This window comes from Lampris incognitus, chromosome 6 (genome assembly GCF_029633865.1).
Source record: "Lampris incognitus isolate fLamInc1 chromosome 6, fLamInc1.hap2, whole genome shotgun sequence".
NCBI classification, from domain to species: Eukaryota; Metazoa; Chordata; class Actinopteri; order Lampriformes; family Lampridae; genus Lampris; species Lampris incognitus.
Genome location: NC_079216.1, coordinates 62724402 through 62868580, shown reverse-complemented (window position 1 = coordinate 62868580; position 144179 = coordinate 62724402). Strand labels below are relative to the sequence as shown.

The 144179-nt window shown below is 46.7% G+C and overlaps 5 protein-coding genes across 6 annotated transcripts in view; 3 read left to right on the top strand and 2 right to left on the bottom strand.

Annotated features, from left to right (window-relative positions):
• Positions 1 to 25952, bottom strand: part of slco3a1a (solute carrier organic anion transporter family member 3A1a) — a 56063-nt gene extending 30111 nt beyond the window's left edge. For both annotated transcript variants that reach the window (XM_056281326.1, XM_056281327.1), the window contains exons 1-2: positions 25156 to 25952; positions 20120 to 20576 (exon numbers count right to left, since the gene is read on the bottom strand). In XM_056281326.1, coding sequence (XP_056137301.1) covers positions 20120 to 20576; positions 25156 to 25341 — 643 coding nt within the window. In that variant the 5' untranslated portion in view covers positions 25342 to 25952. The remainder of the gene's footprint in view (positions 1 to 20119; positions 20577 to 25155) is intronic.
• A 9904-nt stretch (positions 25953 to 35856) lies between these two features.
• On the top strand, positions 35857 to 58722 carry si:dkeyp-59c12.1 (Ras-related and estrogen-regulated growth inhibitor-like protein). The gene is made up of 6 exons (XM_056282030.1): positions 35857 to 36143; positions 45736 to 45904; positions 56992 to 57161; positions 57293 to 57346; positions 57441 to 57517; positions 57671 to 58722. The coding sequence occupies exons 3-6, from the start codon at positions 57092 to 57094 to the stop codon at positions 58097 to 58099; spliced, it is 630 nt and encodes a 209-aa protein (XP_056138005.1). The 5' UTR covers positions 35857 to 36143; positions 45736 to 45904; positions 56992 to 57091; the 3' UTR covers positions 58100 to 58722.
• Positions 58723 to 66558: 7836 nt separating this feature from the next.
• gnrhr4 (gonadotropin releasing hormone receptor 4) lies at positions 66559 to 112799 on the top strand. The gene is made up of 5 exons (XM_056282484.1): positions 66559 to 66730; positions 108428 to 108509; positions 108643 to 109177; positions 111962 to 112166; positions 112288 to 112799. Exons 1-5 carry the CDS (start codon positions 66559 to 66561, stop codon positions 112797 to 112799), a joined length of 1506 nt encoding a protein of 501 aa, XP_056138459.1.
• Positions 112800 to 130146: 17347 nt separating this feature from the next.
• On the top strand, positions 130147 to 135798 carry pex11a (peroxisomal biogenesis factor 11 alpha). Its single transcript, XM_056282106.1, has 3 exons — positions 130147 to 130466; positions 130631 to 130746; positions 134734 to 135798. Exons 1-3 carry the CDS (start codon positions 130411 to 130413, stop codon positions 135300 to 135302), a joined length of 741 nt encoding a protein of 246 aa, XP_056138081.1. The 5' UTR covers positions 130147 to 130410; the 3' UTR covers positions 135303 to 135798.
• A 4138-nt stretch (positions 135799 to 139936) lies between these two features.
• The window catches only part of LOC130113716 (RNA polymerase II elongation factor ELL2), a 28863-nt gene continuing 24620 nt past the window's right edge, over positions 139937 to 144179 (bottom strand). The window contains exons 7-12 of the mRNA XM_056281318.1: positions 143725 to 143839; positions 142836 to 143292; positions 142347 to 142407; positions 141460 to 141631; positions 140880 to 140924; positions 139937 to 140725 (exon numbers count right to left, since the gene is read on the bottom strand). Of these exons, the coding sequence (XP_056137293.1) occupies positions 140615 to 140725; positions 140880 to 140924; positions 141460 to 141631; positions 142347 to 142407; positions 142836 to 143292; positions 143725 to 143839 (961 nt within the window). The 3' untranslated portion in view covers positions 139937 to 140614. The remainder of the gene's footprint in view (positions 140726 to 140879; positions 140925 to 141459; positions 141632 to 142346; positions 142408 to 142835; positions 143293 to 143724; positions 143840 to 144179) is intronic.

The window sequence follows — 144179 nt, the reverse complement described above, 5'->3', positions numbered from 1 at the left end:
TGCTTCTGAACTGATTGTCTGACCTTTCGACTATTTCAATCCATTTTATCTGGGGGGATGGCAAACACCAACAGCAGGTGCCCAAAGAAAAAGAGGCCATGTTGTCGGGGAACTCGGTCCACACCGTGGTCCAGACCCGTCGCTAAGGTGCCACTGTCAGTAGAACCCCAAACCAGGATAATAATAATAAATCAATCTTATACAGCGCTTTTCTTACACTCAAAGTGAAAAAAGACAACAGATAAACATAGCACACACATACAGGGGAGGATGGGGAAGGGGGGGGTGAGGGGGCTACGAGCTGGAGACGCGGCGGCCTCACACGACGCCAGCAGTAGTACTCTCCCACTAAAACAGATACAAAAGGGCAAGAAAATGACATCACACACTCTAGAGCAGTGGTTCTCAACCTTTTTGGGGTCCTGGACCCCCCTGCGTATTTTTGATCTACCCTGAGGACCCCCTCCACCTGATCTTGGGGGGGGGGGGTTGCAATTTGATAGAAACAGTAGAAACTGCATTTTAAATTGCATTATAGCATTTATTCACTCTTTGGGGCAAAAATAAGAGCTTTCAGTTGTAACTTAGATATAGTTAACAAAACAGAATTCTTATGCAGTAACTTTCAGATATATGTAACAAAACAGAATTTTTATGCAGTAACTTTTAACAATGCAAACGGGAGCGAGATCTCTTATTAAAATACAATAGATTACACTTGTGAAACAGATGTAATTAGAGAAAAAAGTCCTGTTACCCTTTATAGTTTAGGTAGATAAAGGTCTCAGTCACATTTGAGTAAAATAATACTATTTCTATAAATGTCATAGGATCTTTTTTTTAAAGATATTTTATTTTCACGGACCCCTTGCAATTACACCACGGACCACTAGGGGTCCGCGGACCCCCGGTTGAGAAACACTGCGTCTAGAACACTTGGAGCACTTATCGGGGGCGTCCCGAGACAAATCTCACTTGTCTAGCGGTCAAACAGCAGTGCGCTTGTCGGAGTTGCTGCAGAAACGCCGTCCACAAGATTGAAACGAAGGCAAACACTTTCAAACTAATGCAAAACCGGTGCCTGCGAAAACGGTGACGTCACGGCCCCGCTTCGCACATGCGTATTAAGTTTTCAGTCGAATAGCCATGCGCGGGCAGGAAGACGATGGCGGATCGCCGGGCTGCGTTTTGTGCCGTTATCGCTGCTGAGTTTATCGACGCTCCCCCAGCAAAGTGTAGATTTGCTGCCCCGTTACTGCGGCCGGCGTCTCTCGGAGTAACGTCTCCGCTCCATCGTCCGTCCACACAAAATTACCTGTTTTCGAGCGTACACCCGCCATCGTCTGTTTGCTTACCCGCCGCTCTGAGACGAAAGCGTTTGTGCGCAGGCGCGTAGTGTTGCTGGGGTCCCCCGGAAGAGCTTTCTACTACCAAGTGTCAGCGCCGACTAGCGCCCTGGCATGCGTACTACAGCGTTTTCAGTCGTTTTTTTTGCGGATCCGTGTGAATGCGGATCGTATTCAAAACGATGTCGTCCGAACGCGGAACTTGTTTTTTTTTAAACTGTAAACTACTAATAAGACACGTTAGCCCCTAGCTAACGGGTCTGACCCTTTAGCCGAGCGGTTAGTGATGTCGCCTTGTGGTGCAGTACACCCCGTATCGAATCCCGCACCGGGCAACAAAATTACCAGTTACATTGGTGGGATCCGGAAGTGTGCAGATCCTCGGAAGTCTCTTCGGAGCGCGGGAATAACAAAGCGCGAGGGCGCGCTTCCGGGGAGGGTGACGACTGTAAACTACCAATAGGACATGTTAGCCCCTAGCTAACGGGTCTGACCCTTTAGCCGAGCGGTTAGCGATGTCGCATTGTGGTGCAGTACACTCCGTATCGAATCCCGCACCGGGCAAGAAAATAACCGGTTACAAAACGTTGTCGTGTAAACGTAGCACAACATTGGTGCAAACTATCTATCTGCATATTAAAAAATAACATTTCAACAATGTTAAAAAAGGTGTTTTAACTGTTTACGGTCTGTTTTAAAAATACAAATATGATGGCATCCTAAGAAAATATTCACTCAAGTCAAACTTACAACATAAAGATATTCAATGCCAAAGGACTGCATCGTTGGACTGATGCGTCTCCAGTCACTGTATGTTTTGCCTGCCAGACTGGTGCAGAGAAAACGTCCCCTGTGCGGAGGTGTATTCCTAACAGGCGTGCAGTGCGCCCTCAAGGCTGAAGCTGGGGAGAGTCAACATACCAAACTCCCATCACCTGCTGAAACCGGGAGAACAGGACAAACCCGGTGCCTGGGGAATTAGTTCCTCTTACAGCTCAGGAAATCCCCACTGGCCTGGGGATACATCTGATGAAATGTGAAGCTTCATCCTCCACTCCCAACACACAATCCCATCGTGAGGCAAAACCCAACTGGGCTGCCAGGACGACGCGCCAGTACCAGGGAGAACCCTTCAGAGAGTGGCAGAACACAATGATGAGGGCAAACCCGGTGTCTGGGAATTAGTTCCTCACACAGCTCAGGAAAACCCCAACGGCTTGAGGATACAGTTGAGGAAATGTGACGCTTCATGCTCCACTCCCAACGCACAATCCCATCGTGAGGCAAAACCCGACCAGGCTGCCGGGACGACACACCAGCCTGCACGGAGAACCCTACAGAAAGTGGCCCTAAAAAACCCTCGGCAGCACGCCACGGCAGCACACCATGAGGGGGAGTGTTTATCAAAAGCAAAACCAGAATCAGAATCAAATATACTTTATTCATCCCCAAGGGGAAATTGGATATGGGTGCATCTGTGCGCAAGTGGGTCAGAAACCTCCGCGCCACTCTGAAAGGGAGGAAGCAGCAGGTCCAAAAACCAGAGAAAACACCGGTTTGTTCGACAGCCGCTGCTGGGAGGAGAATGAAGAGACCTGCCAGCCAGATGGAGGGTGACCTGCCGTCCACCAAACGGCGCCGTTGTCTGTGATATGGGAACATGGACCCAGACAATTATGTACAACTCCCACATCTTAAAATATTGTATTCACATTTTGATTTTCACTCGTCAACTTAGATAAATCATTAAACAGCATGTTCAACAAGATACATTCTTAAGTTATGGCTCTCCCTTTCTTCATCAACGGTGTGTAGGGAAGATAAAAGTCCCGCGCTAAAGCTGACTTCTTAAGTGCCTGAAGTAAAATACAAATGCTCAGTTTTTAAAAAAAATATATATAACTCAAGCACTAGTCCAGTTTACTTGGGAGTTAACCTTTGATTGACTTCTGGCTGTCTGGTAACCTTAAAAAATAATGATGTAAACGTATGTGGAGGGGACAAAAAGTCATGCATCAAGAATTCACTGGACCTGGTGATATTGTTAGAAAGGACAAAGCTGTGCAGTAAAGTACAGCACACAAAGAAGGAAAGGTGCACAGCAAAACAAAACAGAACTACAGCCGTAATTGTGATTGTAAAGGCCCCATGGGACTAAATTGTGATTTAGAGCTGTACAAATAAATGTGACTCGACTAATCAGACAGCTATTATACCACGCCAGCATTTTTTGTTTTTGTTTTTTTGAGTAAAATACGGCATTGCAATTTTGGAGACAAAAATGGTGCAAGTGAGCACCAAGGTTTTGAATTTGATGCAGGCGGCAACTGGGAGCCGGCGGAGGGATATGAACAGCGGAGTGACATGTGCTGTTTTGGGTTGGCTGAAGACCAGATGCACCGCCGCGTTCTGGGTCATTTGCCGAGGCCTGAAAGCGCATGCAGGGGGACCTGCCTGTGAGGAGTTGCAGTAGTAGTAGTACACCATCACTCTTTTCCTGTTTGTTTGTCCTGCATCGAAAGCCGACGGAGGCCGAAGCCGGTTTCCCATCATTTCTTTGTGTGACATCATTTCGTTAGGTGTGACCGTCTCTAACGTCGTACACCATTTGTCCCAAAAGTCTCACGTCACGCTCTTACTTTTATTGCTCAACAGTATGGCTTATCCATTTGGTTCACAACCTTTCCACCTTTTCTTTTGCAGCCCAACTTCCCTCACACACACACACACACACACACACACACACACACACACACACACACACACACACAAACAAACTAACCGTCACATTTCTGATCATGGCAACAGTCAAGTTGCAGAACAACAAATCTTATCAGTTTAGGCATCTTTTTCCCTCTTCTGCTTGTGTTTGCATTGTGCCTTACTTACAACCGGTTTTCAATTTCTATATCTGTCAAGCAGGTCAGTGGCTTTAGGCTACTTAACCCCGATATATAGAAACATAATCTTTGAGTCAGATTAACCTTTTGTCAACACACTCACACTGTTCTAGGAAGGCGAGAATCCTCATTAACCCAAATGTAAATGAGGACTCTCGCCCGAGCCGGACCAAACTAATGTGGTTTGGTCCGGCTCAGGTCTCTGTGCGTTCATTGGGGTTCTTATGTCCAGTGGTAACATGAGTTGATTTGCATCATCACAACCAAGGGATCATACAATTATAATCTCAGACGACAAATTTATTTATTTTTTTTAATTCCCCCCCCTTTTCTCCCCAATTGTATCCGGCTAATTACCCCACTCTTCCGAGCCGTCCCGGTTGCTGCTCCACCCTCTCTGCCGATCCGGGGAGGGCTGCAGACTACCACATGCCTCCTCCCATACATGTGGAGTCGCCAGCTGCTTCTTTTCACCTGACAGTGAGGAGTTTCACCAGGGGGACGTAGCGCATGGGAGGATCACGCTATTCCCCTCTCCGCCCAAACAGGCACCCCGACCGACCAGAGGAGGCGCTGGTGCAGCGACCAGGACACATACCCACATCTGGCTTTCCACCCATAGACACAGCCAATTGTGTCTATAGGGATGCCCTACCAAGCCGGAGGTAACACAGGGATTCAAACCTGCGATCCCCGTGTTCGTAGGCAACAGAATAGACCGCCACGCCACCCGTACGCCCAACAAAATATTCTTTAACTTTACTGAATAATGAAATGACCTTCATCTGACACTGCAACCTGCATGCATGCTATCATGTAGAATAGAGTAGTATATTATGTTGACATATGTCTGGCGGCCTGTCCAGGGTGTCTCCCCGCCTGCCGCCCAGTGACTGCTGGGATAGGCTCCAGCTTCCCCGTCACCCTGACAGCGGGATAAAGCGGTTTGGATAATGGGTGGATGGCTTTCTAAATTCACCGTCTGTTCAAGTTCAGCTTTGTTGTTCATGTATATTTAGAATACAATAAAACTCTTGTGCTGTCTCTTTCTGCCTCAACACAAAGGACACAAGGACACCATCACACACAAAAAAAGAAGAAGACAAAACTACAAACCTACGTAGACTACGTACACAATGAAATCACACATTATATGCACAACAGAAAGGACACGATAGCACAGCAATGTAAGGGCGTGTCAGCTGCTCAGCAACCTGACTGCCCGTGGAAAGAAACTACTGCCGAGACGGGTTGTGTGTGATTTGATGCTCCGGTAATGGCTTTTAGATGGAAGGAGCGAGAACACAACATGAACATTATGTGAAATAATGACGCCTGAGCTGGTCCATTGTGGGCAAATTACAAGGCATTTTCTGATGCGCAACCGGTGATTTTCACGTATTACAGCAATGCCGCTCTTCGAGTCCTGTTTGAAATGCAACCACAGTCTTTCTGTTCCATAGGCTTACGTACACAGAATGGGCACGTTTTCAAACAGGGCGCTGATGGGAACTGGAAACTCTGAGGACGCTGCCAGCCGGCCAGCTCTTGGAGCGCCGGGTCAGCATAGGCGCGAGAGAGGGAGACAGAGGGCGTTCGAGAGGGAGAAAGGCGACTAGATGGTGGGGGGTGTGGGAGTTAATGGAACAGAGCAATGCAAGCTGATACAGAGATCTGTTTGTAATCCGACTTCAGATGTTTGGCCTTGGGCCTAGACGGGCTGCACTCTTTCCATTGTTGAACGTTTGGGTGGTAAGATGGACAGATAAGAAAGGCCACGCCACCAGGGCAAAGAGCTACGTTTGCATCAAGCTCCATGTATGCAAATCAGTAAACTGGAATTAAGAAAGGCTGAATGGACATCCAGAAGCGTATATGGACGAAAAAAATAATAATTCTAGAGTTGCTCGGGATGGAAAAGTTGACACGCACACAAAAAGGATGATGCATTTCGAAGCCATTGAAACCACTTTTTGTTTTGATTCGTTATTTTTTTCCAGTCAAAAGTAATTGTCTTCCCCCCCCCCCCGCTATGTTTCTGTTGAGCATGTCAGATGACGTGATCTTGTCCCAGCCTGGACACAGGGAGATTGTTTATTCACTTAAAGCTGCTACGAGGAGTTTTTCAATGAATAGGCCTGTTTCTTTCTCCTTCTTTTGGCTGCTCCCGTTGAGGGTCGCCACAGCGGATCATCCGTTTTCATCTCTTCCTGTCATCTGCGTCTTCCTCTGTCAAGCCATCCAACTGGATCTCTTCCCTCACCACATCCATAAACCTCCTCTTTGGCCTTCCTCTTTCCCTCTTCCCTGGCAGCTCCATCTTCAGCATCCTTCTCCCAATATACCCAGCGTCTCACCTCTATACATATATTCATATATATATATATATATATATATATACACACACCTCTTCATCTCAAGCTTATATGTGGTGAGTGTTCTGGAGCAAAATGGCTGCTGTACATCAGCCACGTGGGTACTGGTGGTTGAGGAGACTTTCCCCCCTTCAATATGATGTGCTTTGGGTGTCTAGAAAAGCACTATATAAATGTAATGATTATTATTATTACTATTATCTCTCCTCCACACATGTCCAAACCATCTCAATCTTGCCTCTCTTCCTTTGTCTCCCAAACCGTCCAACCTGAGCTGTCCCTCTAATACACTCGTTCCTAATCCTGTCCTTCTTCATCACTCCCAGTGAAAATCTTAGCATCTTCACCTCTGCCACCTCCAGCTCCACCTCCTGTCTTTTCGTTAGTGCCACCGTCTCCAAACCATACCGCATAGCTGGTCTCACAACCATCTTGTAAACCCTCCCTTTAACTCTTGCTGTTACCCTTCTGTCACAAATCACTCCTGACGCTCTTCTCCGCCCACTCCACCCTGCCTGCACTCTCTTCTTCACCTCTCTACTGCACTCCCCGTTACTCTGGATGGTTGACCCCAAGTATTTAAACTCATACGCCTTCATCACCTCTACTCCTTGCATCCTCACCATTCCACCGTCCTCCCTCTCATTCACGCATATGTGCTCCATCTTCTCGCCAGTGCATACCTCCACCTCTCCAGGCTCTCTTCAACCTGCCACCTACTCCCACTACAGATCACAATGTCAGTTGCGAGCATCATAGTCCACGGAGACGCCTGCCTGATCTCATCCTTCAACCTTTCCATCATCATTGCAAACAAGAAAGGGCTCAGAGCTGATCCTTGATGTAATCCCATCTCCACCTTGAACCCATCCATCACTCCTACTGCACACCTCACCAGTTTCACACTGCCCTCATACATATCCTGCACCACTCCTACATACTTCTCCGTCACCCCTGACTTCCTCATACAATACCACACCTCTTCTCTCGGCTCCCTGTCGTATGCTTTCTCTAAATCCACATAAACACAATATAACCCCTTCTGGCCTTCTCTATACTTCTCCATCAACATTCTCACACAGCCACAATTAGAGATGCAGTACCCCATCTCTGTAGTCACTGCAGCCACCTGCTTTTCCAAAACACTTCCACATTTCTCACACTTCTCTTCAAAACAAATACATGAGCTAACAGGGCGTGAACGGGGCGCTTTGCCACAGTGACGTTGTTCTTCTGCTTGATGCCAACGCTTCTGTCCAAAGTCAACAAAAATCCCTAACTCCCCAGTGTAGCTTTAAAACCAGGTAAAGGAAAAACTACTGAGTCAAGTCTGAATTTTTCCAATTTTTTTTAAAAGTTAAAATAGTAATCCGGCAGCAGATCCTTCCCACTGCATTTCTCTAGAGCGCTGCCAGTTGTCCTATCGAGGAAGAGGAGGGTGCAGGAGGGTCTGGGGCTCAGTAACAGCAGCTGGTAACAGCTTCTTCAGCAGGTGGCTTGGCCTAATTACCAGGATAGAGATGCAAACAGCACGTCAGCCCCTTCCCTCCATGAACATGAGAGAAGCAGGATGCAGAAGATAAAGGGACTTTGTAGAAAAACTCTGTCCGCCAGCCATTCCAGCGGAGCCCTGACTGAAATGCATTTTGAGGAAGCGAGGATGATCGGACTGGATGAATATGTACAATTTTGGGATGAAAGGAAAGGAGAAGTTGACTGGAATATTCTGCAAATTCAATACAAAAATGAGCTTTGTTATCGTTCACTATCAGGGGTTTGAGATTAAAAAAAAATCGATTAAGTGCAAAAAAACACCACCACCAGGCCCTGGTGGTTTTAATATGGCAGCATTTCTCCTGAATCATAACACTGAAGCACAACGGACAGGTGCTATGAAGCTGTCTGGTGTAATGATTTCTGCATCGCTGTCCGAATTTGAGTTGTTTGAACATGTACTCAGGGAAGCATACTCGTGTGTTAAGCTTTCGTAACACACCGGTCTTAAAATAAATTCATTTTGCTGTACATTTTTTCTGGTTTAGTGCAGTTTTGATAATTTACTGTTGGTGATAGAGCCTTAAAAACAACACAACAATCTTCAGTTATACACAAGGCTTGACTTATACAGGTGAAATAAGAGGTGATAAAGCGCAGTGGTGCAGAGAATATATCAGAGATGCTGAAATAGATGTTAGCAGGTTACTTACATACATGCCTGAGGTAGATGGACATGACAGAGCATACCAGTATACGTACAATATATACAAAATGGTTGGATTTATTTGACAATGTTAAGAGGTAGTTGGCTTGTATAGCATTAGAAGTCTAAGCCACAGACTCCTTACTGGAGAATTGTCCCAACCAGGGTTTGAACCCCCGGTCTCTGGCAGGAAAACCGGCGTTCTTACCTACTGAGCTATGCAGCTACAGGTGGCTATCGATACAGGTCATATTGAATCGCAATATCCATATTGTCTTGACATCTGAAAAATCGCAATATGTATTGAATGAGAACTAAAATATTGTTGTAATATCGAACCACGAGGTACTTATTGATTCCCAGCCGTATACTTTATAGGGTAATTTAAAACAGTAATTTACAATTTCACTTACAAGTTACGACACATCTATTGATATAGAGAAGACCATAGAATGGAGGAGACGATGGCTGGACTTGGTGAGGCCAGAAAGAAATAGACTCATTTTTGTCTGCCCATCGAGTAAATCAAAGCTGATTGAATCAGACATTGTTTGTAACACTCACTGTCCACTTATTGATCCCAGTCCATTTAATTAGGCAACCTTATCCTCAACTGTATGCTGGCATTGATATGGGTATAAAGTGCTGAACACGCTCCGGAGTAATCAATCCTAAGAGCCTACGGAGCAACCACTTAAATAACACTCAATCACCAAGGCTGGGGATTTGTGTTAAAGCCAGGAAGGAGAGTGAATCTGTAGATTTTGAGCTAAGTCCTATGTCCTCTGCACAAGGTCGTCTCAAATTCAGGGGGGGAAAAAAGAGTAGCATTGCATTGCATATCTAAGAACTGAGATAATCAAACGTCAGAGTCTAAGCTCTTGTAAAGGGGGTTGTCAGGCCAGAATTTCCAAATTGGACCACATTTCCATGGTTCTTTATCCCCAAGGCTCTGTGTGCGGCCTTTGGATAAACAGCCACATCCTCCTAGGCACAGCAGTAGAGGACAGCAGTGCCAGTAACAGACTGACCATCTCAATCCAATAGTAAAGAAACAGCTCGACTAAGGCATTTCTGTGCTAATGGCATGCTGATGCTGTTGTGTTTATGATCCACCACCTCCCCCTTCTTATCCTGAAGCTCCTCCCCATCCTCCGCTTCCACGACACAAAAATCCCCTTTTTAATCAGCAGCAACAGGGCCTGACCCAGATTGCCTTGTGAGGCCGCATGGTGGCAGGGCTTTACTGAAGCCGGTGGGGATTGGTGATGGAGAAGCGTGTGATGAAGCTAGGACCTCACAGTGCTCGTTCAGCTAGTCACCAGCATCAGAATCAGAACCACTTTTCGTGAGCCAGCTCAGGGCTCAGACAAATGCTGGCCACACTGTGACAATGGCATGATTCATGAATGGTGTACGTTTGTGTGTGTGGTGGTGGTGGGAGGGGAGGGGGGGCAGCCTGAGAGGTCAGAGGATGAAGCTGCCCACTGTACCAAGTGATGCTGAGGCCACTGGGCCAGCACTCCACTGCTGCAGATGGTGAGCCGGGGGAGACGCGCCGACGGCCACAGCCAGAAGCTTCAGCATATGGCTCTGCACGCGGGAGTGAGGGAGCGAGACAGCCTGTAGGGGCTCACGTTCACGTCTGTTATCCAACACTGACCCATTTCATTCACAGGTCTGACCCTATTTACTGGCCTCCAAACTCAGATTTCACAGCTTTCTGGCAGGTACAGTAAGGGTAAACTAGGTTCTATAAGGACAAGCCAGAAGCCATTAGTATGGACATGGGGATGGATGCTCTTTAAACTTTACACTACAGCCCGGCTGATACGGGATTTCTAAGACCGACACCGATTGCGATATTTGAGGACTTGAAAATCCGATGATATATTGGCCGATATTAATATTTTTTCAGAGACACATTTGTATGCGTAGTTATTTAGGAGTCCTCACCAAGTCCCAAGATAACATGAGATAATGCAGTTTGCAAAATAACCTTGTTTTATTGTCATAAACAATACCAGACCCTAATCCATCTTAAATTATGCAGTACACTGATAACAGTGACCCAGAGTAAACGCTGCTGTCGAATGCATCTCATACTACATGATTGTCTCCAACGAGGACTTGTGACTTTGGGATTTCACACTACAAGTTGGAAAGAGAAGCTACATAACTTTGTTTGGCTACCAAGCCATTTTAGATACTTGCTCAGCTCCCGTTTAGCGTTTATTTATTTATGTGTCCCCCCTGGTTTGATAATTTCCTTTTTTTGGGGGGGGGGGTTCCCCTTTTTCTCCCCAGTTGTAGCTGACCAATTACCCCACTCTTCCGAGCCATCCCAGTCGCCGCTTCACCCCTTCTGCTGATCCGGGGAGGGCTGCAGACTACCACATGCCTCCTCCCATACATGTGGAGTCGCCTGCCGCTTCTTTTCACCTGACAGTGAGGAGTTTCACCAGGGGGATGTAGCGTGTGGGAGGATCACGCTATTCCCCCCAGTTCCCCCTCCCCCCCGAACAGGCCCCCCGACCGACCTGAGGAGGCGCTAGCACAGCGACCAGGACACATACCCACATCTGGTTTCCCACCCACAGACACAGCCAATTGTGTCTGTGAGGACACCCGACCAAGCCGGAGGCAACACGGGGATTTGAACCGGCGATCCCCATGTTGGTAGGCAACGGAATAGACCGCTACGCTACTCGGACGCCCCGGTTTAATAATTTCCAATGCACCGTCTGTAACAAAAGACACATGAGTCATAGATATATTTACCATTGCTTCATTTAGGCAGAATAAGTTAAACGCTACAAGCTCAACTGCTCATTAGCGCTAGCGGCCTTGCACCGATAAACACGGCATTAGCTAGCTTTGTGGCTAACCTAATTTAGTGATGGACAGCGTTACATGTAGCCGTTAGTGATGTTGCCAGGGAATTTTTAGAAGTGACGAGGAAGAAGTGATAGGACCGGTGTTTGTTCACTTGCCAAAACTGCCATACCGTTTCATAAATAAGCCTCCACATCAAGTTTGTGGACAGCTTCACCCCTCAACTACCGTAACGCTGAACGTAGTTCTGATGTCTGACCGACGGGACCGGCTTTCACGGTACCGCAGCAAAACCAGGCATGGCTGACACGAATGCCGTCAGGCTTATTTAAGCTAAGAGGAGAAGTGACGGGGGGATATTTTTAAGTAATGTATTTCACATGACAGTTAACTCACCATGAACACAGATGACCTCCGCCGTGGGCTACTCTGCACCGCGGTGAAGTTAGCTTTAAGTTGGATGTTTGACATTCACCCTGGATCCAGCAGCTTCTTCTCACCCCCGCTTGCACCCGGCGTTGGCGGTACGAGGACGGTTCGCCCCCCCCCCCTCCGAGCACTCGCTCTTAACCACAGCGGCAGCCGCTGGAACCGGAGTGACTGTCTGATGAATACCCAGCTTAAAGCAAACGTCCACGTGGTCTACTCTGCTCGAGTCCGCTTGGGTCAGCCGACCGCTGTGATCTGTGGCCTTCCGAACCCGTGTTGCCCAGAGTGGCGTTTCAAACTGCGCAACGACAATCTTCCGTCCCTCCGTTTCTTTTATAATCGCCGTTTATCGGCCGTTATAAACGCCGATACCGTTCCATCTGCAATGGGCCGATATCGGCCGATAATATCGGCACGCCGATTTATTGGTCGGGCTCTACTCTGCAGAGGCATGGGTGTTTAAGGCTGGCTCCCCAGAAGAGGTATGGCCAAAGGTACAACACTCTTCCAGCCAATGAAACTAGTGAATACTGCCTGCTCCAATAGATTAATGCGCGGCGCCTGCCGTGGGCAACAGACCTGCTGGCAGTACCAGCTCCACCTATCAACTCATTATCACATCCTTCACGACAGCAGAGCATTTCTTTTTTTCTATCTTTTTAGCGTTTCATGACAACTGTGCTGCAATCACTAATTCTTACAGTAACATAAAGGAAAGCTGTCATAATATAGAAACCATCAACATTAGAGGCTCAATGCCATGGGGTGTCCCTCATGTTGTTGTTGTTTTTTTTCATTATTATTTTTACACACAGCCTTTTCAAGGCAGGAAGGTCGCGCCATTAAGCTGCATCGCCGTTCTGTGTAAAAGGTACGCACACCGAATGGGGGTCATTGTTGTTCCGGTGTTAAGCCGGCAGCGGAGGTAGCCAGACCTGAATCGACATCTGTGTAAAAGGGACAGCCAGCAGGACGGGACAGCCAGCAGGACGGGACAGCCAGCAGGACGGGACAGCCAGCAGGACGGGACAGCTGACACCGTTGTGCTACACGCCGTGACCCCTCTGCTTCCAGAACCCCGGCAGATTATGTAAAATCACACACCGGGGCGGCAGTATGCCGCCTTTGTTTGGTTCAGTGTAAAAAACAAAACAAAACAAAAAACGCAGCCGGCGTCAAGACGAGTCTTCACATTACACCTTTATTGCAGGATTTCTTTTTTTTTAGATCATTTTTTTTTGGGCCTTTATTCGATAGCGACAGTCGAGAGAGACAGGAAAGGCAGGGGAGAGCGAGGGGATGGCATGGGCCGGATTCGAACCCTGGCCGCCGCGGTATGCCTCAGGTGGTATGCGCTCCACCAGGTGAGCCACCGGGGCGCCCCCTATTGCGGGATTTCTGTGTAAAAATACCTAAAAATCTAAATGCATACTGAGTAGGATTTCCCCTCTGTAATAGCAAAAACTTACACAGAAATGTACACGTTATTTGCTAACACTTTAGTATGGGGAACGTAGTCACCGTTAATTAGGTGCTTAGTAGCATGCAAATTAGCAACATATTGGCTCTTAATTGGTCATTATTACGTACTCATTAATGCCTTATTCTGCATGGCCTTATTATACAACCAGTAAGCCATTAACTATGAGTTTTCCCTCTATAACCTCAGAATTGTGGCTTATTAGTAGTACCATCTCAATATGCTTTGCTTAGTATGGCCTTTATAAGGTGGTAGTACCACAAGAAGAGTTATTCTCCCTTACTAACACTTAATGAATATGCTCTGTTCTTACATAACAAAACACAAAACTACAAGTGTTCATAGTGTTAAATTACTGTAAATGAAGTTTTTGTTACTTAGAATATGTTCCCCATACTAAAGTGACATCTTGATCATTACTAATTCACTAGTAATTCAGTTTTTGTTACTTAGAATATGTTCCCCATACTAAAGTGACATCTTGATCATTACTAATTCACTAGTAATTAAGTTTTTTTATGTTCCCCATACTAAAGTGTTACCCGTTATTTTTATTATTTTATTTTAAATTATTATTTACCCAATTATTAGTTGGCCCACTGGTAGCCCGTGTCTGCAGATACCCTACCTTCTGAGCTTATTTGTTTAGTTTTCTGAATGTTTGGGACATTTCTGGGTGTCAGTCTTTTGGCAGCGGGGCCGTTAGTCAACGCCCGGGCTCGCTCTAAAACCAGGGTGAGTACGGGACTGGTTTTTCAGCGTCGGCGGGCACTGGAGGAACAGATGGGGATGGAAAGCGATGTTGGACTTGTGGTCTTCTTCATGTCTCGTTGAAGCCAGGGAGGCGGGGGCACATTTTTTAAGTTATGTTTACAAGCCAGACGTGGCAGAACTATGCTCAGTGTGCCTTTTAGTTGTGAGGAAGACATGTGAGAAAAAATGTCACACGGAAAACACAAGCACGCACATCTTCACAATAATATCCAATGAACACGCTCTTAATTCGTGAACATGTCCATAACAGAGACTCACAAAACATCCCCTGCACACTAGCTTAAGTACGGTTCGCACAAGTTCGTTTGCTCTCCTCTGTCCTTCCCTGCATGCCAGCGCTTTGTCAAAGCTTACAACGTCAGGGCATGAAAAAAGATTTGCACACAGTCTCTGATGTTTAACTCCATTGTGGCCGGCCAGACTTCCCACAGACACACCCGGAGTAGGTCAGGACTGCAGGGACGGCTGATTTTCTGAGGGAGGGAGCTGCAGGAGCTGGACTTTAGCCTATGTAGCTGTAGCTCCTTATAAAGGTTACAGCGTGACATATTACCGCCTCGTCGGCAAACGCGGCTGATATAAAGACAACAAGCACGGCACCGACGGCAGCGCTAGCCTACTAAATTCAACAATTCATGTCGCCACCCAATCAGCACGACTTGATATCAACCAGAGACAGTGCTGTAGAATGCTAAGTGGGTGCTCTGCAAGTGTGCCGTCGCCCTCAGCTTAGCATTATGTCGGATCAGTTTCCACCTAATTCCTTTACATGATTTGATACCGGCAGTATTTGGGGATAATTGCTGATTGGCTTTGAGAGCATAGTGCTATGCTGTTGACCAGTAAGATGCAAGATAATCTCACGTTCCCCGCCCTCTCTGCCCCTTCACAGGCGAGCCAGAGCCTTATGACAGCACCGGAGGCGATGTGGCTGGCCCTGTTCAGTTGCCAGTGTGTGTCCCCCAGCCAGCAATGTCAAGCTATTGTGGGGCCTCTCAGCTTGTAGCGCCGCTCAACTGTTGAGGACATCGCCCCTGTCCTGTTGTACGTGGCGGAAAGACAAAAGCAGTAAACTGCCATTATAGGGTTGCAGGATGAGCTGCCGCCGGTTGATGTGTGCTCCGTGCATTGCCATTTATCGTCCTGAAGGAGAACAAACCGGTGTTGCCAGGCGCAGTCACTACCCAGCTTATGGGGTGGGATGGAAAAACCCATTTAGAATCTAATCCTTCAAGATGACATTAACATGCGCCGAGTTTAAGTAGCTTACATAAACACGCCCTTCTGCAGCAACTGTTTGGAGTCGCAGCATTTTTGCAGGAATGTTCGACAAATCTCTCGAGGAGCCCTCTTTGAGACCTGTGCCGCGGTGACTCTTGCCGTCGGTTCTGGTCGAAAATCTTCAGGCTTAAGTGGCATTTCTGCACAAGTTAAATGGGGCAGAATTAGATTAAATGTGTCAGTAGGAGTTGGCCACAGTGTTTAGGCTAAAAACCATACACAGTAGCCTGGGTACAACATTCGATACGGGGGCCGGAGAAAGACCATAATTGTGTGCAGGAGCTATATCTTGAGGTACCTCTGAATTATTTATCTTAGTGTGACATAATGTTCCACTGTATTGCCAGCCAATGGTCTGCACGAAAAATAAAAGAAATGAAAGAAACACCGGAGACTTTCACTTTTCTAGGTAGTCTGCAAAGGAAAATGAGGGACCTTGTTTCCCCACAGCTAGTCGGGCTCTAAAGTGTGTGTGTGTGTGTGTGTGTGTGTGTGTGTGTGTGCTCAGACTGGCTTGTGTTGGCCTGTAAAAGCGGCAGGCACTTCATAAAGACAGACCCAGTATTCTTCAGAGCCGCTGCTCTGCTGGGACCTGAGACAGCTGTCACTGGAGCATTTAAGTTTTAACCCCTTCAAAACCACCGCACAGTGCAACAACAGCGTGTCAATGCGAGGCGTATAAACGACACTGTTATGACAAAAAAAAAGTCATTAAAAATGAAAAAAAAATATACCAAGAGCTCTGAAGCCTGCTGTCTGACAGCAGTTTTGAACTTGATCGTGCTATTTTTATCTGTACCATCCGTCGAGTTCCGGTGTACGTGCGGCGATGCCCTAAATCCTTATGTTCACGTACTGATATAAAAACCTGAAAGCCCGACGGCAGCATGGCACGCGTGCCGACGAAGAACACATCGCGGTCTTCGCAACCTCTCCCGTTAACGTACGGCGGGCCGTGCGACGTAGTGGAAAGAAAAAAAAAAAAAAAAGAAGGTCCCAGATTCTCTAGATGCCTTCGCAGACCGAGGAGGAGGCAGCTGGGTGGGGCCTCTGCCGTACAGTACACAGACACGGTCAGTTTGAAACCCCGTGTCATACGTGTCCTGTACAGCGTGGTTTTGCAAGCCTGGGGCCCTGTGGGAGCGGCCAGAATTAGCAGTGGATACTGAAAGGTCAAAGAGCAGCAGGGACGGAGAGGCTGTCGATGCAAACCCCTCCGCCACGTTCGCTTCCTCTGCCCTTAAACGTCCACCGACGTCTAGACGCGAGAACAAACCAAAACAAGATAATCTCATAAAACACCGCGTTTATCTTTGAAGCCGCCGTTAATGCTCAGCTATGGCGACGGTATTCCAACCTCTTTTTTTTGTTTTTTTTTTTGTTAGAAAACCACAGGCACTTCCAATCCCCACGCACAAGAACACTCGGCGCTAAACAATGCAGGCTCCCTCAAATCAAAATGATCTGTGCAACCATAAACCCATACCGAGAAACATCTCCTTAAGCCTTGAGGTACATCACAGTGTGAAGAAACCCCCCCCCCCCCCATAAAGGCACCCTTATCGTAGAGCAAATATCTCTTGAACGTGTTTTCGTACTGTTTAAACAGCAGCTAGCCTGGGTAGCGGACACACGGCTACGAAAGCCAGAATGGGGAGCGGCCCCAGCCCTGCTGCAGAGCCCCGTGCCTCCCGAGAAGCTGTTTTTCACACGGCTGTGTAGTATTCGTGCGCGCTCGGGCCACTCAGACCCACCTCATGGCTGGCTGGTTGGCATTCCTACCTTACTCTGTAATTATGGCTCTCCTCCAGGGCCCCTCTGCTCTCGTAACGGCATACTTCTTCACAGAGCGAGAGCGCCGTCTTCGCTGAGGTCATACGCCCGTTACCTGGCCATTTAGCCGAGTCCCTAATTATACCAATAACACACTGTGGAAAACATGCACTGGTTTAAGCAGCGGGCTATAATTACTGTGGGAGAGCTGCAATATGACATTCTGGCGTGCGCATCGTGAAGAGGAGGCATAACCCGGCGTTTTTCACTCCACTTTGAACTGACACGAACGATGTGGCATCATCGCCTATTTGCTTAAAATGTGTAGCGTAATCTTATTTAAATGAATTACGTGCTACTCGACTTCAGATGCTCGTGCACTGTGTGTGTGTGTGTGTGTGTGTGTGTGCGCAAAGGTGCAGCTCCAGGTTGATAACGGAGGTAAGCCTGGCGGAGGGTACACACCACACAAAATGTCAACGCTGTCGTGGAAATGGCCTGCAAACACTCGAGCCCACATCGCAACACGGGCACCAAGAAACAAATACACAATGAATAAATGATAGCTCTCGATGCCTCGTGCCGATTTCCCTTCACGATGCGCAGCGGATGAAGTCGGCGTCGCAGGAAGGGCGCAGGGAGGATTCCAGGGGAGGCATTCTTTCACACACTCGCACAACTCGTGTCTTCGTCTTTTATGAGTATCATGTGCTGGGTCTAAATTTCTCCGCTCGGCTTCCACAAGACCTTTCCTCTCTAATTTCTCTCCAGATCGCCTCTTCCAGCACCACAGCGCTCGCTGCCAAGCCATCTGTGAACCTCTGCCCGCAATTCGGCACTGGGAAAGGAAATAACGGCCGCCTTACAAGGGTAAACGGAGGGATGGCGGATGGGTATTATTAACTTCCGTATCGCAACTCTTGGAAGTCCAGCATTGCCCCATTCTCTCTACCGTTGCATCTTCATGTGGCCATATAACCTAGCGGTACGAAGCGACTCGTGCAGAACCTCTAAGGAATAAACCCACATTCGGGAAGATAAAGCACTTGACGACGCAACTGCTCCCACACTACAACAGTGTGAATTTGTCCGTGTACATTATTGGGAACGCCGATTGCCTTTTCAGTATGTGGAGAGAAATCTTCCAGACAATCTCCTCCATTCATGCTGCCAACAGCACATGACACGGCTGCAGTATGTGGATTAGTGCGATCAGCTGAGCACAACTCAATACCACATTGTTCCTCCGCTGCTCACCGCTTGTTTTTCCTCCTTACAGCTTATCGGAGGAGGACAGAACCAAAGCTCCTCCCCTGCGCCTGCCAGACTTCAATCAACTTCCCATTGGATGCTGTTAACAAGGCACTATGGTGCTGATGAAAGTCAAAGCCCTGTATGGCTTTTTTTTTTCTTTTTCTGGATCAAGTTTCTTTCAGCGAAGCAGAAAGTGCTCCGGTAAAACGGCTACAACTCTGACAAAAGAGAAAAATAAAATAAAACAACAGCGATTAAGCTCGGGAGCTGGGAGGAGACGGCACACTGCGCTCTTTGTCCGCAGGTCACATCTTTATTTGACTTGACAAACAGCAGCCACATAACGTAGCCGCTGTGCAAATGTGAAAGGGGTGTGTGGCGCTCTGAACCGATCCTCTATTCAGGCTCGCACTCCCTCTGTGCTTGGCAGATAACAGACAGCACACCACCGAGGTAGATCTCATCTATTCCACCAAAGGCCGACGTGCCGGCTCGGATGACAAATTATAGGCAGGTCCCCACCAAAACGAAGGAACGCTGGCTCTGGCTCCCGAGATAACAACACCTCCGACTACCCTCAAAATTAAAAAGGAGAGGTCACGTGCACAGAAACCCATTACGCCTCAGACGATGTTCTGGGTAACCTTGACAACTGTTGATGCTTAAAGCGAGTTTGCATTTTGCCTTGTGTGCACATGGGGTACCTGTATGTTTAGCATCGCAGTTGAATCACATCACCGGATGGGCTTCCCAGTAAAATATCTGAAAGGTAAATGTACCTGAGCTGGGGGGGGGGGGAGCCACTGCAGGTGAGAAAGGGATTTCATGAAGCTCCCCGTTTCAAAACGGGATCAAAACATCCGGACACTCGAGGCGCATCAGCAACATTAAATCGGTGACACGTCCTCAGATAATCGCTAAGTGTTAGAAATTTGCAGAGAAGCACCTCGAACGCGCCCCTAAGCCTCGAAAAGCCACATCAGCAGCATGCGTTTTTGGAGAGGATTGGGAGGGCGGGAGACATTTAACCCATCTCTGGCCCGCTGCCACTCGCCCCTCACAGGCTCAGAACCATTGTAATGGCGATACAAAAGCTCCTGGATTTGCTCACCTGGCAGTCAAGTGGACAGACTTGTGCTCAAGGACAAAAGAAGAGAGGACATCATGCGAGTGCAGAGGGAAAGTGCTTTGACTCAGAAGCAATGTACACACAGCAGAACACACATCCACACTTGTCAGCTGCACCGGCTTTAGTTGCCTTGGGAAATCAATGTGCTGGAACAAACAGATTTCAAATGCCACTATGATAACCATCTATTTGCCTCAAATATTGCCTTTGCATTACAGTAACCTCCTTAAGATACAGCTTCTCAAACTTTTCGTTAGCAGTGGTCTTAACCGTCCCTGACTTTTGAGTTCTTTTCCTAGATAGACCCTCTGTTTATTCTGCAAGCAGTGAATACATGGCTCACCTATATAGAGCGACGAGTCTTTCTTCTTCACGTGATCATCAATGTAGGACACCCCCAAGGGCTGAACGGGTGTGGCGCCTATCCCCAGCAGGACCTGGGCCCCGATCAGCAGCAGATACATCATGTTGGTGTTGGCCTTGTTGGCACACAGGTTGTCTTCAGACTGCTGGGCAGCCCCGCTGGTGGTGTTGGTGCAGACGTCCCGGCCGATATTAGTCCTCCACGTGTCCCGTATCTCATACGGGTTGGTCAGAAACTCTGGCAGGGCTGAGAGAAGGGCGCCCAGTGCCATGACAATACCCCCACAGCCAATCAGCCGGGGCCGATGGGCTTTGGCTCCGAAGTAGCTGACAAACAGGATGAGGGCCAGGTTGCCAATTTCGAAGCTGCTAGCTATCACCCCCACATCAGCACTTTGGAGGTTGAACCGCCGCTCCAGCGTGGTAAGAACACTCACCTGACAACAATAACAGCAATAAACAAATTTAACAAGGGTCTCAGGAGGCTGAAAATACATGAATGAGTAGAAGCAAAACAAACTTTGGCAATCCAACATGATTTTCTCACCTACCATTACTCATTTGAGAAACATGTTTCAATGTCATTTCAGAATTTCGAGACATATTGCAACAAGGGAAAACCTGGTGGTGTGTGCACGAGTCAATGTTGGCGTACATGAGGTGGATGTTGCATTTTTTATTTTTTTAAAAGAAGGTGGTATCGAGTCTACCCTCTTTAAAATATGCTTTCCCTTCGCAGTACACTAACTAACAACCCCATTTGGACGGAGCATACTTGGGCCGTGAAAACCTCTCCCTATCAAAAGGCATTCCACTTTAAGGGCCGCGTTTGTGTTTCTGATTAGCGAGGCACTGGAACGTTTACTCCCAAGCCTTCAGTGGGAACAGCTCACCACGCCCCACCGTGTTTTGCCTACTCCTTTTCTGAAAATAAAAAGAGAGAGAGGGAAAACGATTATTTCCGCCTATTTTCCTTCTGCCTCATTTCTTGCGAGGTTTTAGCGTTTCGAGGCCAAAAAGGCCTCGGTGCATTCTGTGTTAACGGCGCGAAGATGTGCCCGGCGGTGTGACATCTGGGAACAAACAAGCTCTCGTTGATATTAAAACAATTATCATGCTATTTTCAGATCCGGCCCGAACTGCCCTTGAAAGGGCAGAATGGTTTCCTATTTCCCTGGGCTTTTTTTGGTCATTCCCCTGAGACAAAGAATCTTGGCAGCAGAAACAATGTTTCTGAATTTCTCCTCTGAGGGCCTTAATTATGGGAGATACCACGTTGTGGCATTGTGGTAAGAACTGCACTGAACGCCGAGTTACGACGCCCTAATGCGCCGACGCTGTACGAGCTGGAGGACTTGCTGAAATAAGTGTGACCCTCTCAATACCGATGAAAAATAAATCCACATTAAAATGCCGTACAATGGGGAAATCCCGGAATATATTGAGTATTCCAGATGAATTTTGCATGGAAACGGAGAAAGTCGACAAGTTTACCGCCCGTCTCTTTCTAAACAAAAGATGACCCCAAATCACTGCATGATTACTGTAGGTAATGCAGAGCAATATTAAGACCAAGTAGCAGGACTGAAGTTCCTGCAGGGTTTTTTTTATAAAAAAAACAACAGTCATCTTTGAATAAGATCCCATTTCAGTAAACACAATACACAGCAATAGCGGGGCGGGCGGGGTGGATCTTTGTCATTTCAACAGGTAATAAATCCTTTTGCAGTCCTCTTTCCAAAATAGGAATGGCTAGTGAATTAAAGTGCAACTGCGATTTCGAAAATAAACGTCCCGACAGCAGTACACCCTATACAAATGAAAACAGCCCCTCAAAATGGTAATTATTTGAGTTGGGCGCGACATAGACAGGCCTGCAATTCTCTGCTTTCAGAGTTTGTCCCCCAGCGGGTAACTAGCAGAGTTTCCGTTATTTTGAGGCCGTGAATACAAATTCAAATATCGCACACAGCGGTTTCCACCTCCTGCTTCAAGTGGAAAAGCACACATGCCGGAGGGGGGATTAGAGTCTCCGACGGTGAGCGACACCTGTCAATACTTCTGCATTATCGCTGGCGTTTAACGGGCCGGCACTGCTCTCGTGCCCCTTCCTGGTCGGGAGTGTGTGTATGTGCCCTGCACTTGCTACTGTAAACTGGAGTTTTCCAATTCAGTTTGTTCAATAATTCACGCCGTCAACGTCCTGCATCCTTCCTTATCTGGGGTTTTTTTGCCATCAAGACGTAAAATCTGGACATGCTTGATCCGAAATGAATGTGCGATTGGTATTGTGGAATGCAGGGATGCTTTAAAGTTGTTTTTTAAATTTTGGTTCAAATTAATTTTACTCGGCAGTATTTGTTCTAAACCAGCGAAGCTGACCCCGTGCACCCTCGTAGTCGCAGCGTCTTCTCTGGCAAGCAGCTAGACACCGTATATGCTGTGAACAGAAGTCCTAGAACTAGTGCTGATTTCTTGACTTGATGCTAGAAATGAAATAAGGCTACACTGCAAAGCTATAACTGCACTGGAAAGAGATGGAGAGGGTGAGCGAGGAGACGGAGGAAGACAGGAAATGAATTTGAAAGGCCAAAACAGACAAAAGGGGGGGGGGGGACAGGGTGAAATGCAAACTGGTTTCACCCTCCCGAGCATCCGAACAGAAAGAAGCAGGATATCAGCCAGATCGAGATCAAAACCCGCTCATCTTCCTCCTTTCCTCTGAACTCGTGCCAAGCCTAGTCAGCCTGCTGACTTTCCAGCTTGGGCTCTCTCGCGCTGGTTGTTGCAGAGAGCACCACACAATCGAGGGACGGGACCTATCATCCGACCCAACCCCCCCCCCCTCCCCTCCCATCCCATCCCATTACTGCAGGTCTCTGTCAGCACAGTGTGACTGATAGTTCCTGCTCTGGCCTCAGCAGCAGAATGACTTGGCTGAGGTTAGCCACCACCTGTCAGGTTTAACGTGTATACAAGCATATACTCTAGCTTGAAAGGGCAGGATTCACCAAACCCACTTTTACACGGTGGGTATAAAAAGACAGTCAACATGCCCGAGTGATCAGTGGCCAGAGCCGAGATTAGCTGGTTACACCGATTTTAACTCAAGGCCGGGTCCTGAGTGCAAAACTACCTAATAATACTTAATAATTTTATCCATTGCACGGCTCCACCGCAAACTTGGCCAGCTGTGCTTCCTCTGGCGAATACTATCTTCATCACATCACCCTTTCAGAACGACTGGTGCCGAACCACTGCCTGACATTTCCTCTGTAAACAGGAGGATGTGTGCCTGTGAGTCGGATGAATTCCAGTTGCGCCAGACAAATAACTGCAACGTTTGGACCAAAAACACCTGGTCTGAAAATGTACTTTAGGGGTCAAAAATGTTTGTTTGGGTTTTTTTTTGCAAGGAATTTTTCAACAGTTATAAAGAACCCCCTGGTTTAGACAGCTTTGATTTGCATCTGTAAATGTGATGGTTACCAAAAGAGGAAATTACTTCTTGCATGTAATCGATGGTGTGGCAAGAGCAGCAATATGAAAGTTAAGGAAATACTCGTCCCTTGGGTCTTTGTTCATCTGCATGCAGACATTTAGTTTAAGTTCTCAGACATCGCCTGACGCGCTGGTAAGAGCGAACCCAAAGAGTCCGGCTGTGTCGAGTATCTTCTGCTGTAAGCGGCTCGCAGAAGCCACGGGGCCAACAGCACCTAGGGTCTGGGCCCTGGACTTGCAGTACACACTTGTTAAGTCCAAACATCAAATCATTAAACACTTTACAACTATAGTCCATGTAAGGACGACACCGCCAGGTTGTTGAGCTTGTCTGAGCTTTATCCACCCCATGCAAATCTGGACACCGACATAGCGAGGCCTCGTAAGGGCCTTGTCCTTTTCCAAGGAAAGTCACGATATTCCGTGCAGACCCAGAGCCAGCATTTGCAAATGTCACCAAGCTCTGGATTAACCTTTCAAATGATATTTGAGCAGGTGTCCAAATATAACGAGCAGTTTACATCCCCATTTTGTGAGCCGGGCATAAATTGTGTTTTAGTAAAAGAGGGCAATTTTCACGGGGAGGGCATTATGACTCTCAATAAAACCAACATAAAATGTTCCACTCCAAATATGGCCAAGGCATTTCACTATGTTTTTTTTTGTTTTTTTCTTTCTTTCCATGCAACAGAGCTGGGAAAACGGGAGCTAGTGCTCAAAGGGTCAACTCTGAGGAAGAAACACAAAAAAAAAACCAACCCAAAAACATCAACGGTTCTTTACAAATGCCTTTAAAAGCATGGTACCCCAAAGGGGTTTGTGGGGCTACTTTGGGGGGGAAATTTTGAAGATGTTATTGGTTCCACTGTATGGGAAACTTCATCGTAATTCCAAAAAAAAAATCCTGGACCGTTCCTTCAAACGTGCATGAGCATAAGCCATGTTGGATGCTTCTCCTTCCTCACAAAGCAGAAGTGGGGAATAATTTGGACAACTGATTGCATGAAAGATGCTACACCGTTTACCACTGATCAGATCTGTTTTTCATAATAATCACAAATCTGGAATCATCAGGCCCACTACGGCTCGGTTACGTTGCGGAACCGAAAGGGAACACCATTGGGCTGGTATCGAACCGGTAACTGACATGCTGGCTGCAGGCGTGCAGAATACAATGCACCGTTTCACAACCTAAAACCTGACGGATATCTGACAGTAAACCATCGGGGGGGGGGGGGTTGCAGGCAAGGCAAGCCCGTGTAATCTGGTTAGGGCACCTTGTTATATCACAGCTCCTGCACCTCTCCACGGTGGCTCGGTGTGCGTGTGCGTGCGTGTGTGTACATGCGTGTGCGTGCGCGCGCGTGTGTGTGTGTGTAACAGATAATAAACTACATCCAAAAGTCAATTCTAAGGGAACACAAGGTTGCCCACGACAAATCGGGGTAGCCCATTGCTGAATGAGTGTCCCCGGCTCGCCAGCACTGGGCTGCGGTGGTCTGCCCGCCAACTCACCAGGTACGCTCCCACGGTGCCCTGTGCCAACATGAGGGCGCATTCGGACAGCAGGAATATCTTGATGTTGGAGAAACGTGACGAGTTGGCGCGGGGGGCATCCCGCCGGAGAGCGTCCCCCCCGCCGCCGCCGCCGCCGCCGCCGCCGCCACTCCTGGCCGGGTCCCTGTGCTTTTTCACCTGCATCCTTGACGGGCGGCTACTTTCGGAATTGGCCGCCGAGAGCCGAGAAACAGTCGACCGGCCGGCCGGAGGAGAAGCGCGGAGGAGAAGCCACGCTTGTCGTGTCCCGCCGTTTCCTTCCCCTCAAGAACTACGGTCGGTGCCCTTGAACGCTCCACTTCTGGTTCACCTCACACACACACACACACACGCACACACACAGACACACACACACCTTTACTTGGCATCCGACGAAGCGGGGCTGCGAAACACGGCGAAACTCGACAGGGCTGCGCGTCGTCCGCGGCACCTAGACGCCGCCTCCGCCTCCACCTCCACCTCCCCGTGGACACGCGGACGCACGCGAACTCCCCGACGGCGTTTTGTCGCAGGCGCTAGAGAGACACACACGCACGCCGAGCTCGCCGCGAAATCGCATGTTTCACGGTGTGATTTCAACCCGACTCCTTCCTCCCCCGGGGCACACAGCCGGCTTTGGGGGGTGGGTCCGCTGAAGGTCGAGAAGGGAACGAGCAAAGAAGAGAAGAAAAAGAAAAGAAGCCCCCCCCCAAAAAGAAAACGAGAAAAGCCTCCCCCCCCTCCGGTTATTCCGACGAGCGCTTTGCCACGGCAGCACTGCTTCGGACCAGACGCGCGCCGGTCTGGGAAACGGCGAGCGAGAGACGCACTTCCCCTCCTCCGCCACACGGGCACGGTGGCGCTGTGGCGGCGTCACTCGCTAAGCGACCAAACAAAACAAAACAAAAAAAAAAAATCTGTTGCGTTTGCTTTTTGATTCGTCCGACGGCTCCACACCGAATTAGTGGATAACCGAGGGAGGGAGGGGGTGAGGGAGGAGGGAGGAGGGGGGGAGTCATCCGACTACATCCGGATTCATTAGCCTTTTTTTTTGTGTGACCCGCGGCAACAACGGATTATTTTGTTTGGGATCCTGCCTGCCATTCATAAATTTAAATATAGTGAGAGTAGAAACGACACGACGAGGTTGATGCACGTTAGTTAACTTTTAAGAGTAAACAAACCCAGAAGTCACCGCACTACCAATGGGATTAGTAATGGCGGACACGTCACCATTTTTTGGGGGGGGGGAAATTCCACCGCACTACCTATGGGATTAGTAATGGCGGACACGTCACCATTTTTTTGGGGGGGGAGATTCCCCCTCCCTTCCTCCCTTTTCTCCCCCTTGCACTTGGCCGATTACCCCACTCACGCTTCCGAGCCGTCCCGGGTCGCTGCTCCGCCCCTTCTGCCGATCCGGGGAGGGCTGCTAGACCGCCACGTGCCGCCTCCCATACACGTGGAGTCGCCAGCTGCTTCTTTTCACCTGACAGTGAGGAGTTTCGCCAGGGGGACGTAGCGCGTGGGAGGATCACGTTATCTCCCCCCCGAACAAGCGCCCTGACCGACCAGAGGGGGCGCTGTTGGAGAAACCAGGACATCCGGCTTCCCACCCGCAAGACACGAATTGTGTCTCGTAGGGACGCCCGACCAAGCCGGAGGTAACACGGGGGATTCGGACCAGCGAGCCCCGTGTTGGTAGGCAACGGAACAGACCGCGACGCCACCGGGACTCCCCACGGACACGTCGTCATTACTAGCCCGTAGCGTAGAGCAATGACGTCATCGTTACGCATCAGCAGAGCGCAGAGCAGTGAGGTCATCGCTCAGTCAAGTCAAGTCAAATCTAATCCAGTTTTTCCACTTGTATAAACGTTCTTTTCGCGTCCCCCCCCCCCGAAATTTCCATCTTTCAATTCATGTTTCCCTGCGCACAACTACAAACTTCGCACACGTTAAAGAACAAATAACTGTCCTAACTTTGCAATGGGAGGTTCGTTTTACCTGGTGTTGATTGCACCTTTTCAGAACTGAGTACCCCAGTGTTACATCCCATCCTGTTACACCCGAGGCTTGAGTTAGCTACCAAGTGGACCAAAAACCCCAGAAAAGCAAGCTCACATATCAGAAAAACTTGAAAACCTTTATGAAAAGGTTGACCTGTACGAACACGTTGGAGTTGACAGGGCACATCTTGCCTGCACCGGTCAGCGGTGTTTCTGTGAACTCCTACTTGGTGTGGAACTGCATGGGCAAAACCAAGTGACAAAACACAAGACAGCGGCTAAGAGAACAGTGGTGGAGGTGCATTACCCTTGGCGATTGTAATGTAAATGGAAAAAAACACCCCGCATAATCTTTAACGTCTTGCATTTTTGGAGGCCTCCCAACCTCACCTGCGCCTCTGCGGATGGTGCAGCTAAATTGCAAACCAAATGTCTGTTTGTGAGGGCAGTTACAAGCGAGGGGCTTCGTATCGAAAAGTCTTCAAAACTGAGGCTTGCACCGATACTGGGTTGGGGTTTCTCTGTACCCCCTATGTTTTCTTTCTATGTGAATTTTCCCCTTTTGTTTAGACAGTACTGACAGAAATTGACAGAGTTAAGGTCAAGGAGACGAGCTGGTTAAGGATAAATGAGGCCTATGCCGTGACTCAGAGACAGAAACCATCAAAAAACACGAGTGTGCCACCCAGAATGTGGTTATTTTTTTGATATGGAAATACCAGCTAACTTTAGAGTGGGCCTATAACCTTTAATAACTCATAGCGAGCTGTTTATTTTTCCCCTGGCTAGAGACTTTGTCCATGTCTCTGTACGAGTTTCCCACTAAATGTCACGAGTTTGTAGTATGTAGTTGTACCTGTGCACTTATGTTTTAGCGTGTGTATGTGTAAATATGTACAGTACTTAACATGTGCCCTATTCTAACGTACAGACTGTGGCGACAGTCGTGCTTAACAACAACGACGAAGAATCGACAGTATCTGTCCACATGTTCGTCTCTAAGGGCGGCGCCAACAAGGGTGAAAGACAGATCCGTCGCTTGAAATAATAACGACACAGCCCACATCCCATCATAAAGGAAACCGTTACTCACAACCTCCCTAGGGTGCGTGCTATCAGGCTATAAGGCTGTGTAAAGTTTCCGCTCGCTTTCACATCGCCGTACTGGCAGGTGTTCGGTGCAGAATTAGCAGTAAATGCGGGGCTTTCGCTTCCCCCCCCCCCCAGCCACCGACCCCATGCAAAAAATACTCCCCACATGCACGCCAGTCCCTGGGCTCCAGCGTTCCCAGAGGGAAAGTCTGTCACACTTGAAGCAAGAGAGGCCTCGAAACAGCCGACTTTCACAGATGACGTGCCTCGTCTTCAGGCTATGCTAAACTCTCAACATCCCAAGAAAGCGAATCTACTTGCCAAAACTGGGGGGGGAAAAAAGTCTATAAACATCAAAACCCAACGAGTAAACTGTTATTTGTCATGTAAGTTTGCATATAGACTTGCTTCATTAGAATCTTTGGCAACAAAGCGAGAAGTAACGGCTGAAAGCTGTGGTAACCGTAACAGTTTCAGCCTGGGCTTGTCTGTTTGAATACACGTGTGTGTGTGTGTGTGTGTGTGTGTGTGTGTGTGTGTGTGTGTGTGTGTGTGTGTGTGTGTGTGTGTGTGTGTCTACCCTACTGTATGGGTCAGAAACATGGACCACATAGAGGACCACATAGGCACCTGAGGGCACTCGAGGCATACCAACAGCGACGCCTCAGGAAGAGCCTTAAGATCAGCTGGGGGGGATAAGCGCACCAACTTCGGCGTCCTCGAGGAGGCCAACATGCCTACTGCAACTGCCACCATCGCACAACATCGGCGGAGATGGACTTGCCATGTCCTCCGCATGTCCGACTCCCTCCCGTCTCCCGAAACAAGTCCTTCACTCTCGGCTCGTGACAGGACGCCGTGCCCCAGGAGGACAGAAGAAGCGATGCGAAGATAACACCAACGCCCATGGTATGATGTTTGACATCGACCTTAACACCCGGGACCGGGAACAAGCAGCAAAGAACGGGGAGGCCTGGAGACGGGCCGTCCGCGAGGGTGCCGGGGGCTACCGCCATGACCCCCCACCGTGCCGCTGGAAAAAAACAGGGCAGACTCGGGAAGGAGCGAGCTACCAGGAAGGCCCAAACCACTTTTTCATACCCTCGCTCACATTGCCCCGAAATATGCGACTCAAGGACCGGCCTCTATGCCCACCCGAAGACCCAGAAGCACCCGGAAGGAGGACGGTCATACTCGACGATGAGGGCACGTGTGAATGTGTGTGTATGTAGTGCACTGACTCAGTAAGTGTCGCTTCTTTAGTAGTAGCTTCAACGCTTCACTGTATGTAATTCCCAAATAATGACTCCCCAGCCCTTGTGTAGCCGTCAGCTAACCTGCGATAGAGGTGTTTAAAGTTATAAAGGTATTTAAATGCTTCAGTTCTCGGTTTCCCCACTCGCCTTTCCCCCTACTTGCGCTGGTAATGCTATAATGGAGGTCTGAAGAAAAAAACAAAAGCCACTTGTATTTGTCCTCGGCTAATGACTGTACCAAAAGGGATGGGCCCTTTGGTGTCAGTTAATTCAGTTTGGTTCTAATGCGCTGAAGACACAGAGACGGAGCGTCTGCAAACATTATGTCTTCTCACAGACCAGTGATCAGTATCCAGACGTGGTGTCTCCTCCACGGCGGTCACTACGCATTAAATCTATGTTTATGTAGCTTCCATCGCTAATCAAAAACCACCCATCCATCTATTATCCAAGCTGCTTATCCCATTTGGGGTCACGGGATGCTGGAGCCTATCCCAGCAGTCATTGGGCGCCAGGCGGGGAGACACCCTTGACAGGCCGCCAGGCCATCACAGGGCCTGATTCACCTGACCTCCATGTCTTTGGACTGTGGGAGGAGACCGGAGCCCCCGGAGGAAACCCACGCAGACACGGGGAGAAGACGCAAACTCCACACAGAGGACGACCCGGGATGACCCCCAAGTTTGGGCAACCCCGGGGTTCGAGCCCAGGACCTTCTTGCCGTGAGGCGACCGCGCTAACCACTGTGCCACTGTGCCGCCCCTAAAGGGCCCGAGCCGGATTTGAACCCAGGCCGCTGCGGTAAGGACTCAGCCTTATGTGGTACGTGCTCTACCAGGTGAGCCACCGGGGCGCCGGTCTTGATCCAAACAGTCAAATTTCCTTGAAGCCCAAAACACAAGATGAAGAAAAGTCTCTATTCTATCTGTGTCAGATTGTCCCCTTCACCACCCTTGATAATCTTTTTTTTTGAGGGGGGGGGGGGTTCTCCCCAATTTTATCCAGCCAATTAACAATCACTGCTCCACCCCCTCTGCTGAGCCGGGGAGGGCTGCAGACTACCACATGCCTCCTCCCAGACATTTGGAGTCGCCAGCCGCTTCTTTTCCCCTGACAGTGAGGAGTTTCACCAGGGGGACGTAGCACATGGGAGGATCACAATATTCCCCCCAGTCCCCCTGAACAGGCGCCCTAACCGACCAGAGGAGGCGCTAGTGCAGCGACAAGGACACCTACCCACACGTCCAATTGTGTTTGTAGGGACGCCCGACCAAGCCAGAGGTAGGTAACATGGGGATTCGAACTGGCGAGCCCCATGTTGGTAGGCAACGGAATAGACGGCCACACCACCCGGAGGCCCCCCCCACCCCCACCCTTGATAATCTTGATTGATTTTGAGTGAAGTCCGATTCCTTCCAATTATTTTACACTTATTAATATTCAGATTTCTCCCATTGAATGAATGAACACGTCACTGAAAGTATCATGAATTGAGAGTGAGTGCTACACCCAGGTACATCAGTGTGTGTGTGTGTGTGTTTGTGTGTGTGTGTGTGTGTGTGTGTCTGACTGGCTGTCTCTGCCTCCCTCTCCTTTGCATTCTCGTCATGAAAGTGCGTGACTGTTTCCCGTCTGAGTCAAGGCCGCGGCCCATGCGAGGCAGGTTGTACCAGACAGTGGGTGGAGATGCGTCGGACCAGCGCCAGGAATGTGTGAGTGGAAAAACCCGCCGAGTATTGTTCTGCCCTCTGAAATAGCTACTATATATAGAATTTGGAGGGGGGAAAAAAAGGGTGGACCATGCAAGGAAAGCCCTGCCCTTTTTCAGTAAACACGTGGAAACCGGATAAGAGGAAAGAAAAAGTTTGGTTTTTTGGTAAATCACTTTTGCCAACTCTCTCTCTCTCGCCCTCCACTGTACCTGATCCGCTCCCATGTGACCTGACATACACATGCATGGTATGCGAGCCGAGTGATGAAGTCCTGTATCAACTTCTAACAACTTTTAGGGACTTTCCTCACTGAAAACTTGGCAACAATGATTAAAATATTTCATTTCCTGAGCCAGATCTTCTCACACCACTCATTACTTGACAGTGTCCCGCCCCCTCCCAAGGAACACGTCTGTAGAGATAAGAAGTGTACTGCCTGTCCTGAGAAATTAGACATTATTCAATTTTAGAAGAGGGGCCAAGTATGAGCACATCCAGGAAATATGAAGGTGCAAGACAAGAATAGCACAACTATGGTAAAGCAGTGAGGCCTGCATGCTAAATTGCTCCCAAGCAATGGCAGCATGCAGAGCTTATTAAATTAAACTAGATAATAATACAGACATTATCAAATTTTATTATAGCCCGAGTATGGTGTAGTATTTGTGTTTTCCTAACATATCCAAGCTACCTCTGATGGGATGGGACCATGCATATCCCATTTCTTCTGTTGATTCACGAAAAAGAATCGACAGAACAACGCGAGATGTAGAGCGGTTATGAATTTATCAAAGACAAATATTGGTGTGTAAAAACAAAGTCTTCCATACAACATATCCAAATATTTGACATGGTGCAAACACTGGATGCCTACCAACCCGTGCCCCTGATCTTTACCCTCTAACCTCTGACCTCTACCCTCCCTATACAGGCTTCCTGTCGAAAGGTTAACAAATCCAAAAATGAAGCTTCATAATTATCACGTCATGAGTCTAACCAAGCGTAAACATGAATATGGATATCATAATAAAAATATCTACTGCTACTACTTTCGGCTGCTCTCGTTAGGGGGCGCCACAGCGGATCATCTGCATCCTCTGCCACACCAGCCACCTGCTTGTCCTCCCTCCCCACATCCATAAACCTCCTCTTTGGCCTTCCTCTTCTCCTCTTCCCTGGCAGCTCCATATTCAGCATCCTTCTCCCAGTATACCCAGCATCTCTCCTCCACACATGTCCAAGCCATCTCAATCTTGCCTCTCTTGCTTTGTCTCCAAACCGTCCAACCTGAGCTGTCCCTCTAATATACTCGTTCCTAATCCTGTCCTTCTTCATCACTCCCAATGAAAATCTCATCATCTTCACCTCTGCCACCTCCAGCTCCACCTCCTGTCTTTTCATCAGCGCCACCGTCTCCAAACCATATAACATAGCTGGTCTCACAACCATCTTGTAAACCTTCCCTTTAACTCTTGCTGGCACCCTTCTGTCACACATCACTCCTGTCACTCTTCTCCACCCACTCCACCCTGCCTGCCCTCTCTTCTTCACCTCTCCTCCGCACTCCCCGTTACTTTGGACAACCGACCCCAATTTAAACTCAGCCACCTTCGTCACCTCTACTCCTCCTTGCGTCCTCACCATTCTGCTGTTATTTATTATTAATATAATAATAATAATAAAAATATAACCCCCAAATATATCAAACATGCGTTTTTGAACTACTATACAACTATAAATACAAGTAGTACCACCAGAGGTCCACTTGCAGGGGAATGCGAGGAGACGCCATCATCCCCTTGACTGACAGACCATCTATTCTGTTGCTTATTTAGGTTTGAGTAAGGGGGCAGGTAGAATAAGATTTTTCTTCTCCCTGCTCCTCCTCAACCATGGGATGTGTAAACTGATTTGTGTTTGATTATGAAGTGCTTGCATTACCATGAGTGGAATAAACAATAATGAGATGAAAATCCCCCGTTAAACAAATTGACAAAAAACCGTCCTTTAACAGCAGTACTGTCATCCTCCCTTTCCATCCCCTTCCAGCTAATGGCTCTATCTGATACCCCCCTCCCCCTTTCTCCCCAATAGTACCCGTCCAATTACCCCACTCTTCCGAGCCGTCCTGGTCGCTGCTCCAGCCCCTCTGCCGATCCGGGGAGGGCTGCAGACTACCACATGCCTCCTCCCGTACATGTGGAGTCGCCAGCCTCCTCTTCTCACCTGACAGTGAGGAGTTTCACCAGGGGGACGTAGCGCGTGGGAGGATCCCCCTCCCCCCAGTTCCCCCTCGGACAGGTGCCCCGATCTTTCACCTTTGGCAGCTTATACGTGAGTTGGTGGTGTAAACACAGCCATGCTGTGCTGTCCAACATGCTCCGCATGTCTGACTTCCTGTGACGCGTCCATAGCGACAGCGATGCTGTGACATCACTCGGACGCTGCCCCAAGCCGGAGGTAACGCGGGGATTCGAACCGGCGAGCCCCTTGCCGGTAGGCAACGGAATAGACCCCCACGCCACCCGGAGGCCCCAATCTGATATATCTCAATACAAATAACGAAATACTTTGTTATCGATATTTAAATTCTCATTCATTCATAATATGGGATTCTGTGGACACTGTCGAGTATCAAGGTTATAGAGTAGTAGGAGTTCACAGAAACACCGCGAGTCAATTCTTAACATGGTCAAAAGTATGAGGTGTATGGAATGACTAAACATTATGCTACAATCTCCAAAGAGGGAATATAATCAGAAGACTACACCAAACCAGAGATATGCTTATTTCTGTGATCTCAAATAGTCCTTAAATACACTTGGTGAAGGGACTCTTTCATGGTTAAAAATGTGGGCGTATAGCTCCAGTTTAAGGTGACTAGTTTTTAGAAGACCCCCCACCCCCCCACCCATCATCAGGATGGTGGTCCCCACCAGACCCTACCCTACCCATTCAAATATGGTTTACCAAATCAACCAGTGGGTACCACCACTGCTGTACTGACAGTGTATTTCTACATTTTAGCTGTTCTGGGTATCGTGACAAAATATATCCGTGTTATTTCGAAAGGACGTCACGGGTCCTTGCCACAGTACCCCGCTCCCGGTTAAATGGGGGCAGTATTAATAACAAGTCCAGCAGCAAAGCAAAACGCCCCTCTGTTACCATTGTGCCGCCCGTACCCACCCGGAGCCGTCTCCATGGCAACTGCTATGGCATTAAAGATTTTTGGGTGGATGCTGGGATCCTGTGACAGATGAGATGAGGATTAGGGGGGCATCCATTTGGCTGTTTAATATTTCGCTGTCGAAATGCATATGTCGCTCCGTATGGTTCGAGGAGGAGCCGTCGCCATGAAGGTTTGGGTTTAATCGCCCTGACTCGCAGCACGGTCATTGAATTGTACAGAATGTCGTTGGAAATGAAAAAAAAAACAACAGCGACACATGTGATCAAAAAAGTACGTGATTAAAAACCCCAGACTTATCAATACGGTATAAATTCTCAAAATGACCAATTATTATGAAGCCTGATGTCCCATGAGATGGTGGTCCAGATCGCATCCGGATGTGGGCCACTTCGGGCAGTGATGCGGCACTGATGGCCTTCTACGGGCCCTGACAAAATGGGTGTGAGCCTGAAGTGGCCCACATGTACAATAGCAAATATGGCCCAAATATGCCAAATCACATGTGGGCCTTTTTTGGCAAAGATGCGGTGCTCTGGGCAACATGTAATCTGGATGTGACCCCGAAGTGGCGCCCGTGTGATAAATGGTGAATATGGCCCAAATATCACAAAACAAATATGGCCAGCTTTGGCAAATATGTGGCACATTCCGCATTGCTACGGCTTGGTTCTGTCCCAGATCTGGCAAACCGGAGTGGACCGCCCAAGTGCCGTCATTCCACGTGGTATGTGGGCCGGATGAAAGAAAGATGAAAGTCGGGCGTGGGACGGGTCTGGGCCACAGCAATTTTTGCTATCTGGGGGTGTTTTCAACAGTGGCAGCTGATTGTGTTTGCGGAGAAGCCGGCCAGTCCTTTCTCTCCCACTAGCGGGGAGGAGGTTGTGGAGAGGATGGTTGGTGTCACGGCAATTATTTAATTCCACTCTGACATTAAATGAGGAACGAGACAAAAATCTCTTCCAGTATTGTCACACGATTTTAGTATATGCTCAGTGAACAGACGCATTCAAACCCAGGTGCTTGAATGCACGCCGATTAACACCGTACAGTCTCCTATAGGGCAGTTGTCTGTTCTCCCCCTCCTTATCTCACCTCTCCCAGCTCTCACCCACCAAGGCCACTGCTGAAATGAGTGTGTACACACTGGCTACACTCAGTGAGTCTCCCACATAATTCCTCTGCTATCAACCAACAGTTCACAATAGGCCTTTATTTGTGCACCTGGAGAAGACGCTTTCTAAGACCACCTTTGTTCTACTACACATGGACTTTGAGCATCCATCTAAGCAATGTGAGGTCATACGCGGTGAAAGATTAAAAGCAAGCAAACATCGACTCTGAATCGCCCTCACAGTGGGGCGGGTGCATGTGCACGATCGGCCTCACCGACCAGGAAGCTACGAAGGGATGCACCTGTACCCAGTCATTATTTTGACAGCCCTTTCCTGAACCCTGTCCACGGTGGTTCGCTATTTCTCCGCACAGCCGCCAAGCAGTGCACCCCCGTACTCGAGACACGGCCTAATCGGCGCGGCCTTCGACGGGCAGCCCGGTTCTAGCGCTCACGGCGAGGAAACGCAGACGCTCGGAGGCCTTTTTTTTTTTTCCACGGCCTCCTCGGTGTGGACGTCCCCACCGGAGGGGACATGAAAACGCCTTTTGCGGCACTGAAACCGAACAAGCAGCTGAAGGCAGAGCAAAGCAGGTATTTGTTATGTGCACGCCGTGTTTGGATGTGTGTGCGCGGTTACCATGGTGGCACACAGACAAACGCATCCGACAGCTGCAGGTTGGAAGCAGATAAGACGAGGAAAGGCTGTCTGGTCCAGCCATACTCCGCATAGCCCGGAGGAAAGCTCCTGTTGGACAGCCAGCGCACTGAATAATGCTGGGCACGCGGCGCTATTGTATTACATATCAATTATTTGGGGGCGTTTTCTTTATTACGAAGGGGCAGATACAGTGTAAACAGAGGAAGGAAGGAAAATAAATAACTTTTATTGTGTAGACTCACGATGGTTTGTGTGGGACGGGATGGCATTGGTGGAAAGCACTAATAACTTCCTGGCATGGGGATTATCAGTTCCGTGTTATTTCAACCGAGCGCTGAGGGTGAAATTGTCAGGGGCGTCCGGGTGGCGTGGCGGTCTACTCCGTTGCCTACCAACACGGGGATCCCCGGTTCGGATCCCCGTGTTGCCTCCGGCTTGGTGGGGCGTCCCTGCAGACACAATCGGCCGTGTCTGCGGGTGGGAAGCCGGATGTGGGTGCGCGTCCTGGTCGCTGCACTAGCGCCTCCTCAGGTTGGTCGGGGCGCCTGTTCGTGGGGGGGGGGGATAGCATGATCCTCCCACGAGCTACGTCCCCCTGGTGAAACTCACTGTCAGGTGAAAAGAGGCGGCTGGCGACTCCACATGTATGAAAGGCCTCCCCGGATCGGCAGAGGGGGGGTGGAGCAGCGACCGGGACGGCTCGGACGAGTGGGGTAATTGGACGGGTGCAATTGGGGAGAAAAAAAGGGGTGGGGGCTGAGGGGGGGGGGGGGGAGTGAGATTGTCAGAATACAGAATACACGAGTTAGAGAACCAACACCTACAGGAATCAATGTCAGTATAACCTGGAAGGGAATGGAAAAGTGCAACGACTCGTCTTTCTCCACCTAATTTTCTCGATTTAATACACAGGTCCAGGGGGCGAGGTTACCCCCTGACTCGCCCTGTTCCGTTTAAATACGCGCCGCGGACAGAGGCGCGATGATGGGTGTTGGTTCGACGCCGGTTTTCTGTGAGTTACATCGCACGAAGTCGCGGTGAGGACTCTCTTATTGTACACCGGCGAGCTGTCTCCTTCAGCACGACGCCTGGCAGATGTGGCTGCAGGCGTTACATCACCACCTGCTCCACTGCCAGGCTACGACTGCAGCCGAAGGGAGAGAGACCTGTCAGTATGACAGCGCTCATATACTGCTACTCTAACTCGCCGGCGCTGCAGAAAGCCAAGCGGGGGAACCCACTGCAGCGATTCTTGCTGCCTCGCTTCCCACAGGGCCGCGAGACGCACGGGGTGCACTGGTAGGCCTTCTGCCATCACCCGTTTCTGTTCGTCTTTCAAGCACAATATAAACAAACGACCATGCGTTTTAAGAGCCTGTATGCAGCTGGAATCAAGCTGCCAACTGACAAGTCTGTTTTAGGAGAGTTTGGTTTCATAAGGCCCTGTGTGATGGACCGGCGGCCTGTCCAGGGCGTCTCCCCGCCTGCCGCCCAGCGACTGCTGGGATAGGCTGCAGCATCCCCGCCCACCCTGAGCAGGATAAGCGGTGTGGATAACGGATGGATGGTTTTATAAGTCATACAGTTTTAGCTGTGTTTTGTGTGTTTAGTGCATTTATTTTTATTTTTTTTTTCCCAAGCCAAATCAATATGCGGATTGACAAGACCATACCGGATCGGTCAAGGCCCGGGTTAACAACAACCGCCATCGGCGCTGTGCCCTCACAGGGTACCGATGGAAACTATCAAATCTGCTGTGGCGACCTCTGGGAAACAGGGAATAAACCGAAAGAAGATTTGGGGGGGGGGGGTTCTCCCTTTTTCTTGTTGCTCCACCCCCTCTGCCGATCCAAGGAGGGCTGCAGACTACCACATGCCTCCTCCTGATACATGTGGAGTCGCCAGCCGCTTCCTTTCACCTGACAGTGAGGAGTTTTGCCAGGAGGACGTAGCATGCAGGAGGATCCCGCTATTCCCCCTCCCCCCCCCCGAACAGGCGCCCCGACCGTGACCAGAGGAGGCACTAGTGCAGCGACCAGGACACATACCCACATCCGGCTTCCCACCCGCAGACACGGCCAATTGTGTCTGTAGGGTGTGGGGACGCCCAACCAAGCTGGAGGTAACACGGGGATTCGAACCGGCGGTCCCCGTGTTGGTAGGCGACGGAATAGACCGCCACACTACCCGGACGCCCTCGTGCATTTATTTAGTCACTTAACATGTATGCATTCAGGGGAAGGTAACAGAGCACACATGCCCTGAGTGGAACTCGTAGGACATTTCATTTGGCTTTATTGATCAATATTAATATTTAGCATTAATCTGCCCAATCCTAGTGTGACTGTTTCATCGCTCATTGAGAGACCAGACTGTTCATCTATCATTTGTTCCTTTACCTAGATGAGGCGATTGTAATTCAGGGTGGCGGCCTGTCCAGGGCGTCTCCCCGCCTGCCGCCCAGTGACCGCTGGGATAGGCTGCAGCATCCCCGCGACCCTGAGAGCAGGATAAGCGGTTCGGATAATGGCTGGCCGGATGGATGGACTCACACAAAACAGGTCTGCCTCAGGAATAAATGTCTACCACATTCCATTTTCGCGCAATTACCCGAAAAGTTGCGTCTGAAACTCAATTTTCTCCCCCCCATAGATCAGAGGAGTTCCTCAGGGCACATAAATACTGCACCATTCCAAGGACGGTCAAATGGCATTTGGAGCTTCGGTTGCTAAAAATGTCAGGAAGCACATTTTGTGATTGTGGCCCATCTAAAAATAGTACCCTAGTGTCTGTTCTGTGTGCAAATCATTGCAGGCCAGCGCCCTGACGTCTATTTTTACACTGACATCAATAGAGACGGCAGCAGGCAATTTCAAAAATAGCCCAATATCATCGGCACTGCTCGGGAGAGCGTTTCTAACATGGTGCATATGATGCAACGCGCTCTCGTCTTATCCCCCGGGTAAAGAAAGTTATGGGATACGGCGCTTATGTCCCGATACCATCTAGAATTAAAAAAAAAGAAAAAGGAGTAAAGTGCAAAGCCACGGAAACCCGGTCGACAAGTCAGATCACATAGAAAGACTTAAGTGAAGGACTCCCGCAGGCCAGCGAAGCTGCTCGTACAGAGTCTCGCGTTACAAGTGGCGTGAGATAGAAACAGTGATAAGACCGGATATCTGCAACTGGGGCACTGCCGGGGGAATTAACACTACGACACAAAGGTTGTGTGTTTTCTTTTTTTACATTTGTACTGGTCTCTGCTCCTGGCCCATTGAAATCAATATCTGTATATCTACTCATATATTTTCGTAATGTGTGTGTGTTAGTTAGTGTAGATAGCGGGACCGAAAACTAAAGCACTTATGATCCTAATTCTTTTTGGAGGTGGTAGGTATTGTCTCAGAGAGTAAGGGAAAAATCCCAGAAAATTAAAATTATGCATAATTATGCATAAATTTGCAAAAATATGCATTTTTCTAAAAATGGCTAAAAACCACTTTTCTCGGCATTTCAGATGATTTTGAGCATTTTTGATTTTTTCACCTAAACTTTTTTTTCTGGGACCCCCCCCCCCCTTAACCTGGAAAATGTGACCCTCTCCCCCTTTAATGTTACTGTGTATGCAATGTCATGTATGTGAAATATGCTTGATTGGAACAACTATTGGCCTTAAAGGGGCAGTTAGGGCACAGTTAGTGACAGGTAACAAGCAATTAAAATGCTCTGCTGTGATTGGCTCTGGACATGTCAGGTGATATGTTATGTGGCCTGCTATTGGTTGCTGTGAACGTCATGTGATGTTTACACTGCACAGTGTAGGGTGTTTTGGGCTCAGTGTTCAATGTACATTTTGTTAGCACATCTACCCATATCCATTTAGCCCCTTTCCACCCCCACTTGAAGTGGGGTACCCCTACATTGTAGCGGGGTTCTTCTAGTACATATATATATATGTGTGTGTGTGTGTGTGTGTGTGTGAGCGATACCCTCCCGGTGGTAGAATGTAGCACTGAGATTCGGCAGCAGAACTGCCAAGCTCTATAACCTCGAGTTATTCCAGTCTAATTAAGTGGACCCAGAAAATCCATGTTTTAAATTTAACACTGGCTGGAGCTTCGTTCTCTTGCCATGATGTGAACCAGAAAATATGCCCCGTGTCCCCCCAAAACCCCCTTGGCAACCTTCACACTCACATTTTCCAACTATTTTCAACTTGTTCTCAGAGGCGACGTGTATGACCTCACCCATTCAAGGGAAGGCTGAACCCTCCTCTCCTCTGTGCCAGGAGGAATACTGGGTCATTACGGAAATTCAGCGGTCTTTCCCCTTTCATTCGCCACTACGAGAGGGGGAAAAAAATACACCGTCGTTGCTGTGGCGATGACAAAACAGCTTACTGTAGCCTTGCAAATGCAAACCAAACTGTAAACGGGGCGTTGTGAGCCGCCGTCTCTCGTAACCCCAAGCGGAGACGGGACGGTCGGCTGCCAGCGGGCCCAGCTGACACCACTCATCTCGAATACGGTCACAGTTATCAGTCTCGCCATTCTGTGGGAATTGGCCTGCACCACCCTTACGGGGCTGTTGCACACTTCTGTTATGTTTGGAGTTGGTATCGATGGAAAGATACGCTACTGCGTTTGCTTTTCCACGTATTTCCCTCATTCAACAACCCTCTGGATGAAAACACGGTTGTTAAGGTTGCATTTTCTTTTCATGCCCCCCCCCCCCGTCCCCCAAACTCGTTGTTGTTTCTGAGCCTAACATGAATGCAAATGTTGTTTCAGCCAACAGACTCCAACTGTTGGCTGGTGTTTTTTCTATTTTCATTGTTTCAGATGATTTGCTAGGTATTGTCAGGGGGTTGTTTGTTGTTCTCAGGGGTGATTTGGAAGAATTAAAACGTGCTCGGTAACATTTTTGGCGAACCTTAAACCTTACAATAATACAATATGCACCCTGCAATTTTGTGTCATCCATCCATTATCTGAACCACTTATCCTGCTCTCAGGGTCGCTGGAGCCTATCCCAGCAGTCACTGGGCAGCAGGTGGGGAGACACCCTGGACAGGCTGGCAGGCCATCACAGCCCCCCCCCCCCACACACACACACACACACACATACCTAGGCACAATTTAGTACAGCAGATTCACCTGACCTACATGCCTTTGGACTGAGGGAGGAAACCCACGCAGACATGGGGAGAACATGCAAACTCCACACAGAGGTAATCCAAAGGAATCGAATCGAGTGTAACTGGACTTGGTATATATCCGTGAAGACGTTTCGCCTCTCATCCAAGAGGCTTCATCAGTTCGTGCCTTTCTGACTAGACCAAGCTAGAGACTAGCTCAGACTAGCTTGGTCTAGTCAGAAAGGCACGGACTGATGAAGCCTCTTGGATGAGAGGCGAAACATCTTCACGGATATATACCAAGTCCAGTTGCACTCGATTCGATTCCCTTGGATAACCATGACCTGGATGAATGAGAACATTCACAGACATCCACACAGAGGACAACCCAGGACAACCCTCCAAGGTTGGACTACCCCAGGGCTCAAACCCAGGACCTTCTTGCAATGAGGCGACCGCACTAACCACTGCGCCGCCGTGCCGCCATTTTGTATCATGACATATGCAATACTCAACAGCTACACATCCAGTTTATCTATTCATTCGAAGATTGCTATTTAGACCGATTCAGGGTTGCAATTCATCCTAAATCAATAGCATAACATGTCTGTGGCACATGTTGAATTTTAAATTTCTCATACTGAACAGTGATTTGTACCACTGGCAGGATGATGTGACTAAATTAGGCAAATTGTCAAAACAGCAGCTAATATTCTGGCAATACCATGCATATTATGTAATTTTCCAGTTATACTTTGCGTAAAACCGACTTTGCAGTTTTCATAAAAAAGGTTTACAAATACATAAAAGTCTCTTTGCCTGCAGTTATCGCCGTTACCTTTGCACGATTGCAAAGGCAATAATTGCAAATGCAGCCAAGGCAGCAAAGCGAACATCTACAGCTAGGAAGGAGTCCCGGTACATACTCAGCTTAGATGACTACCGTAATGAAACATGGTGTGGTGCAGCAGTTGTGTGGACAAATCATTAGAAACTGCAGCAAGCTTTTTTTTGCCGTGGCCGAGACATTTCATCAGTGTGGAATTTAGACACTCTTGAAATTTGAATTTCAACACGGCGCTAATCCCTTTAATTAAAGCCTTCCAAGCTTTGCTTCACTTGTAACAGGCAACCATGTAGAAATACACTCGTAACTCAAATGTCATCATCCCGGGCTTTAAGAGGAGGCTAAATCTCGGCTTTGTGCGAGACAGTGGAATTATCCATAGGGTGGGATTTGACAGCCACCCTTGGGGGAGATGAAAACGGCATTACTTATGTGGATTGTGGCTATAGATGACACAACACTGCATAACCATAGTAGGAGTGTTGCATTTTAGAGGCTTCTCCTCCGCAGAGCTCATCAAACTACCTTTTTACAGGGAAGATTTTTCAGTCACTGACATTTTGATTGCGCATTTGGCATGTGGTGGGCTGATAATTCAGGATGAGAAGCTGACTAATTGGCCACTACATCCAAAAGGTTCATGGTCACTGGAGGCTGTCCAGAGTTATAAAGCTTCTCTGCAGTTGAAGAAATAAAGTGCTTGCAAATGCTGCTCAGCACACAGAGGAGGATATGCATCGATGTTAGCATTTCTGTCTAAGACGGAGAGTTTGTGGACCTTTTATAATACTTTCATTTTGAGCCATATTAACACTAACATTTTCCAGGTGTTGTATATCAGTATCACACTTTACAGTTATTTAGGTTGAAAATGATTCCTTAAAACCTATGTGGTCGATTATGCCTCTCTCTCTCTCTCTCGCTCTCTCGCTCATAATCCACGAGGGTTTGTCAACAGAGCTCATCTTGAGCCCATTTACATGAAGCTAGGTAGATAAACCACAACCCACTGCTCACTGATCAGGAACCCTGCTGCTTCCACATCGACAGCGACAGGAAGACCTTATCTTTTAAGTGTTTTCTCTTGTCTGTCTTAGCAATGTTTCTCAGTGAGTCGTATCAAGGGGCTTTCCGTGCCTAGCGAAGTATACATTCACCGGTTTGCTCCAACCAGTGCTGCAAAAAAGTACCGCTGAGCACACACTTAGGATCATATTGTTTACTATAGTCATATGCCATGTTATCAATGACATCATTGCTTAAGTGAGAAATAGCTGCTTGTTGAAAGTATTATATATTGATCACTGTGCAATGTGTAATAACTGTTTCCTATCAAGCTGTCCCACGACAAGCCAACTCATTTCTCACTCGTAAATCACAGCAAGTTGAATCAGTTCATCTGGACACAACGTTTAGTGGGAGAAACGTTTCATCACTCGTCTAAGTGATGTCTTCAACTGACTGCAGGTGTCCCCACCTTTATAAACAATACAGTGGCGTAACGACCCAAACCAACGCTTGGTTTCATATGCAAATTAGCGTGACCATTAATTTGAGTTTCAATGGCCATGTCATGTGTACTATTCACAGAGGATTCCCACCTGAGGCAATGATGCGCCACTGATGGCCTTCTTCTGGCCCTGACAAAATGGATGTGACCCTGAAGTGGCCCGTGTGGTAAATGGTGAATATGGCCCCAATATCACAAAACAAATATGGGCCACCTTTGGCAAATATGTGGCACATGCGGCATTGCTATGGCTTGGTTCTGGCCCAGATCTGGCAAACAGGAGCGGACCCCCCAAGTGCCACCATTCCACGCGGTATGCGGGCTGGATGAAAGTGTCGGTGTCGGACGGGTCCAGGCCAGAGCAATTTGGCTATCTGGGTTGGGGAATAGTTGCAATCACAGCATTGTAAGATGGCGACAGATGTACTCTTAGCCCCCCCCCCCCCCGGTTCAGGGGCAGTCGTTCAGGGGCAGTCGTTCCCTCACCACATAGATGGCTTTTTTTTAGTGAAACTCTAGTTCATGGTTACGCCAGTTTGCATATGAAACCAATTGTTGGTTTCGGTTGTTATGCAGCTGTGCTGTTTATAAGGGTGGGGATACCTGCGGTCAGTCGAGAGTGAGGAAGTCACTTGGACGAGTAATGAAATGTTGCTCCCACGAAACGTTGTGCCCTGGTTCCCCTTTCTGTGTTCTCCTCACCTGGATTACCGAGTATGCATAAAGACTCTCACTCGTGTACTTTTATAACTTATAAAACAATCACTTTAAACCATATCCCCTGCAATGGACTCAAAACTACATTCTGCATTACAAGACTTTATACAAATTGACCATTTATTGGTTGTAAGAATCTTGAGCTCACCTTGATAAGCTTTTGGGATCTCATGCAAAACATTAGGCTAAAATGCGGTGTCGTATTGTCTGTTCTCACAGCGAAAGTGTTTTCGTCGAGGCACGCCAACCCCACTTCTACCCTGGGGTGCAAAATTTTAGCGGAAACACTGGTGTGATGGAAAGGGCATTATGGGTAATTGTATGGACTCTTTAGGGACCATTACAAACCACTTACCATATTTATACCATGAAATATGTATTCAGCACTTGCCGCACAGCCATTGCTGCAGGCAAAAGCAACCAAACTAAAAAAGCAACATGTGAACATATGGTAGCTTGTCAAGTCGAGGTCAGCCGCAGCGGGAAGACAGTCTAGAAAAGAAGACTTTCATGATGATTTTTCTTTTTGAAAGGAACAGTGGCGAGAATATAAGGTTGTTTCCTCGCTACTATACATCAATTTGGCATTGCAGAGAGCGCATAATCAAATCAGCTGTTGTTTTTTTTAGCTAAAATTCAATTACGGAGTCGGGGGTGTTGAGGCCTCCTCCCCTCGATTACTGGCATCAGGCAGTAATTTTACTTGGGAGTATGTGAATAGTACTATGTTCACCGGCTTTGCTCTCATGTTGTAATTATGTGGTTGCTGTTTGGAAAACTTCCTTCCTGACTGGGAAATGACATGCTAATGCTCTGCTCTCGCCTCTCCCACAATCCTTCAACACAGCTGTCTAATAAGTGCACCAGTGTGTAAGTGGCTGTTCATGATGGATGCCTTCAGCGTTATCATGTGCAAGCAACCGTTATCATTGGTCCTGAACCAGATATCCTTTTGTTTTATGCCAAACTGCTTTATCCATATTTGTGTGTAGCCTTTAGAATTGAGAATTTCTTTGGCACCCCAACTATCAGTCATAGTCTCCATTATCATGCAAAATGGTGGAGCCTTACATTCTGGTATCTGAAATGAATGACCCAAGTTAGCTTGGTCAGATGTAAATTTGGTCCACAAAAAGCTGTTTTCTATGTGGTGACGTGTGTGACAGCTTTATTCTTGTTGCCCATTGCCATGAAGACTATCAGTGATCGTTGTCAGACAGCCCAATATCTGTCTAGTATAGAGCTTTAATTTTTTTTCGACAGTCAAACATCCATCCATCCATCCATTATGCAAACCGCTTATCCTGCTCTCAGGGTCGCGGGGATGCTGGAGCCTATCCCAGCAGCCACTGGGCGGCAGGCGGGGAGACACCCTGGACAGGCCGACTTCCTCATACAATACCACACCTTCTCTCTCAGCACCCTGTCTAAATCCACAAAGACACAACGCAGTTCCTTCTGGCCATAAAGCCATGACATGAAGGTAATATTTACTAATTTGAATATTTAGTGTCGATGTTTATGAGTTACAGTCAAATATGTTTCCTCTAATGATTTCCTCTGTGCTTTCATCAGCTCATTAGCTCGATAGCCGACTACAAGAGTGAATGTAAACAAAATGCTTCTAGCATATGCTTGCTCCTTTACAGACCGACAGACTTACATTATATTAAACTTTAAAGGACCACTAAGTGATTTTTTTAGGCCAAAAGACAGATATATTCAAAAAACGAATATGCATTACATAAATGCTTTAAATATTGTATACTCACGGTTGATCGAGAACAAATATGTTTTATGGGTTTTGAATGAGCTGGAGCTAAGCGAACCCAACCCCCATAAGCCGGTTCATTGGACACAAGGCCACCATGTTCAGACCATGCCAGCAGGAGGGCTTACTTGCTGTAGAAGAAGAACTTGTGCTCATGTTGCAGCCTTTTCAAGATGGAAAGCTCTGAAAATACATAAAGGATTTTCAAGTGACACCACGGTTGCTTATTTTCTGTTGGACGGTTAACGAACTGAATAAATATTTTTTGTTCACCCCCCCCCCATGTCTTTATCATCTGCATTTTCTCATGAGTCGTTACTTTTGCGGTTCAAATACTGTACGTGAGGCGTGCGGGTGACGCGGTGGTCTATTTCATTGCCTATCAACACAGGGATCGGCGGTTCAAATCCCCGTGCTTTTTCGGGCGTCCCTACAGACACAACAGGCTGTGTCTGCGGGTGGGAAGCCCGATGTGGGTATGTGTCCTGGTCGCTGCACTAGCACCTCCTCTGGTCGGTCGGGGCACCTGTTCAGGGGGGAGGGGGAACTGGGGGGGGGGGGATAGTGTGACCCCCCCCACGCGCTACGTCCCCCTGGTGAAACTCCTCACTGTCAGGTGAAAAGAAGCGGCTGGCGACTCCACATGTATCAGAGGAGACATGTGGTAGTCTGCAGCCCTCCCCGGATCGGCATAGGAGTGGAGCTGCGACAGCTTGGAGAGTGGGGTAATTGGCCAAGTACAATTGGGGGGGGGGGGGGGGTCCAAAAAAAAAAAAGACTGTACATGAGTGGAAGTGATAGGTGAGTCGATGATGGCTCCTTTAGTTGAGAAGCTCAGCTGCACCCACCCCGACAAATGTCACCAGAGTAAGAACAGCATGACATCGGACGCTTTAGACGGCAACAAAGAACCTTTGTGGAAAATCCATTGGGGAATCACTTAGTGGCCCTTTAAATGTACATAGGCCTGATTTATATCTTTCGCCACAGTTGTTTTGTCATATTTGTCACATCTCTGTAGTTGTGAGAAGTGTATCGATAACGGTGCATGTCTTGATGATGTGTCTTATCATATTATTTATCTTAATATATTAAGGAAAAATGTAAGTGAAGTATCCATTATCCAAACCGCTTATCCTGCTTTCAGGGTCACGGGCCTTTTTCTTTCTAAAATGTTACTGTAATGTACAGTATCACTTAATTTCACGTCAATACACGAATTGCAGTAAAAGGAAACGATGTAGCACCAAGTTCCTGAAGAAACAGGGAGTGCCTGTGCAACTATATGTTTCTTTGTATTTGGTGATACCTATCCTTGCTGTGCACATGTATAATACAGATGAACAAATGGGCACAGGGCAACAATGACGAGGAGAAGCTCCGAGTTACTGTTGTTTATGACAGTACATGTATATATTCATATATACTATATTCATGTATATATGATAGTACATGTATATATTCATCAAGGGCAAGGTGTAATGCAAAACCAGAACCACTTTATTATGTATTTATCTATTAGCTGCAGAGAACTCCTGTACTGGGTATAGGGATATACATGTATAGTGCTTGTTATAGATACACATATCTATGGCACAGAGTAAAAATATTCAGCCAATGGTTCTTGCTATACTACTGCAAACCATGATAGGATTGATAGGCTATTGCAACGTGAGACATAGGAATACTGTCAGTATAATTTTGACAGAAACGTACTACTGTAGGTTATACTTATTAAAATATCACACACTCTTAAATTGCATTATGTACACTCAGAAGCTGAATTAAATGTTGTCATCTTTAATGATTAACGATCTTGCTCGTGATTGGAACAGTTCACCTTCAGCCCTTTTCATTTGATGTGAAACGGAATTGCAGATCAGACATGCATTTGATAAAGGGAACTTTACAGGTTATATTCTTAACACATCCTCGATGCAGGGGAAAGTGGAGTTTTAAAACATGTAAAGTGAGTGTGACTTAAGTCCATAAGAAGATTTATTAGCATTAGCACACAGCAGAAGCAGCTCCCTGTGAAGCGGCTTTTCACGAAAAGACCTTTTGAGTAAGCTGGAGGGTACGGCACATACCTAGATTCTAAGTGCTGCAGAGGTCTTTCAAAAATCCCCTGGGTGTGAGTCATAATTTGAGTTTTGCCACGTGCAGAATTAAGAAATTCATCGCATATGTCATGCCACTGCTGAAGTTACTGTATTGCAGCATCACACTAATTCTCTTTCTGAAGGGTACGGGTATGGATGAGTTACAGATTCTTGACATTTTTGTTTGGTTTTGAGACACATGGTTACAAACCGCCATTATAGATGGTGAATCACCAAAACATTTGAGAGTCGTTTTAATTTGTTTTGTTCATCTGTTTGTTGATGTTTTGTTTTGAGGTTGTGTTATTTACAGCTTTACTCTCCGACATAATCCTTTATTTGCAACACACAAGCTCCCTGGAAAGCAGACTGGGAGCGTGGCCACACAGCCTCAACCCTATCACATGACTTATTTTGACATCGTCTAGTAGATAGGGGGGGTAAATACCAGAAATTGCATTTACGATTTTAAAGTAATGAATATAGCAAATGCTTTTATTTCCAATCATTAGGGGCCTGTGGAAGAGATTATGCTTATACTTGCTGGAAAGTGTATTTTATAGCTCTACTTGTTGTACCAGTACGTTTCCAACCATACCCTCCCCTTGTTTTATCTAGTCTTCTTCACTTCACTTGTTTTTCCGCTACCATAAATAATGTTCAACTCTTTTTCCTCTAGGAAGACTACAGATATTCACCACGTGTACTTTGTACTCTTCCCTAGGCCAACGCTTAATAAATTCACTCAAATAAATCATTAACCATCTGGGAGAAATATTTTATTCTAAAGGTTCCAAGAACGCAGGCTCTGGAAGCAGACTGGGCCATATGAGAATACTGATGCCAGGCTTCGAGAGGATTGGGCATACTCGAGAGTACTAACGGCTGCTGAAATTTCAGTGGCTAATGGCGGCCATGTTTTCCATCAATCAAGCTAACTATTCACTCACTACTCAAGGCAAAAAAAAAAAGATCCACTAATCGGTCAAATGCTTGGTGTTTTAATAAACAACTTTACTTTCCTGCTTACATCTTCTAAACCATATGGTAAAGAAAAGTTGATACAGGCTATGGTCATTTCCATCCAACTAGATATTCTGCCATTTTGAGCTTTCTCAAAACCAGTTCTGGACCATTGATAACCCATCACCAAATTTGGCCTTTGTTATCTCCCGAGTCCCTTGACTAAAAGTTGCGCACAGAATTTTGATACTATTAACGTTTGGCTGCCATCAGCCAATAACATTTAGGGCATGGCATATATTTGACACATTGACCCATAACTCATTTACGCAAGTCCGATACTCATAAAAGTTAACGTGGAAGTAGACAACTTTTCAAGACACCCCCCCCCCAGCATTTCCAAGTGTTTTATTGTTGGTGTCGCCAACAGGTCCAGGTCAGCAGGTCCAGGCCGATGATGCATGGGTCCCGGATGTTGGGCAAGCCAGAACTCGTGCGCCAGCTCCTGGTCTCTGGCCTGGACTCGCAGTGACTTCCTCCCTCTCATTCCAGCTTTTTTCCCAGTCACCGTCATCAGCTGGGTGTTGGCTGGGGACCATGCCACTGAGAGTGGGCCGGTGGTACCTGGGAGGACACCAGGCCACAGCAGGGAAATGGTAGACTCCGTGTCTACCTGGGACCTGCAGGATCGACCGTCAAGTTGGAAGTCCAAATATAATCATTTGGTGTGACCTACGCGGCCAACCAGCCTGCATTGGCCTTGAAGGGGGGCTGGAGACTGGAGTGGCGGTCCCTTCATTAGACCACTCCATCGTTTCCTGTTAATTGGGTGGCTCTGGCCTTTGGTGCTGGTACTGGGTACTCACGGCTATGTGACCAAACTCGTTACACTGGTAGCAGCGGTCAGTCGGCCGGGGTGGACGTCGTCTGTTTGTTGGAGACTGTCGCCAAGACCGCTGTGGTGGAAGCCAGACTTGGTAAACCTTGTCTGCTTACTTCTCCTCCTCACGGTCGGCTCCCCTGATGTGTGGTCAGAGGGCAGGGGTCTTCTGCTTGGGAGGTCGCATGGACAGTACTACCTCGGCACGTTCAGCTTCACTGAGAGCCCGGCTGAGGGATTGGGGCATGGCGAGGCTAACATGTTGGCGCAGACATTCCAGTGTGAGCCCCCGCAGGAAAGCGTGCAGGGCCAGATCCTCTTTAATGGCTGCATCGAACTGCGGGGAACCATGCTAGGCATGTAGCTGAACATCTGTGGCAAAGGGACCCAGGCTCTCTCCCTCTTGGCCGTGGCGGTTGGCTAGCTGCTCCTTGCTCTGGTCGGTGAAAGATTGTCGCCCAAATCACCTCTCCTGCACCAGGGCTTAGAGGTCCCGCTGCTCCACTGGGGCTAGATTGAGGAGCACCTACAAGGCCCTTTCCTCCAATGCCAGAGCCAGGTGGATGACAGTCTCCTCGTTACTCCAGCCGTTATGCCATGCCGCCAATTACACTTGTGAGAGGTAAGGCTCTAGCAGTGTCGTCCCATTGTACTTTGGCAGCTTGGCTGCTGTTCGAGGTGACGTATCTTAGCTGCTCACTAGGGGGTGATTGGCGGCGGCAGGTAGTGTGCGTTCCCCGGCGCTGGTCCTCCTGGACTCCAGGGGACAGTGGAGCCACGGTGCACTAGAGCCATCAGGTTGGGCTGGAAAACTTCCATCTCTGGCGGGCTCCGTCTTTTGCCGCACCAGGTTTTCCAAGCACCAAAGGGTCTGCTTGATGTCCCGCTCGATGTCCCGATCCAGTCTCTGGATCTCCCTCTCTATTCTTTAGCTCAATCCCACTTTTGACACCAATGTGGCGCAACTCCTGAGTCCCATACACTGCACGACCCCAGGAGTGCTGTTTAATTTAAACACACCATCAGAAATGAAGAAAACTGATGGGGAAGGAGAGGCAAGCGGTAAGGATTTCATTTGAATGGCAGCTCCTTATCCCATACACCTCACAACTCCAGGAGTGCTCCTTTATTCTGCCCCTGCCCAATGGTTGCTGAACAATGACTTCCCGTAACAAGGTCACTATTGAACACACCAGTACCCGTCACGGTCCTACAGTCAGTCAGTCTGTAAAATGGTCATATACCCAGACTGAGTCAAACATCCAAATGGGAGTGCCCTGGTGACTCACCTAGTAGAGTGCATCACCACACAGGGCAGAGTCCTTACCACGGTGGCTTGGGTTCGAATCTGGCTTGGGCCCTTTGCTGCATGTCATCCCCTCTCTCCCCTGTCTATCAAATAAAGGCAGAACCCCCCCCCCAAAAAAAACAAACAACCGACAACACAACAATAATCAAAACATGAACACAACATTAATAAAAACAATGATCTGAACCTATCAGTCCCATAATCCCTTGCACTTCCCCACCGCATAGCTGTCATCAGTCCAGCGACCATCTTCCCCGGGTGCTACAATATTTTTTTTTAACCCATCCTAGCTGTGCAGCTAGGAGCAGTGGGAAGCTGCTGTGCAGCACCTGGGGACCAACTCGTCTTGCCATGGCTCGGTCAGGGGCACAGACAGCAGTATTTAAACCCTAACATGCATGTCTTTTTTATGGTGGGGAAAACCGAAGCACCTGGAGAAAACATGTAAACTCCACACAAAGGACGACCTCAAAGTTGGACAACCCCAGGGTTCAAACCCAGGACCTTCTTGCTGTGAGGCGACATCGCTAACCACTGCGCCACCATGCTGCCCAATGTTTTGCCCCGTGCGAGGGGCAATATGTCATCAAACATGGACTTGAAACTAGCACGGAAAATGTAGGCTATTTTGGCCTATAGAGGGCGCTACCATAGAAAATTTCTTGTAACTCGTCAATGGTTTGACGATCATGGTCAATTTGGTATGTGTTGCACCTGATTCTACAAAGTCAACTTGATTGATGGAAAGACATGGACACCACTAGCCAATGAAAGTTCAGCAGCCCTTAAATGGTCTTTGTAGTCTCAATGCTCTTGAAAGTTGGCATCTGTGTTCTAGTAACATTAATATTTATTTTCCCCTGAAAGTAACAGGATCTCAGAGACCAAAAATGCCACAGGGATCACACTTGCACATAGGTCCATATCACACATACTACGCCTCACTGGTCATCTCACTGGTCATCAGGTGCTTAGACTCCAGCCAACATCTGCTGCTTGCAGCTATATTTTAACTTTATGTCTCACGTTACCCTTTATGACTTTGGGGTGATGAGTCATGTTGTTTTTTATATGAGCTAGTCTCTTATGACTCAAAATAACAAATACTCTGTTATATTTGAGAGTTTCATTTGATTTCTTGAGGCAAATTTCATTGAGATTTCCAGTGTCTGCAGGAAGAAAACACAAATGAAGTGCTTGTTAGATACACTAAGTTATTGGTGCATATAGTGTAGATGCTCATCTAAAATTTTGGAGTTACAGTTGAAGGCCAAAGAGGAGGTTTATGGATGTAGTGAGAGAGGACATGCAGGTGGCTTGTGTGACAGAGGAAGATGCAGAGGACAGGAAGAAATGAAAACGGATGAGCTGCTGTGGCGACCCCTAATGGGAGCAGTCAAAAGTAGAAGTAGTAGTAGTAGTACACATTGCAAAAAGAAAATGCACCCTGCAATTTACACTGCAATATTGCAAACAGAAAATGTAAACACAGCTCAGTAAGACAAATGATTAGCTAAGTTTCACTGACTCCCTAAATATTGCCTGGGCTCTAAACAATCCCTTTCACAAATGCTGAGTTTTTTAAAGACTTTTTTGAGGAACTGACCGCTGAGAAGTCCATACTGACATTTCTTAGACCTGCTGCCTGCTGAGTTGAATTGTTGATGAGTCGTACTGGCCAGGCTTAGTTAGGCGGAAAAGTTTCCCAGTGCAACTGACTGACCTTTTATTTTGGAATTAGGTCCATTTGCATCACAAATCTGAAAATATTTGAACTTTCAAATTGATTTTGAGGGGCCAAATGATTTTGAGCGGGGACAAGATTTGTCCTCTGGGTGCCAGTTACTGACCCCTTGCCTATGGAGAAAGCCTACAAAACCTTGCCTATGGGGAAAGCCTATTAAAAGGGCTTTTCTGATTGGCCAGAAAGACAAATGAACACTGGAAGCCCCTCATCCTTCCCACATGTTCGTTACTTGAAACACCTTGGTTAGATAGGCACTCAAATCACATTTGCTGCAATGATAGTTGCAACAGTGCATGCAGACTTAAACATTTCTGAATTACAAGAGGAATCCAAATAAAATCTTCTTTGCTGTACTTTCTATATGTTAGCATCAACACATTTGAGGAATCTACGATGGCTGATTTGAGTAGATACTGAGTTGAGCTAGAAATATACACAGTATTCAAGGGGGGAAAAAAGCTTATATGTAAGAAAATATTCTACAGGTCATGTTTGTTATTCCTTTTGCATTCATTCATATACTGAGAGGCTCATTTGTAAACTCCCTCTGTGACTTCACATTTCTTGACATGAGTGTGTGAATATTTTCTGCGAATGTAAACCTTCACTCTACAAGGTCTTGAGTGTTTTGCACCACATTCACAACAATAGTAGCAAGAATGAGAGCGCAAGGATTTCAGTATTTGTGATGACCAATTTTATAATTTGAGAGGCTGCAATAGCCAACGGGGGATATATTTTATTGAAAAGGTTGTATTTTAGTGCCAAAAATATTTTGGCAGGAATAACCGATAAAACATAATTCAAGTTTGCATCCTCTAAAGCATTCATTCAGATCCTGACTTGCATATTTGCAAATCTTGATACAAGTAGTTGATTTGGGTATTTTCTGTGAATGTAAATTCCACTATGCAAACTCTCGGTTGTTTTGTGTTTTGCAGCAGAATTATCTTCAGAGGTCACTTTTTGCACAGGAGTAAGTCATTCTAAAAGTTAAAAGGGCCAATAATCCCACTGTGAAATACGACATGCATGAAGACCTGTTTTTGCACATAGGAGAATAAAACTAATATAGATTTTCCTTATTTGAAGATAAAGAAGATTATTTGAAGATGGCTACCATTCACCCAGACGACAACTAGACGCCCCCCCCCCTTTTTTTTTAATAGCCAGTGGGAAGAATTTGGGTGGGAAATGTTATTGGGTTAATAATAGGTATAACGAGTGTACCTATTTGCCTTTCACTTGGTGTTTTCCCCCCTCTTGTAGCAAGTGGGTGGGAGGAATTATGGGGCTAATGGGTATATGAAGATTGGGTAAGAATCAATTGGAATAGGGATTGATCACTATTCTTGTTGCTGCTCCCCCCCCCCCCCACTGTTTGTATATCCCACTATAATAGGTTCTGTTTATACATGTATGAAACCAGTTCAATTGGACATTTTGTGCAATGTTTTGTATGCAACACTGGTTCAAAAATCAATAAGCTTATATATATATATATATATATATATATATATATATTCCTTACATCTTCGGTTGAGAGTAAAAATGTGACCACTTTTTGACAACTTCTTGCCATTACCTTGAGAGAACAGAATCAACTTTGGAAAAGAAACATACAGACTGCATGCGAATTATAAACCAGGGAACCTTCCTGGAATACATGGGTGACCCGGAAGGGATTTCCACGGCAACCATGGCAATGAGCACCCGAATTGTACATTTTGTGAAAGAAAAGAAGTTCATTGCTTCCTTGTTGCTTCTTTCCAGCAAGGCAACACAGCACCATCCTTGGCAGAAGAAAACACCAGATTCCGGACCACAGTCCTTTGACATTTCCGTTTACATAACACATGCTTGGAAGTTTTCTGTTGAACTGCAAAGGATAATCATCAGGACAGAGAAGTTGAATCACCAGTATGCGGAGAAAGGATGCAAATGTTTGTTAATGAGCTACCGAAACCACTGATACATGTAGGGTTGTAGGGTTTAAAGTAATGACTGTAAATGAGAACATTCCACCATATTAAAAAAAAATCCTTATTTTAGTTTTTTTCCCCATGTGTACTATCAGAATTGTTTTTGATTGTAGGCTAGAGAGAATGCCCTGTTGTTTCTTTCCGAACCTTGATTAATCTGCATTAGAATGAATCCTCATAGCCATTATTAGCCCCCCTAGGATTTCTTGACATATGTCTGGCCTTCCCCCCCCTTCTTTAAATCGTTATCACTATTTTAAAATTGTTCTTTATATTCTTGAAACTGAACATGGCCGTTCCGACTGAAAGGGGCTGGAACACGCTTCATTAACCAAAATGCACAGCTTACTTGGGCCCATTTGAGATGGTTTGCTTCAATACAGCATTATATAAGATGCTCATGGGCAAAATAAACCCAAACAAACCAGGAAAATCTATAAAGCTTAAATACACCAGTGTCAGCATCTGCAACCCGCTGCAGTACAGAATACATTGTAGCGAATTCGGGGGGCAACCGCAGGAACTGCCGCGGCCGGGAAGCGAACCCGTGTCGCCCGCACCGCAGGAGGCATCGCTGACCGCTCGACTAAAGGGTCAGACCCGCCAACTAGCGGCCAGCGGCCAGCGGGTCTCCTTATCCATGCACGTTACAATATCTAATACAAACCACACGCACAGAACATAAGGCGGTCATCACCTAAGAACAGAACTTCTCCATCCGTGTTGCGGGTCTGTAAATGGCGGGAAAGACAACTGACCTCCGCGGGTCACGAGAAATGTCAGGATACGCGCTTGGTCCAGTCTTTACGGCTTATATAAGACGGCAAAAAGCTATTTCTTGGTCGTTACCGCCGGTTTACCTGTAGGTTGTGACAGCAGACCCGCAGTAAAGCGCGCACACGTCACCCCAGCTGGCGAGGAAATGTAAAATACACCGCGATGGCGATTCAAAATGGCGGGGGCTTCTTCCGACACGGGCCACAATGTGGCGCGTAATTAAGCGCGCTTTTCTTTTTAATCAATCTGCAGCGTTCCCGTTGGACGGGGGCGCCGCGTCACCCTATCGTGGGACTTCCACGAAGCCGCGCAACCGATTCCGCCGAGACGCCGGCGCGTACAGTGGCCCCCCTTGTGCTTTGACCTCTGACCCGTTTTCAGGCGAGGCCGAGGGAACGGAGAAGAGGAGCGGACCGTGTCTAACTGTAAGGAAGAGGAGGCATCTAATGCGGTGGACGTACCTTACCCGGTCTTGAGAAGGAGGCCATTTGTTGACTTCTGCCTCCCTCGCCTGGACACTAATAATATCGCGACACTTGCCCGGCGGTGACGTCACGGACCCGGCTCTCGCCTCAAACCTGCTCCCGCGTGTGTCTCGATGCGCTGTTATCCACGTGTGCAGCCCCAGGACAGTCGGGTCAGTCTGGACGAAAGGGTTTTGGGGGTTTTGGGGAGGGGGGGTCGTCACTCATCTTAGTGATTTAGGCAAGTCTCAGCTGACTGCAGGTACCTCCAACGTTACCAGCAGCACAGTTCAGATCTACACACATTTAGACCAAGTCACGTCTATAGCCGCCCATCACCTGGGTGGGTGTGTGAACATGTGATTATTCTTCGACTGGACTATTTGATGTTATTATTTTCATTCGCTTCTTGGACGGTGTAAATGTTGTATAGGTCGATTCAATTGTGGAACATCGTTTCGAGATTTCCTCGTTTATCATTGTTTACTGCCCCCCCCCCTTTACTCCCCCCCCCCCGTTCTCTCTCTCTCTTTCTCAAATCCACGCCCCCACCGCCTGTCCCCCTATAAACCCAGTGCTTCTCGGCTGCTGGGCGTGAGTCACAAGTCTTCCCTGCAAGCCCTCTCAGATGGAGGTATGCGAGTCCAGGCAGGTTAACCAGCAGCATCAACCCAGATGAGGGCTGTTTCACTGAACATGGATGCCAACATTGTTGTTATGGGGACAGAAAGCGTTGGTAAATCAGGTGAGACCAAGCTTTTCCATTCACTTTGTTTGTATCCACCAATCTGAATTTTTGCAGATTTGTCACATAAGGAGTAACGCTCGCAAAGTAATGATGATGACGTGGGGTGGCGTGTGTTTGTTCATTGACAGCATTGACCGTGCGCCTCTTGACCCGAAGATTTATCGGAGAATATGGAGATATTGGTAAGTGCACGTCTCTTGACTTTAGTCAGCCTGTGTAATTTACAGCGCTGGACTGGACTACACGTCCATTAACTTCCCCGCTACTCTTTCACAGAATCCATCTACACTCATAACTTTATGGTTGACGGGAGGGAAGTCACCCTCAATATCTGGGATTCTCCTTGTTCTGAGGTAAGAAGATGTGAACGTGCTGATTCTTACAGTTGCTATCGTCGACATTTCCCATATTAATTTTGGGCTTATGCATTGTGTCGTCCACCGTAGGTATTTCCATAGCTATTAATGACATTTTGTGGCTGTTTCCCTTGTTGCCTGACATTGCAGCACCTGTCCATGGAGATGTCGCTACTCGAGAAGAGAGTCCACTGGGCAGACGGCTTTGTTCTTGTTTACAGCATCTGTGACAGGACCAGCTTCAACGGCGTCGCCAGGCTCATTCAGACCATTAAATCCATTAAAGACTACCTAAACTCGGACAAGGTGCCCATCGTGATCGTGGGTAACAAGAGAGATCTGCGTCACAGGCGGACGGTCCTGAGTGAGGAAGGCAGGCTGCTGGCCCTCAGCACAGACTGCCACTTCTATGAGGTGTCGGCAGCTGAGAACTACCACAGCACGCTTATGGTGTTTCACGGGCTGGTGGAGAGGATGAGAGACACCAAGTGCACCCCAAAGAGACCACTAGGATTCAAGGGCATAGTTAAAAGCATGTCTGCAGTGTTTACCAGAAGACTGACAGACTCCTTAGGATAAGAACATGATATGAGAGGGAAAAGCGAAATGGTCAATCGGTCCACTAACTGGATCTGCAACACTTTATACTTCCCCTCCCGAAGGACCTCAGGGCCTGTCGTTAAACTGAGATGGGAGATGTGCCAGAGGAAGCAAACAGTGAAGTGGCTTTGATGCTTGGTGGTTGCTTTAAATTTTGAACCAAAGACAAAGAAAGCCTGGGGGCTCACTGAGATCAGAAAGCCCCAGGATTTTACAGAGACAATAGACGTATTGTGATTAATTAATAATCAATTGTTGAAACTAAACAAATCACTGCTTGCACTACAAACGATCCTACGTCGATGCAATTTAATTAAAAATCGCAAGTAGCCTCCTGAGAAGCAAAAATGAACATGCGATTCAAAATATACTGGCGTTGAAAACTAGGTATGCATGGTAATGTTTTCATTTTTGATGAGAGGATTTGGTGGACTGCGAGCTAATTTCATTTTCTGCCTTATTTTATGCAATTTTACAAGATGTTGTTCTTACGGGACGGTGTTTCATTGTACGTACACAAGCTTGATATGCCTTTATTTCAGGTTTGCTGACCAAAGACATTATGTGAAAACTGTCAAAAGCTTTGCAACTTGAAAATTAAACATGGTATTGTCATATTAAGCTAGCTTTTGTTATTCTGTCAAAGAACTTGATTATTTATTTCCTGCATTGTAGCTTGCTTGCCTGTTAAATACCAGCACACACACACACACACACACACAAAGAGAAAGTAAGTTTCAAATCATTTTAAAATCTTGTCTGACTGCAGAATTCTGTCAAACTTCATAGATGTAACTGCCCAAACAGACGATGTTGGATCAGATCTCATAGTTGTGTAGCCCAGCCATGGGGCAATCGGCGTCCTTCCTCGTCCACCTGATATCTGAAACTGTTTTGAGCCTTAACTTCACACTCATCTGCGCAAAGGAGGAGCTGTGAATTCCACTCCGCTACCAGGAGACCACGTCCCCTGAAAAAAAAAAAAACAACCCTCGGATTCGGCATCAGCCTGCTCCAGTAAACTTGAGCTGACCCCTGAGATCAGGAGGTAGACGTGCCCGCTGTTTGTCTCCTCTTCCCTGACCCTCCTCAAACCCCAGGATTAACTCCTCAAGTCTGTGGAAGATAGCCATCTCTGTTTGAATCAAGGCACCAGCCTTGGAGGTTAGATGGCAGGTAGAACGATGCCAAATTGGATTTGAATCGCCCCCCTTTGGTCTTCATGTCTGCAAGGGATTTCTGACAGGAACAAGGCATGGGGTTAACAAACCAAGGCTGGGTGTGCTTCTTGCCTTTAACGGCCTTTGTCACGTTTCCTGACCCCGCGGGGGGTCACTGCACAGCGGGACTGAGACAAAACACCAGGCAGATAAGGATCTTTCACCTGTGCTCACATCTGCATTATGAGCCCTGTATGCAGCTAATTAACATCACGCTTATGTGTTGTATATGGACTGGACATTTAGTCGAAGCAAAGCCACAGCCAAGATTGCCATTACTATGACAATACAGGCAAAATTTCCTTTAACATATTTAAATAAATCCGAGTTAAAAAAGGGGCTACATTTATGCATGGATATCACAGGGCCTGTCGTGAGCTATCTGGAAGATTTAGCATAAAGCTGAGCGAGGTAGACGCCGGCCTCGGCGCACATCTCGTTTAAAACGTTAAGCTCCGTGCTGGCTGACAGTGGGAGATCTGTGCTGGCTCTGTATCCGGACTATTTTGCTGTGAGATAAATGGGACCTTAACCAAGCCTCTGCAGAACCCAGTCTCCCCTGTTTATTTTGAGATAAACTTTCACTCTTGGAGACAAAGGCAGAAGAAGCCTAAACAAACGAGGCAGCATCTCGGTTACAGACTCAACAGTTCCAAAACATGCATCAGCTTGATCACGTCCGCCCCCGACGACCGAACCAGCCAACTCCCGCGTTGTAAGAAAACCACGGTCTGCGGCAGTGCAGGCAATTTCAAAGTTTTGCAGCTCATCTACAGAGCTATATCTCAGCCGCTTGGTCAGGGGAGAAAACCCAAGGCAGGGGAAACAGTGTGTAGCTCCACACCCCTGGCCAGATAACAACAACCCTACCATTATTCATTTTGAATAAACTCAATTTTGTGTGTGTGTGTGTGTGCTTACCAGAGAACTGCGTGTCTTTGTGGCAATTTTCAGTTTTACTTTAATTTTGTTGTGTCTCGCCCTGCCGGCCTACCTGACCTGAATTTGTCTCCTAACACTGTGGTGACAGTCATGGTAACGAGAGTGTGCCATCAACTACGCAACATCTTCAGACAAATGGCTTGGTATAACGGAAGTAAAGGATACAGAAAATAATCATTTAATAATCAGTTTGGATCAACTCCACGGTGAGACGATGTTACAGCGACCCTTTAGACACTATGCAGCTGCTTGCATAATGTGACATCCTCTGTCCTCATGAATCCAAGCAGGACTTCTTGTCAATACTGGGTGAGCAACATTGACAACATGCATGGTTTTGGTTGTGACTAAATGCCTCATCTCATGAAACAAAGGAACAGAAACTCCTCCACAATAAAACTAAAACTTTCATTGGGTACATGCAAATCAAATCCCTTTTCTTGTCCCTCAATAACTTCACCATGTTAGCATGGACACATGCGCCAAACATTTTTAAAGTCACTCTAAACAGTGTTTAATTAAACACAATATCATGTCATGTCATATCATGTTAGGCATGTCATGTCATGTCATGTCATGTCATGTGTCAAGCCATGTCATGTCATTTCATGTCTTGCATGTCATGTCATGTCATGCGTGTCATCTCATGTCGTGTTATGCCATGTCATGTCATGTCAAGTCAAGTCATGTCATGTCATGTCATGTCATGTCATCTCATATCATGTGTTCTGTTCTATTGTGGGCCTGGTATAATTACTTTGGTAATACGAGTGTTAATGCAGTCAAGTCAGGACCTAATGTCCCACCTTTCAGCCAAGCGAAGCTAACCGTTGGATCCCACCTTGTGGTGTTATAGCCTCTGACAACCTGACATTGACTTTCAATTTTGCAATAAAGGATTTACACAGGGGGTCTGGAATGTGTGAACAGTAAAAATTAAAGGCCTGAAAGGTGCCCTGTTGTGAACTAGATTAACTAAGCAATGTGTTAACTGTTCAAAAATACCTGCCATCCTTTTGTCTTTATTCTTTACTTATTCAAAAGCGCTCCGCAAAGAATTAAGACCCCCCCCCCCTATTAAGCGTGCCACCATAATTCCTGAAAAGCATGCAGCTATAATTCTGTATGCAGAGGATGTCCACAAAGCAACCATAGTAATCATCGACTGTGTTCTTTGCTCATGTTAGAATGCTAGTGGCTAATTACACCCATATTTTTAATGATTCTTGAAGCTCACAACACTGATATACCAAATTATTCAAAGCCTGCAAATTGTTTTTCACAATCTTCTTTCTCATGGTTAGGTAACATGGCTCTGGCACATCCTGTTTTATCATTACCCCGCTTTGTTTATAACTGTAAGTGTATTTGTGTCAGAATGACAGGGCATGGATCCGCCTTGCTTTGAGCTGTCTGTAAATAGCTGTGTTGCTGTTACAGGCTGTCGTGCTACCAGTCGTGTACATAACGGCTAAACAGTGCAATCAGTGCATCAAGGAGACAGGAACGCGAACTAACTAACTTTCATCTGTCTGTGTGCACACATACATTTTTGGCCGAATTTCTCTCAACACATGCCAGACTGTTTCTGTTCTCTATTCAGTTTTACCCCCCTTCATATTATTACGCAAGGACTGTCATTTTTAGACTTGCACAAGAATTTTGCAGGACGACATTGTGTTAACGTGCAATTCTGTCCAGGTTAACGCAGTAATGAATGATCACTGAATGAGATGGATATCTGACACCTATTTATACACCGATCAGCCAAAACATTAAAACCACTGACAGGTAAGCGAATGACATTATCTCTTCACAGTGGCACCTGTCAAGGGGTGGGATACATTAGGCAGCAAGTGAAAAGCCAGTTCTTGAAGTTGACGTGTTGGAAGGAGGAAAATAGGCAAACATAAGGATCAGAGCGACTTTGACAAGGGCCCAATTGTGATGGCTAGACGACTGGGTCAGAGCATCTCCAATATGACAGGTCTTGTGGGGTGTTCCCAGTATGCAGTGGTCAGTACCTACCAAAAGTGGTTCAAGGAAGGACAACCTGTGAACCGGCGACAAGGTCATGGGTGCCTGATTGATATGCATGGGGAGCGAAGGCTAGTCCGTCTGGTCTGAGCTACTGTAGCTCAAATTGCAGAAAATGTTCATGCTGGCTATGATAGACAGGTGTCAGAACATACAGTGCATCACAGCTTGCTGTGTATGGGGCTGCGTGGCCACAGAGCAGTCAGAGTGCCCATGAGGACCCCTGTCCACTGCCGAAAGCACCTACAATGGGCCCGTGAGCATCAGAACTGGACCACGGAGCAATAGAAGAAGGTTGTCTGGTCTGATGAATCACATTTTCTTCTACATCATGCGGGCGTCCGGGTATGTGTGCACCATTGACCTGGAGAAGAGATGGCGCCAGAATGCACCATGGGAATAAGGCAAGTCGGTGGAGGCAGTGTGACGCTCTGGGCAATGTTCTGCTGGGAAACCTTGGGTCCTGGCCTTCATGTGGATGTCACTTTGACACGTGCCACCTACTTAAACGTCATAGCAGACAAAGTACACCCCATCATGGAAACAGTGTTCCCTTGCGGCAGCGACCTCAGGTGGTTTTAATGTTTTGGAAGATCAGCGTATAGTATATACAGTGGCTTGCGAAAGTATTCATACCCCTTGAACTTTTCCACATTTTGTCACGTTACAACCACAAACATAAATATATTTTATTGGAATTTTATGTGAAAGACCAACACAAAGTGGCACACAACTGTGAAGTACAAAGAAAATTGTACATGATTAAAAAAAAAATTTACAAATAAAAAAATGTAAAATGCAGTGTGCAAAAGTATTCAGCCCCCTTTTCTCTGAGTGCAACCAATTTGCCTTCAGAAGTTGCCTTATGTTTGCTGAATGATCGAATGTTGACCTAAGGACTAAATAGAGTCAACCTGTGTGTAATCCAATCTCAGTACAAATACAGCTGTTCTGTGATGGCCTCAGAGGTTTGTTAAGAGAATATTGGGGAGCAAACAGCATCATGAAGTCCAAGGAACACACCAGACAGGCCAGGGATAAAGTTGTGGGGAAGTTTAAAGCAGGGTTAGGCTATAAAAAGATTTCCCAAGCTTTGAACATCTCACGGAGCACTGTTCAATCCATCATCCGGAAATGGAAAGAGTATGGCACAACTGCAAACCTACCAAGACACAGCCGTCCACCTAAACTTACAGGCCGAACAAGGAGAGCACTGATCAGAGATGCAGCCAAGAGGCCCATGGTGACTCTGGACGAACTGCAGAGATCCACAGCTCAGGTGGGGGAATCTGTCCACAGGACAACTATTGGTCGTGCACTGCACAAATCTGGCCTTTATGGAAGAGTGGCAAGAAGAAAGCCATTGTTAAAAGAAAACCGTAAGAAGTCCCGTTTGCAGTTTGCCAGAAGCCATGTGAGGGACACAGCAAACATGTGGAAGAAGGTGCTCTGGTCAGATGAGACCAAAATTCAACTTTTTGGCCTAAATGCAAAACGCTATGTGTGGCAGAAAACTAACACTGCACATCACTCTGAACACACCACCATCCCCACTGTCAAACATGGTGGTGGCAGCATCATGCTCTGGGGGTGCTTCTCTTCAGCAGGGACAGGGAAGATGGTCAGAGTTGATGGGAAGATGGATGGAGCCAAATACAGGGCAATCTTGGAAGAAAACCTGTTGGAGTCTGCAAAAGACTTGAGACTGGGGCAGAGGTTCACCTTCCAACAGGACAACGACCCTAAACATAAAGCCAGGGCTACAATGGACTGGTTTAAAACACAACATATTCATGTGTTAGCATGGCCCAGTCCAAGTCCAGACCTAAATCCAATTGAGAATCTGTGGCAAGATCTGAAAACTGCCGTTCACAAACACTCTCCATCTAATCTGACTGAGCTTGAGCTGTTTTGAAAAGAAGAATGGGCAAACATTTCAGTCTCTAGATGTGCAAAGCTGGTAGAGACATACCCCAAAAGACTTGCAGCTGTAGTTGCAGCAAAAGGCGGTTCCACAAAGTATTGACTCAGGGGGGCTGAATACTTTTGCACACCGCACTTCTCAGTTTTTTATTTGTAAATTTTTTTTGAAATCATGTATAATTTTCTTTGTACTTCACAATTGTGTGCCACTTTGTGTTGGTCTTTCACGTAAATTCCTAATAAAATATATTTATGTTTGTGGTCGAAACGTGACAAAATGTGGAAAAGTTCAAGGGGTATTAATACTTTTGCAAGCCACTGTATCTCGAGAGAGAAAGTTTCCCCCTGTCAATCATTCTCTCCCATAATGCTCCGATTTCCTTGGAGAGAAAAAGGATGAATCGAAAAAGGAAATTATAAAATGGTAAAATAAACCTTTTTTTAAGCTTTGCACGCGAGTGCGTCTTAAAACAACTTTTGCCTCTCAAGAAGAGGTAGACACTATTATCCTTCTACAGCGCTGAACACTGGGCCGCCATGTCTGGAGGGCAGCGCTGACAGTGCTTTGATCTAAGATGGAGTGGGTGATGGAGTTGGGATGGCTAGAAAGAGTTTCCCCCCCCCCCCCTCTCTCACATGAGGAGTTCACACGAAGGGGAAGCGAGATCGATCTGTGGCATGTGAGCTAGTAAATTAAATCAGGTGCTGGGATGAGTGGATCAGCGCACCATAATGGCTGATGGTATTGTTGACCAGGTGGCACTGCCTGCAGGCACAGCATGCACACCCATTTGACACCCTGGGATGTAATCTTTAAACCACACGCCAGTGACACATGGTTATTTTAAATCTACAAATCAATGCCCCACTTCGAAACCTCACCGTCAGGTATACGGTAGCTGTTACTTTGGGTAATTTTTCAGTGGCAGTTGCAGTGATGCTAGACGGTTCATCCTTGAATTGTGAAAATTAGCTTTTTTTTTTTGGGCTTTCCCAAAGCACAGAACAATACAAAGACTGTATTGCCGAGTCTCACAACTGCTTAATTCGTAAGGACTGGGTAATGAAATAACGGACCCAGTGATAGTGCTGGAAAGTTTTCGTTTTCCAGAGGGAGACGGAGACAACTCCGAGGTCTGATATTTTCGTGCATGAGCAAAGTCGTGTATATTTGGACGTCAAACCCCAAACAATCACTTCAGGCTGCAGTTGGTTTAGAGCCCATTGTGAATCAAGCAGGTATTTTCTTTTTCCTTCGTGACATCGTACTTATATCAGAGTCCTGTTTCTCTTGTTCTTGCAGTGAAATGGAGTTTCTCATCTTCACACACAGTGGGCCTCATGCATGAACGCTTTCTTTTTTCTCTCTTATATTTGTTCTTGCACAAAGCAATAAGAGGAAAATAAGTGGGATTCATGAAAAGTTCACACCAGCCAATTTTGTTCTCACCCACCCGAGTTTACTGATGAATTGCATGTGATCTTGAATTGGATGCACATGCCAGGCACGTTTCCATTAGCGTGAAGAAACGCCCCAATAAACCCACCTAGGTGTCGTGTGCAAACCAACAAGCCACTGCAATTTACAGGTAATGGACAGACAAAAGAAGAAAAGAAAGAGAAAAAAGGAAAGGGAAATGTCGCCTGAGTGCAGCAAAAAGGAAGAAAAAGCCAATTCTGCAGAGACAGAAACTTTACTTAATGATGTTTCATTAAGAAAATAAAAATCTCATTTTCAAGTGTGAACAGTGGGGTCCAGAAAAGCGCAAAGCATGGCAAGAGATTACCATTGCAATTAATGACTTCTTTTTTATTTATTTTTGATTTTGAGGTACTTTATTGATCCCCGTGGGGAAATTATGCTCTGCATTTAACCCATCCTAGCTGTGTAGCTAGGAGAAGTGGACAGCCGCCGTGCAGCATCCGAGGACCAACTCCGGTTCATCTTGCCATGCCTCGGTCATGTTAACCCTAACATACATGTCTTTATGATGGTGGGAGTAAACCGGGGCACCTGGAGAAAACCCACCACAGACACGGGGAGAACATGCAAACTCCACACAGAGGATGACCTGGGATGACCCCCAAGGTTGGACAACCCCGGGGTTCGAACCCAGGGCCTTCTTGCTGTGAGGTGACAGCGCTAACCACTGCACCATCATGGCGCCCATAATAACATAATGCTGTATATTCAGAAGAAAGAACTTTCATTGAAATAGAAAAAAAATAATCATGGTTTGATCTGGAAATGGATGCCAAAAAAACAACAGTCTACTGCCAGGCACATTGTTACAGCCACGGGAGGCGGGCCAGGAAATGGTCCAAACAACAGACGTGGATGAGCACATTGGAGCCATCATTGGAGAGGCTTCTCTGTCGGGGGTGCAGTCTGGTAGTCCACCGGACAGTGACCTACCACAGCCAGGAAACATCTCGTCAGCACCTGGCAGCATACCCCAGGATCATCTCACAAGGTCTGAAGACTACGGTAAGCGTCAATCCAATGTTTTAATCTTCAAAGGGAATTTAGTTAAGTTGATTGCTTCATTGATTCCACATGAAACGTATTTAAAAACACGTGAATTTTACCTAATCTATAGCCTACCATATGCCCAGTTTAAATCATGGGTATATGAATAAAAGAAAGAAGAAAAAAAGACAGATGCATCTGGTTCCAGCATGAAATCCACCTGTCAGAGCACGTGCCTGCACCATCAAGATGATCCGCCCGAGCACAGATCCCGGACTCAGTCCTACAAAATCAAGACAAGATGTCAAGAGACTCCTCAGCATGGGTCATCCAATTCTTCACAAAGTAATGGCACTCTCAAAGAAATAAATGAAACGCTACAAATAAATGCCATTACAAATGTTCTGCCTTGAGTATAGGCCTAGGTCATTTCATAACGTAATGAAAGGGATCTGCTTACATGTTAAAAAAGGTGAAATGAGTCACTGTCGGGTTTCAACGCCACATCTTGTGTCAGGTCCCACGAAGCCGTCAACCTCCATGTCTTCAGGTGAGGGCACACCATGTTGTTGCATTGCTTTATTGTGCAGAACACAGCAGGCCATGGATATTTTGCACAGTATAAAGGCTTGCCACCTGCTGTGTCTAAGCATAGCCACCAGCCTTTCAGCATACTAATAGTGCGTGTCAGTTTCTGGTTATAGGCCACCTCCTGCTGGTTCTCATGGTTGGTAAGAAGTGTCATAAGCCACGATAGTAGTGGCTAGCCCCGATCACCCAATTAAAAGTTGGATTTATGTTGAAAGGTGCAAATTATATCATATTATATATAACATTACATTACATTACAGTCATTTAGCTGATGCTTTTATCCAAAGCGATTTACAATAAGTGCATTTAACATAGGAAATTAGGAGAACTACTAGTCATCAGAGGTCATAAGTGCATCTAAACAAGCATCTAAGAGCAAAACCAGTGCTAAAGTAAAGTGCAAGAAAGAGTTTTTTTTTTAAATGAGTGAATAAAATAAGTGCTAAGAGCAAGTAACAGGGTAGTAGTTGTTGACGCCGCTGTCCTGACATCAGTGGGAAGTTTATTCCACCACTGTGGGTCCAGGACAGAAAAGAGCCGGGACCGGGTCGATCGGCAGCAGGGGCCTCTGAGCGACGGGGCAACCAGGCGTCCTGAGGCAGCAGAGCGAAGTGGTCAGGCGGGGGTGTAGGGCCTGACCATGGCCTGGAGATAGGAAGGAGCTGTTCCTTTCACTGCCTTGTAGGCTAGCACCAGAGTCTTAAACTGGATGCCAGCAGCTACTGGGAGCCAGTGTAGGGACATGAGAAGGGGAGTTGTGTGGGAGAACTTAGGGCGGTTGAACACCAGACGAGCTGCAGCTTTCTGAACAAGCTCCAGAGGTCTGATGGCCAATGCCGGGGCGCCAGCAAGGAGGGAGTTGCTGTAGTCCAGCCGGGAGATGACCAGAGCCTGGATGAGCACCTGTGCCATCTCGTCGGTGAGGAATGGGTAAATCCTCCTGATGTTATAGAGGAGAAATCAGCAGGAGCGAGCAACCGATGCAACGTTTGCAGCAAACGACAGTTGGTCATCCAGGATCACACCCAGATTCCTCGCAGTCCGAGTTGGCGTCACCATGGTGTTGTCAATGGTGATGGCCAGGTCTCGGTGCAGGCAGCCTTTCCCCGGGAGGAACATCAGCTCTGTCTTGTCCAGATTGAGCTTCAGGTGGTGTGTCGCCATCCACTCCGAGATGTCAGTCAAGCACGCAGCAATGCGTGTCTCCACTTGTGTGTCAAAGGGAGGAAAGGACCAGATCAGTTGGGTGTCATCGGCATAACAATGGTAAGAGAAGTCATGCGAGCGAATAACAGAACCCAGGGATGTCGTGTACAGGGAGAAAAGGAGAGGACCCAGAACTGAACCCTGTGGAACACCTATAGTTAGTCTGCGAGGCTCCGACACAGATCCCCTCCATGTCACCTGGTAGGAGCGACCCGTCAGGTAGGATAAAAACATCAGAGAGCCTGTGACACCCAGCCCCTCGAGGGTAGAGAGGAGAATCTGGTGGTTCACTGTGTAGAACGCAGCTGACAGGTCCAGGGGTATCAGGACAGAGGAGAGTTTGCTCTCGCAGAGTGCAGCGATTCTGTCACTGCAAGGAGGGCTGTCTCTGTTGAGTGTCCCACCTTGAACCCAGACTGGTTGGGGTCCAGGAGATTGTTCTGGTGGAGGTACAAAGAAAGTTGGTTAAAGACAGCACGTTCCAAAGTTTTGGATAGAAAGGGTAGAAGGGAAACCGGTCTGTAGTTTCTGATGTCAGAGGGGTTAAGTGATGTTTTCTTGAGAAGGGGGAAGACTCTAGCAGTCTTGAAGGCAGATGGAAAGCATCCTGCTTGGAGGGAGGTGTTGATGAGGTGGGTTAGAAAGGGAAGGGGTTAAGGTGCTAAGACTGAAGAAGAGGGGAAGAGACCGGGTCAAGGGAGCATGTGGTGGAGAGACTGGATGTGATGAGGTTGAGGACCTCGCCAGGGGAGAGGGGAGCGCTTACCAATAAGCCACCCATCTCCAGCAGCTCTTCGATCCAACCGCATACCTACCCAACTGTTATGCAGAACCAAAGAGTTGGTGCCCCCCCCCCAGCCACTTCATTCAACATGTGATTCTCATCTCATCTTATCTCATCATCAGCTGCTTCTACGGGGTTGGGTCACGGTGGCAGCAAGCTAAGTAGGGCACTTCAGATGTCCCTCTCCCCGGCAATGCCCTCCAGCTCCTCTTGGGGGGATCCCAAGGCGTTCCCAGGCCAGATTGGACATGTAGTCCGAGTTCTGGGTCTACCCCGGGGTGTCCTCCTAGTTGGACGTGCCCAGAAAACCTCCAAAAGAAGGCGCCCAGGAGGCATCCTAATCAGATGCCCGAACCACCTCAACTGGCTCCTTTTGACATGAAGGAGCAGCAGCCTTACTCCGAGCTCCCTCCGGATGTCCGAGCTCCTCACCCTATCTCTAAGGCTAAGCCCAGACACCCTACGGAGGAAACTCATCTCAGCTACATGTATCTGCAATCTCACCCTTTCGGTCACTACCCAAAGCTCATGACCATAGGTGAGGGTTAGAACGAAGATTGACTGGTAAATTCAGAGCTTTGCCTTCTGGCTCAGCTCCCTCTTCACCACAATGGTCCGGTACAACGTCCACATTACTGCTGATGTTGCACCAATCTGCCTGTCAATCTCCTGCTCCATCCTACCCTCATGAACAAGACCCTGAGATATTTGAACTCCTTTACTTGAGGCAACAACTCATTCCCAACCTGGAGGGAGCAATCCACCATTTTTCGGTAGACAACATGGCCTCAGACTTGGAGGTGCTGACTCTCATACCAGGCATTTCACACTCAGCTGCAAACAGCCTCAGTGCACGCTGGAAGTCACGTTCTGGTGAAGCCAAAAAAACCACATCATCTGCAATTCTGTACATCACATACTATTTGGATGTTGACTGAATGGAATTGTTTTCTATTGAGGAAGGAGAGCAGATTTGGGGATGGTGCCTTGATGCGCACATGAGTACAGTCGATTGCTCAAATAGTATTGGGGTGGCGTGGCTCAGGAGATAGAGCGGGCCGTCTAGTAATAGGAAGGTTGCTGGCTCGATCCCCAGCTCCCCCAGAGAGTGTGTGGAAGTGTCCTTGAGCAAGACACTGAACCCCTAATTGCTCCTGTTGAGCAGGTTGGGGCCTTACATGGCAGCCTTTGCCATCAGTGTATGAATGTGTTTGTGAATGTGAGGCATACATTGTAAAGCCCTTTGAGTGGTCAATAGACTAGAAAAATGCTATATAAATGCAGTCCATTACCATTTTTTGGGCAGTCCACCAATGGCATAAAAATCCCTTCTTATCTGGGTCTGCTGAGCAGGTGTATATAGAAACTGGATGATACCCTGGAGAACTTTGGGGAGTGCACGACTAACAGTTGACTGGGATATGCCAGACCTATCACCAATCTCTCTCTGGAAGATCCTGGTAACCATGGAAACCAATAGCAGTGAGTACTTGCAGATGGGGTGGCACTGGATCAGATGGTTTTGTCTCTGATCTGAGTTGGGGCTCCAGAATGGCACACAGGTTTTGAAGAATCTGCCTCGGTAATCAAAAACGGCTTATGGGACACTCGGCATGCTCAGCAACCAAATCTGCTCAGTCTTTAAATAGATGCTCTTTTCTCAAGGCTTGGTTGGCCAATGCATTGAGCAGTAGCAGATTTGGTTGGGGGACCCCTTCATACTACTTTATATACTATGAAAAATCACAATTAATGACGTGTGTTGTCATAACTAATGATTGGACAAGTGTGTGTGTGTGTGTGTGCACGCACGTGTGTGTGTGTGGGCATAATTGGTCTAATTTTGTTGTCATTTAGGCTAGCCCTAATCATCTTTAGTTTAAGTGTAAACATTTAAGAATATTAAATGAATAAATAGATTTTTCCTCTGTGTTTTCATAAGTTTTTTCATCATCATCATCATCATCATCATCATCATTTGGCAGCACAAAACGGAAGTTGGCCTTTGTGCATATTGGCTTACATGGGGTCTAGGGCACTCTTCTTATGTAAGAACAAGTGGGAAGTACGCAAGTATTGGTGAATGCTGCAATAGTTCTTAAATTGTTCGCACGCACAACTTAAGACCAAATCTGAGCGTACGCACGATTCACGCATGAGGGTGATCTCTATAAGAAGGTATCCGAGCTATGTGAATTCTGTTTAAGGGAGGAATTTCCATTTAACATTGGCTTAGCATAAGCCGTTTCACTTTATAACCACTTTACGTGCAACGTGCCTACCCTGCACAGCGTGCCCATAATGTGTCTTACATATGCACAGCAACAGTCTTGGCTGTCTGCCAGAGTGACCCGAGCCCAGGCTGCAATGTTGTGTAACATTCCCTTCAACCTCTTTGTCCAACATCCAACCTCTGAATCATGCTGTCGGGGCGGTGCAGTGAATACAGTATGTGCTGAATGTGAAGAATGCTACCGATTACAGTTTGAAAAGATCTCGCAGAGATCACATAGAGAGACTATTAAAGAAATCCGTTGGTAGGCCGGACTCAACAAATGCACTTGAAACACACAAAGACTGAACCAACAGCATGAGTCATGATGATGGCAGGACGTGTATGACACTGAGGTCATCAGTGACGCGAGGGTAATCCCTGGCTTTTGCTGATGAAGATTCAACGGCTTTGGTTAAAATCTGGCAAAACCTTGTTCATCAAAGTGAACCTATGCAGTAATAAATTGCATCCCTCTGAAGTAAACCATGACTACAAAAGGTCTAAAAACAAATGTGTGAGTTCTTAAGATAATTGTATTGGAAGGTCAACTGGAATGTTCCTTTAATCATTTTCACCCTACTTGATATGTTTAATACACCTACAGTATTACCCAACCCTGGTCTTACGCAATATGCAACTATTTTTAACCATAAAAACAGATGCATATTGCATTTTGAACTGCATAATCTTGTTTTAAAGGTTCGGTATGTGTCTCTCCGACCTGTGTAATCCCGTTTGCTAAAAATGTCAGATGCAATAACTTTGTGTTGATATGCCTTCATAATTAGATCCAGGAGCCAGAGTCTAGGAAAAGCTTACTGCTTTGGTTTAGTATAGCAACACTGGAGGGATGCATGTGACCGGGTCCTGACCCTGACTCATGATGTGTTTGAACCTGCTGGCTGTCTGTGGACGGCACCGCTGCACACAGCTCTGGGCAGAGGCCCATATCTACTGGGGCCGGGCTCTGGGCCAGGAGCACCAACACTGGACTCCTGTTCCCCAGAAATATCCAATTCTGGATGGAGTACAGGGAGCGCTCTCAGCTGCTGCACAGGGAAATGAAAGGAAGAGCATGTCTCCGTCTTTCGTCCAAGAACCTCCTATCATCACTTATCAGCATTATTCAAACACTTGATGACTGATAAATAGGACAGGACTTCGTATATCCAAAACAAATGCTATGTTATGCAACAGCTTCCGGAAAACAATCTTTTACACTGTAAGTGTTACAGAAATATTATATGGGTTCAACTTCACCAATGTAAGGAGGCAAGTCAAACTAACCCATGCAATACTTAACGTTGCAATTCGATTTCAATCGTAAATTTTGCTGCAGTGCGTTCACGGTGACCCATCTGCACCACCGATGGGCAGCATACCTGTAGATGGGTACAGGGGAACAGAAGACATGAAATCCAAGGATGTGAATTTAATATCATCTGTTGCCCCAAAATAAAAAGCACAATATCTGATATGTGCAATTTGGTCCAGTATCAGAAGATTTCTGCGATCTGGGTGTCTCACGTTTTCTATACTAGATTGAATCTATATTGGCTACATGGACCAGTCACCTGTTATTGACTATGACTTTTTATCACAAAATAGGACTGTTTGAAAATAAGAAGAGTACTTCTTTATGGGTCATAAGGAACTCACCTGACCACCATTATGTTTGTCCTATTGTACAAAAATGCTGTAAATTCATAAACGTTAGCGTATCATTATTAGCCTGTTAAGACATGAATTTGACAGTTGCATCCTAAGGTTGGGCAATAAGTTGACTGAACTCTCTTGGCAGACTTTATACGCCTCCCTGACACGGGATTTACATGGTTTTCTGACGTCTTCGACGCATCATGGTTATGGATGTACTGTATACAGTAGTTCAGAAATCCTTGTCATTAGCAATCGTGGAGGTCACAATGACACGATACACAGGAGGTACAACGCCATGAATCACAATTAGAGTTTCAAGGCAGTACAGTATGTCATGAGCACTTCCTCTCTAACCACTGAAAACCAACAGTGTGGTGATAAGGAGCCGCAGGGGACCAACTCATATCTGTAGTTATGAGTCATTCACACCATTTTTGGATGTATCCTGTTCTTTCACATAGCTCAGTTTGTTGAAATGCACTCAGACGTCTCGTGGAACAGCCGGGGAAGTTTATCTTTACAGATTGGATCTAATATACGTACTCAGGGCCGCCCATAAGCGGGGGAAAGAAGGACGTTCTCTGGGGCCCGGCCACTAGGGGGGCCATGAAGGCCACCAATAATCATCCATCCATCCATCCATTATCCAAACCGCTTATCCTGCTCTCAGGGTGGTGGGATGCTGGAGCCTATCCCAGCAGTCATTGGGCGGCAGGCGGGGAGACACCCTGGACAGGATGAGAGGCAATATATAATGTATAAGAGGCAAAGATCAAGCCATAACGTAAGAAACTGCATTTTCTACCAAGAAATGTGTGGTGTAAGAGTAGCAGATCTTTGCTGACCTTGGTGTGTGTGTGTGCGCCTGCCTATGTAGCCCCCGTTACTGAGCAATTCTTTCTCAGTTTGCATGCATGTGTTTAGTAGGAGGGAGAGAGAGAGAGAGCACATGCATGTGTTGACACGAGTAAAGCAGATATGGGGGGGGGGGCGGCGGCATTCACTGGACCTTTTCAGGGGCCCAGTTATTTCTGTGGGCAGGCCTGTATTAGAGAGCGCCTTGTAAAAAGCAACAATGAACAATGTATGGGTAAAAAGTAATTTTAGGAAGCTTTCAAATAAACTGGCATTGCTTACTTAAAAGAGACGTCAGTTTCTGCGGGAGATTAGCGTTCACTCGCTCAGTTTCCTCAGGTACATGGCACGGCTTTATTTCCACCCCTGTTCCTCGTCTCCCTCGCCACCTCGCCTCTCCTAAGAGTCAGACTGAGGACCATTTGGGGAAAGTTTGTGCGTTACTTCATCATCATAGCTGGACGTCAGCTGTTTAAGACCAAAATCATAACTTGGACCGATTCTAAGTCCACTATCCAGAGCACAGCTCAGTCATCTGTTTGATGTATTGTTTGCACAAGCTGGTTTTCTACACTGTGCCTTTCAAGGACTCAAGTTCAGACTGTGTCTCAATAAGGAAAGAGGGGGGAGAAAAAATGTTTATATAGATACTGAAAGTTGTTATGCACACCCACCTCAAAATATCAAAGTTTACTCTAAAAAAAAAACCCTTCATATTGTTACTTAAAAAATTCTATCCGCTGATGTCAGATTCTGGGCATGACACCGCGCTCAAAAACCAAAGACTTGCCTCAGTTTTTGCAGCCGGGAGATGCTTTAAACAGCTTCTCCCACCTGCTTCACTATGAAGACAGCGGGCGTGGAAGGAAAGGGGCGCTAGTGCAAGGAATTAGAAAAGATCTTCGCAGCTTTGGCTCACTTATCTGCGGGGCTCAAGAGGTGGAGTTGAGGCTTGCCTAGGCCAGTGGGTCTCAACCTTTTTGGGGTCCTGGACCCCCTGCGTATTTTTGATCTACCCTGAGGACCCCTCCACCTGATCTTGGGGGAGGAGGGTTGCAATTTGATAGAAACAGTAGAAACTGCATTTTAAATTGCATTATAGCATTTATTCACTCTTTGGGGCAAAAATAAGAGCTTTCAGTTGTAACTTAGATATAGTTAACAAAACAGAATTCTTATGCAGTAACTTTCAGATATATGTAACAACACAGAATTCTTATGCAGTAACTTTCAGATATATGTAACAAAACAGAATATGTATTCAGTAACTTTCAGATATATGTGACAAAACAGAATATGTATTCAGTAACTTTCAGATATATGTGACAAAACAGAATTCTTATGCAGTAACTTTCAGATATATGTGACAAAACAGAATATGTATTCAGTAACTTTCAGATATATGTAACAACAGAATTTTTATGCAGTAACTTTTAACAATGCAAACGGGAGCGAGATCTCTTATTAAAATACAATAAATTACACTTGTGAAACAGATGTAATTAGAGAAAAAAGTCCTGTTACCCTTTATAGTTTAGGTAGATAAAGGTCTCAGTCACATTTGAGTAAAATAATCCTATTTCTATAAATGTCATAGGATCTTTTTTTTAAAAGATATTTTATTTTCACGGACCCCTTGCAATTACACCACGGACCACTAGGGGTCCGCGGACCCCCGGTTGAGAAACACTGGCCTAGGCAACAAGGAAGGCCTGTCTCACATTGTCGGGCACTTGAGAAAGCTAACCTTGTTTTCTTTCTGGGCTTTTTGCACCATCCAGTTCCCACCCACACACATGCGGCTGTCGTTACATTCGACGCTTACGTACTAATGTGCTGATTTCCCTCTTGTGCTATAATCTGATAGCCGAGCGGAATAAGCCGCCGCTCTGGCAACCCGCTCGTCATGCGGCTGGGAGGTTCGATCCCAGACTCGCCGTATTCGGTCACGGCCAGAGCGTCCACGGGGTAAGGCATTCATTAGGCCAACTTACCCGAGGGTAGAGGCTAGTTCCCGTCGATGCAGAGAACGGTCAACTGAGCATGCGCAAGTACTCGTCGCCTCCGTTGTTTTGGGTAGGTTAGGGTTAGGGCGGGGTTAGGGTTAAAGTTAGCTAATCAGACGTAGAGTAGGGGCGGGTCTTCCTAGAATCCTAGCGCCTGGACGCTACGCGGGGCATGTGGAGGCGTGGTAGAGGCATTTCGCGCATGCTCAGTTGACCGTTCTCTACTCCATTTCCGTTCTCTGCATCGACGGGAACTAGCCTCTACCCTTACCCGAGGGGATAGTGGGTGTAGCTCGGTGTAGTGTTCGGGGACTGGTCGTTCTCCAGCGACCCCTCTGGCCCACCTGGGCGCCTGCAGCCAAGCAACCGGAAGCGTTCTCCCTACGTCTCCTTCGCGGCCTGAAGGTAATGCAATCCACGCGAGGCTTCGGCGTGGAAAATAGCGAGACCCACCCCTACTCTATCTCTGATTGGCTAACCCTATACCAACCTAACCAACGAGTACTAGCCAATCAGAGGCAGAGTTCCCGGAATGCGGGTGCGGGAAGAAAAAAAAAACCAAGCAGCCGACACCAGTTTGAACGGAAGCTGGTGTTGCGACTATCTCCTTCCTGTGGAAACGTGAGGCAGGGCAGTCATTCGACAAGAGTTCCGGCCATTGGGTTAATCAGGTGGGATAAGGGGAAAAAGTAGAAATAAATTAAAAAAGAAAAAAAAAGGAATGAAATAATCACCCTTGGGCTACTTTGATGTGTCATCTCCCCCGTTATGTTTCCATCAGCGTACGGCGGTAACGTGTAACGTGCATGGATAAGAAGACACGTTGGCCGCTGGCCGGCGGGTCCGACCCTTTAGTCGAGCGGTCAGCGATGCCTCCTGCGGTGCGGGCGATACGGGTTCGCTTCCCGGCCGCGGCACTTCCTGTGGTTGCGTTGTCCCCCCCGAATTCGCTACATACCACACGTGCTCTTATCTCCCCCACACGTAGAGTAACAACGTAACCACAAACTGTGACGACGTGAGACAATGACCAGTAATCACATGTATAGGATAAGGTTTACTGGTCACACCCCACTGAAGTAATACTTGGGGTGTAGTTCCAGTGTATATACATGGCGTTATATCACTACACCCACCATGAAAAATACTGTATTCCCGCACACTGACTACAAGGACATCTTTTCAAAGTGTTTCACTTGCTTTCCGTCCATCCCATCCATTACCCGAACCGCTTATCCTGCTCTCGGGGTCGCGGGGGGTGCTGGAGCCTGTCCCGGCAGTCACTGGGCGGCAAGGCGGGGAGACACCCCGGACAGGCCGCCAGGCCATCACACCGCCCCCCCCCCCACACACACACACAAAACTGCAGTGTCTTTGTTTTGCTCCATTATTATTGTGCTCCTCCTCCTACACACCCACCATTTAACTGTGCATGAGATGTAATTTATTACCCATCATAACTCGGGGAGGATGTTGCCTTTCCTCCCTAAATCCCATGGGCAGTTATAATGCTAACTAGCCAGCACAGCATTCGCTAAGAATGTGACGTTGCCCCGTGGCGGGAGGGCAGTCAGGGGTGCAGCGGAAGTCACGCTGGGCATCTTTCCCAGCGCTTCCTGCTGCGGCGCTGCAGAGGGCCGCCGCCGTTTGTCCAGCGGAGGTCATTTACCTTGTCAGTGCCACAGGCCGGCTATGTGTGAGGCAGAGGACAGACCCACGGACACAAAGAGCAGCGTTCTCGTCCTCTCCGGCCGTACCGCACAACCCCGGTTTCTCTACCCAGGTCCATCCAGCGCATGTCGGGCTGTTTGGCTGACACAGCAGGGAAACAGCGCTGTTCAGAAATCACTTCCGGTGTTATAGAATTTTCCGACTGGCCCGCAGAATCTGGCTCCCCTTTACGGTTTGGGGGGGGGGGGTGGTTCGCCTCACGCAGAGGGGAGTCAGATTCCGAGGGGGAGTCGGACACCGGTCAATGGTTTCAGGCATGGTAGGTGTAAGTCATCGGGCGCCATCTAGTGGCATCTGCATGTAGCGCTTTTTACCCCCCAACTCCCCCAAATAGGCTCTCAAATCTAACCTGGGATCAGATTGGGGGAGTTGGGGGGCGGCGGGGGGGGGGGTATAGAAAAAGTGAACCAAAATCCTAATGGTCAAGTCAAGTCCATTTTATCTGTATAGTGTAATATCACAATATACAAATTTACCTCAAGGGGCTTTGTATTTGATGCAAGGGGACATTGAGTGTCATGAAAGGCGCCATTAAATAAATATAATCCGTTTATTTATTTACTTTACATCACTGAAATATTTGTACTTCAACACACAGCTCACTGTATCCAGCTATAATTGAACATGTGACCCCCCCCCCCCCAGTACATGCTAACCGCCTGACGTGTAACTCTCCATTCACACTAAACAGACTTTGACAACGTCTGGGTGATCAGACAATAAGGACGGAGGATTCTGCAGCTCCATCTGCTTTTGTTCAGTTTCTGTCCTGGCCAATTCAGCACGCTCAAGTATTCTTGGCAGCCACAGACCAATTTCCCCCATCTGATGTTTCTTAACCAAGAAAACTTGTAAAGCTGGTCTATCTACAAACGATCAAGCGTTCACATTTTAATTGCAAATTTGAGTAGTTCCAATGCAGAATTTAATACCGCAAATGTTCTTGGACAGGTCTGTTCTCATGCTAATATTTACGAGCATCTCAGATGTAAACAAACTTGTTCAGCTTCAAAATACATGAAAACTTACATTTAGTCCACAACATGTTCTTAGTCCTCACACCAAGAGCTTTCTTAATCATCCATCCATCCATTATCCAAACCGCTTATCCTGCTCCCAGGGTCGCGGGGTGCTGTAGCCTATCCCAGCAGTCACTGGGTGGCAGGCGGGGAGACACCCTGGACAGGCTGCCAGGCCATCACACAGGCGCCCCACCACACACACACCAAGGGGCAATTTAGTAGGGCCGATTCACCTGACCTACATGTCTTTGGACTGTTGGAGAAAACCGGAGCCCCCGGAGGAAACCCACACAGACACGGGGAGAACATGCAAACTCCACACAGAGGACGACCCGGGACGACCTCCAAGGTTGGACTACCCCGGGGCTCGAACCCAGGACCTTGTTGCTGTGAGGCGACCGTGCTAAATGGTGTTACGTGATAATCTCGTGCATTTGACCCATCATAGTCCACACAGATTCCTTCCTTGTGTAATTCTAGATTCACGAGGGGGGGGGGACATCTTCCGCAGGATGGGCTTCCTCTTCATCACTAGTCACCAAAGTGATGACAGTGGCACTTAGGGGGAAACGCAGATTTGATTGTGGTGATGCATGCTCAACAATCCAGATAAGAAAATCAAAGCAAGTTGAGTCAGCTCATCTGGACGCAACGTTTATTGAGAGAGAAACGTTTCATCACTCATCTAAGTGACCTCTTCAGTCTCAGCTGACTGCCAGCAGTGACATAATGACGGAAAACGATGGGTTTCATATGCAAACTGCCGTGACCATTATCTAGATTTACAGTGGCCATGTGCACTAGTCACAGAGGATCGGGGAATAGTTGCAATCACAGCATTGTAAGATGGCGACAGATGTACTCTTAGCGCCCCCCCCCCTTCCTTCGATTCAGGGATGGTCGATCCCTCTTCACACAGACGGCCTCTTTGACTCCCCATTCAAACCAGCATTCCTCCCTATCAAGGATGTGCACATCCTCATCCTTGATAGAGTGGCCACCGGCCTGCAGAGGGCTGTTAGCTCTCCTGTGCTGTGCCATCCTCTTGACACGGGTCGATTGTTTACGCCTTCTAGAAAGAGGTAGAGCTTGATCCAGTAATGAAAGAACGCTACGAGTTTTAGGTGAATCGACACGTCACACCAGGCACTTACTGGGGCATATGCATTCAAAACAAGCTCATGCAACTTTAATTAAGTTTCCTTTATTAACCCCCTTGGGGAAACTCATTTACTGCAACTCAACGCATCCTAGCCGTGATCTGTGTAGCTAGGGGCAGTGGGGCTGCCGCCTTCATGCTGCACCGGAGGACCAACTCCAGTTCTTTTCCCGTTGCCTTGCTCAGGGGCACAGACAGGAGTATGAACCCTAACATGCGACACGGGGAGAACATGCAAACTCCACACAGAGGACGACCCGGGGTGACCCCCAAGGTTGGACAACCCCGGGGTTCGAACCCAAGACCTTCCTGCTGTGAGGTGACAGCGCTAACCACCGGGCCACCCATACTGAATACTGACTACATGCTGAATACATCAGTGTCAAGATCACATTTCTAGTGGCGGAGGAGATTAAACGACCGCAGTTCTTCCCGTTCGTTTTCTGCACACACGTACTAACTGCACAGAACAGTCGTCAGTAATCAAAGAAGGTTGAATCAGTTCATCTGGATACAACGTTTACTGATGTTTATCTGTCAATAAACGTTGTACCCAGATGAACTGGATACAGCATGCATCAAGACAAGTCATCCGAAAGAGTTGAATCAAGTGCAACTGGACTTGGTATATATCCGTTTTCACGGATATATACCAAGTCCAGTTGCACTTGATTCAACTCTTGGATAACCATGACCTGGACGAACGAGAACATTCACAGGCGTCAAGCCAAGTTGTTAGTAATATTCAAGATTGTATCACTGGTAGGAAAGGAAAAAAAGGAGTGAAAGAGTCCTTCATGGACTCCCTGGAGATCTAGAAGAGTCGACTGGCCCAAGTTTGTCCGCTGTGATCTGCGGGCTAGATAACCACAGTTAGAGAAACATAACCCCCTGGCCGTATTTCATGCGAGCACACGTTTTCCCTGAAACCCGGCGACACATCTCTCTCGTCTCTGCAAAAACAGACGCGACTGCAGCTCCTTGAGACGAGAGGCGACGCTTACGCGAAAGGAAGCCATTCGTCCAAGAAACGCCGCCGCTTCTGCCCACAAAGTCAACAGTAATCCCACACTCCTCGCTGAGGAGACATATCAACATGACTTAAAAATGCGGTCGGGGACACGGCGGGACGGCGAAGTGAAGGCTGTTGAGCTTCTGAGCTAGGGGGTCAAACATGTTCTGACTCGTGACGCGAGTAGGCCTCGTGCCAAATACCAGTTCAAAATAAACTGTCAGTCGGTTGCCAGGGGAACCGTTTTTGGGCCCGGCTGAGCATCGGTTCCTCACTCTTTCAAACCCCTCTGGATTTGTTGAGGGGCGTGTTGGGGTGGGTTGGATACAGCACCTAGGGATGCACTTGCGACTTCCTGTTGCACGTCGAACCACAAACCAGGACTCTGTCGGTCTGTCGGACTCGGTAACCGGCTTTCGGCGCTTCGGCTTTCTACTTCGGGACGCTGACGGGAGAGGAAAGGCCGCATGGAAACGACACCTGAGTTTGCGCTCTTTGCAAACGGGGATAGCGTTGCAAGACGCCGGCTTGGCATTGCTGAACGAAGGCGAGATGAATGCACATCTCCGTCTTTCTATGTTTTTTTTTTCATCACCCAAGTTCATTGCGAGACCTTTAGAGAGCTCCGGTTCACTTCGCCAGCACGTCCCTGATTTTAAGTCCCGTTTGACAAAATAACATGGCATCTTCCTCCCAGCCGTCAGCATTACGGAGGCAAACTAATAATCTCTGTGGGCGCTGAGCACTGAGATTATGCTGTTTTCACATGTGGTGAAAAGACGAGTGAGCTCCTTCTTGTGCCGTTGCTGCGCTGTCTAGCAAACCTCGGCCCTTTAATGCTCTGTACGCCCTGGCTCACCGGCCAATTGTCTGGAACAAAACGTGGCCCTGAGCCAAATGTGGTCACCGACGCTTGCTCTCACATACGTATCAAGCAGCAGCAGTGAAAGAGACACTAAATGAGGTGAGGAGTCACAACCCCCCCCCCCCCCCCCAGTGACAAAGACTTTGCCTCAGTTTTGGCCAGAGGAGTCAGAGTCATTCTGCTCTACAGAGGTCTGGTGTCACACTTTCAATCACATCCAGCCGGTCGGTAAAGCCATGTATTCACACCATCAGTGCAGGTGGACGTTTGCCTGTTAGTCTATTCAGAAAGACTGAAACTAGGCGTCCAGGTGGCGTGGCGGTCTATTCCGTTGCCTACCAACAGGGGGCTGCTGGTTCGAATCCCCGTGTTACCTCCGGCTCGGTCGGGGCGTCCCTACAGACACAATTGGCCGTGTCTGCGGGTGGGAAGCCGGATGTGGGTGTGTGTCCCGGTCGCTGCACTAGCGCCTCCTCTGGTCGGTCGGGGCGCCTGTTCGGGGACGGTAGGGGGAACTGGGGGGAATGGCGTGATCCTCCCAAGCGCTACGCCCCCCTGGTGAAACCCCTCACTGTCAGGTGAAAAGAAGCGACTGGCGACTCCACATGTATGGGAGGAGGCGTGGGGTAGCCTGCAACCCTCCCCGGGTCGGCAGAGGGGGTGGAGCAGAGACCGGGACGGCTACAATTGGGGAGAAAAAGGGGGGGAAATAAAAAATATATCTATATTAAAAAAATAAAAGGGCTTATATCTGGACAAAGGAGTCAAGGAGGTGCGAAGAGGTGGACATGGGGGCAGAAGAGTATGAGGGCCACAAAGAGGCACTATTCTTATGAGTCCCTCGATGTGCAAATGCTCGACGTGCTGAAAATAGTGAAAAAAAGGGTTCCTAAGCCAGGGAGGTGGGGGAGAGAAGGTTTGGAGTGCTCTCTAACCCTCCAAAGTCCGTTACACGAGGAGCTGACGAGCCGGGCAGAGGCCCTTGGGCACACCTCTATCCATGGGGGACAGTCAGATGTAGATGGAAAGAGGCTGGCTGGCACAGGAGGAACACGACGGGCTTGTCATCTGACAGCATGGCGGCACCTGAGTTGCTGACATTTTATTCATGAAAAGAAGCTCACATGAATCCGTCCCAGTCTGTGACCTGCCCACAGGCGTACCGACACCCACCCAGGCACCGCGGCTGGAGCAGTAAAGTGCTTCTCCATCACGATGAGCTGCTATGGATGACCATGCCCGGTGGTGACAAATACGCCAGGACCGATCTACCTCTTCAATGGGTCAAAAATCACAGGGGTAACGATGACCTCTCATCAAAACATGGCTGAGATTTCACAGCAAATGATTCATTATCAGCTGGATAGTAAAACCAGAGCCTGGCTGTTCTGCAACACACAGAGGCCACGCATCCAAGTCGAGCAAAGTTCATTCGATGTCGATTCACTTTTCTGACCTTAAATGCGATTTCTCAGGAGCCTCGTACGCTATCTATATTCTGTCCATCAAAGACACAAAACTACTAGACTGCATCTGTGTGATCTGGATCTGAGTTAGTCCAGAACCAGGTATATACACACACGCACACATGCACGCAGATGCCAGGTTATCCCATTCACGAGGATCTGACCCCACCTCTAGAATGTCACATCTATTTTTCAGAAAGTTAAGTTTTCGTCAAACGGCGATGATTTCAGATTCGATCATAAATTCTTATTTTTTTTCTCTCATGTCGTTACATTCTTCAAAGAAGAATCAGATACACTCTGCAACAGACAGCAGACTAGATTTTCTTACACCGAATAGCTGTTGTCATAGATCCATAATGCACCAGTGCACCATCTGGAAATGAACCAACAGATCTACTGTTATATTTTAGCGGTTTCTTTTGCACATCTCTGGTGGTGCTCTGACGCCGACTGTACATTAGACAGAGTGAGTCAAGGCTCTCTCTCTCTCTCTCTCTCTCTCTCTCTCTCTCTCTCTCTCTCTCTCTCTCTCTCTCTCTCTCTATGAAGTATAATGGTGCCTGTCTCTGTAAGAAGAAAATTAGACAATCTCTCAAGTGTAACGGTGCTGTTAAATTCCATCCATCCATCCATCTATCTATCTATCTATCTATCTATCTATCTATCTATCTATCTATCTATCTATCTATCTATCTATCTATCTATCTATCTATCTATCTATCTATCTATCTATCTATCTGTCTGTCTGTCTGTCTGTCTGTCTGTCTGTCTGTCTGTCTGTCTGTCTATCTATCTATCTATCTATCTATCTATCTATCTATCTATCTATCTATCTATCTATCTATCCGAGAGTATAATCATGATAATAATGATGATATATTGGTGACTGCACTGAAATTCTCAGTTTACTGAAATACTCCAAGCAGTATTAGATAGACAGACAGACAGACAGACAGACAGACAGAGAGAGAGAGAGAGACAGACAGACAGACAGACAGACAGACAGACAGACAGACAGACAGACAGACAGACAGACAGACAGACAGACAGACAGACAGACAGACAGATAGATAGATAGATAGATAGATAGATAGATAGATAGATAGATAGATAGATAGATAGATAGATAGATAGATAGATAGATAGATAGATAGATAGATAGATAGATAGATAGATAGATAGATAGATGGATGGATGGATAGATGGATAGTCAAAACTGTAATCATATAAATAATTATTTAGTCTTAGGGGTCTCAGAACAACACATAGACAGAGCTTACTACATGTTTGTACTGCATGAGTGTGTAGGCTTACTACCACATTAGTCTGCAGACGTGTCCAAGCATTCGAACATAATCAAGTCTTGCGCTGGGAGAAACTGTTTGTCACTTGTTCGTCAGTGACTATTTGTCATACTTCTCGTTACCCGGACCCACAACCTGCAAGAAATCAAGGCGTACTTGATTTCATTCTACAGCCGCTGTTCCAACCAGTTTTCCTTGGGTGAAAACATAATGGCGCCGCCGTCATCAAAACGCCACATGAGGGGATAACCTTGGGAAGAACGGTGCTCCACCCCCCCCCCCCCAGTAGAGTTCAGAGCCTGGTAGGATCCGTGACAAGGAGCACCGAAGCTGTTCTGGGGGCTCATGGTGGACCAACACCTTATTAAGGCCCTTCATGTTGGTTTGTGCTGTGATGTGTCACCCGAGATAAGTATAGCAATTTTACTTTTCCTCGCCTGTGAACGCAGCTCTTCCTCTCCGATAACAGTCTTTTGAGCTATAGCTTGTGAATGAATGCACCCGTCTTCTTGTCACATGCTGAGGACAAGACACAATGAGCCCCTTGGCGGACATAATAGACCAAGTAAAACGCGACCTGCTGCTTTAAAGATCAGCATATGGTGTGCTTAAGCAGCGCTCGGGCAAATAACTATACTTGCCTTCGGCTTTTCCGGTCGTCTCAAGGTAAATCAATACTCAGTGAAGAGCCCCGTCGCCCTGGCTGAGACCCAGTGTGAGTCATTCAGTGCACTGTGCAATTCTGTGAATGACCAGTGTGCTTCTGAGTCTGCAGCCCTTAGTGCCCTCAGCATGCAGCGAACGTTGTAATTCCTTTTTTTTGTTGTTGAAGTTAATGTCAGTATTCCTGAACCACTGGCAGATCTTAGCACGGCACAGGGGAAATATACGCCCATATCAGATAAATAGCACATTCACCGAGACACACCTGGTTCTGAGTCTGTTGTTGAGGGGTTTGTTTTTTTTTTTTCTTTCAAAATCTGAGATGCACTTGGCTGCTTCTTGACGCCAATTATTGCCTCCAAAAATAATCCCAGGTCTCAGGACTAACAATTGCGCATAAGTGTAAGGATTTGCTGTAATTACTTAAACAATAACATCCACCCATCCATCATCTGAACCGCTTATGCTGCTCTCAGGGTCACGGGGATGCTGGAGCATGTCCCAGCAGTCACTGGGGGGGGGGGGGCAGGTGGGGAGACGCCCTGGACAGGCCGCCAGGCCATCACAGGGCATACACACACACACACCTAGGGACAATTGAGTACGGCCAATTCACCTGACCTACATGTCTTTGGACCCCAGAGAAGGTGCTGAGTGCGCGCTGTCACTCAAACAGACAAGCAAAAAGACGAGTACATAAACCCACAGCACGCGGCTGATCTGTTCTGCTGCGTCAGACTTGTTCTGTCAGACCAGAATATGGAGTAAGCACCAAGCTGATGTGCAGCGGAGAGTATAGAAGTTAGAAGAGTGTAAGTCTGGCCGTATGGTGGGGGATAGCCTCATTAACCATCTAATGTACGCTGATGACTCGGCCCTCCTGTCCCCTTATACTGCTGGCTTACGGCAGCCGCTCAGAGTCTGCTCAAGTCATGGTGTGCAGCGTGACATCACACTTAACTCTAAAAAGACTGTTTTCAAGATCGCTAAAACCACGGAGGATCAGAAGCAAACTTTTCCCTCATTCTTCTTGGCAGACCAAGCCCTAAATGTGGTGAACAAAGAAAGATATCCGGGTCACATCATCAGGAATGATCTATGGGATGATGAGGATGTGCAGCGCCAGTGTTGCAAACCGTACGCACAAGCCAATATGCTGGCACGCAAATTCCATATGTGTACAGATGAGGTTAAAACTGCTCTTTTTAGGGCCGGCTGTGCTCCACCCTATTCTGTACTCCACCCTATTCTGTACTCCACTCTACGCAGCCCACTTGTGGCGCACTTATGGTAAAGCAAAAATGGAAAAGCTGCAGGTAGCAAATAATGATGCATTCAGAATCTTGCTCAAGCTTCCAAGATGGACAAGTGCAAGTCATTACGTTTGTGACGAGTAATGTTCCCACTTTTCATGCCGTGTTGAGGAGTTTTATGTGCAAATTTATGTGTCGACTAATTGATTCTAAGAATGTAATTATAATGCTGCTAACGGAGCCTACACAGAGTGACACCAGGTGCGCCTCTTGTTTCTGGAAACACTGGAACAAATGTCTGCACAGCTTTTAATCATTGCTGCTGCTGTTTTTAGCTATATTTTTGTGTTCTTGTCTTGTGTTGTATTTCTTTGTTGTTGTCTTTAACATGGCCCTACCTTTGTGTCTGAATAAAGTGAGATTTGATTGATATCACCCCCTGGGTCATTTCCCAACAGTGCAATGTGCAATTCAGTGCAATTCACAAATACTGTATAATTTATTTTATTTTTTTTATGAGTTTAGTTTTGTTTGTTATCCTTTCAGAAATTCTCTCGGTGTCTGCGGCAACTGTCAGACAAACAGAACCACAACAGAAAAGACACTACAATTAAAGAGACATTGAAAAACATCCCCAACAATCAAGAATTAAGCGCAACAAAATACAAGTGACCCACGCCTCACACCGGGGACCGGCAACAATGTATTGTCATTACAATCATGTACTTGCGTACACAAAAGAAACGACATTTTGTTGCTCCCAGCTCCCAGCGGCGCGACACAAAAGATAAAAACGCACAACCAAAATGTCCCAAAACAACGCCACCAACAACAGAGAGAACAAAGCAAAACAAAAAAGAAAAGAAAAAGAAAGTTAACAACACAGTCCACTCAGTGCAACACAGTCCAAAAATTCCTGTCCGGAGAATGAGCTCCAGCCAGGAGGACTGACGGGACTGCCGGTCTGCATGGGCTAGCAGTTAGCTTAGCCTACCCCGCTCCCGCATCCTGTCACACCGCCCTTGGTGTTTCCTCTTTGGGCACAGCTCCGGGCAGGGCCGTGGTCCCTGGGGTCCACAGGATGCAGCAGACCAGGCTCCCTTAGCCGACCCAACACCAGCTCTCCCAGCCAGACACCTTCGACATACCTCCCCCGCACTCCACATGACAACACAAACGCAGACAAAAACTCTGCACTAGGCGAGGCCGCCACCAGACCGCCTCGGTGTTTCCTCTTTGGGCACAGCTCCGGGCAGGGCCGTGGTCCCTGGGGTCCACAGGATGCAGCAGACCAGGCTCCCTTAGCCGACCCAACACCAGCTCTCCCAGCCAGACACCATCGACACACCTCCCCCGCACTCCACACGACAACACAAACGCAGACAAAAACTCTGCACTAGGCGAGGCCGCCGCTAGACCGCCTTGTTGTTTCCTCTTGGGTGCAGCTCTAGGCAGGGCCGTGGTCCCTGGGCCCACAGGACGCAGCAAACCAGGCTCTCCCAGCCATTAAACGAAAAAAAAGAAAAAAAATCGACGATCAAAAATGAAAACTTCACACGATGACGCAAACTTAGACACAGATGTGGACAAAGACGCTGCATAGTCGGTACTGGGTGAGGCCGCTGCAAACGTGAGTTCATGCTGCCATCTTCCCACACCGGAGGCACCAGGATATCACAACACATCACATCACATCACATCACAACACAACACAACACAACACAACACAACACAACACAACACAACACAACACAACACAACACAACACAACACAACACAACACAACACATCACATCACATCACATCACAACACAACACAACACAACACAACACAACACAACACAACACAACACAACACATCACAACACATCACATCACATCACATCACAACACAACACAACACAACACATCACATCATATCATCAGGATTTGTTCAACAGAGCTGCGCTGGGAGTAACTAGTTACATGTAATGACGTTACATAATTAAATTACAAAATACATGTAATGGTAATCCGTTACAGTTACTGAGAAAAAATATGTAGTAAAATTGCAGCTCCTAATCAAAATGTTGGTGATTACAAAGGGGTTACACCCGAATATATTCTTTTCAGTAACCAGGTTATTTGTTTTGGTGGTTGCGCTTTTAAATCAAAACATTCCTAACTTAATTCAAGTTATTCTGAAGAACTTTTGAATAAAAGCTTGACAGTAATCAGTGTCGAGTACTGCTGTGAGGGGTACAATCCCTGGTCTAAATTTATGTTTTTTTTTAGGACTTTCCAGCTTTATTGCCCAGTTTAAAAGATTTGTTAGAAAATTAATCAAAAAGTAATGAAATACAAGAGGTTATATTACTTCGATGAAGTGATTAAAATAGTTACATTACAGATTACATTTTAACAGGGTAACTAGTAACCTGTAAATAATCACATCTCAAAAGTAACCTCCCCAACACTGAGTGGAAGGTATAAAGTATCTCTGGGCATGGGAAGTCTGCAGAGGCCTCCGTCCTGATGGTCACAACTCGTGTCCACCATAGAGAGGCAGGGTGGGATACATCACCGAGGGGTTGCCTGCCCTTTCCCCACCTCTCAGGACTCACAGAGCAGTGTCACACTGTGTGGCTGTGGACCTACAATCCTGCCAGACATGGCGACAATCTCATGAGTTTGTTCTTGTTAACTACAGGCCGTGAGGAAGTCAGAATACTCTCCACAAATGAACGATAAAAAAGGACCAGTACATGTCTGTCCACTCCAAACTGTCCAAGTTCACACATGAAGTATAACAATTGTAATCCTCCCCTGTAAATGACAGTTTTTCATCAGTTACTCTCACCTCCCTGGGTATTTATATTCATTTACAACCTCAATACAGCCACCATTACTAGCTAGCTACCTGTTGGTGTGTCCTTCTGCTTGGGGACAAATCAGATCATTTCCTTAGTCTTCTGGTATTGAGCTGAACAAAACTAGCGTGACATCAATTAACAAACTCGTCCACACACCCGTGATACTTTGTTTCATCTTCAGTGATCAAACCAACAACCAGAACCAGAACCAGAAACAGAAATACTGTATTAATCCACCAGAGAGGACATTGGGTCACGGTGTCATCAGCAAATGTGACATTAAACACATCAGATGAGTCAGTCCTGCGTTGGTTTGTATATAGAATGAATAGCACTGGGGCGATAGCGCTCCCTTGTGTTGGTAACAATGAGTCAGTTTTATTTATTTGTATAGCCCAGTAGGGGAGGACACTGCAGCATCGACCCGGGCGTACTGTATGCAACAAAATGAATAGAAATATAAATGGAAAAATATAATTAAATATTACAATCCAGCTATGTTATGACCTCAAGTTAGATGAATGCCTGATGGTGCTTGAGTGCTCTCTCTCCCTCTCTCACTCCCTCTCTCTCTTTCTGTCTATCATGTAATAGTACGTTCTAAAGATAGTGCTAAAGATCTCCTGCCACAGGGTCCACTCCATATGTCCTCCCCAACACATGTCTATATGATGGTTTACGTAACATAAGTAACTCATCATTTATTTGTGGATGGAGAGACATGTACGTTTCTACTTCTTCGCACATCAACACGGATCTGTGGGTTGTGTTATCCATTTGTGGATGGAGAGGTACATTAATGTTACCATCTGTTTGCCCTTAACAAACTCAATACAGATCGATGCATTGTGGTGTTTATTTATCTTTCCCCCACTTGCATTTCTCTTCATTTTACTGCATGCATTTGTCAGTTGTGATGCAGAATTCTCCCCACAGTGGTTCTGCTCCCCTGAAGCATTCGTGATATGGCTTCGTTCCAACAACCGGGCCTTGATGCTCGGTTGCCGTACCCTGCTCAGATCCTTCTCTTGTTTCATGCTCCGTTTGTTACCGATCGTGACAAATGTCAGACAGGCATCCGTCCCAACACGTTTTGCATGCACAACTGCACAGCGAAAACTGACAAATTGCAACTGTTCTCAGCCTATTCATGTGGATTTTCTCAAAACATTGGTCAGAGATAATATATTTATAACCGGTTGTTACCTGAAGCATCCGCACCCGATTATTTTTCTTTCAAGATCTGGAAAAAAAAGAAAGAAAGGCAGCAGCATCAGTTTTTCTTAAAAGCTGTAGACATTTGAGGTTTATTTTGCTTCGTTCTTACGAGTCCTTCGCGGAGTTTATTGTGATGTTTTCTTTTATCTCATGGTTCGAGAACTTGAAAGTCAAAAGTGGAAACTGCAGAATTAGCAGCTACCCTGGCCAACGGCAGGCCCCCGGTCTCTGAGCTGCTCTGCAGACACGTCTGCAGTAAAGCCAGATCCGTTTTCTCTGCATGCTATGTGCACCTGCTGCCATCAGGCTCTTGCAACTAAATAAATAAATACATGGGGGGGGTTTTAAAATTTTTCTCACATCCTAACTAATTACCATATTCTAACTCTCCACTTCAGCACAGACAGGTGTCACCACTTCAGCACAGACAGGTGTCAGCACTCACTCATCATACTCATCTTTTGACATGATGGGGCTGGACCCCAGCAGGTGGTTTGGGTGACTTTACCCTCTTTTACATATCTCTTCAAAGCCCCCCCAGTGAATATTTTGGGGACAAATGCAAGGCAAACTTTATGGACCGCTGTACCAATTTTGCACTTGTCGCTTCGTTTTTATATTTCCCTACCTAGAACTGCTAGAATAGTTGGTGCCGTGCCTTCATTCAAATGTTGCATATGTTTGTAATTTATGTCTTGCTGTTGTTGTTGTTGTTGTTAATGTCTCGCATGCAGCACATAGTCCTTTCGGTAAGACCCTGGCATCCTCTAGCTATCATGACAGCTAGTCATAACAGTCATTGAGCAATTTTACCACATTTATGTAACTCCTCTCCATACTGCAAGTTTGACTGCACACATCCTCTAAAAACAGCCCCATGTCTTTCCAAGACTTCTCTCTGATGCTACTTATCATTCAGGTCAATCCAACCACACCGTGACCACATGATCGTTATGGGACATTTTAACCTTCACATATAGACGATCCCCTCATAAACCGTACAGCTTAGTTAAAGTAGCCCACTTATTTCCTTGCAGTATTCAAAATATGCTCATAAGTCATAAGCACTTAAGGGTTCGGACCCTTTGGATAGAATTTGCTTGTAAAAGCTAACACTTGAGGGCGGCACGGTGGCGCAATGGTTAGTGCAGTCGCCTCACAGCAAGAAGGTCCTGGGTTCAAGCCCCGGGGTAGTCCAACCTTGGGGAGTCGTCCCGGGTCGTCCTCTTTGCATGTTCTCCCCGTGTCTGTGTGGGTTTCCTCCCACAGTCCAAAGACATGTGGATCAGGTGAATCGGCCGCACTAAATTGTCTCTAGGTGTGATGGACTGGCTGTGATGGACTGGCGGCCTGTCCAGGGTGTCTCCCCGCCTGCCGCCCAATGACTGCTGGGATAGGCTCCAGCATCCCCGCAACCCTGAGAGCAGGATAAGCGGTTCGGATAATGGATAATAATGGATAGACAACCCTGTTAGATTTCGCGGGCTTGAGCGGTTGTTGGACGGTATGTCAGGGAACCTGCTTGAAAACATGGGCACACGTTGGGTCTCCTTAATGCTCGAGGACTCTCGGTAGATGGAAAACCTCCATAAATGAGGACGAGAATAAGGGAGGACGTGTACTGGTGTGCTTTAGGTGCACCCTAAGTGTGGAAACAAGAGCTGGGCTGCAGCCAGGGGGCTGTTTGGGAGAGGGACTACACGTATAGAAAGCAATGAAGAGAAAAATCTGTCCACCTCGTCTTGAAAGGTTTTTCCATTTCTTTTGAAAGCACCACCACCTCAACCTTTTCAACCGCGGCAGTGTTCAATGGGTGAGAGAACTCGGTGTAATTTTGATTTGACCTTTAGCCTATCCTGATACTCCCACACGAGGGAGTACCTCGGACCTGTCGGCACAAGGTAAACAGTTGTTTGTTTCTTTTTAATTTTTCAAAGATATACAATCTGTTACTGATGGCGACAGGCACGGGTGCAAGTCCATGAATACTGGGATGGCATCCAGCGCTTTACCTGTGCCCCCGTCCATGGGGTTAGTGGTCGTGTCAGGGAGGGCATCCGATGGAAAATTTTGCCAAATCATTATGCGGATTGACAAAACCATACCGGATCGGTCAAGGCCCGGGTTAACAACGACCGCCATCCCAGATAGCATCCGGATGTGGGCCACTTCAGGCAATGATGCGGCACTGATGGCCTTCTTTTGGCCCTGACAAAATGGATGTGAGCCTGAAGTGGCCCACGTGTATAATAGCAAATATGGCCCAAACATGCCAAATCAAATGTGGGCCTCTTTTGGCAAAAGCTGCGGCCCTCTCGGTAACATGTAATCTGGATGTGACCCTGAAGTGGCCCGTGTGGTAAATGGTGAATATGGCCCAAATATCACAAAACAAATATGGCCACCTTTGGCAAATATATGGCACATGCGGCATTGCTATGGCTTGGTTCTGGCCCAGCTCTGGCAAACAGGAGCGGACCACCAAAGTGTCATCGATCTACGCGGTATGTGGGACGGATGAAGTGTTGGTGTGGGACGGGTCCAGGCCACAGCAATTTTGCTATCTGGGATTGGCGCTGTACCCTCACAGGGTACCAATGGAAACTATCAAATCCGCTGCGGCGACCCCGAGAAACAGGGAACAAGCCGAAAGAAGAAGATACAATCTGTGACTGACAGCGCTGTTTCTGACCCCTGCAACATGCAAATTAAATGCTGACGACGTTTCCTGGACAGCAGCGTCCTTTCTGTCCATCCCCCGGTACAGGTTGACCATTTCTGAGCAAAATGAAGAGCACAGCTGAGTTCTGTTGCACCAGTTAACGTGGAAACAGCTACAAAATAATCCCGTGTGAGACTAAACAGACAGCGAGTGTTGAAAGCGATTGCCGCAGGGCGGAGCGTAAGTGGAGGAAAACCAGATGACGGGTTAATTTATGATCATTTTAAAGGCCGTCTTTTCGATTGCAACCGGTGCATAAATTTGACCTCAGACATTATTGTGCCATTGATGCTTTGGCCACACAATGGTATGATATCGAACACAAGGACTTTTATTTCCTCAAATGAGGTTACTGTTCCCATTTCACCACCCTATAAAGCACTTCTCACAGTTTTGCTGCGACTGTAAGGGGGAACTTTTTTTTTTTTTTGGATTTTGATATACTATATTAATCCCGGGCGGCGCGGTGGCGCATGGTCGCCTCACAGCAAGAAGGTCCTGGGTTCGAGCCCTGGGGTAGTCCAACCTTGGGGGTCGTCCCGGGTCGTCCTCTGTGTGGAGTTTGCATGTTCTCCCCGTGTCTGCGTGGGTTTCCTCCGGGGGCTCCGGTTTCCTCCCACAGTCCAAAGACATGTAGGTCAGGTGAATCGGCCGTACTAAATTGTCCCTAGGTGTGAATGTGTCGGCCCTGTGATGGACTGGTGGCCTGTCCAGGTTGTCTCCCCATCTGCCGCCCAATGAATGCTGGGATAGCCTCCGGCATCCCCCGCGACCCTGAGAGCAGGATAAGTGGCTCGGATAATGGATGGATGGGAATATTGATCCCCGTGGGGAAATTCCTCTCTGCATTTAACCCATCCTAGCTGTGTAGCTAGGAACAGTGGGCAGCTGCAGCACACCCGGGGACCAGGGGCAGAGACAGAGTGAATTTTAACCCTAACATGGGTGTCTTTTTTATGGTGACATCTTGGGACACAATATAGTAGACAGACTTGAGCTCTCTTCCAGTGACCTTGACTTTATCCCTGCAGGCTTCAGAAAAAAAAGCTTTACGACTGCCTGTTTTTAGAAGTTTGAAGTTTGAGTCTCTACATATACGTCCATTAGGGGGCAGCGTCTGAGCGCGTGGTATTATTGGTTTTGACTGGCAGAGATGACGCACAGAGGCAAAACCGAAGGTGTCGCTGACTAGTGCAAAGGGGCAAAGACAGAAAACGGTGTCAAAATGAACATATTCAAGTTCAATCCCATAGAAAACTGTGTAAACGGACAAAGAATGTAAATATAACTGCCCCCCCACCTTTTCTACCTATTTGTACCCGCCAATTACCCCACTCTTCCAAGCCATCCCGGTCACTGTTCCACCCCCTCTGCCAATCCAGGGAGGGCTGCAGCCTACCACATGCTTCCTCCGACACATGGGGCGTCGCCAGCCACTTCTTTTCACCTGACAGTGAGGAGTTTCACCAGGGGGACGCCGTGTGAGGGAGGATCACGCTATTCCCCCCCAGTCCCCTCCCCCCGAACAGGCCCACCCCCACCGACCAGAAGAGGGGCTAGTGCAGCGATCAGGACACATACCCATATCTGGCTTCCCACCCGCAGACACGGCCAATTGTGTCTGCAGGGACGCCCGACCAAGCCGGAGGTAACACCGGGTTTCGAACCGGCGATCCCCGTGTTGGTAGGCAACGGAATAGACCGCCATGCCACCCGGACACAAAACTGCCTTTTACCACTGGAAAAATATTGCAACTGACCGCTTTTCATAAGACTGTGCGTTTCCCCTAAGGAAGAAAAACTGTAAAACTAGCAAAGTGGGCGACAGTAATGCGTTGCTCGCCGGCCTTCCCCAAAAGCCAAGTGGGCAACTGCAACTCCCACAACACACTGTAGAAGAAAGAGTTTTAACTAACACCAAAAACAGAGCCCACCTTACCCTTATTTTAAAGCCTTGGCACTACTACTACTACTACCACTACTACTACTACCACCACTACTACTACTACTTGCAGCTGCTCCCCTTAGGGGGCGCCACAGCGGATCATCCGTCTCCATCTCTTCCTGTCCTCTGCATCTTCCTCTGTCACACCAGCCACCTGCATGTCCTCCCTCACCACATCCATAAACCTCCTCTTTGGCCTTCCTCTTCTCCTCTTCCCTGGCACCTCCATATTCACCATCCTTCTCCCAATATACCCAGCATCTCTCCTCCACACATGTCCAGGCCATCTCAGTCTTGCCTCTCTGGCTTTGTCTCATCTTACCCCGTTTCAAAGCTTTTGCACCGCACAGCAAATTTTAGATTTAGACAGATTTTCAGCTCATTTTTGCTTATCTTTTCTTTTCACAGCCCTGCTCCTGATGAGATGCTGCCAAAGTATGCTCGCACATACATATTTACCTTCTATACACAAGTCACGTTCATCTATCTTTATTATCTCTCCTTTTTGAGTATACTTTGCATATCCCACGTGTATATTTGTTTATTTCTCATTTTGTGTCTCGTTTTATTTATACATTTCATTTATCATTACTCATAGTCATGTAAGGCACATTGCATTGCGCTATGTATTTAATGGGCCAGTTTGACAGACTGACTGATTGATAGATGTGTGCAGGGGTCCCAGGTCAGGTGACTGATCGCCGGATCTGATCTCAGGGGGATTCAGGGGGACTCATGTTGAATGTCAGTCCACGAAAAGCAGATGTTTAAACCAAGCTAGCACGAAGGATGGAAAAACCCTTTGTTCTGAAGCAACCCAAAGGTTTCCCAGCATAGTTCACATTCAGAAGTATTTGAAATCATATATACCGTGAACATAACGATCACCCTTATCCGGTGGAAAGGAGCATTCTGTATTATGCGATTTCCATTTACGTGTCCGAGTTCAATGACCAAATGAGTTTACACGAATGAGGAAATTCTCCGGCTAAGATGTTCAATGTCAAGAAAACAAAATACATAAAAGCAACAGTCTAGGGCTTAAAAAACAGAAAAAAAATAAGAATAATATAAGACAGCATCTTCTTCTATGCGTAGGAGTATCCACAGACATGTCCTAAGCTCTCAAGACATCTATCTTATACATCTCTAGACGTACTCAGGAAGCTGAGGAGCTTTAGCGTTCGCCAACACATACCTGACATGGCATTCAGTGGTCTGGCTGAAAGCATTTGATCATTTACTATAACGGCTCGGTACGACAACTTCGGTGTAAAGAGCAAAAACGAGCTCTCCACAATTATTAAGCTTACAGAGAAGGAGACTGGCAGGAGGGCTTAACATATCACTACAGATACCTCACACCCACGACAGTCAGGAGTTTGAGCTGCTCCCACCTGGCCATCAGTTCAGGGTCCCAAGGGCCAGCTGGAGCATATACAAGACGTGTTTTATTCTCTATGCCATGCAGGCATTGAACACAGAGGGCCCGCACCAGGGAACACTTGTTATATTATAAGATTTGGATGTGATTTACACGACCATTTGCTGCTCTCTGGCCATTTGCATTATTGTATGTTGCAGTGGCGGCTGGCCAGTACAGGGCACTGGGGCGCCGCTCCCTTCAAACATCAAGAGATGAAAATCTACTTAAACACGCGAAATATAATTTAGCTGTATAATGCAAGTAATTATGAATTAAAGGTGTTTTTCAGTCTGTGAGCGCCTGTCAGCAGCCATGAAATATTGGCTCAAATGGTGTTTGGGTGCTTCCTGTCTGAATACATATACTTCCTGTCTGAATACATATACTTCCTGTCTGAATACATATACTTCCTGTCTGAATACATACACTTCCTGGGTGAGGGGCGCCGGCCTAATGATACCTTATGTAAGCCCTCAAACTTGTGGCGAGCAGGTGACCCCGAGGCTGCTCTCTGATTGGTTTCTTCAGATTTCCCATGGGGCGCAGATCTGTGCTGCCCCAGACACCCCCACTTTTATTGGCAGTGAATTAGTATCGTTTTAATGTTTTGGTTTTTTTATCTAATGTGATTGGGCAATTCTTGTCAAGTTATTTAGGGGCATTTGCTTCAGCTCCTGGCCGAACTGGAAAAAGGCCTTAGCCAACCACAGGGAGTTTATGGCACAACTCAAAACACCAATCTTCTTTAGTCTCGTTTTCATTGAATTGGTTCAACTTTCAAGCTTTTTGATGATTGTGTTGTTAGGTGGAAAACTTTCACAATACAACAAGAGAAAAAATAATAATAATGCTGCCATTACTGCTCATTTCATTCCACAAGTACAGAAAAATAAACCTCATTTTTTTACTTAGTCATTCTTTTTAAGGGTATGAACAACATTAATCTCACTCATATTCTACATCCTTTACCAGGGGCGATTCTAGGATCAGAGCTTTAGGGGTGCTGAGCACCCAGAGTGCTGGCCGGCCAGGCAAGATAAATTTTGGGGGGGGTGGATCAAACCATTTTCGAAGCATGGGGGGGTGCTGTATTTTTGTTGTTAAAATATTACGTTTAAACCATATACTGGATATGGTTTTGACATTTCTTCAGCTTATTAAACATGGACATACAATAAAAGATAAAAAAATCTCTTCAATTTTAGGGGTGCTGGGGTTCAATTTAGGGGTGCTGCAGCACCCCCAAAAATGGGCTAGGAACGCCTATGTCCTTTACCAGATTAAATCGATACATAACCATACACACTGCACTTAATTGCACACAACATGGCTGACCTCAACTGGAATACACGTGAGATACACTACACAGCAAGGCAATCTGAGTGATTAGCGCACCGTTTTAACATTAGCCGAATACCAGGATGCTAACTAGCAATTAATTATAACAGTAACGCTAACCACCAATTAATTCCAATGACAAAAAAGGATTAATTAGCCCACCAGTGTGTTGTGTTGCTAAGGGACCAGTCCAAGACACGCGTCTGTTAGCACACGCTTCTTCGCTTGAACGACTCACGTCACACTCCTTCTCCCCTCTTAGAGTCGCTTACATCCTATCTTGTCCTCTAGCTCCCCCTACCGTCCTCCAACTGCATCAACTCAAGACGTCACACAGCGGCGTCCCTGTAGACGGCCAGCCTCCGCCCCTCCCCTTGAGCGCCCCTTAATCTTTCTTCTTCTTCGTGAATGATTTTTTCTTCTTCTTCGTGGCCTATGCACGACAACCGCCAAACTCAACTTCCTTCCGTGTCAAAATAAAAGCCGCCGTTCATTTAGGATCCGGCTGCACAATTCTCATGGCTGTCAGTCATGTTCACACCCACCACGACGCCTCGTCTCGACTGTCAATCATCCACCGTCTCCGAACCCTAATAAAATCTATAGGCTACGTTGTCCTCCTTAATAACTCTGTGACTGTGTGGACATTAAAGCAGCTGTCAGGTGTGCTACACCAAGGTAAACTGCCCCCCCCAAAGCTTTCTAGCACCAGCAGCCACTGATGGGTTGTATATTTTGTATGATTTTCATGTTGTGTTATGCTATGTGTAGTGTATGTACCTTTGCTGCACCTTGGGAGAAGCAAAAGACAAATTTCCACTGAGATGGACAATAAAGTCAATCAAATCAAAATCTCAACACTTCTAAGAGGTATTTCAAAATTATTCTGTTGTTTAACTTTATATCGACTCTGTATTCATTATATTGTCGAGGACATTAGTTGCCTTTAAATTGAGTGCTTCACAATCTGTACTGCATGGTGGGCTGGGTTCTGTCTCGGTGAATCTACCAAGCACTGTTCTGCCGACGAGATTATAGAGTATAGATTATAGAGTATAAATTATAGAGTATAAAGTATAGATTATAGAGTATAGATTATAGAGTATACATTATAGAGTATAGATTATAACGTATAAATTATAGAGTATAGATTATAGAGTATAGATTATGGAGTATAAATTATAGAGTATAAATTATAGAGTATAGATTATAGAGTATAAATTATAGAGTATAAATTATGGAGTATAAATTGTAGAGTATAAATCATAGAGTATAGATTATAGAGTATAAATGATAGATTATAGAGTATAAATTGTAGAGTATAGATTATGGAGTATAGATTATAGAGTATAGATTATAGAGTATAATTTATAGAGTATAGATTATGGAGTATAAATTATAGAGTATAAATTATAGAGTATAGATTATAGAGTATAAATTATGGAGTATAAATTGTAGAGTATAAATTATAGAGTATAGGTTATAGATTATAGAGTATAAATGATAGATTATAGAGTATAAATTATAGAGTATAGATTATGGAGTATAGAATATAAAGTATAGATTATGGAGTATAGATTATAGAGTATAAATTATAGAGTATAGATTATGGAGTATAGATTACTGGCTATTGCAAACTGTTCTCTTCTCTCACGTCTTTTCTCTCTCTCTGAACGATGTCTTCTCCTTTCTCTTCTTCTGTGTGTGAACGGTGTGACGTGTCTCCCAGGTCCTCCTCCCAGGTCTCCATGGTGATGGCGGTCGCCACCTGGACACTGCTCGGCATCCCCCTCATCCCATTTTCTTTTTAGATATCTTGTAAATCCATACAATCTTGTTATCCTGTTTTAATGTTATATCCTTCTCTCACTAGGATGTGTGACTAATTATGTTTTTTACCATGGCGATGGTGGGCGCGTGGCTCTGGTCCTGGGCTGTTCTGGTGGCGTCTGGACACCGCTTGGCATCCTCCTCATCATGTTCGTCATATCTTTTTTAATTCCATTATAATTCTGTTATCCTCTTTCAGTTGTCGTCTGTGAACGTTCTCGTTCATCCAGGTCATGGTTATCCAAAGGAACTGAATTGAGTGCAGCCAGACTTGGTATAGAGGAGGGGTCCTTCAACTGTTGTGTTGTGTAAACACAACCTCCATTGCACGTTATCCGTCCTGGGAGCGAGACCCCTCCTCTCTCGCTCTCCCTGAGGTTTCTCCCTATGTCTTTCTCCCCGTTAAAGGGTATTTGTTTAGGGAGTTGTTCCTTATCCGACGCGAGGGTCTGAGGACAGGATGTTGTGCTGCTGCAAAGCCCCTTGAGGCAAATTTGTAATTTGTGACACTGGGCTACACAAATAAAATGGACTTGACATGAGCACATTGGAATTTGAAATATAAATTGAAATCACAACGTTCCAACAAACATTGTATCCATGATAGCCCTTTATATACTACGTGGCATGGTGGCTCGGTGACCAGCGCTGTCGCCTCGCAACGAGAGGAGCCCGGGCTCATCTCTCGCCGGCCGGTGTGCTTGATTCCCTTCTGTTTGCGTGGGTCTCCTCCCACAACCACAGACACGCATGTTACATAAAAACCATTGTTGTTATGACCCGTCTAAGGGCTGTACTGTGTATGTGTGTGTTGGGGGCCCGGCCTTTTGTGTTAATGTAAATCACCTAGCTTTATGCTCTCATCATTGTGCGTAATGATGGTTCATCCATCCATCCATCCATTATCCCAACCGCTTATCCTGCTCTCAGGGATGCTGGAGCCTATCCCAGCAGTCATTGGGCGGCGGTGGGGGGGAGGGGGGGGCAACCTGGACAGGCCGCTAGGCCATCATACCTAGGGGCAATTTAGTAGGGCCGAGTCACCTGACCTACAGGTCTTTGGACTGTGGGAGGAGACCGGAGCCCCCGGAGGAAACCCACACAGACACGGGGAGAACATGCAAACTCCACACCGAGGATGACCCGGGATGACCCCCCCCAAGGTTGGACTACCCCGGGGGCTCGAACCCAGGACCTTCTTGCTGTGAGGCGACCGCGCCGACCACCGCGCCGCCCAGGTTTTATTCAGTTCCTCTGATTATTGAAGAAAGCGGACATGGTGTAAACTCAGTGCGGTAGCTGGTCTTATGGTCCACGGTGATCCCTGTTCTACAGGAGCGGAGTCTCAGCGCACCGTTGCGAGGTTTTATGCCTGCATTGTTCTGTGTTGACGTCTAGATCGGTTTCCACCGCCGTGTCCAAACAGCACATGGGCCTCCACAGCCCGGCATGCCACAGATGACACGTCGTTTGCTGATGTCCTTCACGTTCTCTCCCCAGTTACACTCGCGAGAGGCGACACCAAAACCTGTCTGCCAGTTCACCGGGCCGCTTCTTCCAGCATCCAGCACAGCGTTTGTTGTATCTGGAGATGGCGGCTATGGCAGACCGAGTATGGCAGCCAGCGTTGGCGGTGTGCATATTTTGACTTATTTCACAAAACAACAACAAAGTGCGGTTGCGCTGGGCTGAGGATGGAAAACAAGGGATCGGCACAACAGCTAGCGTCCGATGAATAACGGATGCTGCCGGTTTCTGATGAATGGGTGGGCGAAGGGATGGGAGAGCCACGTAAGTTGATGAAGACGTCATGCGCCGTGTCCAAATCTCGGGCTCACGGCAGCGGCGCCATGCTGTGGACTTGCCTTCAGAGCACAAAGAAACGCCTGGGTTAAAGTCCTTTCAGACCGACGCAACGCTGCACGGTCAGTCGCATCCTTCCAGGGCTGCAGCGGATCCCACTGCCTGATTACGACTTTCCAGCCGAACAACGTCCGAAGTCACAATTCAGCACAGCTCAACACGGTGGTCCTCCTATTCCATGCACTCGGGGAACGGTAGTGAAGACAAAACACTCTTTAGTGAGGCACCACAGAGAGATAATCACCAAAAAAGCAGCTAAAAAAACTTTAAAAAATCATTTTTTTTCTGAAATCTCCGGTGATTTGCTTGTAAAGACAGCTTTTAAGGTCACATTGCTCTCACATGACTCTAAAAATGGATTGGATGAACTCTCAGAAGAGCATTTCAAGGCTTTGAAGCAGACTTGAAGTCGGGTTCGGAAAGGTAAAAAAAAAAAAAAAAGAAGTCTACCAGAAAACTTAAAAAGTTACATCAGATATCGCCTGTCTTATTTCATGAGTTACGTTAACTTAAAAAGGGGCAAAAGGCTCCTTAGTTTGTAGAGAGAATACAGCTGAAGAACCACAGAAGGTTCCTCAGCTGTATTCGTATATTCCCTGTGGTGGCCCGGCGGCCCGTCCAGGGTGCCTCCCCGCTAGCCGCCCAGGGACTGACTGCTGGGATAGGCTCCAGCATCCCCGCCACCCTGACAGCACGACAAAGGATGGATGGATGGAACCACAAAAGGGCTGGTGTGGAAATGACCCGTCTTTTCTTACAAAAGTCTCATTTAACTTGATGAAATGGTGCTTGTTTCGGCAGTGCATCTGAAAAGCGAACATTAGTTTGCCAGAGGGTCCAACATCGAGCTAAGACACACCGGAGAAGCCGTTTTCACTGATTTTAAATTACATTTCTCAATCCTCAGCTGGATGTTCCCCGTTACAGTGGCACCTGTCATGGGGTGGGGTATATTAAGCCACAAGTGAACAGTCAGTTCTTGAAGTTGATGTGTTGGAAGCGGGGAAAAATGGGCAAGCGTGAGGATCTGAGCGACCGCCAGGGGCCAAACTGTGATGGCTAGACGACCGGGTCAGAGCACCTCCAAAATGGCAGGTCTTGTTGGGTGTTGCTGGTATGCAGTGGTCAGTACCTACCAAAAGTGGTCCAGGCAAGGACAACCGGTGAACCGGCAACAGGGTCATGGGCGCTCAAGGCTCATTGATGCGCATGGGGAGCGAAGGCTAGCCCATCTGGTCCGATTCCACAGAAGAGCTACTGTAGCTCAATTTGCTGAAAAGGTTCATGCTGGCTATGATAGACGGGTGTCAGAACACACAGTGCGTCCCAGCTTGCTGTGTAGCTGCAGACCGGTCAGAGTGCCCATGATGACCCCTGTCCACCACCCAAAGTGCTGACAATGGGCACGTGAGCATCAGAACTGGACCATGGAGCAATGGAAGAAGGTCGCCTGGTCTGATGAATCATGTTTTCTTCTACATCATGTGGACGGCCGGGTGCGTTTGTGTCGTTTAACTGGGGAAGAGACGGCACCAGGATGCACTATGGGAAGAAGACAAGTCGGTGGAGGCAGTGTGATGCTCTGGGCAATGTTCTGCTGGGAAACCTTGGGTGCTGGCCTTCATGTGGACGTTACTTTAACACGTACCACCTACCTAAACATTATTGCAGATCAAGTACACCCCTTCATGGCAACGGTGTTCCCAGATGGCAGCGGCCTCTGTCAGCAGGATAATGCACCCTGCCACACTGCAGAAACTGTTCAAGAAGGGTTTGAGGAACATGACAAAGAGTTCAAGGTGTTGCCCTGGCCTCCAAATACCGCAGTCGAGCCTCTGTGGGATGTGCTGGAAAAACAAGTCTGCTCCCCCAGATCTCAATCCAGACGAGCATCTGTGGGATGTGCTGGAAAAACAAGTCTGCTCCATGGAGACCCCACCTCACAACTTACAGGACTTAAAGGATCTGCTGCTAACGTCTTGGTGCCAGACACCAGAGGACACCTTCAGAGGTCTTGCGGAGTCCATGCCTCAACGGGTCGGAGCTGTTTTGGCGGCGCGAGGGGGACCCACACAATATTAGGCAGGCGGTTTTAATGTTTTGGCTGATCACTGTGTATATATAGTCATCCAGCGGGATAGACAGCACTGGTTTACAACAGGGTCTTGGGTCTGCTGACTTGAAACTTGAGTACGGACGCTGCAGGCACAGCAGTGATGAGGTGAGCCATTCCCGAAAGCAAAAACATCATCCTGTCGTTGACGCGAGCTCAAGCGTACCCGACCGATTCGCAGCAGAGAGAATTGGCCCGCCGAGAAAGAAAATTACAAGATGCCCGAAACGGTGAATAATTTCTCTTGACTACCCCCTCCCTTCCCATTCGCCCCTCTCCATCCCACCCTCTCGGTGAACGCGTAGCATTTCACGGCCTGCCTTTTCAAGGCGTGGAGAGAGGGGTCAAATCACCAACAAATCCCATAAAAGCCGTAGGAGTGAGTGACGGGATTGGTTTTGGCGCCTTTTAACATCATGGGGAGCACGACCCTGTCTCGTACCTGCCTCGGCGCTGGCTTTTCAGATTAGTAAATCTATCGGCGGCTCCCCGAAAGAGATGCGTGACATTTCCCTTCAGCCGCCTCTCTTCACGGCATACGGCCTTGAAAAAATACCACTTGTAGGATATGAGATGAACCAAAAGCGTCGGCTATTATTTGCATGCCCACATTACAAACAACACTAAAAAGCCTTTTTGTCTGACATTCTGAGTAATGCCTCGGTCTTCAGTGACTTTATTTTCACACTAGGAGAACCCCGCTACAATGTAGCGGTTTGGTTCTCCACCCGTCTAAATCTCCCTCCTCCTCATCCTGCCAGCTAACCGCCTTCCCCCTGCCCCTAAACCCCCCCCCCTCCACTCCAACTCCCTCCCCCCAAATGCTCAGGATCATCTGAAATGCCGAGAAAAGTGGTTTTCAGCCATTTTTAGAAAATACATATTTTGCATAGTTATGAATAATTATTATAATTATTTTAATTTTCTGCTATTTTTCTGGTCCTCTCTGGAACAATACCTACCACCTCCAAAAAAAAAAGAGGATCATAAGTGCATTTTTGCAGAAATGCACTTATTTTGCATAATGCCAAAATATTTCTAAGTCCTGGAAAAAAAATGTTATAGGTGAAAAAATCAAAGATGCTCAGAATCATCTGAAATGTCGAGAAAAGTGGTTTTTTAGCTATTTTTAGAAAATGCATATTTTGCATATTTATGCATAATTATGCATAATTATTTTAATTTTCTGCTATTTTTCTGGTCCTCTCTGGAACAATACCTACCACCTCCCAAAAAAAAGAGGATCATCAGTGCATTTTTGCAAAAATGCATATATTTTGCATAATGCCAAAACATTTCTAAGTCCCAGAAATTTTTTTTTATATAGGTGAAAAAAATCAAAGATGCTCAGAATCACCTGAAATGCCGAGAAAAGTGGTTTTTAGCCATTTTTAGAAAAATGCATATTTTGTATATTTATGCATAATTTTAATGTTCTGCTATTTTTATAGGTGTCCCTGATCATCCCCAATAACCTCCACAAAGAATCAAGACTCTCACACAGACACACAGTGTGACAATACGGGAGTAGATTCCCCTTACGAATAAAGCAGTAATTGGAATCGTAATTAAGTACTGAGAGCCATAGGCGGATTATGAGACAATGGACCCCCAGGCACGGACACATAAAAGCCCCCCCCCCCTCCCCGGGCAGGGCAGGTACACTGACTTGCAGCCAACAGCACAGCAACTAAATTCCCCTGCACCTCAACAGGATTCACAGCGCACATGTGTAGGATGGCAGCTTTGACGAGTACACACAATCGATGCCAGCGGCGTATCAGCTGAGGCGTACACATTCCCCCGCAGCTCCCCTCAGGTTTACAGCAGGACTGCCGGGGCTCTCGCCGACGAGCCCTTTGACCCCACGACGAGAAGTGCGAAGTTAATAACAGATATTTCGTGCAGAGGCTCTGGTTAAGGGGCCCCCTGGGCCCTTGCGCCGCCGGGCCTGGGCTCTTTGGGCCCGTTGGGTAACCCACCCACGCGTTTAGCTCCTGATCACCACGCACGAGTTTTCTGAGCCAAAGATGGGGCAACGATGATTTGGAGGTCTTATAATTCAACGTGCGTCGACCGGCGTGGCGCCTCTTGCTTATCCCCGTGCGACCTATGGGTTGCTTACATCAGATGGCACACGATCGCCCTTGCTTCAGCACAGGGCGAGCGTGGCTTTGGCCACGTGACCTGTTCACCAACCCCATGAAAGGACAACCAAATCCGGGCCTCTTTGAGCGGTTAACAGAACCAGCACGTCTATAAAATCATTTGAATTGAGCGAAAACCCATAATCTTATAATCCAAACGCTTATCAGCGTGGTAAGGGGCTTCAGTCTGTACACCCATCAGCCTAAATCAGTGTTTCTCAACCCCAGTCCTCAAGGACCCCCTATCCTGCAGATTCTCATTGTAACCCTGCATAGGTAGCCCTGCTTGTACTTACTCGACCAATCATCTCGCAGCGCTTAATTATGCAAGGTGTGCAACGTCTGACAAAAGTCATTGCTGATTGGTTGAATAACTACAAACAGGTGCCTATTCAGGGTTGCAAAGAGAATCTGCAGGATAGGGGGTCCTTGAGGACAGGGTTGAGAAACACTGGGCTAAATACTTAATGCTTGCCAGAGAAAACAACCTCTAACACCCTAATTCAGGCGGGCGTCCAGTACTTCCAGCGTACATGTAAAAGGTCCATGTGGAGAGCAGGAAGCAATAGTGGGAGCTGCTGTAGGAATGCTGCTGAGGACACTTAAAAGTGGACCGGATTTGGTCGATGTATTGATCTGTGTACGTATAGCACGCTACATCTTAAAGCGTGCTATATATAGTGTGCTTGGAACTCTTGAGGCTTGAGGGGCAACTGAAGCAGCCAAAAATGAATCGCGTTATGCCGGTGATTATTTCTCGGTCGGTGTCAGAGAGAGAAAACCCAATCAGCTCAACGCCGGCAATAAAACGATTTATAAAGGGGTTGTCTGATTCTTATTTCATTACATTCCCGTGCACGAGTCCTTCTCTGGGTATACGATGCGTACTATGATGCCACGTGTGCGTCCTTCACTCCTGCCTGCCTGCAGGAATGTGGGCTCCATTACCAGTACCGACTCTCTACTGGAATAACCCTGATGGGCTTGAGCGAGGTCGTGCTTGGCTGTGTTCTGAAAAGACAGCCGCGGGAACCAGTGAGTAGGCAAGTCTCGAGTATGTCAGCATCTCCGGCGCCTCTGAATGAAGTGTCGTCCTTGCTGAATTACAACGTTTAATTTTAGCTTCAAGGAGGCCAGACGGGCTTTCTCATATGCCTTTCTTTTCTACTGCACGATCCGTCTATCAACCACTCAACCAACCATTCAACGAATCAACCTGTTTATCTATCTATCTATCTATCTATCTATCTATCTATCTATCTATCTATCTATCTATCTAACTATTTATCTATCTAATCAATTGGTCTGTCTGTCTGTCTGTCTGTCTGTCTGTCTGTCTGTCTGTCTGTCTATCTAATCAATTTGTCTATCTAATCAATTTGTCTATCTATCTATCTATCTATCTATCTATCTATCTATCTATCTATCATGTAGATATCAAGTGCCAATCCTGCTTGATGTGTTTCAGTAAACTGAGAATTTCAGTGCAGTGTTGTCACCAATATATTATCATTGTAATCACTCTTTCTCTCCCTCTGATAGATAGATAGATAGATAGATAGATAGATAGATAGATTGATTGATTGATTGATTGATTGATTGATTGATTGATTGGTTGATAGACGGAACGATGGATTGACAGATACTCGAATATCACGCCATGATACAAGCATCCTGCTACTGGACGTCGGTCCGCTGCCTGTCACTCAACCCGCCGCCCGCGCCGGTGTAACGGAATGAAGAGAGACGCGCGCGCGCAGTCAGGGGAGCCCCATCAGAGCCGCGAGACCGAGGCACGGGCACCTCCGCTCCAGGTAACGAGACCGCAGCGTCCGCGTCGGTCACCCGTCGGTCTGAGCGGAGTCGCGCGCCTCGTCCGTCACCCGAGAAACCGGACGGGGGGTGGTGGGGGGGGGGGCTAATTAGAAGCAGATTTAACCTCGGTATAAGAAATAAAGACAGGGGGACATAATGACCGGGGACCGTTTCGACTGGACGGACGCGCCACAGGTTTGGACGCCAGCTGGGTAGCCTCCTCACCTCCTCGGCCCAGATGAACCGACGTCCGGGACTTGAGCGCGTGGCTCTTTTCCTTTTTTTTTCCATCCGAGGTCCGGTTGCTGAGTGGGGCACCGGCAGGGACCGAGGGGGCGCCGTCTGTCTCGGCCATCCATGAAGGCGCCTGTGGTTTGCTCCGGCTCCTATTGCACGTGTCCGTATGGTGCTGCCTGAGAAGAGGCATTTAGACCGGTCAGGCTGGACCACCGTCTGATTTAAACTTCCGGTTGATCCGCACGTTATCCGCGTCATCTCATTTCTAACACGTGCCCTGCACATTGCTTTTAATGACAACAAACGGAACGGAATTGAATGTTGCATTAGCCGTGAATGGCGTAATGCTCTGCAGCCGTACTGCAGGTGGCACCGGCCACAGGCAGCCTGTTCGTGCTGCTTAAGGGCACTGCCGGGGAGCCACGCCGTGGCCACGAGTAAGTAAAAAAGGGAATCGATTCAAATTGTGATCCCGTCCTTTTCCCCAGACCGGCTTCCGACATTCTGCAGCTGAAGTGCCTGGGAGGTAAAAACCGGGCGCGCGGGACGCCAGGCGCCGCCTTGATTCAGGCGAGAACCTCGGCTCCTCATGTTGCCCCAGACCATGCAGCAAGCCTTGAACGGCAGCTGTGACGGAGCGGCCTCGGTCTGCAACGCGAGCACGAGCGGGCAGCTGCTCCAGCTGCCCACCTTCTCCACGGCAGCCAAGGTCCGAGTGGTCATCACCTTTGCCCTCTGCCCCGTCTCGGCTGTGTGCAACCTGGCCGTGCTTTGGGCCGCTGGCACCGGGGGGAGGCGCAAGTCCCACGTCAGGATCCTCATAATGAACCTGACCGTGGCAGACCTGCTGGTGACTTTCATCGTGATGCCCGTCGACGCCGTCTGGAACATCACGGTTCAGTGGAAAGCGGGGGACGTCGCCTGCAGAGCGCTGATGTTCCTGAAGCTGACGGCCATGTACTCCTGTGCCTTCGTGACAGTGGTGATCAGCTTGGACAGGCAGTCGGCAATCCTGAATCCTCTGGGTATCAGTGACGCCAAGAGGAGAAGCAAAATTCTGCTGTCCGTGGCCTGGACCATGAGCGTGGTCCTCTCTCTCCCCCAGGTAAGGCTTGTTTAAAACAGGTGTGCTCTTCTCTCGCCTTGACCTCGTCTCTTGGCCCTCCCGCACCACCATGCCCTAGTTCAACCTGCCGCTAGTGCTGCATCAAAACATGGCCGCGCATGGTTTGCCGTCCAACCTTGAAATCATTACTTTGAGGCATTCCACTGAACCCTATAAACCTCTATGCATGCAGTCCTCGTCTTCCAAATGGCGTCAAGTTCTGGTTTTAGAAGGGAGACTTGATCTTCATGCAACACCAAACAGTTAAGGCCCATTGCAGTAAAAGCATCATTTTCAAGTTATTCGGGTGGTTTGCAGGCATTCAGGATTCATATCGCTAATTCCTAACCGGTGATTTTTTTTTCTATGTACACAGCTGAAATCCCTGCTATACAGAAACAGAACAATGCTTTCTGTAAAAATGAGTAAAACTCATGACGGTGTGATACATGACAATCTTGGAAGCAGTGGTTTGATTTCTCTGTGTTATATCTGCCCTACGTTTGCCCAGTCTGTACCCTTCCAACGTCACTTGCTAGTGTCTGGTATACAAATAACAAGCTGAGCTCCTCCATGGTTGGGACGATCAGGGGCAGGAACTAGGGATCGGTCCCACTGATCGGTCCCCGTCCATCTGTCCATCTATCATTCAATATCTCATTGCTCTGATATTGATAAAACTTGGGGGTAGTTAACATCCTGACACTGTGCTGTGGCATACTACTACTACTACTACTACTACTACTACTACTACTTTTGGCTGCTCCCATTAGGGGGCGCCACAGTAGATCATCCACTTCCATCTCTTCCTGTCCTCTGCATCTTCCTCTGTCACACCAGCCACCTGCATGTCCTCCCTCACCACATCCATAAACCTCCTCTCTGGCCTTCCTCTTCTCCTCTTCCCTGGCAGCTCCATATTCAGCATCCTTCTCCCAGTATACCCAGCATCTCTCCTCCACACATGTCCAAGCCATCTCAGTCTTGCCTCTCTTGCTTTGTCTCCAAACCGTCCAACCTGAGCGGTCCCTCTAATATGCTCGTTCCTAATCGGGTCCTTCTTCATCACTCCCAAAGGAAATCTTATCATCTTCACCTCTGCCACCTCCAGCTCCACCTCCTGTCTTTTCGTCAGTGCCACCGTCTCAGAGCCATACAACATAGCTGGTCTCACTACCATCTTGTAAACCTTCCCAACAGCCCAAATAACAACCCAACATGCAGGCAAACAAAGATCCCAAACTGCAAACAAGTGCCACTTTCTGACTACTGCAGCAGGAGTTTTGAGGCGTGGTCAACATGCATTTTCCCTCCACCTAAACATGTTGTCCTTGTGGAGAATCTATCCATGCCTACTTTCTGCTAATTTACATGTTTTGCTGCAATTTTCTCAATGGAGCAGGTAACTACATCATTTGGGCTTCATGTTTACCGTTGTCTTGTTTGCCATATACAATTAACAAACGTTAGGCAGTCTGTTTAAAAGTGCACTCGGCTCCCACATAGTAGTTATGAGACATCAGGGTGTCAAGCTACCTGCAAAGTGAACTGACGGCATATTCTCAAAGAGGCGTGTGTGTGAGTGTTATTCACTGGAAAACACCAGACATCAAACACCTTTGCAGATTTTCAGAGGAACTGCATTCAGATTTTTTTCTAGACTGATTTAGATCTAGACTGATTGACTGCAATGCTTTCTTGTTCTTTTTTTTTTTTTACCTAAGAGGAATTAAACACCAAAATAAGATAAGCATTGCCAGAGGAAAACCCGAGAACAAGCTTCCTGTAGGGGATTTGCTGCTATTTGATGGCAGTTTTGTGTAATGACCTTTATCATGAAAAAAAAAGAAATGATTAAGAGCAGAATTCCAGGTTTAAATGCACAATTTTATAGCGCTTGATGGCCCATCTGTCTGGGTGAAATGTGCAATTACTTGGTACATTACACCAAGTTAATGCTGTTCAAATGATTTCTAATGAACATTTCAAACACTACTTTTTTTTACATTCACTGCTATTTTGTCCTCAAAGTCTCAGACAAAAAAAAAAAGAGTCGCATCTTGCAGTAAATACTGAAAGACTTTCTGGATTTAGCCTGAACATTGTTTTTGCACTGGTATAAATTCAGCTCACGCCAATTAAATCCATCAAGCAATTAATTAATGTGAATCTGAAGCCTTGATTCCTAATTAGTAACATTTTATCTATCTATCTATCTATCTATCTATCTATCTATCTATCTATCTATCTGTCTGTCTGTCTGTCTGTCTGTCTGTCTATCTATCTATCTATCTATCTATCTATCTATCTATCTATCTATCTATCTATCTATCTATCTATCTATCTGTCTGTCTGTCTGTCTGTCTGTCTGTCTGTCTGTCTATCTATCTCTATGTCTATCTATCTATCTATCTGTCTGTCTGTCTGTCTGTCTGTCTGTCTGTCTGTCTTTATTATTATATTGTGTTATATTATATTATATCATGTTATATTGTTATATTATATTATATTACTTATAAGTAAGATAAAGTTGTAGATCAATGTCCATTATGCGATCCTAATGGAACTTACTTATCAGACTTCATTCAGAATGTGGAGCGGCTAAGAAAATACATTTCTACTGGCTTATCATAAAACACTCCTGATAAAACTTTGATCTGACACCCTTTTCTTCTTGAGGATTCATCAATTAGTATTAATTAGGGAAAGGATTGTCCGTCATTCAAGTTGCTTGCTCGCTGCTGGCGTGCTGTGTTTTCTGACTATGTGTGCATTTCCATGCAGATGTTTATATTTCACAACGTGACCATCACGGCTCCTGAGAATTTCACCCAGTGCACCACCCACGGGAGTTTTGTCGAGCACTGGCAGGAGACCGCCTACAACCTGTTCACCTTCGTGTGTCTCTTCCTGCTCCCCTTGGTCATAATGGTCCTCTGCTACACGCGAATCCTGATTGAGATATCCAGCCGCATGGCTCGAGGCAACCGTGAGTCTCATCCAGTCTGGGGTCTTGATTAAACTGAAGTGAGGTCTTGTGTAATCTGTGGCGGGGGAAACGACCCGCCCTTATGTGATGCTTGTCAAGCTTGTGATTGTCTGTATTTCAGTGCCGTCCAGAGACGTGCATCTCCGTCGCTCCCACAACAACATTCCCAAAGCGCGGATGAGAACCCTGAAGATGAGCATCGCTATCGTGACTTCGTTCATCGTCTGCTGGACCCCGTACTACCTGCTGGGCCTGTGGTATTGGCTGTTTCCCGAGGACATGGAGGAGACGGTCTCTCACTCGTTGACTCATATGCTGTTTGTCTTTGGCCTCTTCAATGCCTGTTTGGATCCCATCACCTACGGCCTGTTCACCATTAATTTCCGTCATGGCCCCAGGAGAGGCTGGCGGAGCACAAACCCACGGGCTGATTTAGAGACCAACGCCTACCTTGCAGGGTCCTTGAGATGCTCCTCTTTTCATATGGCGCGTCTCTCCCTGCAGAGGCAGGTGGCCTGCAATAGTCACGACACACACAGTAGAAACCCAGAGGACAACGGCAGCAGAAACCCTTCCGTTGACCAGAGCATCGAAGGTGACCCGAGGCAAGTTGACTCAGTCAGCACGATATAACAGCAAGGAGAAAGCCCAGCAGAAAAACATAAATTGATTTGAGATTTGTGTATTTCCTAGAATGTATTGACTTCGTGATACTCTTACCATTAGCAGGGCACCCAGAACTCTTTAGTAATGTGTGTTAAATATAACAAACAAACAAACAAACAAACAAACAAGCGAACAAAAAAACATCTATCAAAACAAACAGGTGCACATTTTCAACAAATATGCAGCAACAAATATGCAGCAGTGATTGGGATACAAATATGTATCCCAATGACTGCTGGGATAGTCTGGTGGTCTGTCCAGGGTGTCTCCTCGCCTGCTGCCCAGTGACTGCCAGGATAGTCTGGTGGTCTGTCCAGGGTGTCTCCCCACCTGCCGCCCAGTGACTGCCAGGATAGTCTGGTGGTCTGTCCAGGGTGTCTCCTCGCCTGCCGCCCAGTGACTGCCAGGTAGTCTGGTGGTCTGTCCAGGGTGTCTCCCCACCTGCCGCCCAGTGACTGCCAGGATAGTCTGGCGGTCTGTCCACGGTGTCTCCCCGCCTGCCGCCCAGTGACTGCCCGGATAGTCTGGTGGTCTGTCCCGGGTGTCTCCCCGCCTGCCGCCCAGTGACTGCCAGGATAGTCTGGCGGTCTGTCCAGGGTGTCTCCTCGCCTGCCGCCCAGTGACTGCCGGGATAGTCTGGCGGTCTGTCCAGGGTGTCTCCCCACCTGCCGCCCAGTGACTGCCGGGATAGTCTGGCGGCCTGTCCAGGGTGTCTCCCCGCCTGCCGGGATAGTCTGGTGGTCTGTCCAGGGTGTCTCCTCGCCTGCCGCCCAGTGACTGCCGGGATAGTCTGGTGGTCTGTCCAGGGTGTCTCCCCGCCTGCCGCCCAGTGACTGCCGGGATAGTCTGGTGGTCTGTCCAGGGTGTCTCCCCGCCTGCTGCCCAGTGACTGCCAGGATAGTCTGGTGGTCTGTCCAGGGTGTCTCCCCACCTGCCGCCCAGTGACTGCCAGGATAGTCTGGTGGTCTGTCCAGGGTGTCTCCCCGCCTGCCGCCCAGTGACTGCCAGGATAGTCTGGTGGTCTGTCCAGGGTGTCTCCCCACCTGCCGCCCAGTGACTGCCGGGATAGTCTGGTGGTCTGTCCAGGGTGTCTCCCCGCATGCTGCCCAGTGACTGCCGGGATAGTCTGGTGGTCTGTCCAGGGTGTCTCCCCACCTGCCGCCCAGTGACTGCCGGGATAGTCTGGCGGCCTGTCCAGGGTGTCTCCCCGCCTGCCGGGATAGTCTGGTGGTCTGTCCAGGGTGTCTCCTCGCCTGCCGCCCAGTGACTGCCGGGATAGTCTGGTGGTCTGTCCAGGGTGTCTCCCCGCCTGCCGCCCAGTGACTGCCAGGATAGTCTGGTGGTCTGTCCAGGGTGTCTCCCCGCATGCTGCCCAGTGACTGCTGGCATAGTCTGGCGGTCTGTCCAGGGTGTCTCCCCGCATGCTGCCCAGTGACTGCCAGGATAGTCTGGTGGTCTGTCCAGGGTGTCTCCCCGCCTGCCGCCCAGTGACTGCCAGGATAGTCTGGTGGTCTGTCCAGGGTGTCTCCCCGCCTGCCGCCCAGTGACTGCCAGGATAGTCTGGTGGTCTGTCCAGGGTGTCTCCCCGCATGCTGCCCAGTGACTGCTGGCATAGTCTGGCGGTCTGTCCAGGGTGTCTCCCCGCATGCTGCCCAGTGACTGCCAGGATAGTCTGGCGGCCTGTCCAGGGTGTCTCCCCGCATGCTGCCCAGTGACTGCCAGGATAGTCTGGCGGCCTGTCCACGGTGTCTCCTCACCTGCCGCCCAGTGACTGCCGGGATAGTCTGGCGGCCTGTCCACGGTGTCTCCTCACCTGCCGCCCAGTGACTGCCGGGATAGTCTGGTGGTCTGTCCAGGGTGTCTCCCCGCCTGCTGCCCAGTGACTGCCGGGATAGTCTGGCGGTCCGTCCAGGTTGTCTCCTCGCCTGCCGCCCAGTGACTGCCGGGATAGTCTGGCGGTCCGTCCAGGGTGTCTCCTCGCCTGCCGCCCAGTGACTGCCGGGATAGTCTGGCGGCCTGTCCAGGGTGTCTCCTCGCCTGCCGCTCAGTGACTGCCGGGATAGTCTGGCGGTCTGTCCAGGGTGTCTCCCCGCCTGCCGCCCAGTGACTGCCGGGATAGTCTGGCGGTCTGTCCAGGGTGTCTCCTCGCCTGCCGCCCAGTGACTGCTGGGATAGTCTGGCGGTCTGTCCAGGGTGTCTCCTCGCCTGCCGCCCAGTGACTGCCAGGATAGTCTGGTGGTCTGTCCAGGGTGTCTCTTCGCCTGCCGCCCAGTGACTGCCGGGATAGGCTCCAGCGTCCCCGCGACATCGAGAGCAGGATAAGTGGTTTGGATAATGGATGGATGCAGTATTTGCTAATGGAGAGGCTGTGCAGAAATGTCAATTTGTCAAGTCAAGTCAAGTCAATTTCCTTTGTACAGCCCAATATCACAAATTACACATTCGCCTCAAGGGGCTTTACAGCAACGCAACACCCTGTCCTTAGACCCTCACATCAGATAAGGAACAACTCCCTAAAAAAAACAAAAACCCTTTAACAGGGAGAAAAATAGGAAGAAATGTAAAATGCAATGGTGGTTTCTTTCCAATGGTTCTATTTGTGCCACAAGTGCCGCTCGCTGCTCGATAACAATGGAAATGAGTTATTTGTTAGAAAAAATATATATCTGTAATGCTTTGTATACACTTAATGGCTTGTGACGGTGTTACACTGGAAATATAAATGCTGTAGTAACACAATTATCATGGCTCAGGAGAGCGTTTTTACTACAGGGGCATGGTGTATTATAGTGAATGTACCTTTTCAAATACTATCATGTGTGGTGTTCGAGATGGCGGCCATTACAGCCCCAGAGCAAACGTATGCGTTATGTGTTGGAGAGAAATTGAACTAGAGATACGAGAACCCCTTTGAAAACGCACTGGGGGAGTATTGTCTGATTTGTTAAACTGGGAAGTATTGTGAACTGTATATAGTTTGTGTTTTCAGATGTTCATTGTACATTCAGATAGAAGAAAAAAGAGCCAGAGAACATCCAGATGTTAAATTCGCTTAGGAATTCTTTTTTTTTAAGAAGGAAAAGTTTTTACCATTGCGCCACGGCAATGCCAAGAGGAACAATTACTAACTTTCTTGTTGTTTGTGTGGTCAGTGGAAATTTGTGATGATGATTGGATTTCTTAACGTGTTTTTTCCCCTCCCTGCGAATTCTCTAAAATATGTAAAGTATATTTTGCAATTTCTTCATTTGCAGAATAAATTGTGGCTCTCATTTCCGTTCGGGTCTGACTAGATTGTGATACAAGAGCAAAAACCCTAATACCGGCAAGCGGAAATAAAAAGAGCAATGTTGATTAGCCTTTTTAATCAGCTTGTAGAGCTTTTGGAAATGGCTCAAACTAAGTGTTGCTGACAGCCTAGGTCTAAACAGAGCATACAAAAGCATAAGTCCCTCATAGTCATTGTCTTCAGGGGTCGGTGAGTTTGCTGACATCCACAGGTTAAAAACTATCTGCGTGTTAAAAACATGTCAGGCCCATCTTGGTACTCTGTGACGTAAGCATAGCAGGATAAACACAGCTGCAGCTAATAACATGAGTCTGTTTGATATAGTATGTGTACTAGCACACCTATCAGCATTGACAGACAGACAGACAGACAGACAGACAGACAGACAGACAGACAGACAGAGCCAACACTTACAATTGTCAATAGTACTGTTAATGAGGGTTCTTTGGCACACCTAAATCAAACAAATCCATTATTAATCTTGTGAATAAATTTAGAGTTAAGGTTAGGTTGTCATAACTGAGCGTTCCCATCACGTTGAACAAGGGAATCGCTCAGCTATCACATCGTTTCTGAGGGAAAATTGTCTTTGGAACAACGATCTTTCCTTCATTGACTGCTTGAAGGGTGCTCACAGCCGTTAAAACTCTCTCACAAGTCGTTGTCAGAAGTTTGAAAAATCGACCCACATGGACGTTTACACAGGATGGATGACCAGCCTGTGTTCCCCAAGAAATGCACTCACACAACACACAATAAAGGTCTCTACCGTCAACAAACGGTGTTGTACCTGCAATTTCTCCAGAGGCTTTGCCAAGGAGTCACACCAATAAATGTAGGCAACCGTCCATTCCCTTTGCAGATACGAAATATTTTGTGAGCATTTTCTTTGTTTACATCGAAATGTCTTTGGGTATTAGAGTAATCAAGGACTTTATGGGGTCGGCCATTTCTGGTTTTGTGAAGATGACAGAGACCGTGGTAGACTACAGGGACGGTTGCTTTCTTGTTATGCTTTCTTGTTTTTTTTTTTAATGCCCCATCCCCCAGAAAAGAGAGAAACAAGAGGAACTATTGCCAAGCCTTTCTTTTGGTCCTTCAGAGGAATGTACCAATGTAAACACCAGCCACGGTACGGCACACAGTACAGCACAGCGGGGCCATTCTGGGTGGGAGAGATTTGATAGGTGTTTCTGCACACTTCGTTGAAAACTGCAAAAATGGTGTGTGTGTGTTCCTGTCATGTTTTTAACAGAGGGGGGGGGTGTCAGAGGTTTCTTAAAGACTTTGTGTTTTGGTCCAGAATGCATCATTATAAAATCACAGGTCAAATTCCCTTGACCCCCCCTTATTGAATTGAGAGGGTGGTGACTCGAGTGAAATGCCTCCTGAAGGCAAAATCGTGTTATGTACTTCTTCTTCTTCTTCTTCTTCTTCTTCAGAAGAAGAAGAAGAAGAAGAAGAAGAACTAATGAGGGAATAACTCTTAGGTGTGTCAATGAATGAAGCTTCCCTTTTCATTAAGTTCCATGTGCCCTGATCCTTTCTCAGGTCAAGTCAGTTTTATTTGTATAGCCCAGGATCACAAATTACAAATTTGCCTCAGTGGGCTTTACAACAACACAACATCTTGTCCTTAGACCTTTGCATTGGATAAGGAACAACCCCCTAAAAACCCCTTTAACAGGGAGAAAAAATAGGAAGAAACCTCAGGGAGAGCAACAGCGGAGGGATCTCTCTCAAGACGGACAACATGCAATGGATGGTGTGTGTACACAATTTACAGAATACAGAACTGAAAGGGGATAACACAGTTATAATGGAATTATACCATACTTGAAGTTCATGATGAGGATGCCAAGCATTGTCCAAATGGCACCGGAGCAGCCTAGGACCTGAGCCACGTGACCGCCATGGAGACCTGGGAGGAGGACGGACCACACATGCACACAGGGGAGACTCACATCACACCATTCACATACACAGAAGAAGAGAAAGGACAATACATTATTCAGAGGGAGAGAAAAGACGTGTGAGAGAAGAGAACAGTTTGCAATACTCAATCATCTATACGTTATAATCTCGTCGGCGGAACGGTGCTTGGTAAGTTCATCGGGACAGAAGCCGACCCGCCATGCAGTACAGGTTGTGAAGCACTCAACTTAAAGGCAACTAATTGTAGGCCAAGGCCAAAAGATGAGTTTTAAGTTTGGATTTAAAGGACCCAACAGACCCCGATTGTCTGGCAGCAGAAGGCAGGTTATTCCACAAGTACGGGGCCCGATAGGAAAAGGCCCTGCCACCAGCTGACTTCTTTTTAACTCTGGATACACACAGGAGCCCTGTGCTTTGAGCGTGGGGGGGCTCGGTAGGGCGATGATATACTTACCCTGCATTGACTGAACAAATCCTTGCAATGCTGCCACAACGGAGCCGCCGGGTTGTGCAAACTTAACTCACGTCAGCCGTGGTGTACACATACTGTACGTGAAGCGTATTTCAGCTTTAATGAGAACAGAACGACACATAACCGCGCCATTATTTGCCTTTTAACAACAATCCTGCTTTAAGACACCGCCAATGGTCTATCGCCACACATGTTAAGAGGACTAACAGGGCTAAATGGCTTCTCCTTTATTTCACTTTATCCTCCAGCTGGGTGGCGAAGTGCGTTCCTCGTCAGAACACACAGCCTCACCTTCAACATCAGCTGCAAAGCCAAAAGATGTGCATCATGTGTTCCTTCACAGGGTGAAGGTGATGGAGGGACTTTTTATGCATGACGCCATGATGACTTCTCTGAAATTAAAGTCCTGTAATGAGCAGGCCATACATGGTTCCGGGGTGTCATGGGAGGTTTACTGGGAGCAGTGAGAAGGTGAAGGTGTTGGGAGACCGAGGCCACTGGGAAGGACCTGGGTAAAAGGTTTCCTCCATCATGGCTCGTTTGCAGCGAGGCTCTCGAGTGCCGTCACGTTTGCCTTCTCCATCCACGGCACTGACTCAGCAGATGGAGATGAGCACGTGCTTATGTCGTCATTCATCGGCTATATGTCTCTTCTCGGTGTTGCACTAAAACGGAGGGGAAAAGTGTACCCTGTCCTTCTTCGTTAATTCTGTGACCCCCCCCCCCTGACCGCAGGACATGTTCTAAATCCTCCTCCGTTATGTCCAGGTTATCAAATAGTTAAATAAAACATAGCTCAAATGAACACCGCCTACCTAACGTCGAGTGATGAAAACAGACTCGAGTTACGATGGCAGACAACCCGACGACACAACCCAGAAACCAGCCGGAAGTTATCTTCTTCTTCGCTGGTGAGAAGGTATTGCGAGAGAACGCAACACTGCCCCCTAATGTCCCCCCCCCCACCGGCTCCGTAATACGTAGGCGGAGCGACAAGGTTGAAAATTCGGTGTATTGTCCCTTTAAGACGTTCGGATTTGAGAGCAGAATATTGTAACGTGCATGGATAAGAAGACACCCTGGCCGCGGGCTCGCGAGTCTGACCCTTTAGTCGAGCGGTTAGCGATGCCTCCTGCGGTGCGGGCGATACAGGTTCGCGTCCCGGCCGCGGCAGTTCCTGAGGTTGCACTCCCGAATTCGCTACAACATAAATGTGAGACAACAGCAGATAACACGTCCTCGTTTATCTCTCGGTACATGCAAGCGGATAATGTTTTAATATTTAGGGGGAAAGCGCCTCTTTTCAGCCCCCCCCCTTTAAAGGCGAGCGAAAGTACGGGAACAGTCTTAATGTCGAGTCAGTTAAAGCTGCTGTGTGTATAATTCTCATGCATCGACCTCGAATAACTTGCGATCGCACAAACATGTTTCTCTCTAGAAAAATAAGACAAAGGAGGGGAAAATCTGTTTACCCTACTGTAAACTACTAATAAGACACGTTAGCCCCTATCTAACGGGTCTGACCCTTTAGCCGAGCGGTTAGCGACGTCGCCTTGTGGTGCAGTCCACCTCGTATCGAATCCCGCACCGGGCAACAAAGTAACCAGTTACTTGGTGGCAGCGGTGGGATCCGGAAGTGTGCAGATCCTCAGAAGTCTCTTCGGAGCGCGGGAAGAACAAAGCGCGAGGGGCGCGCTTCCGGGAGAGGGTGACGACTGTGAACTAGTAATAAGACACGTTAGCTCCTAGCTAACGGGTCTGACCCTTTAGCCGAGCGGTTAATGACGTCGCCTTGTGGTGCAGTACACCCCGTATCGAATCCCGCACCGGGCAACAAAGTAACCGGTTACACTACTTTCAGTTTCCCCGGGCCCGAAACCCACGTGATCACACTCTGACGAAGACAACGTGATTACGTCATCAGATGGGTGTCGAGGCATATGACGTAGTAGGTTCAGTTTTTGCTTGTTTGAACAGATCCAATGTAAATATTGCCGTAATTGGCATGATTTTTGTGAGTGGGATTTCTATTATTTGCTTGAAATGTATCCAAAAGGTGGATGGAAACACAACGGCGGTACTGGAGGTGGTTTTAAGCTTTTTTCTTTGCAACTTTCAAAGTTTCTCTCATCAGCTGCTGTTGTTTTCCTTGGCCAACCTGTTTCAACACTTTCCAAAAAGTGGGGGTTTTTGGTTTTTTTTATGACACAATTTCAGCGTTGTAGTCCTAATTAAATTCTCCTCAGCTTCCAAATTGCTGGCTTTTCTCACATGTCTTCACGTTCGCATGGTCGTCGTGTTGGTTTATGCTTTCTGACTACAAATGCAGTCACTGCAAGACAAAAGCTACAACCAAGACCAGGCATTTACTGCTTTTTATGTTTGCAAACAGGAAGCACATTAGCAACAAGGGGACATCAGGCACTTGTTCCCATACATTTGGGGAATGGGGGCTGAAAAGAGACGCTATGCTCTCAAATTGTAAAATATTACATGAGAACAAATACCAAGACATAATAGCTGACATTTGGGTCTTTTGCCTCATATTCATCTTTTGACCCTAAACCTATGCTTTTGGAGGGCTCTGTAGGCTAGGCACCATCCATGCATAACCAACACTAAATCCTCAGTGTGCGTTTGATGCTAATGATACAACGTGGGGAACAATCAGAGCTGCTTCGTGACAACCTTGACACCGGCGGCCTTGGCAGAACACCACACTTAACATGCTGGCTCTGTCTTCCTGAATCAAACATGAACGCTAACTCACGATGAGCTCGACTTCTCAGCTCGGCCATACTCAAAACTAGAGACAGGAAAAGAGAGCAGACACGCTTAAATTCTCAGTTTTCAAGGTGGTCGCAATCAACAGTAATGATCAGAAAGGACAGATGGAAAATTGACCATGCGGTTGCCGTGGATACAAAAAGTGTTTGAGTACAACAACAAAAAACAGGAAAAACATTTAAAATCAGACATTATTCCCTCAGAGTGGACTTCTCAAAGACAGTTTTCCAGCATTCGTTGCTTAAGCTTGAGTCTTTTCGATTCCTGTGCAGGTACTTTAGAAAGACCCAAATAAGTTTACACCAATCTTCCACTGCAATTATATGCTATTATTTTTAGAGGCAACTGTTACTGGTAGATTAAAGGTACAAGTCACAGTGGGATCTACTGTATTGAAATATCCACCATAATAGGACACATATGGCTTATTAATACTGTAGTAGATTATTCTCAACAGAGGTAAGGCACTAAGTAATGAGAAGAATAATTCTTCTAGAAAATATACTATATTTTAGGTCCAAGCACTCAACATTTTTTTTTTTTGGTTTTGTTGCTGAAGTAGTTTTCCTATCTCCAGGGCTAAGTAAAGAAAAAGTTCTGTATCGTCATAAATTGTGCAGCATAATCACTCACACTATTGACATTAAATCGGTGTGGTTATGAATAAAACTACAGCACACAATTGTGTCTGAATTTGTTGGACGTGTTGGAAGTAAATTGCTCGAGTAAATGTGGCACTTTAGTCCCATTATATTGCAGCACCAGGATGAGGTGACGAAGGCGTATGAGTTTAAATACTTGGGGTCAACTGTCCATAGTAGCGGGGAGTGCAGAAGAGAGGTGGAGAAGAGAGTGCAGGCAGGGTGGAGTGGGTGGAGAAGAGGGTCAGGAGTGATATGTGACAGAAGGGTACCAGCAAGAGTTAAAGGGAAGGTTTACAGGATGGTTGTGAGACCAGTTATGTTATGTGGTTTGGAGACAGTGGCACTGATGAAAACACAGGAGGTGGAGGTGGAGGTGGCAGAGTTGAAGATGATAAGATTTTCACTGGGAGTGATGAAGAAGGACAGGATTAGGAACGAGTATATTAGAGGGACAGCTCAGGTTGGACGGTTTGGAGACAAAGCAAGAGAGGCAAGATGGAGATGGTTTGGACATGTGTGGAGGAGAGATGCTGGGTATACTGGGAGAAGGATGCTGAATATGGAGCTGCCAGGGAAGAGGAGAAGAGGAAGGCCAAAGAGGAGGTTTATGGATGTGGTGAGGGAGGACATGCAGGTGGCTGGTGTGACAGAGGAAGATGCAGAGGACAGGAAGAAATGGAAACGGATGATCGGGAGCAACCGAAAGTAGTTGTAATAGTAGTAGTAGTAGTATCCTCATGATTGGCACAAAAGATAATTGAGACACGTTCATTGTGGGGAAATGGAGCCAGCAGCCATGCTGGTAGGTGCTGCTGCTTATTATTGGAAGCAACTGTTTGCCCTGAATGTGAGTGGCTGAAGCAATCAAAAATGAAGAAGCTGTGGTGAAGCGTAGCCGCGGTCAAACAGATTACATGCCCTTATGTGCTATAATTCAGTGGAGCCACTGCCTGCACATTTAATTCTCTAGTTTCAAATCTCTGATAAAGACAATCTGAAAATAATATCCCATTTATAAAAAGGTTTGATACTGAGACAAATCAGTCCAGCACAGCTGCGCCAGTTTATTAAGCGACTTAGACAGGAAAGCCATCCCCCAGATGAAACAAATGAGAAGCTCAGGGCGGTGCAGGTAGATAACCCCCCCCGGCGTCCCGGATTCCTGACTACCTCCCTGGGAGGCGGCAGATTGTGAAACAGAGGAACTGCGTGTCGGAGAGATGGTGGTGAGTAACACAGGATCACCACGGGGGATGGTGCTGTCCCCATTCCTGTTCAGCCTGTACCCCCCAGACTTCAGGTACAACTCTGAGTCATGCCACCTGCAGAAATTCTCAGATGATTCTGCTATTATGGGGTGGATAAGTCGGGGGCGGGAGGTGGAGTACAGGGGCCTAGTGGACAACTTGGTGGGCCGGTGAAAGCTTAGCCACCTGCAGCTAAACGCCGGCAAGACAAAGGAGATGGTGGCGGACTTCTGGAGGAGTAAGCCCCCTACGACACCGGTGTCCATCCGTGGGACGGCTATCGAGGCGGTCGGCTCCGATAAATACCAGGGAGTTCACATGCACAACAGGTTGGAGTGGGCCAGGAACATCAAGGCCCCTACAAGAAGGACCGGAGCCGACTCTACTTCCTGCAGAGGCTCGGGTCCTTTAACATCTGCAGTGTGACGCTGCAGATGTTCTGCCAGTCTGTGGCGGCCAGCGCCATCTTCTTCACTCTCGCGTGTCGGGGCAGTGTTGTGGAGGCTGGAGATGCCGGTAGACTGAACAAGCTGGTCAGGAAGGCCAGCTCTGTGCCGGGAGCGGATCTGGGGGCCAAACGTACGAAACTCCACGGCTATTTAGGTGCAGAAATCTGTGTGCACACAAAACAGGAAGCGTGCATACAAAACAGGAAGCATGCATACGCAGTCTTTTCGTCAGATCTATAAAACCCCACGTACGCCCGTTCCCACGTGTTTTTTCCTCATATATCGCAACCACCCTGAAATTGTGCGCACGTGCACGAGCTTTCTAACCACGCCAACCATTCACTGTTGGCTTAGTGGCTTTCAACACACCCCCAGTTGCTGGGTTTGCATACAAATGGCCAGCGTTTAGTTTAGTTTTGAGGAGAAATGGTGGAAGCATTTAAGGAGCAGTTGAAGAAGCACAATTTTACTGACCGTGAACTCGAAGTCGTCGTTGAGCGGCTGTATTATTTGGAACCCTAAGCTCTCGCATTACCAACAACATGGAAAAAGTTGAATGGCAGAAAGTAACCGAAGCGGTGAACGCCGTTAGTGCTGAGCCACGGACCCCGGAGGAGATTAAAAAGCAAGTCCCGCCTGGAGGTGTAGGTTATTCTTACACAGTGTTGGGAGGGTTACTTTTAAAATGTACTCCGCTACAGATTACAGAGTACGCGTCATGAAATGTAATTTGTAACGTATTCCGTTAGATTACTCAATGTGAGTAACGTGTTCGAAATACTTTGGATTACTTTAGTATTTTCTCACATTTTGTGCGACAGTATATGTAGTATTCACACAATACTGCTTACTGGAGTAGACTGTTCTGTTTCTCCTATGGTATCAGCTGGCTGAATGCATTTGAGTCACCTTAAATATGTATTAACAAAGGCTAGAAGAGTATGGAAACACATACGATCTATGATTTTTTATTTGGTAAAAAAGAAAAGAAAGAAGATAAATTTTCCATGTCCTTTTCTTTATTTCCATAGCTGTTCGAATGAAAACCCTTAGACAAAGATGAAAATACAGCATGCTGCTTTACTGAGTTTACTGTTGAACCAACGTTTAGGTTTCACTTTCACCGCATTTTGTGTCGCGATCCTCTTAAAATAAGAACGGCACCAAAGGAAAAAAATGTAGGTAATCCATTAATTTCAAGAATGTAACTGTATTCTGAATACCATACATTTAAATTGTAACTGTATTTGAGTACAGTTACAGTTAGTAACGCCGTTACACGTATTCCATTACTCCCTGACACTGTTCTTACACCCCCAATAATACAGAATAATCTTTATTTATATGACGATCATGTAAAAGACACATCACTATGTAGTCATACTGAAGGTCTGTTAAACTATAGCTCACATCCTAACACAATATTGTGAAAGAAAACAAAAAAGCTGTCAATAAAACGTCACCCAAATGGCGCCATGGCTCAGGAGACAGAGCGGGTCGTCTAGTAATTGGAAGGTCGCTGGTTCGATCCCCGGCTCCTATGGAGAGCATGTCGAAGTGTCCTTGAGCAAGACACTGAACCCTTAATTGCTCCTGATCAGCAGGTTGGCACCTTGCACGGCAGCCTCCGCCATGAATGGGTGAATGCACACTGTAAAGCACTTTGGGTGGTTGGCATAGAAAAGTGTGGTCCATTATCCTATTTTGCCAACTCACAACATCACACTAGTCGGACTCAGTGATTGCATGGTGTGAAATATTTGTGCCAGTACACACATCATCACCACCCCTGGCGTTTTATACATCCGGAAACCCGCGTGAGAAGTGGCTAGGTACAGTTTTCATGTGGACTCACGGTTTCTACATTTATATACATCCATTCAGTGAAACTCATGCTGTGCATGTCGCTCATTGTTGTGTTCTCATTGTTTCATAATTGTGATGTCCTTTGTGAAGGAAAGTGCACAATATTTGACATGTCTGTTTGCTAACTTCAATTTTTTTGATATTCTGGTTTATATTAAGATGCCTTTTGTAGTAGTAGAAGTAGTAGTAGTAGTAGTAGTAGTAGATTAAGATGCCTTTTTTTATCTTTTCTTTGTGTAAATCTTCAGTTTTTAACCAATCAGGAGGGATCTCCACACTGCTTTCAGAGTCTATAGACCGCGAATGTGGTTATTTGGAGGATTACACAGAATGTTCTGCAACAACGAGACTGTTTTGCCATAAAAATGGTTCGGCCTAATGATAATGGTAATTGAAGATAAGCATCATACATTAAAAGAGGTCAGTCAAAAGGGGGGCCTGTCCAGGGTGTCTCCCCGCCTGCTGCCCAGTGACTGCTGGGATAGGCTCCAGCATCCCCGTGACCCTGAGGGCAGGATAAGCAGTTTGGATAATGGACGGATGGATGAAACAAATTAAGCATCCAATTCATGGAGCAATGACACAACTACACAATTCTTACTCAGGTCTTGATGACATTATAAATGAAAGGCCTAATTAGATGGTTGGGTATTTTACAGTTCTGTTACGTACATGTGGCGATCAGAAGAGGGGCCAACGTGCATAAAAGCCACACGGCAAACGAGTTAAGTTGAACAGACGAGCCTTTTCAAGTTCCCGTCGATGTTTGAGTTTTGAACTGGGGATTAAAAAAGGTCATATTTTTCTCAAGAAGCAATAAAATTTCTTTACAGTTTACATAATGATTTACAGATGTGATGGAAGAAATCACATCTGGAAATAAACAAACTGGGAAATTATACTTTTTTACTTTTACATCACAACATCATGGCAAATGTGCCAATCCTATAAGTATGGATTAGATCAATCTGATTATATGAGCACAACTGCCTTTACTATTTAATGAAAGGATGCTGCACCAGGTTACATATGAACACTAAATAAACCCTTCAGGATGGTTCTGTATTTGAACCATTTGCACAGCCCTTGCCATTTATGTCCATAAATAATAAGAGAAAAAACAGGGGGACTGCCTGAACCCCTCTTTGAAATGACCATGGCTCTTCTTGGGTTGGGATTGAACCATAATTTACAACTTAATGTATTAATTCCTTTGATGACAGCTTTATGTAACCTCTTTTTAAAATTAAGGCTCTTACTGGTTTTCACCTACAACAAAAATGCTCAAGCAATTAAATCACAGAAACTAAATGGCATGGGCTGGTTAAACCTTTCTTTAGGACTGGCTGCTAAAACTGTTGAGTGGTTTGTTGAGTTGGCAGCTCCTCATTTTTCAAATAGTGAAAAAGTGCCTTAAAATGGCCCTGTAGTATCATTGCAACAGCTCACCACCGATTCTCACTCATAGCTCTGTAGAAATAGATGAAATTAAAGACACATTTCCCTCTCAGACAAGATGGCTGAGATGCTAGTATGTGACTGACAAAATATGTCTGATTTCACGTTCTGCAGGCATCTTTAGGCAGGAAAATGAGTGAGGATCATCAAACAAAACATGTATGTGGTGAAAGGGAAAGGACACAAACATTCATAGCATACTAGATTGGGATTAAATCCCTTACTCTTTCAGCGTGTGCATGTTTTTATCCATTTGGCAGGGTCATAAATGTTTTACGTCTTATAAATATGCCATGTTTGCGACAACACTGTCATCTTTGTGAATATTGCTATAAATTACATGAATAAAGTTTGCTGAATCTTGTGCAGTGATGGGTTTATGGAAGAAAAAACTGAGCATCCATGCAATATAATTTACTTTCCCATGAAATGCACTAAACAACAATTAAGAATTATTGTTAGGAAACAAAGGCCACTATTTTAATGATGAAGTTTTTTTCTGTGCTCTTGTGTGCCTAGTGCTGTCGACACAGAAATGAACAGGAATGATAGATTTTTTTTCTCTAAATGGTAGAGATTTGAAGGCTTGTTTTGTTTTTTTACTCAGTCACTATTTGTAATTGAGGAAGGTCCCATTCTTTGGGTTTAAGTTTTAAGTCATAATCTTTTCCTCATAACGCGACTCCTATATAAGACCTCTCATGATGCTTCCTAGGGTGACAAATCAGTGGGATAGTGTCCAGAGGGATCTTCCTATTTTTCACGGGGCACTGCGTAACACAATATGTGCCATTGGTACAGATGCTTTGGTGAAAGCCCCTGTACATGACTGAATGCATTCATAACATGGATCAGAATGAAATCCCTAACTCTTTCTGTGTTTTTTACCCATTTGGCATATTCTGAAGAGAATTTTACATGGCTATGTTATGTATTAAAGTAAGTCTTATTTTCAGAGTATGTAACCCACCACATAGCATCCCTAAGCATACATATTTATACTGATTTTTTTTAATATTTCCATTTTGCGTTTGTCTAATAAAAAGTAAGCAGATAATAAGTTGGAATAATAAACCATATCCTGAGAGATTTTTATGAAAAATAAAAACTTTATAGAAAGAAACATAAGAATATAGCAGTTGTGTCCATATACGTCGTTTGGAGTATGAGCAGTTTGTGGCTTTGACGCGTCACATGAAAACATTGCAGTGAAGAATTTGTGTCAGACGGGTCACAGCCTTAATGAGACAACAAAGCATCAAAGCTGAGAAGGAAAAAAACCCCAATAAACACTTAAACTGAGAGCATTACTAACATTATATAAACTAATAACTTAAAAATATAAAACCCACTAGAAGAACCCCGCTACAATGTAGCGGTTTGGTTATCCACCCGTCTAAATCTCCCTCCTCTTCATCCTGCCAGCTAACCGCCTCCCCCCTGCCCCTAACCCCTCCCCCACCCCAACTCCCTCCCCCCAAATGCTCAGAATCATCTGAAATGCAGAGAAAAGTGGTTTTTAGCCATTTTTAGAAAATTCGTATTTTGCATTATTATGCATAATTATTATAATTTATTTTAATTTTCTGCTGTTTTTCCGGTCCTCTCTGGAACAATACCTACCACCTCCCAAAAAAATTAGGATCATAAGTGCATTTTTGCAAAAATGCATATATTTTGCATAATGCCAAAACATTTCTCAGTCCCAGACATTTTTTTTTATATAGGTGAAAAAAATCAAAGATGCTCAGAATCATCTGAAATGCCGAGAAAAGTGGGTTTTTTAGCCATTTTTAGAAAAATGCATATTTTGCATATTTATGCATAATTACGCATAATTTTAATTTTCTGGGATTTTTTTCCCTTACTCTCTGAGACAATACCTACCACCTCCAAAAAGAATTAGGATCATAAGTGCTTTAGTTTTCGGTCCCGCTATCTATACTAACTAACACACACACACACTAACACCACACACACACACTACTACTACTACTTTCGGCTGCTCCCGTTTGGGGGCGCCACAGCGGATCATCCGTTTCCATCTCTTCCTGTCTTCTGCATCTTCCTCTGTCACGCCAGCCACCTGCATGTCTTCCCTCACCACATCCATAAACCTTCTCTTTGGCCTTCCTCTTCTCCTCTTCCCTGGCAGCTCCATGTTCAGCATCCTTCTCCCAATATACCCAGCATCTCTCCTCCACACATGTCCAAACCATCTCAATCTTGTCTCTCTTGCTTTGTCTCCAAACCGTCCAACCTGAGCGGTCCCTCTAATATACTCGTTCCTAATCCTGTCCTTCTTCGTTACTCCAAGTGAAAATTTTAGCATCTTCATCTCTGCCACCTCCAGCTCCACCTCCTGTCTTTTCATCAGTGCCACCGTCTCCAAACCATATAACATAGCTGGTCTCACAACCATCTTGTAAACCTTCCCTTTAACTCTTGCTGGCACCCTTCTGTCGCAAATCACTCCTGACACACTTCTCCACCCACTCCACCCTGCCTGCACTCTCTTCTTCACCTCTCTTCTGCACTCCCCGTTACTTTGGACAGTTGACCCCAAGTATTTAAACTCAAATGCCTTTGTCACCTCCACTCCTTGCATCCTGACCATTCCACCGTCCTCTCTTTCATTCACGCATATGTATTCCATCTTGCTCCTACTGACTTTCATTCCTCTTCTCTCCAGTGCATACCTCCACCTCTCCAGGCTCACCTCCACCTGCACCCTACTCTCACTACAGATCACAATGTCGACACCACACACACACACACATTCCGAAAATATATGAGTAGATGTGTGGCACACTACATTTAAATCAGCTCTTCGAACAAGTTTCTAACTTGCATGGGTTTTCTTATGGAGACTTCTATTGAGTGCTGATAATCCTGCACAAATTCTACAGCAGAAAAAGCAAATTTAACCCCCCCCCACCTCAAACCCGTCTTTTGCGTGTAGTTTCTTTTTTGTTAAAAACAGGGACTTTTTTCATATTTCCGTGAAGTGCCACGTTAAAAATACAAACAAAAACGACATTTTGATGTCGTGGGCTTTACAGGATTACACGCAAAAACCTTTTTCGGGCTATTTAGACGCACTGGTCCGCACCCGTAAATCGTCCGCCGCTTTGTTCGTCCGCAAAACTGTCCGTAGTGAAACAAGTCCGCCCAAGTTAATGCTACCGGGGGGAGGGGGCGGAGAGAAGAAACAAACCCACTTCTCCGGCGACATTGAAGGGAATTCAGCCAGAATTGAGAAATAAACATCACATTTTTAGTAAACTCCAGACGCGGGTTACGTAAAGGGGAATCGGCTAACTTAGCTAACTGGCTTGTCTCGCTCCGGTGTCGAGCTAACGAGCAGCAAGGCTAACCTGTAAGTTGTCTCCGTAGCTGGTTAGAACAACTTGTTCTGGGGAATCCCCTCGATGGACGCCTTCATTAAAGTCACGAATCAAAGCCAAGGACGGGATCGCCTTTTCAGGTGAGGTAGCTTGGCCACACCGTGTCGGGATATTCTGGCAGCCGATTGGGTTTAGTGCCACAAATATGGCACGTTGTCGGGGAGGAACGTGCACGCTAATGGCAGTGGAGCTAAGAAATGTGCTCATTTTTTTCTCTCTCTCTCCCCCCTTTCCCCCCTCCCAGAGCAACCCAATATGCGTGTGCATTGTCGAAATATCTGCTTCGAAACAACTCGGAAAGGAGGACCCTTGTGGCCAAACTCCGAAGTCTGGAGTCCAACATGAGCACCGGGCGCAAATGTGAGTGTTGGAACGCTGGGAGAGTGGCGCAGCAAGCATGGTGTCCCAGCGAGGCACAGAGGCACAGAGGCTGTCTGTGCTTTCAGGAAACGTACTTGTTTTTGAGTTTAACTGGTTTTGATGAAAACTGACCCGAACCAATATCGTCTGGTAGTTAACCTAGACATACTCTATGAAGCTCTTCTTTATTAGTGGTATATAGTATACCAGTGTTTCTCAACCCAGTCCTCAAGGACCCCCTATCCTGCAGATTGTCATTGTAACCCTGCATAGGTAGCCCTGCTTGTACTTACTCGACCAATCATCTCGCAGCACTTAATTATGCAAGGTGTGCAACATCTGACAAAATTCATTGCTGATTGGTTGAATAACTACAAACAGGCACCTATTCAGGGTTGCAAAGAAAATATGCAGGATAGGGGGTCCTTGAGGACTGGGTTGAGAAACACTGTAGTATACAACCAATCTTCATAAAACAGCCGTGTTACAAAAACACAACTTTCCCAGGAAAACCTCTTCGGAGTGTTAAGCTGTACCATCAGTTTTGTTTTGGGGGAAGCCAACAATGCCCACCACACACACACACACACACACACACACACACACACACACACACACCACCATCACCCTATAAATATGTTTGTGTTAAATTGAAATACATTTACACCAGAAAGCTGCGTTTAATCAGGTAAACTGGACTCCTCACTTACCGAGGGGTGGAGCATAGGGAGTTCCCAGACATACTGCTAATACTCAGATCTTGTTGTTATATTAATACTCAAATCCCAATTATTGACCTCGCATCAAGACACTCAAATCCTGTGTCTGTATTTGGACTTTGATCATTACAAAAATTAATTTCTGGCTAACATTCACACCCACCCCCCACTCTGGGTTGGCAGCATACTTGTATGCAGGACTGCCATCAGACACGAATTAAAATGACAATTTCTTCCCAAGCGATTCAATCAAGAGAGCAGATGCCATATTTAACAGTAGTGAAGGCAGACATTAAATGATGCTGATATCTATAGGTGAGGCTTCCAACCCTCCAGTAGTGCAGGTATGTGAAGGCCGAGCTCATAATGGGGTATGGAAGGCAAAGACTAAACTATGCACATAATGAATGCAATGACTTTCAGGCTGTGGAACAAGTGAACAAATAGCCATATTAGAAATCTTACAGAAATGTGACCTCTGCCTTAACCCATTTACACAATTGAGGCCACAACCACCTAATCTGCAAATGCTGTAGCAATTGCCTCCACAGTTGGGGAGGGTATGTTTCTCCTTAAAACGGGGAGACAAATGGTTTGCTTTTCCAAAGTGCCTCTGTTCTAGCCATATGTGTAGCCCACACAGCGAGGACTCAAGCCATTGGCACTGACATTACATTTGAAATTGGTTTTTGCACATACAGTGGTGCTTGAAAGTTTGTGAACCCTTTAGAATTTTCTGTATTTCTGCATAAATATGACCTAAAACATCATCAGATTTTCACCCAAGTCCTAAAAGTAGATAAAGAGAACCCAATTAAACAAATGAGACAAACATATTATACTTGGTCATTTATTTATTGAGGAAAATGATCCAATATTACATATCTGTGAGTGGCAAAAGTATGTGAACCTTTGCTTTCAGTATCTGGTGTGACCCCCCCCCCCCCCTTGTGCAGCAATAACTGCCAACTGTTGCTCAGTCCTGCACATCGGCTCGGGGGAATTTTAGGCTATGCCTCTGTACAGAACAGCTTCAACTCTGGGATGTTGGTGGGTTTCCTCACATGAACTCGCTTCAGGTCCTTCCACAACATTTTGATTGGATTAAGGTTAGGACTTTGACTTGGCCATTCCAAAACATTAAATTTATTCTTCTTTAACCATTCTTTGGTAGAACGACTTGTGTGCTTAGGGTTGTTGGCTTGCTGCATGACCCACGTTCTCTTGAGATTCAGTTCACGGACAGATGTCCTGACATTTTCCTTAAGAATTCACTGGTATAATTCAGAATTAATTGTTCCATCAATGATGGCAAGCCGCCCTGGCCCAGATGCAGCCAAACAGGTCCAAACCATGATACTATCACCACCACATTTCACAGATGGGATAAGGTTCTTATGCTGGAATGCAGTGTTTTCCTTTCTCCAAACATAATGCTTCTCATTTAAACCAAGAAGTTCTATTTTGGTCTCATCCGTCCACAAAACATTTTTCCAATAGCCTTCTGGCTTGTCCATGTGATCTTTAGCAAACTGCAGACAGGCAGCAATGTTCTTTTTGGAGAGCAGTGGCTTTCTCTTTACAACCCTGCCATGCACACCATTGTTGTTCAGTGTTCTCATGAACGTTAGCCAATGTGAGAGAGGCCTTTAGCTGCTTAGAAGTTACTCTTAGTTCCTTTGTGACCTGGCCGACTATTACATGCCTTGCTCTTGGAGGGATATTTAATGATCTTGAATGTCCTCCATTTGCACACAATCTGTCTGACTGTGGATTGGTGGAGTCCAAACTCTTTAGAGATGGTTTTGTAACCTTTTCCAGCCCGATGAGCATCAACAACGCTTTTTCTGAGGTCCTCAGAAATCTCCTTTGTTTTTGTCATGATACACTTCCACAAGCATGTGCTGTGAAGATCAGACTTTGATAGATCCCTGTTCTTTAAATAAAACAGGGCGCCCACTCACACCTGACTGTCATCCCATTGATTGAAAACACCTGACTCTTAATTTCACCTTCAGATTAACTGCTAATCTTAGAGGTTCACATACTTTTGTCACTCACAGATATGTAATATTGGATCATTCTCCTCAATAAATAAATTACCAAGTATAATGTTTTTGTCTCATTTGTTTAATTGGGTTCTCTTTATCTACTTTTAGGACTTGTGTGAAAATCTGATGATGCTTTAGGTCATATTTATGCAGAAATACAGAAAATTCTAGAGGATTCACAAACTTTCAAGCACCACTGTATTGTGAACTGAGACTCACATGGTGCAAGTGACTGTAAGCAATTTTCCAGCAGTCAGATTTATGCTAAGTGTGTCTGTGATGTAAGGCAGAATATGTTTTAAGATGGCATGATACAGATATTATAAAGGCCTTCCATGCAGTCCAAAGCAGACTGGTTTGCAGTTGATGTTCCTTGTGAAGTGGAACTGATCAGTCGGGTTTTTTTTTTGTTTTGTTGTTTTTTTGTTTGTGCATTAATCACCCTTGGATCTTGCCTTGGCCAGAAATGTGCTGCCATTTTTAAAACCTTGAATACTGGCACCTACTGGTGCCACTTGACTTGTCCCTTCATCAAGAGGCAGCTTTGATTTTTATGTTAAGCAAGGCTCTTGTGGGCTGTTATTGAGCACTATTGAGGTTTAAATGCATATTGAAACCCCATGGATAGGATTTAATGAGCAATCCAAATGTAGATAAATGACAAGGGGATACCTTGGTGGAGCTAAAGGCCTTGTCTCTCTTCTTAGCTGAGTGTTGCAAGACAATTTTATCAGGGGCCTGTGGTTGGATCAAATTTAGTCATTCCCGGCTCTGCTGGAATACCAAATGATTTCCTCTTTATGGAGCTGTTCAGCTAGCTACATGACTCCTTTACCCACCACAGAGTAGAATGTTACGAGGCTTTATTCTCATTAATCCTGGAGTCTTATTTTCCTCTAAGGATTCATCGTTGTAGGCGGTGAGGAGGAAAGAGACACGCAGGAGTCTCACAGTTTGAACTGTACCTCGTTGAAATAAATGGATGAGGTGAATAGATATAGTGCAAGAGTCCAGTGCTACCTCTGAGGAGGTAATCTATGGGGATCATAACTAATCTCCCTAGGGGGGAATGTAAAAATGTGACAAATAATGTGCTTAAATGACACTTAAGTGACCTATTTTGTTGTCCAAAATTGAACACAACTAACTGAGATAGTTTAGTAATTTCAATTTCTTGATGGCTATTCTGATATACTTGTGTTTGTTTCCTTTGTCAGTGTTGAGACTGGGGAACGCGGTAAGCTCCATTGAAGCTGCCAAGCAAACCATGAAACTCTCTGATCCAGTACTGTGCCTATGCCTCACAGTGGCCAACATCAACCGCACCCTCTACTTTATCTGCGACAATGTTCTTTGGGCCAGAAGTGTAGGTCTAATCCGTGATATCGACCAAGACCGCTGGAGCCTAAATTCTTCCCGCTACTATTTCCTCTCGCTTGTTATGAACCTGACCCGAGATGCCTACGTAATTGCCCAGCTAATGGTGAATAGAGCGAGAGACGAGCGCTTTCAACACAGAGTCCGTCAACACCTCAATGATAGTCCTGAGGTGGTGGAATGTGTTGTCCCTCAGATGGACGCCTTTCTTTTCCTGTTGCTCGACTGCCTGAAAAGTCATCCTGCTGTGACCTTAGACATGCTGAAAAATGTATGTGATCTTTTCATTCCATTGGACAGGTTGGGTATATACCACACAAATGCAGGAGTGGTTGGATTTTGTGGTCTGGTATCCTCACTACTGGGGATAGTAACCCTCCTGCAGCCAAAATTTAAAATTAAACCCTAATGGCAGGATTTGAAAGAGACTATAATATGTAGTGAGAAACAATTAGTTTTATATTGAAACTCGGGCCTTTAAAGGGATTTAGTATGAGCTTCATTCCTAAGGGTTATTGGGTCCACAATGACCGGATAATTTGGTGTAGGCTAGATTTTATCGGCACTTTTGCGAACTAGCCTGAATCTTTAGCACCACCTTTTTCAGCCACACTCAGCCTAGCAATAACTTCTTCTCTAGAAAGGGCTGCACTTTTTTTTGTGCTTACTTTTGTAGGTTCCAGAGACTCGATGAGAAATCATGATGGACAATTATTGGCCAGGTGTTCAATTGTTACAGGTCATTTTTTTCAATTATCTACAACTTTGACACCGTATTTTATGATACATTATGGTACCAGCTGATATTCATTGGCCAATACGTTGTGTCAAACGGTAACGACTCAGTTTGTGCTTCATTTTCACTTTGCATTTTACGACCGTTTAACCCCCCCCCCCAAAATACACACACACACACACACACACACAAATGATCCACATCATCTCTTGCACATGGCATGTAACCAGGGTTAACTGAGTAATGACTATTTCTAAGCTAATTTTGATAACTGCTCTCACCAAATCCACCAAAGATGTCACTCAAGTTTGATGCTTCCTCCCTGCAAAACGACTTGCAGAGAGACTGCATCCTCCCTAAGTAACACCGGAGGGAAACATATGCAAAAAAAAATGGCCCCACCTAATGGGTCATGCTTTGTCATCTCGGTTAGGGTTAAGTCATTTAAGATCACTGTATGTCAATGCTTCCTGTTCCTTGTTTTGAACAGTAATCGAACTCTAAACCCTTAAGTGTCAAGTCCAGTTAATACTGCTGCAGAGCCTCCATGTGAATGAACCTAATGGTATTTTGACAGTTTTAAGTGATTACCTACCTCCTGTTATTTACGATGGGCTATTATGCCTTTTGTATGGAACGACCTTTGTGTACGTCAGTTCAGTATACGGCCCCAGTTTTCAACACCGACTCCTATGTGACGGTTTTGTTCGTTCAGATTGTGAAAATTAAAAGAGCCGTAGCTCCAAACCCTGTAAACTTGGGGGGGGGGGGAGAAAATTGTTATTTTTAAGAATTACTCAAAAAGCCTTAAAATGTCTTTGTTCCATGTGCTTGTTTCAAATTAAATTCTTAATATATTGTCTAAGTATCCGTGTTGATTTGGTATTTTATTATGCTTTTATTGCCAGTGATGTCACGTACCACCCAAGTTATGACACTGCAGAGGGAGAGGACATTTTGCCTCAATGGCTCTTTTTGCCAACTTGGTCTGCTAAATGGTCCAAACAGCTCAATCCTTGGGGTTACCATTTGTTTACCTTCCAACCAGACAGAGGGCAAAATTCAGTTGAATCACCGCTGTTGTAGTTTTCAGTTTTCCCCTCAGGCTTTGCGAGGCGCATCCAAAGTGGGATTACGTACAACTGCTCGCCGCCATTGACATTTTATTACCTCACCGAGAAGATTAAATCCCGGTTAGAAAACATTCATAAGAGCACTGCTGTTTGCCGTGTAGCGCTGAAAACATTCTCAGAGGTTTACATCTGTGCAGGTATCATGCGGACGTAAACATTACACGTCACACTTTTACATTTCCAGATGACGTCACGGTTAGGATGCCATTCTGGTCCTGCAGAGGCTGATATGTGATGAACCGTCCAAGTCAAAGTGTGTGTGTGCAGATTGACGTAAGAAAATCCTATACAACACTGCCCTCTTAGGGACAGAGTGGATTTATACAGTAGTCGAGACCAGTTGAAAAAAAGCTTTATTCTCCAGTTGGACCGAGGCTTCGACCCGTTCGTGAATGTAAGGTTTTCTCAAAGGGACCGGATGGCGACGAAGCCTCCACCATCAAAAGTTGCAAAATTGCTGTGTATTTCGATTTCAACATACCTAGGGGTTTTGCTGCGAGAAGACTGAATTAATTGTGCAGAGGCCCCCCCCTCCAAAAACCAACAAAAACAAAAAAAAGGAAACACAATGAATAAATAGTTAGAGAAATTTGTTCTCCGTGGTAAATCAATCGCAGTGACATAAAGTAGACACAGTTCACATTTTCACGTAGACATCGTTTTTCAAATGCCAACAGATAAAGTAAGCACACCAGTAAGGGGACTTTTGAAAACACTTTGTTGGGTGACAGTTTTTAAAAGGAAACCAAAAAAAAAAAAACCCTTTGGGTCTTCCATTGAAGTGATTACATTTCTATGGATGTACAACAGCTAACAAATGGCATGCAGTCAAATTGGTCTTGTGGAAAACCTTGCGATGCAAATGACCAGCAAAGGTTCAGATGGGGGGGTGGGGGTGGGGGGGATCCTGAATGTCAAGTTAATCATCAACCACGCTCCCTTATATCAAAATGAGTTTTAAACTATTTAGAAACACGACACTTTGACGGGCGTTCTGCGGACCCTCAAAATCAGCAATAGGCCTTTAGAACGTGAAACCCCAAAATGTGGAAATACGGTCGGCGTGACGGTTTTCCAGAAGACCAATAAATGCCACGAAGCTCTGCCGCCTTCCTTCGTAAAGGCACCTAGTGCACAGCCATAAGCTCCTGCAACAGTAGAAAATGAAACGGAGGAAAACTAAAAAAAAATAGGTGAGCACATCATCGTGGTTAGCACTGGATTAGTCACATCGTCCCAGAGTGTGGTTTCGCCGAAGCGTCTTCTCCTTTCAAACGGTAAAATACCTCTGCCCTGATTCTCAGTAGACCAACGGATACGTGAACGCCAACGTGCTTTTCTGAAACCGGACCAGAGAATAAAACCACCTCATTTTAAACTTGCCACGCGGGCTAAAGGCCCGCGTGGCAAGTTTAAAATGAGGTGGTTGAGTGTTCTGTGGAAGTTCTGAACGCAGTTTATTTCTAGTTAATAGCGAGCGCTTCGGGTTTTTGCTCCGTTATTGATGGACACGATAAATCTGATTTATTGTCTGTGTAACCCTTTTCCAGGCCATCTACTCCCCTAACTCAGTGGGAAATTGGGAAAAACAGGAAACGATTATTTTTTGTGTGCGTTGCATGCCTTAAATCATTACTGATATTGAAAGGCTTGACTTTTCATCACCCGGCCTTTATCAATAGGACTGTGCTGTGGGCTTTACGACGGTAGCTTGTTGCTAGTCTCAAATCCTCACACGTCCCAGGACAGGACACGTGATTTAGATTGAACGACACATCGGCTACGTGACGTAAATCTCACAAACAGTTGTTGGCACAATAAATATATATATATATATGTGAGGAGCGCCAATTTTACTCTCTTAAGATAATTTCGCGTGTAAATTCTGGCTTTTCCTAGTGGTACACTGCAGAATTCAGAGACGACTTGAAGTGAATTCCTTTCTCAGACTGTGATCTAACCGGTTCATTATGTCTAAAACACAAAATGATTAAGACTTAAATGGAAGAAGCAAATTCAACACAGATGAGACAACTGCAGTACTTACAAAAAAACAAAAACAAAATAAAAACATTAACTTGAATTCTGCTTTTCCTTCAAATCAATACCAAAGAGATTACCTATCGTCACAGCAGAGGAACAGAGCTGAAATGAAGTCGGTCTCAGAATGGGGGTGTCGGGTCGTGGAAATGTGAGTCGGGCATATTAAGGCAAAGAAAAAATCGCTTCAGTCACCCATCATAGGCCACTATTAAGACAAGGGTGGGGTATACAGCCTGCTACATTGATTTCAATGTTGCCCCGAAGGAGGGCAGAAATATGATTTCTTACTACGCCTTCGAGCGACAGCTAATTCAGGGGAAATGACATCACGAGTTACAGAGACTGGGATGTACCTGCCCTCGTCCACATAGTACGTAAAAAAACAACAACAATCTTGTTTGTTAAAAGGCATTTCTACCACAGTAGTGTATCGTAACATTCACTTGAGTGAATCACATGGCCAACTCTATTCAAACAGCGAACAGCATCAACAAACTCCCAGGTTGATTGGCGTCACCTCCAGCAGAGGTACTCCAGGCTGGGTCAGGTGAGGTTTACACCTGCGTGTTGGAGGAGGATGGGTACAGCATACTCACTCATATTCTAGGCTTATGGACATGGACAGGGCGACTGTGTACCGCGTGGCCACAAAGACGACCGTAACCAGTACACCTGGAAGTTGTTTAGAGGAACCTTTGACGCCATCGTGTGCAAGCAGCTGCTGGAAGGCTTGTTGGTGGTGGCAATAGCACTGGATTTGCACAATTACTTGCCTGTAGCAAAATATTTATAGGGCTGTTTTCTGGCATTCCTACACGGCGTCGACGCCGGGCGAAGTAACGGCTAAAGCATCAATTAAACTGCTCGTCATCCGGCCTAAAGGGATCGACTTGGGAAGCAAAACGCGAGGGAACGCGTTTGAAGGCGAATCTGCGATCATCCTCGAACTTAAGAGCAAATTTATTGTTGGATTATGTTAAACATCTCTTGTGTTTTAATTCCGCGGAATTATCTTAGTGTCGATTTTAGTGCGGCAATTTACTTCCGTCTCCAAAGACCCCTGTAAAATCCTCAAAGGAATGGTAAATTCTCCAGGCATATATCTATATATATATATATATATATATATATATATATATATATATATATATATATCATTATTATATATACATGGTCAGAGCAGAAACAGATTGCTTATATAGCCAGCCTGGATCACCGGAGCGATGCGATTTCATTTTTGCGCTAGATTGATTTCAACCATTTCAAAATTAGTTAAGGAGTTTTTTTTTTCTTCTCTTTTTTTATATTTGTACCGTCGTCGAAATAGCAAATAAAACAATTTAAATTGTAATTAAATATAAATTCTTTAGTAGCATTTGTTTTCCCCCTTTGATTGTACCATAAAATAATTACGCCTTTTTTTGGTTGCGGCAATAAAGACAAAGGATAAAAAAAAAAAAAAAAGAAGCAATTCCACAGGAGGAATTTTCAGATAGAAAAGTGGATTTGGCTTTTCATGTCAGCTAACTAGTTTACAGCAGAACTATATCCAGCCATTACAACAACAACACATCTTAGAAACTGTTTTAAAGGGCGTCGTTTCATCACGAGTCGGTGGTCTTGGCCCACTTTTTGAAAAGAGAGCCCTGCTCCTCGATCCCATTTACACTCGGAGGAGTAAAGTGAATAATGTTTCAGCTATTACCCGAGGTCCTCGTTACTCCTGGACCCAGCTGGGCAGTCTTTTGGTCCATGTGGAGTCTTTTGGTCCGGTCGCATCACTACCCTGGTGAGTGGCAAGGCCAGTGACTAGGAAGGCTCCTGTGTGCGATCATAATCCATGATCAGACTTTTGATGTGCGACAGTTTCTGATGCAGGTACTCGCACCGCTTCTTCTCTTCCCGATAGCCGGGGAACTTCTGAAAAGAAAGAGAAAAAACACAAAGACACGCCGGTGAGCTCTGAGAATCGAACAACATTTTTGTTGCAAATTGACGACCCGCTGTGGGAAAAAAAGAAGGTCCCGTCGTGTGATGCTGGAAAGAAGAAGGGCAGGAAAGAAAGCACCCTTACCTTTTTATACTTCCTGTACTTCTGTAATATTTGGTCCTCCATAAGCTGAAAGGATAAAAAAAGAGGAGTGTTAACCCTTTGTTTGACCATGTTCCCTTTTTATTTATTTACCCCCCCCCCAATTGTATCCGTCCAATTACCCCTCTCTTCCGAACCTTCCCGGCCGCTGCTCGACCCCCTCTGCCGATCTGGGGGAGGGCTGCAGACCACCACATGCCTCCTCCCATACGCGTGGAGTCGCCAGCCGCTTCTTTTCACCTGACAGTGAGGAGTTTCGCCAAGGGGGACGTGGCACACTATTCCCCCCCTTCCCCCAAACAGGCACCCCCACCGACCAGAGGAGGTGCTAGTCTAGTGCTGCGACCAGGAGACATACCCACATCCGGCTTCCCACCCGCAGACACGGCCAATTGTGTCTGTAGGGGGACGCCCGCCCGAGCCGGAGGTAACGGGGGGGGGATTTGAACCGGCGAGCCCTGTGTTGGTAGGCAACGGAATAGACCGCCGCGCCACCCGGACGCCCTGTTCCCCTTTCTACAAAGAGCAGTGTTATGCTAAAAACTGAGCTCTTGGTTCAAACCTTGTACTCTTGCGTCCCTGGGGAGAGAGAGTTGATCTTCGACCCCAACTGAACAAACATTTCCGTGATGGTACCAATCCGGTTGTGGAGGGTTCTGTATTCGTCGTACTCGGCGCAGAAGTCAGTTTTATACTGCTGACGCTGTTCCAGCGCTGTTATGGCTCTGTATTTTCTGGGAGAAGAGAAGAACGTCGTGAACCGAAACCCAAAGCGAGGGGGCAAAACGCCGGAGGTGGGCAAAACCCGGCTTCAGAAAGTAGAAGTCCTAACCGTGTATTTGCTCCACCCATGGACTAGTACCCGGCTGAAGTGTAGTGCTAATTAGAATCAGCCGGTGTAGTGCACGGGTGGAGCAAATACACGGTCAGTACGTCGACTTTCTGAAGCGGGAGTTTTCCCCACCTCCGCAAAACACAGCCGAAGCCCGCGTTCATTTATTCCACCGACTCTTTCCAGCAGGTGGCACTGCAGCTTTAGCAAGGAAACTTAACAAATAGCAACGTGTCGCTCCAGATGTAGTAAACGTGAAACAAATTAGGTGAATTTATGTTCTAGATCCCCCCCCCCCCCCGTTTGCATGTAGGGAACGTTCAGTTTTCCCAATGTGCACGTGCCCGTTATGTTAAGCTAACTGGAGAGACACCGGTAGGCCTGTCTGTTCTGCACAAAAGCGATGAGGACTGGGGAAACAACCAAAAAATAAAAATGATGATCACAAGAAAACAGCATATCAGGGAAGTATTTGGGTGGAGCACCTACAGACTTTGTGTCAAAGCATTTACTCTTAAGGTGTCTTTTGAAACAACTCTACTGGATTAAGAGTCTCAAAAAAAAACAACAACAACCCCTCAGCGGACCTCCGAGGCAAAACGAGCACTTAAACTCACAATAAATAGTCGGGCAGCTCCTCGACTGCACGAGTGACAGAAGTTTTTTCGCCCTCATGATCTGTAGATAAAAAGACACACACACACACACACACACACACAGATGGAATAAAGAGGTTAAACTAATCTGCCAATGCAAACGTGATAAACTAACCCTCGTATCACGACTGATGGAATCATTTATCATGCGGCCTGATAAGGACTCCGCACCGAGCCAGGCTGTGACGCCAGCAGCCCCGGAGTGGGAGGCAGCACCGCCTGCTGACTCGCTGGACCGTAGGTCACCCAGCTGTTCTACAGTCAATCATCAACAGAGTTGCCTCAGGACTGAGCACATTGAAAATGCTAGTCTTAACAGTGCACACACACACACACACAGTACTTGCAAATGAAAACAATGTTTGAAGCCTCTTTGACGAACTCCAAAGTACCTCTGTGACTGGATTCATCCCGGTCGAGCGCCAACGAGTATTCATCGTGGCAATTTACCTTTGAGATTTTCCTGGTTCTGCTTCAGGTCTGGACTCGTCTCTATCCAGTCCGGTTTTAAGCGTTCTCGCTCCTTTTCCTTATGCTTTTTGGACCTCTTCTTTTTATGCTGGCCATTGACAAGCGGCTGGTCAGTGCAAATAGAGGCCTCAGTCTGTGGGGGTTTGGGGCTTGGTACGGCGGGGGCCGGCTCCGTCCTCTCTGGCTTGGGGGTATTAGCTGAGCCAGCGAGTTTGTGCTGTGAATAAAGACCGTTCGGGGATCCCTGGATGTGATTGTTGGTTCTTTCAAACTCCGTTTTGGTCTGTACACTAGTGCTTCCTTGACTCGAGGAGCTGTGGGCCCCATTGGGGCCATGGTCTCCATTGGAGGGGGACTGCAGAGGCAAACTCTGGTCCAATAGTCTTTGTTTCTTTGTGGTCTGATAGCTGGACTGGTCAGAGGGCAGAGGGCGTTTCTGTAATAACAAGGGAGGAAAGTCCAATTAAAAAAACAGGAAGCTCATAAAAAAAAAAGTTCCTCAGATAGAAGGTGTCAATTATCGGGACGACAGTGACGGTTAGCATACGTGGAAATATCCCAACTAAATACTGAAACGAGAAATAACACAACTGCAAGAAGCTGCGTGCATAAACACAAAGCTGATGGCGTCACACCGAGCAAGTTTACATCCATTTAGCAAATTAACATATTAGGTAAGCCCGCAACCCTGAGAGCAGGATAAGCGGTTAAGATAATGAATGAATGAACATATTGAGTCTCGGGGCAACCGAAGATAACGGCACATCGCTAAAAGACGTAACAGGAATAACAGGACTGTATCTGCAAGTGTTAAAAGAGAGCGGTGGTGGCGTGGAGGAGGCCACACTTTTATTTGGTGAATAATTACCGCAGAGAAGCTCTTGGCAGGACTGAGTCGTGACGGGGAGTCCCCACGGGCTTTGTGGAATGAATTGTTGGACTGCAGACTCTTTAACTGGCTACTGTGGAGCGGCTGAAGTTTCCTGCAGAACCGTGAGGAAGACATACCCATTTAGCCCCGTTACTGTTCACGCGCTATAGCGGTAGACATGCCGTAAAGTTTAAACGGGGAGATATGTCCGCCGTAAAGCTGCCCTCGACGGATTTACGATTCACCGGGGTCGCAGGGAGTTCACGCTTTATTTGTCGTGACATGGTTTCCAGAGAAGTGGCGAGGGGCAGGGCTTTTTCCGCGGGAGGAGCGACACGAGATGTGGCCCGCCGTTCCTTTTCGCTTGGGAATCAAGGACGACTGATAGCACGCGCAAGGACAATTGATAGGACGTGCAGGCCCGTGACTAAATTCAGAGGAGTCATTTCCAC

What these genes read in the sequence shown, in the direction of transcription:
- si:dkeyp-59c12.1 (XM_056282030.1), top strand. Translation starts at nt 57,092, where the DNA reads ATGAGGGCTGTTTCACTGAACATGGATGCCAACATTGTTGTTATGGGG. An exon ending in CGGAGAATATGGAGATATTG is followed by an intron (nt 57,347 to 57,440) that starts GTAAGTGCACGT and finishes ACTCTTTCACAG; the next exon opens with AATCCATCTACACTCATAAC. An exon ending in GGGATTCTCCTTGTTCTGAG is followed by an intron (nt 57,518 to 57,670) that starts GTAAGAAGATGT and finishes CTGACATTGCAG; the next exon opens with CACCTGTCCATGGAGATGTC.
- gnrhr4 (XM_056282484.1), top strand. Translation starts at nt 66,559, where the DNA reads ATGGTCCAAACAACAGACGTGGATGAGCACATTGGAGCCATCATTGGA. An exon ending in GAGCCACGCCGTGGCCACGA is followed by an intron (nt 108,510 to 108,642) that starts GTAAGTAAAAAA and finishes GCCTTGATTCAG; the next exon opens with GCGAGAACCTCGGCTCCTCA. An exon ending in TGGTCCTCTCTCTCCCCCAG is followed by an intron (nt 109,178 to 111,961) that starts GTAAGGCTTGTT and finishes ATTTCCATGCAG; the next exon opens with ATGTTTATATTTCACAACGT.
- pex11a (XM_056282106.1), top strand. Translation starts at nt 130,411, where the DNA reads ATGGACGCCTTCATTAAAGTCACGAATCAAAGCCAAGGACGGGATCGC. An exon ending in GGACGGGATCGCCTTTTCAG is followed by an intron (nt 130,467 to 130,630) that starts GTGAGGTAGCTT and finishes CCCCCCTCCCAG; the next exon opens with AGCAACCCAATATGCGTGTG. An exon ending in CATGAGCACCGGGCGCAAAT is followed by an intron (nt 130,747 to 134,733) that starts GTGAGTGTTGGA and finishes TTCCTTTGTCAG; the next exon opens with TGTTGAGACTGGGGAACGCG.